The sequence below is a fragment of the Sorghum bicolor genome, chromosome 9, assembly GCF_000003195.3.
Source record: "Sorghum bicolor cultivar BTx623 chromosome 9, Sorghum_bicolor_NCBIv3, whole genome shotgun sequence".
NCBI classification, from domain to species: Eukaryota; Viridiplantae; Streptophyta; class Magnoliopsida; order Poales; family Poaceae; genus Sorghum; species Sorghum bicolor.
In genome coordinates, this window is record NC_012878.2 from 1,573,528 (window position 1) to 1,712,956 (window position 139,429).

At 42.7% G+C, this 139,429-nt stretch overlaps 16 protein-coding genes and 4 long non-coding RNA genes across 36 annotated transcripts in view; 7 read left to right on the forward strand and 13 right to left on the reverse strand.

Annotated features, from left to right (window-relative positions):
* LOC8068694 lies at positions 19,180-21,743 on the forward strand. The gene is made up of 2 exons (XM_002439119.2): positions 19,180-19,497; positions 20,517-21,743. The coding sequence occupies exons 1-2, from the start codon at positions 19,249-19,251 to the stop codon at positions 21,282-21,284; spliced, it is 1,017 nt and encodes a 338-aa protein (XP_002439164.1). The 5' UTR covers positions 19,180-19,248; the 3' UTR covers positions 21,285-21,743.
* On the reverse strand, positions 22,584-24,395 carry LOC110430612. Of its 3 annotated transcripts, none has more exons than XR_002447991.1 (3): positions 24,206-24,395; positions 22,882-22,978; positions 22,584-22,757 (listed from the first exon to the last, which is right to left on the reverse strand). It is a non-coding gene; the product is annotated as an uncharacterized LOC110430612 (long non-coding RNA). The 3 variants fall into 3 exon arrangements; XR_002447992.1 differs by having other exon boundaries at positions 22,882-22,969; positions 24,206-24,394; XR_002447990.1 differs by lacking the exon at positions 24,206-24,395 and having other exon boundaries at positions 22,882-23,329.
* Positions 24,572-26,694, forward strand: LOC8068695. The gene is made up of 3 exons (XM_021448409.1): positions 24,572-25,317; positions 25,388-25,688; positions 25,984-26,694. Exons 1-3 carry the CDS (start codon positions 24,820-24,822, stop codon positions 26,055-26,057), a joined length of 873 nt encoding a protein of 290 aa, XP_021304084.1. The 5' UTR covers positions 24,572-24,819; the 3' UTR covers positions 26,058-26,694.
* LOC8068696 lies at positions 26,866-28,045 on the reverse strand. Its single transcript, XM_002440432.2, has 2 exons — positions 27,320-28,045; positions 26,866-27,229 (listed from the first exon to the last, which is right to left on the reverse strand). The coding sequence occupies exons 1-2, from the start codon at positions 27,977-27,979 to the stop codon at positions 27,155-27,157; spliced, it is 735 nt and encodes a 244-aa protein (XP_002440477.2). The 5' UTR covers positions 27,980-28,045; the 3' UTR covers positions 26,866-27,154.
* On the forward strand, positions 30,569-32,230 carry LOC8067345. Its single transcript, XM_021447128.1, has 4 exons — positions 30,569-30,582; positions 31,073-31,379; positions 31,443-31,814; positions 31,947-32,230. The coding sequence occupies exons 1-4, from the start codon at positions 30,569-30,571 to the stop codon at positions 32,019-32,021; spliced, it is 768 nt and encodes a 255-aa protein (XP_021302803.1). The 3' UTR covers positions 32,022-32,230.
* LOC8068697 (UDP-galactose/UDP-glucose transporter 5) lies at positions 36,038-41,474 on the forward strand. The gene is made up of 11 exons (XM_002439122.2): positions 36,038-36,427; positions 37,018-37,131; positions 37,220-37,312; positions 37,406-37,471; positions 37,996-38,094; positions 39,318-39,397; positions 39,867-39,979; positions 40,164-40,252; positions 40,569-40,655; positions 40,753-40,821; positions 40,917-41,474. The coding sequence occupies exons 1-11, from the start codon at positions 36,272-36,274 to the stop codon at positions 41,028-41,030; spliced, it is 1,080 nt and encodes a 359-aa protein (XP_002439167.1). The 5' UTR covers positions 36,038-36,271; the 3' UTR covers positions 41,031-41,474.
* LOC8068698 (protein-tyrosine-phosphatase MKP1) lies at positions 43,437-48,160 on the reverse strand. Of its 3 annotated transcripts, none has more exons than XR_002447326.1 (4): positions 47,990-48,159; positions 45,620-47,899; positions 43,852-44,018; positions 43,437-43,737 (listed from the first exon to the last, which is right to left on the reverse strand). XR_002447326.1 is itself a non-coding variant. In XM_021447099.1 (4 exons), the coding sequence occupies exons 2-4, from the start codon at positions 47,855-47,857 to the stop codon at positions 43,965-43,967; spliced, it is 2,184 nt and encodes a 727-aa protein (XP_021302774.1). In that variant the 5' UTR covers positions 47,858-47,899; positions 47,990-48,160; the 3' UTR covers positions 43,491-43,964. The 3 variants fall into 3 exon arrangements, 2 of the variants coding, with proteins under 2 accessions (XP_021302773.1, XP_021302774.1); XM_021447099.1 differs by having other exon boundaries at positions 43,491-44,018; positions 45,620-46,205; positions 46,314-47,899; positions 47,990-48,160; XM_021447098.1 differs by having other exon boundaries at positions 43,437-44,018.
* On the reverse strand, positions 50,621-57,218 carry LOC8067346 (beta-hexosaminidase 1). The gene is made up of 15 exons (XM_002440434.2): positions 56,803-57,218; positions 56,612-56,698; positions 56,002-56,037; positions 55,516-55,627; positions 55,339-55,409; positions 55,122-55,252; positions 54,988-55,004; positions 54,588-54,636; positions 53,161-53,261; positions 52,429-52,488; positions 51,987-52,020; positions 51,789-51,887; positions 51,652-51,711; positions 51,289-51,539; positions 50,621-51,188 (listed from the first exon to the last, which is right to left on the reverse strand). The coding sequence occupies exons 1-15, from the start codon at positions 57,157-57,159 to the stop codon at positions 51,013-51,015; spliced, it is 1,641 nt and encodes a 546-aa protein (XP_002440479.1). The 5' UTR covers positions 57,160-57,218; the 3' UTR covers positions 50,621-51,012.
* Positions 60,183-62,886, reverse strand: LOC8067347 (legumin B). Its single transcript, XM_002440435.2, has 3 exons — positions 62,409-62,886; positions 60,815-61,538; positions 60,183-60,680 (listed from the first exon to the last, which is right to left on the reverse strand). The coding sequence occupies exons 1-3, from the start codon at positions 62,605-62,607 to the stop codon at positions 60,521-60,523; spliced, it is 1,083 nt and encodes a 360-aa protein (XP_002440480.1). The 5' UTR covers positions 62,608-62,886; the 3' UTR covers positions 60,183-60,520.
* Positions 63,956-70,853, reverse strand: LOC110430117. Of its 8 annotated transcripts, none has more exons than XR_002447353.1 (4): positions 68,486-70,853; positions 67,509-67,579; positions 66,866-66,957; positions 63,959-66,412 (listed from the first exon to the last, which is right to left on the reverse strand). It is a non-coding gene; the product is annotated as an uncharacterized LOC110430117 (long non-coding RNA). The 8 variants fall into 8 exon arrangements; XR_002447351.1 differs by having other exon boundaries at positions 63,959-66,957; positions 68,486-68,597; positions 69,333-70,850; XR_002447354.1 differs by lacking the exon at positions 67,509-67,579 and having other exon boundaries at positions 63,956-64,211; positions 68,486-70,848.
* On the reverse strand, positions 73,944-78,207 carry LOC8067348 (glutathione S-transferase DHAR2). Its single transcript, XM_002440436.2, has 7 exons — positions 77,999-78,207; positions 76,547-76,765; positions 76,326-76,416; positions 75,340-75,486; positions 74,850-74,967; positions 74,414-74,557; positions 73,944-74,330 (listed from the first exon to the last, which is right to left on the reverse strand). Exons 1-7 carry the CDS (start codon positions 78,171-78,173, stop codon positions 74,187-74,189), a joined length of 1,038 nt encoding a protein of 345 aa, XP_002440481.2. The 5' UTR covers positions 78,174-78,207; the 3' UTR covers positions 73,944-74,186.
* Positions 78,347-81,558, reverse strand: LOC8067349 (glutathione S-transferase DHAR2). Its single transcript, XM_002440437.2, has 6 exons — positions 81,168-81,558; positions 80,970-81,060; positions 79,994-80,140; positions 79,196-79,313; positions 78,816-78,956; positions 78,347-78,722 (listed from the first exon to the last, which is right to left on the reverse strand). Exons 1-6 carry the CDS (start codon positions 81,226-81,228, stop codon positions 78,636-78,638), a joined length of 645 nt encoding a protein of 214 aa, XP_002440482.1. The 5' UTR covers positions 81,229-81,558; the 3' UTR covers positions 78,347-78,635.
* LOC8067350 lies at positions 84,273-88,932 on the forward strand. Its single transcript, XM_002439123.2, has 6 exons — positions 84,273-84,823; positions 84,937-85,028; positions 85,351-85,443; positions 85,558-87,441; positions 87,787-87,967; positions 88,060-88,932. The coding sequence occupies exons 1-6, from the start codon at positions 84,469-84,471 to the stop codon at positions 88,680-88,682; spliced, it is 3,228 nt and encodes a 1,075-aa protein (XP_002439168.1). The 5' UTR covers positions 84,273-84,468; the 3' UTR covers positions 88,683-88,932.
* Positions 96,584-99,263, reverse strand: LOC8068699 (G-type lectin S-receptor-like serine/threonine-protein kinase At2g19130). Its single transcript, XM_021447652.1, has one exon. The coding sequence runs from the start codon at positions 99,206-99,208 to the stop codon at positions 96,647-96,649; it is 2,562 nt and encodes an 853-aa protein (XP_021303327.1). The 5' UTR covers positions 99,209-99,263; the 3' UTR covers positions 96,584-96,646.
* On the reverse strand, positions 101,471-110,350 carry LOC8067351 (putative disease resistance RPP13-like protein 1). Of its 2 annotated transcripts, none has more exons than XM_002440439.2 (3): positions 110,134-110,350; positions 105,928-107,128; positions 101,471-103,647 (listed from the first exon to the last, which is right to left on the reverse strand). In XM_002440439.2, the coding sequence occupies exons 2-3, from the start codon at positions 107,099-107,101 to the stop codon at positions 101,696-101,698; spliced, it is 3,126 nt and encodes a 1,041-aa protein (XP_002440484.1). In that variant the 5' UTR covers positions 107,102-107,128; positions 110,134-110,350; the 3' UTR covers positions 101,471-101,695. The 2 variants fall into 2 exon arrangements, with proteins under 2 accessions (XP_002440484.1, XP_021303326.1); XM_021447651.1 differs by having other exon boundaries at positions 101,471-103,650.
* Positions 116,484-122,867, reverse strand: LOC110430275. 3 transcript variants are annotated; one of them, XR_002447586.1, is made up of 7 exons: positions 122,444-122,840; positions 122,101-122,228; positions 121,694-121,879; positions 121,329-121,596; positions 120,969-121,189; positions 120,270-120,348; positions 116,484-116,564 (listed from the first exon to the last, which is right to left on the reverse strand). It is a non-coding gene; the product is annotated as an uncharacterized LOC110430275 (long non-coding RNA). The 3 variants fall into 3 exon arrangements; XR_002447584.1 differs by having other exon boundaries at positions 121,694-122,228; positions 122,392-122,867; XR_002447585.1 differs by having other exon boundaries at positions 121,694-122,228; positions 122,444-122,866.
* Positions 124,093-129,071, reverse strand: LOC8067352 (receptor-like protein kinase FERONIA). Its single transcript, XM_002440440.2, has 2 exons — positions 128,946-129,071; positions 124,093-126,944 (listed from the first exon to the last, which is right to left on the reverse strand). Exon 2 carries the CDS (start codon positions 126,717-126,719, stop codon positions 124,203-124,205), a length of 2,517 nt encoding a protein of 838 aa, XP_002440485.2. The 5' UTR covers positions 126,720-126,944; positions 128,946-129,071; the 3' UTR covers positions 124,093-124,202.
* On the reverse strand, positions 130,848-132,219 carry LOC110430276. Its single transcript, XR_002447587.1, has 2 exons — positions 131,648-132,219; positions 130,848-131,244 (listed from the first exon to the last, which is right to left on the reverse strand). It is a non-coding gene; the product is annotated as an uncharacterized LOC110430276 (long non-coding RNA).
* LOC110430274 overlaps positions 133,800-139,429 on the forward strand; it is a 7,309-nt gene continuing 1,679 nt past the window's right edge. For 2 of the 3 annotated variants that reach the window (XM_021447656.1, XM_021447655.1), the window contains exon 1: positions 133,800-134,093. In XM_021447656.1, the coding sequence (XP_021303331.1) occupies positions 133,802-134,093 (292 nt within the window). In that variant the 5' untranslated portion in view covers positions 133,800-133,801. Of the gene's footprint in view, positions 134,098-139,429 lie in introns of all 3 variants that reach the window. The other variant, XM_021447654.1, reaches the window with a different exon arrangement.
* Positions 134,108-137,521, forward strand: LOC110430273 (G-type lectin S-receptor-like serine/threonine-protein kinase At2g19130). Its single transcript, XM_021447653.1, has one exon. It carries the CDS (start codon positions 134,838-134,840, stop codon positions 137,337-137,339), a length of 2,502 nt encoding a protein of 833 aa, XP_021303328.1. The 5' UTR covers positions 134,108-134,837; the 3' UTR covers positions 137,340-137,521.

The window sequence follows — 139,429 nt, forward strand, 5'->3', positions numbered from 1 at the left end:
GGCCGCAGGTCCATGCATCCACGAATCATGGATGAACCGTTCGGGGGGCCATGTATATATGGCATCCCCTGCCAATTTGCACACACCAACGGATTTCTGAGATGCAGAATCTCTCATAAAAAAAACCATCAGAGTCCTATTTTAAATCATCCTCTCCTGCCACTTTGCACACACCAATGCAAAACTCTGATTTCTGAGATGTATAATTCAGCAAACTAACTAAGCTTTAGGCCTAACAATAATAATAGCATATTGCTTGTGATGGCATAGTTGATAGTTACACTATTCTTGTTATGCAACCCATCCTGAATAATGAGGCCTAGAAGTCATCAGAGTCCTATTTCAAATCAGAAGTTTTCACTGGCTGGAAGATGGTTGGAAGTCATCAGAGTCCAACTTGGCTCTATACAAATGCCCTTAGCTAGCTTCTGGAGACTTGAGGAAGTCATGAGTGAGTCAGCAGTATACCCAATAACCCAACCTCTGATTGTGCAGCATGCAGCTAAGTCCTCCTGCTGCCTAAAAAACAGCACACACAAGAAAACAAAGATCGACAAGAAGAAATAAGATCCTCTGTCTCACTGATGATCTTTCCACGTCTACCTGCCGCAGGTTGGTCGATCTGGACTGGACATCATCAGCTGCATGCTTTGAAACAGTCTCGCTAGCTGTTTAATTAGCAACGCGTAGTAATCAGCTTTGACAGGAAATTAAAGGAGGCCTGCTGCCTGCCGGCTGCCGCATGCATGCTGCTGAAAGCGAGATCACCTATCATTATTCCATGATCGACTGAGATTAGAAAGGTGCATGCATGAGCGGTTAAAACAGACAGCTCTACTATTTTGACTTGCCATTTTTTATCACTCGGTAGACAGTGACTTTTTACTGATGTGGACCGTCGTCAGTAGACTATTGCTGGACTTAAACAAGATATCCAAGTTACTGATGTGGACCGTCGTCACTCTATAGTTCATCACTGCTCTCTCCGTCCTCAAATACAGCCCCTCACTAGTTAGTTCAGTTGTTAACTTGTTTAATTTGCTAGTAAGGCATAGTTTCCTGGGGATTTTGTGTGTGTGTGCGCGCGCGCGCGCAACCATGACATTAAGAGAGACCCAAATTCTAGGACAATAATTAGAAATAGAACTTTTAGTTTTTTGTGGAAGGGAAATAGTATAGTACCTGAGATGTGACTTGCTTGAGCACTGTGGGGCACGCGACAAAATGAGTGGCAACAAGACCAAGTGATGGAAGAGATGTGTATGGTGCATGTGTACAATTTCGAATAAATGTATATGGAATTGAATAATATAATGTGTGTATATACATACATGCAGCTGAGGTCGTATGATGTACGTATGTTGGTTAAACATACGCCACAAATCTTGTGGATGGATGTACATGTCGACAGACGATGATAGATGCACGCATCCGTGCATTTGCAGTCCACACCATTTCCATCTTTCTCAAATCCCCCAGGGTACGGTGTGCATGCAGTGGTCCTCTCTCTGCTCGCCGGCCGGCCGGATTCATACCTGCGTGCATGCATTCTGAGGCTAATATAACCTACCTAAACTGCTGGAAGCATGTTTTGTCATTATATTACTATTAATTAAGGGTCTCTTTGGCAAAGGGTTTGCTGCACTAAGAGTTCTTATCCTTTTTTTTGGTAAAATAAGAAAAAATTATTTCCATTAAGTTGACATCTTTCCTCCTCATTTTTTCCAACCTCGTAAAAATTTATCGCGAGCGCGCGGCCTAAGAGCGCGCATCCGGAGTTTCCCGGGCCATCTATTAAGCGGGAAGAAGGACAGGGTTCCAGGTTGTAGGAAAAAGTGTCTGAGTAAAAAACTTTTAGAAAAAATATAAAAAACTTTTGAAGATGACTTCTTTTTTTTCTCATACTAATTTAAGAGTTGACAGACATCATATTTTAGAGAACAAAATATGAAGATTTCTTAGAGATGCTCTAACACACATAGTGGTGCTACAATCCGCTGGTCCCAAGGAGCCATCGCCGAAGAGAGCCTAATCGATTGGGCTCCTAAGCTAGCTTTTGGCTTGGTTGGGCTAGCTTTGTGCAGTTTGGTTCCCAGGCCATCCCCGGAGCCAGGCTCCAACTGGTCATCCGTACGTCCGGAGCCTGGTCATCCGTACGCTCGGAGCCAAACCTAGAAAGAAACACGGGGTTGGTGTTTGTTTTGGAGCCAGGCTAAATCCAGCCTCGATGCTCCCTTCTCGTCACCACCCGCTTTTACTCTGTCCTTCTCTGTCGGTGGTTGGCTTCCCACTGGTGCTCCTCCTCCCCCCCCCCCCCGGTTGCTCCTCCGCGCTGATCATCCCTCACTAGACCTCCTCCCTACCAATACTCCTTCACGCCGGCGCGAGGAAGCGGCAGAGACGGCAACACACCTCGTGCTGCCAGCAGACATTCAAGACGACGCTAGCGCAGCTGATGCGGGTGGACGACGGTTGGAGCCCGAGAGTGGCTCAACGTGAAAGGAATCGACCTGCAGTGGCAGCTCGTCGGAGATCGACCAGGCACACCCTTCGGTGCTCAAGAACATAGGAGAGGGGTCCGCAGATGCGTGTGCGCTGGAAGTTCTGTGGCACCACATCTCGCCACCCAACGCCCCTGCCGTCGTGGCCCACGCCGTGGCTACTACGGCTCCGCCCACGCACATCATCTTCGTCTTCCGCTTCGAGCTCGCAGATTGGCGCGAGAGCAGCAAGTTCATGCTCATGGTAGCGCTGCTGTTACTGCTGCCATCGTGGAGATGGAGCAGTCCGTGTGCTCCCCCTTAGAACTGGAGGCGCGATTCAACCCAGCCTCTCTCTATGCTACTGCTGTGTGCTCCGACGGAGGATGCCCTGTTGCTGCCATGGAAGAGAACCGAGCAGGAGGAGGTGCTTGTCGTGCTCACCTAGGTGCCCACCTAGGTGCCGGTTGTATTAATTGTCCCCTTTCCATTATTTTTTGGCAGTAGATATATACACTTTAATTAACTTACTCCGCTTTATATATAAAAACGTAGATATTGCCCCTTTCCTCAACGATCATATATACTATATGTGCTAGAGCTGATTGTAAAGAATCCAACGACTTGCGACTATAGATATAGTTTGTTATTTTGTTTTGTCGAAAGTACATATATATACTATATACATACCGTCCAAACTTTGGTGTTTGGAGTATGTACTACTGTTAGTATTACTGTATAAAACAAAAATCTCTTGAGCAAGACACACTTCAATGATTAGCAGCTGGACAATCATCATGCATCTGTGCTTATAATTAACCGAATTAATTAATCAATGACAAGTAGAGTACTATACTACATGCTGCTGCTACGGCTATATATGGTTTAATTATATATGCATGTCTATACGTGAAGAAGTACGACGTGCGTGGCAGAAGGGCATCGCTCTCATGTGAAACGGGTCGCCGGCAGTGGTTGCTGGTTCTTCGCATGTAGCCCGGCCCTCCCTTGTCGTTCATCGTACGTACTCTCCATATCGTCGCATTATTAAATTATTAAAATAGATTTATGTTATTATAATTCAAAAGCATTTGTTAACAAGAGACGAAAAGATTATATATATATATGTTAAGTAGTATCGTGGCGACCCGGCCGGTGTTTTTCCAACGGCGGCGACCGCGACACGCGGCCGCTCGGGGCTGTCGCGTTGCGCGCCGCACGTGTACGACGCGTGGACCAATGGGACGCCGGGGAGAGGGCGCCACACATATGGAGGCCATGTGCTGCAGGGGAAGCGCCGCAGCGAATACGACAACTCCGTCGGGCGCCGCGAGGAGAGCCGGGCCCACCGACAATTCCTCTTTTTCCTTTTTTTCTTTTCTTTTTTCTTTTCTTTTACCACTAGTCAACATGCACGTACGATATGAACGTGTCTATTTTTAAAATATATTAATTACAACTATTATTATCTTAATTGGCATAAGAGAAGGGGTAGTGCTAGCTAGTGGATGTGGTAGTAATCGTTGTTGTCATTATTATATTGTAGTGCTAGTGTAACTAATAGGCATTAGCACTAGTCATCATCATGGTCACCAAGAATGTGATACTTTTTAGTAGTATTATGAGTAATGTGGATAGAGTGGTTTCAAAAACATTGGTGATTTGTTGATTGCTAGGAAAAGCTCAAGAAAGGGTGGTAATACAGAGTATTGTTCGAAATAAATAAAAGATGGTTATTAACATCATGCAAATAATTAGTTCAAGGTTGAACTTACATTGGCTAGTAACAAGGTGAAGTGGGAAAGACATGTTAATACTGAAAAGGAACTTATTGTTTGTATTAAAAAGGATGACCACATGATTAGTGGGAGTGTTGGTCGAACTAATCACCGTGGCTCATAATCACCACGATCAATAGCAAAATCACCATCGCCAAAACAATTATCATGATAACCATCACCGTCAAGAGTATGGGCCTATGCATGATGCAGGTCTAGTTCGAACTATCAATGTTGCATCGACTAATAGGCATTAGTGGTAGTCAATGTTACCGGTAGTCATCATCGTTGTCGTCGTCATACTGTAGTTAACCATGAACTAAATGATATATGTTGCTCCTCAAGATGCAACTAGGGACGCAGAATCTATGTATGTCTAGAGATGGCAATGGGTATGTACCCAACGGGTAGTGGCCACCCGTACCCGCACCCGTGAAGTCTAAATTTTACCCGTCGGGTTACCCGTACCCGCACACGGGTAGGAAAATAATTCCATACACCCGCGAGTAATTTCTACCCGACGGGTAACCCGCACCTGCTAGTATACCCGAGAACTACATATAAATATCATATATTTACACAAATAAAATCATACTAAGCCTCCAACAAGTTACAAACTAATATTCATACGACAACATCAAATTCATATACATATATATTAGGAGAGTTTAGTTGGATTTAGACCAAATTCATGTGCTATATAGGCTAAAATGACAAGGGTGACTAGTTATTTTGACGAGTGTTTTTTACCCGCGGGTAGGCGGGTATGGTTAGTACCCACACCCGTACCCGCCATACCCGATGGGTATAGAATTTTGCCCAATAACATACCCACGGGTAGAAAATTCATTCATACCCGCCTCTTTATCGGGTAAAACCCGTTGGGTACTCGGGTTTCGGGTACCCGTTGCCATCTTGATGTATGTCATCGAGGAAGAAGTCGGTGGCTCACTTGACGGTGATCTTGGTGACTAGCTTCGCTTGATCCACTTCATGAATTTTTCAAAGGAGATGAAAAGGCACAACCATCTTGAGGCCCCAGATGGCGAAGGGCAAAGTGATGGGAATCGTTGTGAGCTCCTGAGCAGGCACATGTGTTTGCTTAGTGTAGAACTTTGCATATGCGCACGATCTGATCCATGTCTAGGACTGTAGTCGACCAATAGAAAGCTTGTCAGAAGACTTTCTAGAGCAGCAAATTTGGTGTTGCGTGATGACAACGAACACTTGAGTCAATGTCATACAACATCTGCTTCCCTAATCTTATGAAATGCACCATTAGAAGATGCTAGAGATTCTCTTCTTATACAACTCTTCTCTGATCATGACATAAGACTTAGCTCGCTTTGCGAGGCATTTGGCCTAAATTTCATCTTGTGGTAGGGTGTCTCAAATGATGTAGTTGAGGTTGGGATGGGTACCTAGGTCCAACTGGGGTTGATAACCATGACAACTTCTTCCTTATGTTTCGTGTCACTACTTTTTCTTGCTTCTCCTTGTTCTCCTCCTTTTAGGATAGGCTTGTGGCTAGATGTAGGGTTTGTAGAGTTCATCAAGAAAACACCATTCTGGATGGGAACCTGATCAGATCTAATTTCTGCAAGTATGTCCGGTGCAAAGATATCGCATTGAATAATGTGATGGATTTCAGATCATCAAACTTGTCTTCAAGCTTATAGATTTCTTGACGGTATGTTTCCATCTTTGAGTCTTGACATGATCACTCCTTCATGACTTGGTTGATCACCAACTCAGAGTCCCCACAAACTAGGAGTTGATGCACACGAGCGGAACGACTATGTGAAGTCATAGAGGAGAGCCTCGTACTCGGCGACATTATTAGTTACCTTGAAGTGTATTTTTACCACATACTTGAAGCTTTCCCCCTTTAGGAAGAAGAGAATGATTCCAAAGAAAGCATCCACCATCTCAACATCAAAGTCAAGTGTTGGCGTGTTGCGGACAACGTTTGGGTTTAGCTAGAATGTGTGACTTAAGATGGTCATGTGGAATGTAGGGAATATTGTAGGCCATGAGCTCGAATACCCATTTGGCGATCCTCCTATTGATGTCCTTGTTTTTGATGACCTCTCCTAGTGGAAAAGATGTCACTAACAAGATCGAGTGCCCCTCAAAATAATCTGTTAACTTCCTCTTGGTGATAAATAAAACATATGAGCCCCATGGTAGTTGCTATTTTGTTGAGAAGAGGAAGAGGCATGACTGGTAGATCAAAAGTTAGGTTGTTCTATATGTCCTTGCAAAGGAAACTTTTTTGTATATAAAAAACTTTGCTCTATCTCTGTGTGTTTAAATTAAACTGGACAAAAAATGGCAATATCTTTAGTTTGAGTTGTTGAGCCTTTCAAGTTGTGACGAGAGGTAGTTATGAAAAAAAAAGTTGTCACGAGAATGTTGTATTTTGTTGTAAATGTTGGCTAAGCACATGTGTATATATAGCATATTTTTCCTAGCTGGGCAAAGTGTTCTATGATATACCAGCTTAAGGTGTCTATTCTTTCCGTTTCAAACTATAAGTAGTTCTGTCTTTTTTAATACATAATTCCTATTATACATTCAGACATAGTGTATATGTACTTGTGTAGCAAAATCTATGTATCTAGAAAAACTAAAATAATTTGTAATTTACACGGAGGGGTAGTACTATACTTCTACCTAGGTACTATATATCTCTATCCTCAAGAGAATGTAATTTTAGTGCATTCTAAGTTAATCTCTTTAAAGTTTAATCAAATATATAGTAAAAATATTAATAATGACGTTTATTTGATATGATAAATATTAACATTTTTATTTATATTTAGTTAAACTCATGATACTTTAGTTCCGTATTGTAGGCCTTGTTTAATTCGTAAAATTTTTGGGTTTGGCTACTGTAGCACTTTCGTTTGTATTTAATAATTATTATCCAACTATAGACTAACTAGACTCAAAAGATTCGTCTCGCAAATTACAGACGAACTTTGCAATTAGTTATTTTTTATCTATATTTAATGCTTTATGCATGTGTTCAAAGATTCGATATGACGGGGAATCTTAAAAAATTTTTATCTAAATCCTTGTTTAGATGACTTCAACATTCCAAAAGTTTACAAGATTCTCCATCACATACGTATGCTTGAAGCATTAAATATAAATAAAAAATAACTAATTGTATAGTTTATCTATAATTTGCAAGATAATTTTTTTAAGTTTAGTTAGTCTATAATTAGACAATAATTATCAAATACAAATAAAAAGTACTACAGTATTAAATCTAAAAAGTTTTTAGTCTAAACAAATTATTGGAGGGAGTACTAGTGTGAAAACACTGTAATTGTATAGTAGGCAGGCAGCAGGTAGCTGAAACTGAAACTTTGGAGGTGAGTGAAGGGGTATTAATGGGTGTGGGGTTTTGCGTCGATCGGCCGGCCACTATGCATTCGTCGTTTTGACGGGTAAAGCCGTTGGGAGGTCGCCGGCCGAGAGCCGCAGGCAGCGTCGTCGTCGTCTCCACGTCTCGTCGTCGTTGGCGTAAATAAAACCTAAAGCCAGCAGGTCCACACCCCCTGGTCGCCTTGTTTCCCGACGAACTCCGGTTTTCCTTCCATTATCGCTCTTGTGCCATGCTTTCTCAATTAGTATATGTTTGCTTTAGGGACTTGCATAGTTTATCCTTTTCTTTTTGTTAGAAGGGTTGGAATAAGTGGAATTGACTCCGTTTTCCCTACCTCACTAGACCCCACTTGTCATCGTCTCCTGTCCGCTTTGCACCCCTTTGCGCCGTCCACCCTAACCATCATGCTCTTGTGGACTCGCACGGGGAGGAGCTAGCCGTTGGCATTGCCACGAGCCCGCGTTGTTGGCACCTTGCTTGTCTCCCTTGTCTATGAGTGCAGATGAGCAAGGTGCCATCCGCATGAGAAGCCGAAGATATAGAGGTTGTTTATTTCCACCCGAGCCCATCACGTGCCCGGTGATAAGTGAACTTGGCTCGGATGTTGCATTTTCGATTTTCCATTATGCAGTTCATTTTCCACGTATCTTGTTGTGGGTTATCGGCGGAAGCGGGTTCGACACAAGGCGTTCGGTGAGCTTTTCTCATGATTTCAGCTAAAACACGACGTGGCCGCACAAAAACAAATAGGCCTATAGCCTCCCATTCAGTGGCAAAGACAGGGGGCTAGAGGGGCCAGCCCCAGCCCTAATAGTGATACATCTTAACTTTGACAGTAGCCAACATATGATGTACTCACATATAGCACAAGCCTAGATGTACGTGTGATCGTTAGCTTGTCTACATATGTACACACATATTTATCTTTTTTTCCTGTTAGATAGAAGCATTGAAATTAGTGAAATGGATCTTGTTTTTTATACCTCAGAATACCCCACTTGTCATCATCCCACGCCCGCTCCACACCCTCTCGTGCCACTTTCTCCAACCATCGTGTCTGGCACCATCGCGCTCTAGCGAATGGGTCGTTGGCATCGCCACAAACCCACATTGTTGGCATCTTGCCTGACTCCCCTATCCGTGCGTGGAGATAGAGGAACCGTCCGTGTGGAAAACCGAAGATATAGCCTAACGACAACACTTATAGAGGACAATCTCGCCCAGTGGCAAAGACAGGGGGCTAGAGCCCCCCCCCCCCCCTCCCCCTAACTTTGCTATTTTTCTATTATAATTTGATGATCTAGCTAATCTACTGTATATATGTAATTAACCCTCCTATTGATATTTACCCCTATTTTCTTAAATCTAATTTCTGGCTTCGCCATTGATCCTTCTTATTTAATTTTATTTTAGGGAAAATATAAATTTCCATTACGTACTCAGATAAAGCTGAATAGTCAATAATTACATACTAGGAACGGGGACAACATATATTCCGTTAGTCTTTTGGAAATATAAGGATGGCATGGCATGTTCCGCTGGGTGAGTGATGCATCTTCGTCGCCCTGCATCCAAACATTGATAGCAGCCTACATACGACGTACTCATCATGTCGTCCTATACACATAGCACGAGCCTAGCTGTACGTGTGATCGTTATCTTGTCTGCAAACGTACACACACATGTGAGTATGTGACATGTGCTGATGTGCACATATATGGCAACATAATACGTCCGTGTAGAATAGATCATCAGCCACGTCGCCACCAATTTAATGAAGCTACAACGAGCTAGCCGATCGAGGACCCCTGGTTTTGCAATGAAAATAATGGATCTAATTAAGCTACCACACATGATCCATATAGTACATTACACGAAGATGAACAATTCAACATTGCATAAGGCTGAGCGGCATCTCCATATATGCATTCGTGTGTTTGGTTGCTTATTAGCCTGCCGACTGCAGAGAGAATCAGCTTGTTTGGATGACTACATCTCTAGCTCAGCCTGTCACGGATGATGCAAAAACTTATATTAGCCGATCAACCCATACTCAAGCATGGACTCACAAATATATAGCATGGTTGTGAAATTATTTTTCTGCAGTAGCTTAATTATGTTGGTTTTTTATGTAGGTTTGAGGGATATTTCAGTTTATTTTTATTATGACAGATATGGATAATTTAGATACAATTCAATGGGGTTTATAGTCATCTTTCACAATGGCAGATGTGGCTAATTGAAAATCAACTTTAGGGATATTTAAAATTATCTTTTATAGTAGCATAACATCATAATTTTGATGAGAGTTATTTTAAATTATATATTTATATATATATATGATAACTTTACAGGATTATTCTAATTCATGTTTTATAATGGTAGTAGTGTGGTTAATTTAGAGGTTGATTTATGTATTTTTCATAATGGTAGAGTTGGTTTTTTTAGAAATTTAAATAGATACAATGGTTATTATTGGTGATGGTGATTAGAGTCTACCAAAAAAGTAAGATTTTAACATTTTTTGTGAGAATTTTTTAGCGCATTTCATAAGAATTAATGCGTGGAGACTTCATTCGATCAAGATCTCTAATTAATAATACAAAGATAGACGGTGACACATGCGGTACCCACTATCACTGCACCACACCCTTTTTGGTCCTGCGTTTGACTTGCTTGAGCATGAAAATAATTATGCACATACTATAGTGTTACACATCTACTCTCAACATATAGGTTTAGCTTTTGCACTGCTGTGTGGTTGAACCTCGAGATCACACAAGAAACGAAAAAAATAAATAAAGAATTGGAAGATAACATGGGACAAGAGCAAGATGGGAACTAGCAAAGATCCCATAAGTAAACATATACTATTAAGGGGGTCACACACTCACACTGCCTTTTTCTCCCCTGATGCACACTCACACAGTGCCCTAATGCAAAAGGGCAAAACAAGTAGGAGCTGCTGAGGGCCCAAGAGGCCACTACCTGCTGGCCATGCTCCCATAATTGCATTATTTTGCCATGGGGGTTATTGGGACCCAGAGCTAGCAAACAAGTCCCAATGTATGCAAGAACCCTAGCTAGCTAGCTTATGTTGCACTCATGGAGTGAGAGAGAGAGGACAGAAGATGCAAGAAAAAGAAAAAGAGCGAATGCAGCATATGCATGCTTGCAAGGTTGAAACTTGAAAAAAAAAAAAGGCACTCGTCGCTTTACCACCGTGCTGCATTGCTGAAAGCCTAAAAAACCCCCAAAGAAAGCGACGGCGATGGATGGATGGATGGATGGATGGATGGATGGATGGATGGATGGGGTGGGGAGATCCAAGGTACATGACCCCTCCAGATTTGTGTCCCCCACGGCCATTGTCGTCTTCTCCCTCTAGCTAGCTCTAGCCACACCCTCCTCACTCACACAGTCTCACTACTGGTGCTCTTTTCTCATGCAGATGCAGTCACAGCACAGGGAAATTGAATATACTAGCTAGCTAGCCACGGACATGCATGCATATGTGCATATGGCTCTCCACTTCCCCTACCAACTATATTACCTGCTGTTTGCTTTTGTTATTCTTGTGCATTAACTTGCTACCGGACGATTTATATAGCATCACGTTATATATAAGCTAGAATATATAGCTACTCAGCCGTCCTATGTGCGTTACTGCTAAGTGTACTCCCTGATCTATTTTCTTTGAATATATATCCAGCTGTTTCAATATTCATACCACGATCAATAGTTAATCAACAATCAAGCTTTCTTTTCAAATCACAGTATAGACGTAGACGTCCAGAACCAAATGCACACCATAACCCCAATTAAACTCCTATAGTGTATTTTTTTGTCGTATAAATAAAGATAATAATAATACTCCGCATCGTCCCCCCAGGAAAAATCAACTTCAGGAGTTGTACTAAGTCAGAATTTTTTATATTTGATCACATTTATAGATTAAGATAAGATGAGTATTTATCACATAAAATTAGTATAGACTTAGATAGAAGATGAAATTTGTTTCATACCATACTTTTTTGGTGTCATGGATTTTAGTACTCTCTATTGTATAAAATCGATCAAACTTAAGAAAGTTTGACTTATGATAAATCTAAAATTTAATTATTTAAGGATGGAGGAAGTATCATAAAATTTGCATTTGTAAGTATATTACCATGGTTATTTCCTATTGTTATGATTTTGTTGATCTAAATCACTCAGTATAAGAGAAACTAAGGCCCAAATTTTCTTTTGAAGACCTAACCGAGTGAGACCGTGCCTTATAATTTGAAACGGACGAAATTAATGGTGCTTCTTTGCCATTTCACTCACTCATCAATAGATAAAGGTTGTATGGATTGAGAGTATGTGGTTGATATACTCCCTTTGTATAGGATTTAGAAGTTGTTTTGGACAAGATTTGAGTCAAACATCGGAAATATAAATCATCAATAACTTTTAAATTGTTGAGTTTGCAAATGTGAAAATTATATGAATAGATTTGTCTTGAAAAATACTTTCATAAAAGTATACATATATCATTTTGTCCTTAATATTTTTATAAAAATAAAAGGTCAAAGTTGTGTTTTGAAGACCGTGTCACTGTCCTAAACAACTTCTAAATCCTATACGGAAAGAGTATGTGTATTCAAAATGCAAACAGGAGCGAATCTAGCATCGGGGTAGGGATGAGGTGGGCTTGAGCCCCTGCTATCGCTACTCGAAGCATGGAACTCTTCCTAAGCTGCCCCTACAAATTACTCCCTCCATTCCAAATTATAAGTCATTCCAAAAATCCTGGAGAGTCAAATTATCTTAAGTTTGACCAAATTTATACGATAAAATAATAATTATTATTATTATGCCAACTAAATATTATTAAACTCTTTCTTAATTATATTTTTATTAGTATACTCACTTTATGTTACAAATCTTAGTATTTCTCTCCATATTTTTGTCAAACTTGAAAATTTTGACTCTCCAAAATTCTTAGAATGACTTATAATTTAAAATGGAGGGAATAGTATTCAGGGATGGAAGCTAAAAAAGGAGGGGCTAGAGAAGAAAGATGATGAAAAAAGAAGCCCCTCCTAACTTATTTTCCTTGACCCACCACGGAGTGCAAAGGTCCATGGCATTTGAAAAGGGAGGTTTTTGAGTCTATGCTTTCATGCATGGTGTTTGTAAGAACTACGTAGGGCTTGTTTGCTAGAACTATTCGCTCCCCTGAGTCTTAATTAGCTCTTTTAATTCTCTGTTGGAGTGATTCTAATTAACTAATTGATTCTAGTCGTAGGATGGGGTGGAAAACAGATGAGAATTTGAGTACGGATCGAGTGATTTTGGTAGAGTTTGAAGATGGAGCAGTACGATATGAACGTGTAATGGAGAAGTAAGGCCCTGTTTAGTTCCCATCTAAAATTTTTTCGTCCATCCCATCGAATCTTTGGACACATACATGGAACATTAAATGTACATAAAAAAAAATAAACTAATTACACAGTTTGATTGAAAAACGTGAAACGAATCTTTTAAGCCTAGTTACTCCATGATTAGCCTTAAGTGCTACAGTAACTCACATGTGCTAATGATAGATTAGTTATGCTTAATAGATTTGTCTTGTAGTTTCCTGATGAGCTATGTAATTTGTTTTTTTATTAGTTTCTAATAACCCCTCCCGACATCTTTCCGACACATCCGATATGACACCCCAAAAATTTTTATCTTCGATCTAAACAGGGCTTAAATCTTGTATTGTCAACTTATTAGAGGTTGAAAAATGTACTAGTAGTGCTTTCTAGTATAAAACTAGCTACAGAACATTTGAGATGGAAGGAGAAACAGTAGATTGCAGGCAGAAGTTTCCAAATAAAACCAAGAGAAAGCTAAGCTAGCTAGCATTGCAAAGGTCGTCGGCGTCGGCGTAGCTAGCTAGACGCGCGCCGGCCGGAAGCGGAGAGCGGACCGGAGCATTGCGCGTGGCTCCGCCGCGCTGGTGGCCGAGCTAGAAACAAAGGTTGTAGGTAGTCGTGCATTATATATATTGTATTGTAGACGACGGCCGGAGAGAGGTGGTTATTGCATACTCTAGTCTACTCCTAACTGCTGCTGAAGTGCACTGCATGCATGCATGCGTTGGTGCTAGTTGCTGCATGCCGGCCGGCGCGCAGCGCCAGCAAACAACAACAAGGCGATCGAGAAGGTAGGGAAGAAATGGTCGTTCTAGCTTGGAGGCGCGGCCGCGGCGGCGCATAGAATAGCATAGGCCTTTGTTTGGTTTGTTTTTTTTTTTTACAAAATAAACATCGTAACACTTTCATTTGTATTTAATAAATATTATCTAATTATAAATTAATTAGGTTCAAAAGTTCTGTCTCGTAAATTATAGGTGGACTGTATAATTAATTTTTATTTTTTTTATATTTAATGCTCTATGTATGTGTCTAAAGATTTGATGTGACGGAAAATCTGAAATTTAATTTTTTGCAAAGTTTTTTGGAAACTAAACAAGGTCATAGCACATTTCTTTGGCCTTGTTTAGTTCACCCAAAAATTAAAAAAAATTCAAGATTCCACGTCACATCGAATATTGTGGCAAATACATAGAGCATTAAACATAGATGAAAATAAAAACTAATTATACAGTTTGTCTGTAAATTGCGAGACGAATCTTTTAAATTTAATTACTCTATAATTAAATAATATTTATTAAATAAAAACAAAGAGGTACAGTATCAAAATCTAAAAAAAATTTAAATTTAAACAAGACCTTTATTGCTAGGAGCTAGCTAGCACCCTTGGTTTCCAACTGCCAGCTTCTTCATCCCTCCGGCTCCCGACCGCGTGCAAGTGCTGCAATAGCCGGTAAACAAAAAAAAAAAAAGCAAGGTCCTGCTGCTGGCCCACCACATGGCGCTCTTTCCCATGCAAACTTTTGTCGCCTCCCCCTCCCCTCGACACTTTTTCTTTTCTTTCCGCACATACGGAGTACTCCGTCTACCTACGTGGTTATTTCCTATTCTTTTTGTTATATTAAGGTCTTGTTTAGTTTCTAAAGAATTTTAAATTATTTTCTCACCTTCAATCTTTTGACATATATATATAATATTATATATAAATAAAACATAAAACTAATTGTATAGTTTATTTGTAAATTTATAAGACGGATTTGTTAGTATATAGTTAAATAATAATTATTAAATACAAATAAAAATATTACCGTAGCCAAATTTAAAAATCACCTAAACAAGGCCCCGAATTTGACGATCCATTTCTCGCTTCTGCCATCTTGGCTTTGGGCAAACGCAGCGTAGTAGCACACGTGTCCATGCACCCACCAGACGGAAGCATGCACACCGGCAACCAACCAGCGAATATTGGTTGGTCCAAGGTCAACTCCATCGATCTGCTTCACTTCACGCACGCTTTCATTCATCCGTCCGTGAACTCCTCTCTCTCTCTCTCTCTCTCTCTCCCTTTCTAGAAACACATTGTTTTCCTCTTGTCTCTTGTCCTATACTAGTACTAATTGGTTTTTTTCCTTTATTATTTTTAAAATTTCTGTACCTCATGTTGTGCACCGATTGGCTGGCTAATTATGCTCTTTCTTTCTTTTTCCTCTTCAATGTCGACAAACAGTAACATTGGATCACATCATCGGATCGGCTTATTCAGTTCACTGGGCCTTGTTTAGTTCCTTCCAAAACTAAATTTTTTTCAAGATTATTTGTCACGTCGAATCGTTAAATATATGCATTAAGCATTAAATATAGCAAAAATAAAAACTAATTACACAGTTTGCCTGTAATTTGTAAGACGAATCTTTTAAACCTAGTTAGTCTATAATTGGATAATATTTATCACATACAAACAAAAGTACTACAATACTTATTTTTCAAAAAAAATTTAGAACTAAACAAGGCCAGGTCGATCGGCTACAATAGGCGATGTCAAATCGGCCATATTCGTCTTTTTTCTTTTTTTCTCATTTCAACAAAAAAACATACTTCATCCGTTCCAAAATTAGTCTACTTCTAGAATTTTTTTAAGAAGGTTAATGCTACTTGAAACTTACCTATTTACCCTATCAAAAACTATTTTAGCATGTAATAATTGTATTTTGGAAGTAGAGAATAATGTAAAAAAAAAGGGAGGCGTACTAAGACTAAATGGACCGTACACCCTAAAAAAGGGAGGCCTACTAAGACTAAATGGATCTCCAAGGGTTTTGCATTTGAAGTTTGCATTTGAGGTTTGCATTTGAGTAATTTGCCAAAAAGCTCCAAAAGGGATATCCAACGGTTTTGCATTTGGAGTTTGTAATTTGGGCAACTTGGCAAATGAGGGAGCAAACTTGACAAAAATACCAAGTTGTAGACGGCTTTGCAAACCTGATCGCGCGAGCAAAGTCATGCGCAAGGAAAGCGCGCGCCTGGAGACCTCCTATTTTTATCCTTTGCCAAGTCCAAATGTCGATTCCCTTGGAGATGACCTATTTTTATTCTTTGCATTTTGTTATAGGAGTTTGCAAACAACAACAAATGCCAAATTAATTTGCCAAAGTCTTTGGAGATGCTCTTTTAGGATAAATTTTGAATTCTAAAAATATGTTTAAATTAGGATGGCGGTAGTACACACATGGATGCATGTCCAGCCAATGGCGATGGTGAGTGTGATGAGGACACGAGGCAACCCAAACCCCATGATTGTCCTCACCCTCCGTCTCCAGCTTTATCATTATACTATACAGCTACTACAGTGTTCTACTACCCTTATATATATTTTTTTTTAAAGAGTGTTTGGTTGAAAGTGTTAAAGTTTAATAGATATTGTAACATTTTTATTTTATTTAGTAATTAGTATTTAGTCATGAACTAATTATGCTATAAAGATTCGTCTCGTAAATTATTTTCTGACAATATTTTTAGTTTTATAAATAATCTATATTTAGTACTCTATGTAGGTGTCCAAATATTTGATTTGATATATAGGTGTTAAATAAACAGGAGCAACAGCGGATTCTTCTGTCCTATTTTTAAATAAATATAATATATTCGTGCATGGACGACGTTAAGCGTACCTGGACATGGACACAAACAAAATATATAGTACCACGTACTACTTTGGCACCACTACTTTACCTTAAGATACTATATAATATATATTCCATGTTTAATTAGTTTGGGTCTATTATTAAATATTTATCGCTGGTTTCTTCTATAGTTTTATGTAACCGGCCGGGAATGCACAGCGATGTCCATTGTCCTTTATGCATCTGTACAGCCAATAGTTACCTTCAGATATGCCAACTGCTAACACATAGTTATATTATTATATATAGTACAAACATATATATAAATACAAATAGATAAAAATCATGTCGACACCGATAGATTTACTCTTCTACTTCCTTGACAGATAATTAAACCTCCAATAAGATATTAAAAAAGTACAGGTACATATAAAGACTGATATACTGTAATTTGCAAACTATATACTTTAACATTTTATTTTTCTCTAGATTTTTAGTATCAAGGAATAATTTATATGTAAGTCTACGCACTAGAAAAGGTAAAATGTCTTATTTATTTATGTATTTATACTAGCTTGAGAGATTTTTGTGTATAAACACAACATGCCACTAGACGTACGAAAACAGAGATTTTTCAAATTCTCCATCGCATCGAATCTTTAGACGTATGCATGGAGTATTAAATATAGATGAAAATAAAAACTAATTGTACAGTTTGGTCGGAATTGACGAGACGAATCTTTTGAGCCTAGTTAGTCCATAATTAGATAATATTTGTCAAATACAAACGAAAGTGCTATTATTCGTATTTTGTAAAAATTTTTGGAAGTAAAAGGCCAAACCGTGTGCTACTGTGCTCAACAACCGAGTCATTTTTTTCTCCTGCCAGTACACATGGCAGTCAATGTTCACACCACTTTCCATCGAAGGATTTGCTGGGAGACAGCTGTAAATTAATAAGGACAAGTTCCATTTCCTTTGCCTCCAGAAACAAGGAAAGAAAACAGGGCACATATGGAGTCAACCAGCGCGCGCTAAGCTAACCCAATTAGCATTTCAAATACTAAAAATTCAATTCTCAGGAAGCCAACAGCTCAAGGCCACCAGAGAATTACACCTGCCAACCACAGCCAGGCATTTAAATGGGAAGGAGCATTGGATGAGGATGCATGCATGATTTCATTCCAGCAGGGAAACCCAAGTCATTGCCTAATGATGATGGGCGTGTAGTAATTAACCCGGTCAAATTAACATTTGAATCTACTGCTAGATCATTTTCAAATTGTAAACTTTGGAGGTAAGAATAAGATGGCTGGCTGGCTGATTGATGAGTTCATTAGCGGAGGGAATAATAATTAATTATATCGCTTGAACTTATCAACTAGAGTTAACCGTATTTTCCAGCCATAAAACAATGTTTTTTTCTTATAACAAATTAGTATTAGCATTAGCTCTTATGATTTTTCAGCTTGTGGCGTGTTGTTTAGAGAAGCAAAGTTTCTAATGTCTATGAATTTTATTCGAGCTGATGTTGTTCATGTGCCACGCTCTAGCAATAGGTGTGCACATGAGCTTACTCGAATTGGGTTGAATTGGGACCCGGATCGGTCGCATCCCAGAGTTTGTACAAGAACTAGTGTCTCATGATGTAAATGATTCTCTCCTGATATAATAAAGTATAAACTTTCAAAAAAAAGCATTAGCAGCAACATACGTCGTTTATGTTTCTTGAGAAACAACTTTGACTAAATATATATTAAAAAAATATTGTGTTTATGGTACATAATTGGTATTATTTGAAAGATTTTTTAATCTATTTTTTATTAAATTTATTTAAAGAAATAAATATTATATATATTTTTTATAAATCAAGTTAAATTTATGGTATGTACATCAACGGCGATAGTTATTTAAGGATAGAGAGATTAGTTCTAAGTGTATGGTCGAAGTTAGATCATGCAGCGTTTCAGGTGACTTTGCACTCCTGCCAAAAACTCTTCCTTTCGAGATAAGAGTATTCTAAAAGAAATGGGACCCTGTGTATTGGTTTGGCCTTGTTTAGTTGGCAAAATTTATAAACATTGTCCAATCACGGAGTAACTAGGCTCAAAAGATTCATCTCACAAATTACAGGTAAACTGTGCAGTTAATTTTTATTTTCGTCTATATTTAATGCTCCATGCATACGACCAAAGATTCGATAAGACAGAGAATCTTGAAAATTTTTGCGAACTAAACAAGCCTTACAGTAGGAAAATTATACCCCACCTGAGTACCTGACCATATTAATGCAGAAAAGAAGAAAACAAGAAAACTTTGTCCAAGGTTAGGAGTAGTACTACGACACAAGAGACACAGAAGTGGTTGGCCCCACTCCACCTCCAGAGAGAAGAAGGCAAAGGAAAACTAAATAAATAAATAAATAAATAAAAATTAAAAAAAGGTTGAGCATATACTAGCTAGCAGATGGCAAGAGATGATAGGTCGGCGGACATCCCATATAATTAACCCCTAATTTCCTCCCCCTTCCAAATTTACTTATCAACCTCCCTTTTCAAACAATACATGTATATATATATATATCTCCCTCTCGCTCTCGACTCTGCTTCCCCCCTCCCCCTCCTCCACCCGCACAGCCTGCATACGGACGCCGCCAGCAGCAGCAGCAGCAGCAGCAGCAGCAGCAGCGATCAAGCGTGCGCGCGCACGATGGCCATGGAACTTCCTCTCTTCCTCGGCGACGGCCCCGACGGCGCCCTCTTCTCCTCCCTCTGGTCCTCCTTCCCCGACGATCTGCAGCAGCCCCCGCAAGAGGTACTCTTTCTTTCTTTTTTCACTTTCTTTTCCTGCCGCCGCCGCCGCCGCCGCATTTCCCTGTTCTTCTTCATGGCCGGTGGCCGGCGGCCGCCACGGGATGGGTCGACGTCGGTGCGGCCATGCCGCCGCAGGGGATCTCACCTCCTTGCACTTGCACCGCCCCCGCATCACATTTACTAGTAGATGGTACCGTGGTCAAGGGGGTTAGGCAGGCAGGCGGCGAATTAGGAGGGCAGAGTGCTCCGGCTCCATCCACGCACACACCTTGACGCTTGTTTACCGTGGTGGAATTCTTCTCCTCTCCCTCCCTAATCTCTCTCTCTCTGTCATGGTCCAGCATGTTCGGCTCGCCTCGTGGAAAAAAAATCACACTTTGTTCGCAGACTTCTCTTCCCGTCTGCTTCGGGTTGGTTGGTTTGGTTCACACTTGTTTTTTCCTCTCTTTTTTCCCCATCAACTGAAAGAAAAAAAAAAAGCGAAAGAAAAGGCTGGGCACTGTGGAGAGATGCTGTTCAATGATGGTGTTGTTCTGCCTTGGGTCCCCTGCGTGTGACTCTGATTTCAGACGCTTTTCTTTTTCTTTTTCCTCCTCCTTTTCGATTCAAGCATGCCTATCTAGTATGCCTATTTGTTTTTTTTATCCAAGAAAAAAGTTTTGTGTTTTTGATTTCGGGGAAGAAGAGGTGAGTATGGGGGTGGATTTGTGCTCCCAAGTCTCCAACGGACTTGAGTAGTGTGGTGGTTGTATGGTGCAATCATTTGCAGGAATCCAAATCATTCGCTCTCCTAGATCGTGCTGCCATGTCTCTGTCCACCCATCACCTTGTGTTCCGCGACGTCTCCTCCCTCCCTCTATCATGCAATCTCCAAGCCATGGAGAAGATGGATTTCATACTTTCATTTCACAACTAAATTTGTTCCAATTTCGATTTTTCTATGCTGCAAATGCAAAGTGCTTGTGCAAGAACAAAAAAAAAACGAGAAAGAACTGACCTTGTTGAATGGTGGTGGAGCAGAGCGTGGCGGAGCTGAAGCAGACGCTGCTGGCGACGACGCTGGAGCTTGAGGCGGCGAGGGAGGAGCTGAAGCGCAAGGAGCAGAGCATCGCCAAGCTGGCCGACCTGGTCCGCGAGGTGGCCAAGGAGCGTGACGACGCGCGGGACCAGCTGCAGAGCCTCCGCCTTCTGGCCGCCCAGGCGGCGGCAGCGGCGGCGGCCGCGGCGCCGGCACCCGCGCCGCCGCTCGTCACGTCCAGCGTCACTGACTCCGACTGCAGCCTCGTCTCGTCCCCCGTCGACCCCTTCTTTGATCCCGTCACCTCCGCCGACAGGCGCTGCAAGCTCAGCCCCGCCACGCCTCCCGCGCCGGCGACGGCGGCGGCGGCGGCCGCATCCAAGCAGCAGTGCCAGCCTGGGGGTGGAGTCGGGTCGGCGGCCGATGCCGTGCTCGACATGCTCGCCAGCAAGAGGCCCCTGCCACACAAGGGACGCCTTCTGGCCGCCGTCATGGAGGCGGGTCCCCTGCTGCAGAACCTGCTCGTCGCCGGGCAGCTCCCGCGGTGGCGCAACCCGCCCACAGTGCGCGCCCCGGACACACTCCCTCTCGGCGCCGCCCGCGCCGGGTACGTCGCGGCGCCCGTGGCCGCCGCCGGCGCTGACGCCGTCACGCTGGCCTCCAGCGCCTGCATGAAGCGGCCGATGTCCATGCTCCCGCTGACGCCCATGCTGCCCGCCGCTAGCTGCTCGCCGGGGTTCATCGCCAAGCGACAGAGGCTGCAGCACTGACAGCAGCATCTGGTCGACGGCCGACGGGTGGGTCCACACGCCAGTGACGGCGGGATCCACCGTCTTCTATTGATGATGATGAGTGAAAATGTTTCCACAAAGCCATGGTGGTTCAGTTGCTAACTGCATAGTAGTGTTATTGAGTCATAGAAGTAACTAAGTATAGTCAGATGCTGAATTATGATAATGTGATCCATGTGAATAGCAGGGTTTTATCACACTTGCTCGGTTTTTGTTTTTTCCTGTTCTTTTCCATTTTTCATTTTTGGGCATGTCAGTGTCGTCTTAAGGCTGTTCATAGCTTGACATGGGAGCATGATTAGAGCCAACATTTCTTGCTTTGAGGTGAGGGTATTGGTTCAACTTGTTTCATGCCCATAGCCGATGGCTTGGCTTGGAGTCAGCAAATTTATCTATCATATATCTATATATCCTTCAGTGGAGAGCTTGTTCTTGAAATGTCCTTGCAAAGCAGTATATGCTATTACATTGCCTCTTGGTGTCAAATAAAGATGGGGACGATGCTCCAAATGGATACCCACGGTTCTTCTCTAGTGTAACTAAATGAACTAAGACTAAGTTACACTAGAGAAGAACTGCAAGTATCTATTTGGAGGGTCATCCCTTTATTGTCAAAGTTTCGAGATTTATATATGAAATACACTTGTCCAATGTTTCAAACCAATGGAACTGCACAAGACAGTGGATAGATAAAGCATATAATCTAGATGAAAACCCGACAGTAGCAGAGCTCTCTAACAGCAAAGTGTAGGTGTCAACCTTTGCCTTGTTCATCAGCATTTGTTTAGCAAATACTCCAGTATGTATACATATACACTAGAGAAATGCCATGGCAGGCAGGTGCCAAAGTTTGGTTGAAGTGTTCCATTGACAAAGAAAGAATATTCTAGTAAGCAGAAGAGACAAGTGTTTATCCTTTGCTAAAGCTTGTCCTCGAGACACGAAGCTTGTTCTCGCCTCTTTAAATTATCTATGTATAAATTGGGCAGAACATGGGTGACGAACCGCGGCGCCGGATTTAGGACGCGTTGAGCGGCTAAATGCATTGCATATCCCAACACACCTTTTCAACACCAAGAACTCCCTCCAAGGAACCCACAATCCTTGACCATTTCAATTCTTTTTTAGAGAGCCTCCCCCTAACTGCTGTCTTATATTACTTAATTAATCTCGGTAGATTAGCCTGCTAAAGCTAGGTCTCACATGAGCAGATGGAAGAAACGGTTCTTGTTTCCTACTCATCATATGCAAACAAATCCAAATGCTAGTAAACAAAACTTCAGCAAGTACGTTTTGAGATTTCCAAGCCAAAACTGACAGCATGTTGTGGAACAGAATACTGATACCCTCAGACAGAGCACGTACAACTATACAAATACTACGAGGAAGGAATGGAGATACGGTAGCTCAATTCACAAGGTACCTGGAGTTGCACAGCAATTTTCGTCTTCCCTGAAACAAATAAGCACCTTCCATTTCATTACAGAGGCAAACTTAACTCTTTGTTTGAGCACATAGATCATGAGCTTTTTATCATAAAAAAAAAGCTGTATGAACATAAAGGGAATCTACTTACAAGTTATCATGTCGCCACTAAAACTAAATGATGCTTTCTGCATTAACCTTTTACGGAGTCTCCAAAGTAATGATCTGCATGCCTGCACCTGCAGCAACTGAAGAACAATCATGCCAAGCCAACATCAGGAAGAGCATGCTGCTCCTGCTAGTACGGGCTGATGAGTGGGAGTGCAAATAAGCCTTTCTTGCAGTGATTACATGGTTTTCATCATCTCCAGCGCCATTTGCATGAGTGATGCAAACAATATAGCATTAGCATGCTTGTTGGTAGTGCTTGAGGAGGCCAAGTAGGCTATAAGCAAATACTAGTATACAGCTAGATTAGTGAAGCTGAAGCACTCCCTGGATATGAGTAATCCTATCTGTTCCGTGGAGTTGGCAAACGGCTAACCAGCCAAGCTTTGGGAGTTTTGAGATAATTTGCCACCAAACAAGAGAGCTTTGATCAAAATCAGCTCAGAATAGGCTGGTTTTCAGCTTTTCAGGCCAACGGCCACTTGATTCTTTGTCTGAATAAACACGGTGATATTTGTCAAAAGAATAAGAGGAATGATCAACAAGTGCAAGTGTATATTTACACCAACGTAAGTATATAAAACACTCGAGAAACCACTGGTAACTGATTTCACAGGATAAATAGTGCATCCTAAGTACAAATGCTGGCTGCATTCCATAGAAGATGCTCTAACTGGCTGCATCCTAAAAGTCTGAATATGATTTTTTTCTTTTTTTTTTGAAATCTATGATGATTATTTTTGGAGAAGGAATATTCTTTGTAAGCAGAGGGCTTGCTGCCTCCTTTGTGGTAAAGTAAAGGATGCAGCGGTACAAGCCTAACAGATCCTGTTTCAACTGTGGTCAGATATGATGATACTAATGAAATTGTGTTTGTATATATACAGCGTCGACGCCCAGACAGTGTACCCACTGATGCAGAATGAGGGAATACTGCTGATCTGTTCGAGTCAGCAGTCCAGTATGCACACATGCTGCTTCGACAAGGCACAGAACACTAGCTCATCTGCATATGGAATGCCTCAGTGTAGTATTTTGTTTTTATCAATCATCATGTGTGGTGAATGTGAATAAAAAGGATTCAAAAGTACTGAAGAAATCAGGAACTACAGGTACAGGACTGTTGATGCATAGCTGAAGAATTTCAGGTTTGCAGTCTTCAGCAGGTTGCATATTATAGTACCAATTACCAACATGTTACGGGCACTTACAATCTCACAATGCGAGGCACAAGGAGAAATTCAGTTCAACAGCACAGCACAGCACAGCAAATACACGCAAGCAAGAATGGATTCGCATAACCTCACCTCACCGCGCCGGCGGCCGGATCCGCTATCTCCTCTGCTCTGCTCCGGTCCACAGCCTCCCGCGTTCGCGGGGCGCGGGCCTCGTCCTCGTCCTCGCCGTCGTCGGGTCGCGCGTCCAGCCCCGCCCGCTCGGTGAGTTCGCCGCCCCGCCGCCTTAGTGTTCGTCGGGAGGAAACCGCCGCTGTCAGGACGGGGCGCGGGCCCTACCTGTCAGCGAGGCGGGGAGCCCCCGACCTCTCGCTCGGCTCGGCCTTCAAATACTCGCGCCTTCCCGGTGCGGACCAACTGCCAGAGGATCGATCCCTGTCTCTGACGTGGCGTCACGGTGACTTACTGACTGACATGTGGGCCCCCAGGAGACGGGCCGGTGGGCCCTAACGAACTCGCTCCCTCCCCTGCTCCGCGCAGCGAGGAACAGGAGGAACCCACGACACGAGCCCGACGACTTCGCGCCACCCCCAGCTCCGGCTCCGTGTCGATCGCCGCTCGCCACCGCCGGGAGGAAGAAGGAAGAAAGGGAAGAAAAAGGAGTCGGCCGGCCGGCCGGTCGGTCGCCCTCCCGCGATCGGTGCGGGCGCTCGACGCGACGCGACGCGACACGATCGATCTCCGCCATGGACGTGTTCAACGGGGTGCGGTTCGTGCGGCTGCGGTGCTGCGCGCGGCGGGGCAAGTACCTGGCGGCGGACGCCGACGGGTCGAGCGTGTGCCTGACGGGGCAGCGCGGCGTGCACAACGCGGTGTGGGCGGTGCACCACGCGGCGGGGCCCGACGGCGGGCCATGCGTGCTCCTCCGCGGCGCCTACGGCCGGTACCTGCTGGCCACCAGCGTGCAGGCCGGCACGGGTCCTTCCAACGGCGTGGTCACCGCGCAGGACGGGCTCGGCGGCGCGCCTCCGCCGCCGGGAATGCTGTGGCAGGCCATCCCGCGACGGACCACCTTCGTCATCCGTAGCGGCACGGGACGGTACCTCCGCGCCAATGGCCGGTACCTCCGGTGGCGTAGGGCCGTCACCTCCGCCGGCGATAATGGCAGCACCATGATGCAGTGGGACATCGAGAACGTGCCTATCAGGATGACTCGCCCCTGCATTCTTGATCCCACCTACCAGGTACGTATCAATGGCTTCCTGTCCTTGTCGAACGGAGGATGATGGTCGTCGTCGTGTCTGCGATGAGCAGCTGACGCATGCGCGGCGGCGGCCGCTGACGGAGAGCGAGGTGGCGCGGCAGATCCGGTACGTGCGCGGCGAGACGGACGGGAGCGTGAACGAGGGGGCGTGGAGGACGATGCAGCTCAACACGCACAACCTGATGCAGCTGCGCCTCACGCTGGCGTGCCGCCTCGGCGCAAGCAGGGACGTCACCCGCACCACCCTCTGCGTCCGCGCCGGCCGCCACGCACACCTCAGCCCACTGCTCGTCGACCTGCCCATCGGCAACGACCGCATCGACATTGTCATCATCAACCACGGCACACCAGGTGGGTGAGGTTCAGTTTCAGCTCACGATTCTCGGATCACATCAGGCAATTACATGGCAAAAGATTGTGATAAGTTGTAGTCCTGCATTTTTGTGCAAATAGAGTTTCATAAGCTGCAAATGTCATTAAGAAATGCTTTCAGCTCTCTGTTAAGTTGGTGTTGTTGACAGAGGTAGTGCAAATGATTCATAATCTGCATCTGTCGTTGTCCTTGATAGAGATTGTGCAAATGTTTTCAGTCTTTCAGAAGCTGCACCAAATGCTGATGTTCTCCACTGTTTCTCAATGGTTTCAGCGGACAACGATTTGCGGTACCCAGATTTGCATGCTCCAAGAATTTTAGATAACTGCAAGGTCTCTGACAAATGAACAGCGGACAACGATCTGAACACATCTTTTGAAATACAGAGGTGACATCCTGGGGACTCTTTTTTCAGTTCTCTTGGAGCGCTTGAATAAGACCAGAAGAGTAGCTCAGTTCTCTTACGTAACTTTCAATAGATGTTCTGACATCAGCTCTACTCATGGGAGGCCAATTTGTTTGAAAACCAGGATGGTAATAGTTTTGCTATGGTTTTGACAACGATCTGGACATCTTACAGAAACTAGTTACTGAACATATTCATAGAACAGGCAGTGCATGGCTTTGACAGAGAATGTTGGCTGGAAATCTTACTCACAATGTGATTCTTCTGCTGATGATATGTTAGCCCATATCAACTAGTGATGTGTAAAAGGTACAATTCTACAGAGGTATGACAGATAACCTTGGTGAAAATAGTGGAACAGCAACTGCCAACTGAAGGTTTTCAGTACTTTCGATAAACAGCTTTATTCTAGTGTTTTCAGTAAACTCAGTGCTTTTTTTTTTCCTATGTATAGTTGTATACCCTACTGGTACAAATTAACATGATTCTTTTAGGTAAGATCTGCACTGGCTTCTATGAGATCCTGTATATTTATTACTATGATTCTGGATATGATCTGTTATTTGCATTGCATTGGAAAGTATTCTTTTGAAAGAGAAGTTTGGGAGTCTTTTCTTGTAGGCAATTTGATTTTTATTTTGATTTAGCAGAAAAATAAACATAGGATTGCATTCAACAAAAAGGGTTACTGAATTTTCTTTTCCTTTGAAGGAAAGCATATAATGCATGCTGATTCTTTTTTGCGGGTAAATACCATGACTAAGTAAAGATCATAGCTTCTAAGATGCTCACAATAACAGATCAAACTGGAAGGCGGTAGTACTGAATCGAAACAAGCTTACATGCATACGAGCATGATCATGACCAATCTGAAACTGACAGACGCAGCTCGGACTGAAAGTCTTCAAACATGATACATCGATAAAACGATAACAAGCAGACATGGCAGTTTAGGACTTAAACAGCAGCAGCACCAAACAAGCTTCGACAAGGGTTCCTCTCCCAGCAAAACGACAAGCATCAGCAGCTGAGTTTCGATCACTTCTTCCTAGCCAGGAAGACATCCGAGAGCACGGTGTCCGAACGCAGCACGGCCTTGAGAAGAGCCAGCCCCTGACGGCCAATTCCAAAGAAACAAACGTGAGAGTTAATTGACAGACACACTGACACAGACGCCAATCCAATCCAATTCCAAGAACGAACCTCGTCGGTGCCGACGGTGACGAACTTCTCGGCGAGCTCGACGTCCTTGCCGGCGGTGAACTTGTTGATGAGGGTGATGCTGGAGATGGCCGACATGGGGGTGACCTCGAGCCCGTCGGTTACCATATAGGTGACAACCCCCTTGACGTACCCTCCTGCGCCCTCGTCGCCACCCGGCGCCGAGGAAGAAGAAGCCGCCGCCGCCGCCGCAGCGGCGGCGTACGGCAGGACGAAGGAAACCTCGGTGGCCATGAGCAGCTTGCACTGCGGGCACGTAACGTTGGCCTCGGCGGCGGCGGTGGCGCAGTAGCCCGCGCAGGTGTAGAGGCGGAACCTCCCGATCGGGGACTCGTCGTCGCCGCCGCGGCCGCGGAGGAGGAGGAGCTCGCGGGCGTCCGGGTGCAGCACCTTGGGCTGCAGCAGGTCGGAGCGGTCCGTGCCCGGCTGCAGGTAGGAGGAGCCCATGCGGTCGACGCTCTCGTACAGCCGGCCCACGCTGCCGTCCATGGTGCCCGCGGAGACGAGCTTCGCCACGGCGCCGATGGGGAGGGTGAGGAGGCTGAAGACGAAGTCCACGAACTCCTTGCCTGCCTCCGCGAACAGCACCTTCTTCGCCTTGTTGTCGATCAGGAGCTTCAGGGAGATCTTGGAGGACGCCATGGATGGATGGGTCGATCGATCGGGGTGTTGGTGTTGATGGTGGCGTGGGGCGAGGACGAGATGGTGGTGGCGTACGTCGAGTGCGTGCGTTTGCGCCTTTATAGCCGCGGAAACTGATGAAGATGATGAATCGTTTGAGCTGGTGGGATCGAGATCGAATTTGCAGGAGTACGTCTCCCTGGCTTCTGATGGTGGAGAAATCAAGACGCCGTGACAGTAATTAAGGTGAACTTTCCATCTTCTCAACACTGCTGAAAGTTCGAATTGAAGGAAGAGTTACCGCCACCATCTTCAACACGTTCAAAAGGAGCAGGGGTATTGTGCTGAGCATGACGGAGGGGGGAAAAAAAGACGTAACGCTGGCACAACGCATGGTAGAATAACTATTTTTTTGATGAAAATAAACGCTAAGTGCACTCACAATGCAACACTCTATCACAGAGTCCAAGACAATTAATTACATATTATTTATAGCATTTTGCTGATGTGGCAGCATATTTATTGAAGAAAGAGGTAGAAAAAATAAGACTCCAAGTCTTATTTAGACTCTAAGTCCACATTGTTCGAGGTAATAAATAACTTTAGACTCTACGATAGAATCTGCATTGTGAGTGCCCTAATGAAGCCATTGAGGCATGGTCACAAAAGAGAGAAGCTAAGTTAAAATAGAAAGATAGGCCCGCTCTAAACTTGGGAGGTAACTTGGTCCTAAGGACAACCTCAGTGACAAGTTCAAAATATGACACTAGCTAGGAATGAAACAGAGACTCTTAGTGCACAGTTTCATCTCACGGATTTATAGAGTAGCTTTAGCATTTAATTCGTAAAACTATTCTATGATCAAATGTGGTAAGCAAAATATATGACCGTTTTCTCACTTTATGTTGATGCATAAAGGTTTTGAATGGCGGGTTGCTCCATTTTCTCTATATATTTTTATAATTTCGTTTAATTTTAAAAAGGAAAAAAGTGGTGGAAGGTGAGGATACACAGGCAACTAGGTTCGAGTGACTAAAACGATAACCGTTCTCCGACACCCGTGACAAAAATGTTTGTTGGCACTTTTTAGTGTCGCTACTCCATACTAGGAATAGAGTTTTAGTTCTACCCCCGACAATAGCGCCAGAAATGCTGGTTGGTGCTTTTTAGCGAAAGCAGATAAATTCGCAAGTGCACAGAAATACTGTTGTAGCACTTCACCCAAAATATTCACGGTATCATTCTTCCCAAAGGAAGTTTTGTAAGTAGCCACTTTCACTAGTTTACCCAGAGATTTGGTTGGAGGATAACTTGGGTAGTGAGGTTCTTCTATGGGTAGAAACCTTAAGCTAAGACAACCATGCTACTACCGACTTACTTTGGGCACCGGAGTACTCCTACATCCACAGGTGATACCGCCGATTAGCTCTACGTCGTACCCAAACATGGGGGATTGCAAAGGATGGATAGAGTTGTCACCACCTGTCGCCTACCCCTCAACCATGGAGTATGAGGCAAACGAAGGTAAACCTCTAGCTTAGACAGCATGTCTACGCTATTGATTATGGTTCTTGCGTTGACCAGGAGATTCTATCTTTATGAGGAGTCCTCTACTAGAACCTCCGCCATGAGGACGAATGACAAACCCACAAGCAAGTAGCAACAAGAACAACTCAACTTAATGAATCACACCAAAGAAGAGCATGAACTTCTTACCCCAAATGATAAGATGATCGTAGAGATACAAGTTGGAGGTAGCCGACAGGTTTGGCACTCCGTTCACCTGATGGACTTGGCACGCTGGCTACTCGACACCAGGCACTCGACTCGCTAGGTACAAGAGGTATAGGGACCGAACTCCCCTCTTCTCCTCCCCTACTCTTCCCTCTCTCACTCCCTACTTCTACTTTACCCTAGGGATAGTGGAGTGGTTCCTCTCTTCTCTTATATTGTGGAATGGAATGTGGTTTGTGTGTCCTTAAGGAGGGGGTGAGGCCCTCTACATATAAGTGCGAAGAAGGAGGTTTTTGATAGGGAAAGAGAGAAGGCGAGAGAGGAGAGGTACGCAGCTTCAATTGAGGTAGAGAAGGCTTCGCTTGAGCTTGAGAAGAAGATCCCTAGTCATTCTGAATCTAAAGAAAAGAAACAAAAGTTCAACAACTCGTATAAAAATTAAACAAATACTATGAACCTATCTGAAGTGAAAGAACAACAACCTCTAACGGAATAAATCTGGACCATAAGTCGGATTATCCGCCAAATAATATTGAAACATCATCTGGTGGCCACCTTCTCTATCACGATAAATAAATACATGGCCACACACCGAACCACTAGGTCGTCGTTTTTTATTCGAAAATGTGTGCACTATTCGAGCAGCTGTGAAGATGAAGTAATCATCGTTGTCCAAAAAAGCGTCATCCAATTATCTTCGGACACGTGATCTGAATGCCCTTATCTGCTGCAAACATCCAACAAAATAAACAGGATTTGGCGCAAGCTATTCATCTACGAATCACAAACCTTGGAGATCTGCAGTGCATGTCGGGTTGATGGAGTCTTCGGTGCCTGGAATCCATCTCGGCCGCTTCCTGGGCAGCAGGGTCCGGGATGGGGAGCACGAAGTCGGCGTGCGAAGAAAGGCGAGCGAGAGAAGGCAGTGCGTGACGGGTCGATAAATTTTTATTTTTGCCAAGTCAATTTTGCGGGTCGATAAATTTTTATTTTTGCCAAGTCAACTTTGCCAAACACTAGAGATGATTTTTTTTCTCTTTTTTATTTTAGGAGTTGGCAAACAACAATATTTGGTAAAGAAAATTTGTAAAACCGCTGGAGTTACTTGCACCACGCACGAAGAGGGCAAAGGGGCTGTTCTTCTGCATGTAAAGACTTTGTTGCATCGCATCCAGTATGCAAAGAGACGACTGCAGTCTTAACAACAATGCAAACGATTCAGTTTTGCGAAACTGAAGCAAATTAAGCTGGAAACCTCTCCATCTCCCTGACCATGTTCGTCCATATTCTCCTATATAAACAACACCAGCATCGTCCTCCGACGGGCGACAGCCGATCCATCCATCCATCCATACATCACCAATTCACCATGGCTCCCAGCAAGATCTCGCTAAAGCTGCTGGTTGAGACCAAATCGAAGCGTGTCCTGTTCGCCGAGGCCGGCAACGACTTCGTGGACTTCGTCTTCAGCCTCCTCACCCTCCCCATCGGCGCGGTGGCGAAGCTCGTCAGCGCCGGCACCATGCACGGCAGCGTGGGCCGGCTGTACAAGAGCGTGGACCACATGGGCTCCTCGTACCTACTCCCGGGCGCCGACAAGGCGGAGCTGCTCCAGCCCGGGGTGCTGCACCCGGACGCGCGCCACCAGCTGCTGCTCCTGCCATCGCCTCCTCGCGCAAACGCCGCCGCCGCCGCCGCCGCCAACGGCGACGGCGACGGCGGCGCCGAGGCAGAGGAGGAGGAACGGCAGCCACGGCTGCCCAAGTTCAAGCTGTACGCGTGCGCCGGTGCTGGCAAGTGCGTGACGGTCACCATGGAGCGCGACGCCGCGTGCCCCAAGTGCAAGCTGCCGATGGCCACGGAGATGACGTTCGTGATGCCGTCCGCCGCGCCGAGGGCGGCCGCCGGTGGTGGTAAGGGAGGCGGCGGGAAAGGCGTGGATGACGAGGAGGAGCGCGGTGGCGGCGGCGGGTATGTGAAGGGGCTGGTGACGTACATGGTCACCGACGGGCTGGAGGTGACGCCCATGTCGGCGATCTCGAGTATTACGCTGATCAACAAGTTCAGCTCCGGCAAGGACGTCGAGCTCGCCGAGAAGTACGTCAGCGTCGGCATGGACGAGGTTCGTGCTCGTGGATTATATATTGCGTCCACCTGCCTCCATTACTACCAGTTTTCGATCATGCATATATATGATCCCGAACTTCTTCTGATTTCTGATCATCTTCGTGTCCGGCGGCGGCGGCGGCGGCAGGGGCTGGGCCTGCTGCGGGCGGCGCTGAGCTCCGACACGGTGCTCTCCGACGTGTTCCTGGCGAGGAAGAAGTGAAGGCGCTGATCCATGCAATGCAATGCAAGCTCCGACGACGACGACGATCCTTGGATTTGCGCCGTTGCATGGTGGTGTCTTTGTGTTCGTCTTCATCAGTGTTTTTGCTGTCTCGTCGTCTGTCTTCCACGCTGAACGAACACGATGTGTGCCTGTGTGTGTTCAGTTCAGTGACACTAGTATTCGTGCTGCAGACCCTTTTGTGCAGCTACATGCCACTCTTGTTTTTCTTTTTTTCTATTTCGACGACCGTTCAGCGTGACAAATAAATGGAAATTTCAGCAGCAAATTCAGCCGAGTTTTTTTTTTGTGTCAGTATAAATAGCTTCTGCGTGTACACGTGCGTGGCTAGGTTCGCTTCAATCTGCAGTTCTACAAGCTGTATCTGCACTCAAAACTTGTTTCTACTTGTTGGACTCCATCGGTTTGCAATGCTCTGTGCATAAGCCATAAGTAGTAGTCAGGATAGTGTTCTTCTTGTAACGAAATAAGTTTGCATGGTGAAGACAATGAACGAGCAAGGCACTGTAGCTACTCTTTGCTGCGGAGTACTGTACATGGCTTTGATTGATAGCTAGAGCAGTGATTCTCTTTGCTGCTGATATGGAGATTTGCTGTGTTTTAGGTGTCTGAATTCTAGTTAGGCAACAATCGATTCTTAGACAAAAAACAGTCAAGCTCGTTGGAGAAAATTTACTATTGGCACTGCTGTGCTTAGGCCTTGTTTAGTTTCCAAAAACTATCAAAATTTTTTCAAGATTTCCTGTGACATCGAAACTTAAGACACACGCATGAAATATTAAATATAGATGAAAACAAAAACTAATTGCATAGTTTGACTGTAAATCGCGAGATAAATCTTTTGAGCTTAGTCAGTCCACGATTGGACAAAATTTTGGGAACTGAACGAGGCCTTAATTATTCCCAATGCAAGCGTTGAGCTGCTTCACTGCATGTCATATTTGCCAACAAACAACGCATTCGTCGGCCGCCTGTACCAGAGCGTGGACCGCGTGGACAAGTTGGACCTTCTGCAGCCCAAGGTGCCGCCGCCGGACGGCGATCGCGACCAGCTGCAGCAGCCGCTAATGAGGTTTCCGCGCGCGTCGCTGCATGATGGTGACCACATTGCGCGTTCACGGTCACCAGTTGCCTGGGCGGAGGACTGCCCCGGGTCCAGGCACCAGTGTGCAAGCACGTAACGGCCGCCTGTACAAAGCTAGCTAGGCTGCCAAGGACGAACTGCTCTACCCCGATCGATCATCTGCCGGTGGTGCCGCTCTTCCTTCCTGGCCAGGAACCAAGTGATAGCTAGCGATGCTGATGCTGATGCTGATGCTGATGCACTGCCGCTCGCCCGTACGTCAGAGGACGTTTCACAACTTTTTACCCCACCCTACGTTCGTTCTCCTACTGTGCAGAAGAAGATCCACACGGTCAACAGGTGAACGTACGGTTGCCCACAAAATTGTGTCTCCATCCCGTCCAATCGCTCCAGTCTTCTCCGTCTATACATATGTGATCAGTATTGATGCCGGCAGGAGCACTCTATCTCTATGTGCAGTATAAATATGCCATCTTAAGAAAAACGATGCAATTAACTTGTCGATGGCTGCAGTCCAAGAAATTCTTAAGGTGGATATTGCTAAAGCCTTCGACTCTGTCGCTTGGCCCTTTCTCTTAGAAGTGCTGCAACATATTGGTTTCCACGAAGATGGACCAACTAGATCTCTATCCTGCTATCCACTACAAGCGCTAGAGTTATCGTCGGTGGCAGACCGGGTCGGCGCATCGCGCATGCGCGTGGTCTCCGCCAAGGCGATCCCATCTTGCCAATGCGTTTTGTGATCGTTATGGAAGTGCTCAATTCTCTGAATAGAGAAGCCGATCGTCGCTCAGTCTTGTCGCCTTTGCCGGGTAACGTCATTCAGCATCGTGCCTCGCTGTATGCTGATGACCTCATCGTGTTCACTGCACCCAAGACTGAAGACATCCAATGTCTACTACAGATCTCACAGCTATTTGCCGGAGCATCGCCTACTGTTTGTCGCAGTGGGCAATTAGACAGATAGACAAGAGGCGAAAAGCTTTTCTCTGGACAGGTACCGAGTCATGCTCCGACAGAAAATGTAAGGTCGCTTAGCCGGTGGTCTGCAGGTCCCTGGAACTAGGAGGCCTGGGAGTTATTGATTTGCGTCTTTTCGGCTATGCACTAAGGACGAGATGGAATTGGCTCGCAAGAACACAAACTAACAGCTGCTAGGCAAGACTACCAGCACCCAAGGAGGCAATTGTCGAGGCTATGTGTAATGCAAGTCTATCAGTCATCGTCAGCAATGGTGGCAACACTGTTTTTTGGACAGATAACTGGGCTCCAGTCGGTCCGCTTCATCTCTTTGCCCCGGCACTTTATAAGGCAACGTCTAGGATGGGTCGTAAGCGCTTCTGAAAGGTCCAAATGGCTAGAGAGGGGTGAATAGCCTATTTAAAATTTCTACAAACTTTACTAAGCAAGTGAGTTAGTAAAACAAATGGCGAAGCAATTCTAGCACTAGCTCAACTAAGCTATGCAAGCCACCTATACAAACTAGTACAAGGCTAAACACTAAAACACAACAACTAGGGAAAGCTAGCTACACTCCTAAACTAGAAGACTAAACTAAACGACAAGCAAGGTATACAAGTGAGTAAAGGAGTGGAGAGTGATGGTTATACCAACGTTGTAGAGTAGAGATATATCCAACCAATCACTCACAATCACAATCACAATAGATAATCCTTGGCAAGAGATGACACAAGATTTTTTACCGAGGTTCACTTGCTTCCCGGCAAGCTACTCCTCGTTGTGGCGATACACCCACTTGATGGATCGCGAGCTAATTGATAATCCAAAGCTAAACCCTCAGCGGGTGCCGCACATCCACTCACAAGATGAGGATCCTCCAAGCCACGAGCAATCCACTAGAGTAGCCAATTACGATCTCCCGCGGGGAAGGCTCAAGAACACTTCACAAATCACTTGGTGAGGCTCGAAACAATCTCCAATCACGAGCTCAACACCACCGCTGCTCCAAGCCGTCTAGGGCGTCGGGAAATACCCAAGAGTAACAAGAAATCCGCAGCAAACTCAAGAATCAAGTGCCACTAAATGCAACTCTCAAAGCAATGCACTTGAATCTCACTCAATCTCACTAGGATTAGCAAACAAGCAAGGAGATGAGTGGAGGGAGTGTTCTCTAGGTCAAAGTATGTCTCAAGTAATCAAAAGTGCAAGAGAGAACCCCCTAAAGCCGGCCACCTCCTATTTATAAGCCCCCTCAACAAAAAGAGTCGTTGGCTCTTTTCACTGGGCTGAAAATGGGGGCACCGGATGCCTGCGTCCGGTGCACTGGGGTTAGTCACGTGTCCTTCTCGAATCTCGCGTGTCAGTCTCTAACAGCTACCTGCAAAACACAGGACGCTCTGCAGATCCACACCGGACTAAAACTCAGGGAGGTATGCAAATACTCGGGGTCACCGGACGCTGAGCACCGGACCGTCCGGTGCTCACTAGACTCATACCCAGAGAGGTTCGCAAAACCGCGCGGACACCTAAGTCAGAACACCGGACGCTCCAACCTGCGTCCGGTGCCTGGCGTCCAGTGCTCAACCCTAGCTGAGCCAGGTAGCCTGTACACCGGACGCACAGGCACAACGTCCGGTGCTTTTGGGCCAGCGTCCGGTGAGTGTTTCTTAGCGAGAAATATTCCCGCGACTTCTCCAAATTTTTTCCATCGGCGCAAGAGAAAATATACACTTAATTTTCTCAAAAAATTTTAACCTTAGTTAGTGTATAATTGGACAATAATTGTCAACTACAAACAAAAGTGCTACGTTATCAAAATTATATCTAATATAATCTCACGCGTGCAGCCTGCTGTCGTGCACGGCGATCCACCTGGAGCATCGCATGCTACTGCCAGGCCAGGGCAGGCCGTACCGACTCCGCAACCGCAAAGTGACGAGACCGGCCGTACTGCCTTTTTCCAACGCCGGAACCCGAAAGCGGAGGCGAGCCAGCCAGCCGCCCGCCCGCCCGGTCGCGCCCCACTCTTTCTCTCGCTGCCACGCGGGGCCCAGCCGCCGCGCGTGCGCCCCATCCACCACCGACCCGGCGCCGTCGCCGCCATCGAGGCGCTTCGTTTCGTTGGGTTTGGTTTCGTTTCCTTTCGTTAGGGCGGCGGCGGCGGGGACGGGGAGGGGAGGGGGCCATGGCGGACGCGGCGGCGCCGGGGCTGCTGCCGGTGGCGGCGGACAGGGACAGGGAGAGGGACAAGGACAAGGACGACCGCCGCCGCTGGGCAGCCCGCTGCGGCTTCGCCGTCCTGGGCATCATGAGCACCCTCCTCGTCTACGGCGTCCTCCAGGTGAGTTGGGTTCGGTTGCTGCTAGTGCTTCTTCTTTCCCCCCTTGCCACCATTTCTTCTTCACTCCCGCTCGCTGTCATGTAAACGATTCCAGCGGCCCGAACCCCCCGCCGAGACCATTTCTTATTCGAGGGTCGCTGGGTGTTGATCTGTTCTGGTGATCAGCTTCCTCGCGAATTTGGCCACCGTGTAGCACAGTATGAATTCTTCAGCTGCGATTCGTCTAGCCAACAGAGGGTTTCATAGGGGGCCCTTATCCCCTTCCTCCTCTAATAATTCAACAAATGGATGTTCCCCAAACACCGATTCATTCCAGTCCAGAACCAGTGACAAGCACGCCTACAACCTCTTACTCGCTCCGCCCTTCAGCTCAATTACCACTAGTTAGTAGTTATTACACTAACGATTGGTGTATTCACAAATAATATGGTGACAGGGTACAGCCGTATACATGTATTACTCATCTTTATTTATCTCCTATAATTGGACCAATATATTGCTCTTTAGTATCAATCGACTTGAGACGTTCTGTTTCCTTTTATGCACCGCGTGCGCCTTACTAGATGTGTTTTCGTGCTGATGCCGTGCAGGAGAAGATCATGAGGGTTCCGTATGGAGTGGAGAAGGAGTTCTTCAGATACTCGCTTTTCCTTGTCTTCTGTAACCGCATCACCACATCCATGGTGTCTGCGATGGTGTTACTTGTATGATGGACCCCCTCTCGCAGGTTATAACTCTCCAACTCGTCTGGATCTGCTGGCCTGCTAATTCTGTGTTTTTAATCCTGTGCAGGCAAGTAAGAAATCCTTGGACCCTGTGGCTCCGCTACACAAATATGGTATTGTCTCCATATCAAATATACTGACCACAACCTGCCAGTATGAGGTTGGACTAGTTTCTGTCCTTCATTTCTTTTGCCATATACATGTGTTGTTTCTTGTTACTTCTTTACTGATTATGTGAAGTAACTTCTTTCAGGCCCTCAAGTATGTCAGCTTCCCTGTCCAAACGCTTGCTAAATGTGCCAAGATGATACCTGTCATGGTAATCTCTGCTACTATACAGTACCAGTGATCAAACCGTCTTTTCCATACATTTCCACTATTTTGTAGCCTGCTAGGGAAGCATCAGTGCCTTTCATGTTCTAATGCTTCTGTGTTGAGTATTGATGGTTGATTGAAGCAATTACACTGTCTGTCTGCACACAGTCTAGTTTGGTGCCAGTAGTCATTGGAACTGATAACCATGTATCAGATGTTAAATATATGAAGTAATATTTAATATTATTGTGCCCGATTTAATGGCTCTCAGTTAAGTAATGTTGATTGATTGAAGCAATTACACTCTGTCTGTGCATAGTCTAGTTTTGTGCCGATAGTCACTGGAACTTATATCTTTGGATCAGATGCTAAATACATAACGAGAATGTTCAATAAGATGCATGTGAGAATTATTGAAAGCAAGATGAATCTGGTGGTCTCAGTAATGTCGATGTTACATTTTTACATATATTTCCTTGATAATCAAGATTAGTGCCATCTTATAGCTTTTCTTTTATTGATTGGTAGATCTGGGGCACAATAATAATGAGAAAGAAATATGGCGGAAAAGATTACTTCTTTGCTGTCATCGTGACTCTGGGTTGCGCATTGTTCATTCTGTATCCGGTAATTTTAAATGTCCAACTCTCTCCTCTTCATTACTCAGCATCATGTTCTTGTATTCTGGTATGAATTGTCTACTACTATAGAAAAAGGATAGGAGAGCATTCAACAGCTGTTTCAATTACTATTGATCTTGCATTGCATTTCAAGTAGAAACAGGTGTAGCACTAATGCTAGGGCTGAACTAGTTGCAGGATGGAGATGGGGTTTTATCTTCCAAAAGTATATTAGTTGGTTAGCATATTTCCGTATGAGCCTATGGGAACTGCTGGTAACCAACAAATACTTCAGGGCTATTAACCAATGCATCCATGGCCAGTACCCCTATATATTCATTAAGATTCTTGCACATTATCCAGAGCGCTGGGCAGTGGCAGAACCAGTACTTTTGAGTTGGTTACTCCCCACTTCCAAAGAAAGAAAAATCCAATCAGGCTACTTTCAAGCAAACTGATCTGATAAGAAATTTGGACTGCCTAGGCCATCATTGTTAGTCTAGCATATGACCACGACAGGTTTCTAAGATCCAAAGAAACACACTTCTTTGACTGTAGGTTCCTCAGCCACTCCTTGACAGCAAGGAATGTACCTCGTTCCCTGCGCTTAAAGTTGCAGCCAACAACAAGATACTAATCAGCAAGATTTTTCTCCACTTAATTAGCATAGCAAATCGAGAAGGATTGAAGGAATCCCAGATGCTCACCCGATGTCCCAGTTATCCGATGAGATAATGAGTCATAGTGCGACCAGCAAGTCGCGCAGGCTACAATCTCACAAAGGCACAGGGGTACCTGTGCCTTTTCCTTGCCATGCCACGGCGCTGCATGCTCTGCTGCCACCAGAGGCTGGGCCTATGGCTTTGCCGAATCGCTGCTTGTAGCTTCATACACCTGTGCTGTGGCTGGACCTAGTGTTTCGCTGAAATGAATATTGGGAGATGGTGAAGCGGGGCAGAACTGCTGCTGTTGCTTATTGCGAGAGACACGAGAGAGGCACGCTGCATGCTGGTGGGGCGGCCTGTGGGCTGCTAAATCAAGTGGGCTGTGGGGTGGGTATTGGGGCAATGGGTTTAGGGTTGCATTAGGCTGAATTCTAACTCAGAAGAACAAGATTTGTCTCAAGATATAATATACATCTATATACTTGATAATGCACTAGTACTTTTGCCAAAATAGTTGGATATTTTCTGAAGTTATTCCTTTTCCTTTTGTCCTTCATTGATGCAGGCGTCGATGGATGTGAATCCATTTAATAAAGGCAGAGAAAGCACTATTTGGGGTGTTTCACTCATGCTCGGTTATCTTGGGTACGACTTATCTCTTCTACTTCTTTCCATGGTAAAGAAAACAGCAAATAACATTTAAAGTCATGATGCAGTTCATGAAATCCTATAATAACTGATCTTTCATCATCTTCACAATTTCTCAGATTCATTCAATATGGAAACCTGTTTTTCTTTTCTGTTATAATTACTCTGTATCTTAGACAATAATACATGTGTAGGTGTGATTGTATGAAGCATAAGAAAAATGGCTACAAAGAAAAGATAGAGATACCTGACTTAATAATTTCAAAAGTTTCTACCATATGATTTGCTGTATCTAGTCAAATACTTGAAAAATTCCAAATAAGGGCTTGTACTACTATTGGTATTGGTATAGATCATACAGAGAACTAGAGGCTGATAAACTTACTCTTTTGTTACTTTCCTTCAGTCATGTTTGATACTACAGCTCCAACCTTATCTGACCCAATGTTGTGTTCTGGATGTCCAGTTTCGATGGGTTCACAAGCACGTTCCAAGATAAACTCTTCAAAGGGTATGACATGGAAATACACAACCAAATATTCTACACGACAGTGTGCTCTTGTCTTCTTAGTTTAAGCGGTATGATCATGTGCTGCAACCTAAGTTCAACTTAATTTTCTACTGGGACAAGTATGCTGAAATTTGATTAGTAGCTCTGGACTTCCACTAATTCTACCTTTTTTTTGGTACTGTATAAACATTTTATTAACAGTTGTAATGATTGTGCTTGTACATCTCTGGGTTTTTTCCCCCCTTTTTACAGGGCTGATTCTCCAGAACCATATGATTCCAGCTGTGGATTTTATGTTTCGCCACCCAGATTGCTTCTCTGATGTTGTAATCCTGTCCAGTGTAAGACTTACCTCCCCATCTTTTAATATGTGCTGTTGCTTGCTCTTTGTTTTAAGTCTGCCAGTTCAGAATGTAAAGCAAATCCACTTGAGCATAGATGTAAATGTTGGATACAGAGTTAGCATGACAAACAGAAACGAAATAAATGTGTAGATAGATAAACATTGTGAATTTTTTCAGCGCAGTGGAAAAGATATCTATATGAAATATGGGTGATTTCAAATGTTTTGGTTTTCCTCTCCTGTGCCCACGAAGCTAAGCTACTATTTTCTTTTTGTTTGAATACCTAAGGCAGCTTATCCTTTTGGTGTTCCAGGTTGCAACAGCTAGTCAGTTCTTCATATCCTACACCATTCGAACATTTGGGGCTCTCACATTTGCTACCATAATGACAACTAGACAGGTGGATATTGACATGCTCAGTGTGATAATTCTCGCATACATAACATTCAATCTCTTTTTTTCTTACGATTGTTGTCCTTGTCCATACGTTATTGTAGCTGGTGAGTATATTGCTTTCCTGCATCTGGTTTGTACATCCTCTGAGCTGGATGCAGTGGGTTGGCGCAGTAAGTCATCATCTACCTCCGTCTCAGCAGTCACCTCACAGTATCACCTGCTTCTGTTTCACCCATGAGTAACAACAAACGTTTCTTGTTACCAGGCTATTGTATTCGGAGCCCTATACACAAAGAGCTTCTTGAGGAGTAAACCACAGAAGCCAGCGGTGGCAAGCCCGCCACGTGGCTCTAGCCCGAATCCTGTTAACAATAGTTAACAATTGATGACATAATAGCATAGGAAACAATGGATCTGTTGCGGTACCGGGACGAAGTCTCTGTGTGTGAGATCAATTGCACCATGGCGCATGGCGAGGTAACTGGACAGATATGTAGCTGTGTAACTGTGTTACTGCTCCTGACCTGGAGGTGATGAAGGTGGTCTTTCTTTTTTCGTTTGGAAGAAGCAAGGTGGTCCTAGTGTTAGTTCAGTATCTAGAGACCAAATGTTCAGGCAGCCCAGACTTTATCAATTTTGTAGCTCAGGTCGTTGTCCGTTAACCTGTATCACAACAGTTCCACCATAGAACAAAGTATTTTTAGTCCGTAGAAAGATTTTATACCATCAACATAAGCATCGTGTAATTTGTCTGTTTTCATTTTTATTATTTTATATATTATAATATACAATTTTGTCAAGGAGTCCTACTCCATTCATTACCTGTAACTGATTTTAATTAAAATACTCGTATATAGGGCCCGAATTTCTGAACACGACCGACTCTACGTGGCTGCCGTTTGGATCTACTAAAATAAATCAGTTTTGATTGAGGCATTTTGATACTTGTCAGGAAAATGCGTTTTAGGTTGTCGGTTTTGTTAGATCAGATCGGATATTCTGGGTTGCACAATTTGGATTTTTTTTTTAAAAAAAATTAAACATATTTTTTTTTAGGATTTTGCTACAATTTCGGACGTGGTGATTTCTAAACTGGAAGTTGCCTACTTATACGGAAACCTCTCACGCGTGGATAGAGCCATTCTCCCCTACATCTAGTAGGTCTTCCAAGCAACAAAAAAAAAAAAGCCGATCCGGTGCCGCCGGCCGGAGCACACGGCGGCGGTGGGATGGCAGCGTACGAGGAGGAGGACGACGACGGCTACGTCGTCATCGCTGCGGCGTACGAGGAGGATGACGACGACGGCTTCGCCATTGCTGCGTGGTCCGAGGAAGAAGAAGACGACGACTACATCAAGGTGATCACCACGTTCGTGCCGCCGCCGTTGCCGTTGCCGTTGCCGTCATCATCATCACCAGCGCACGTCTGCGCCGCAGCGATCGTTTCGTCGTCGCCGGCACCGTACGACGACGTTCACGCGGAGGATGAGATGAGTCCATCTTCGCCGCCGCCGGCAACTCACTGCGTCGACGTCGTTCACGATGCCGCCGCTCTGTGGAAGAAGCAGGATGGCGTGCCCGTCGACGCGGCGCCGTCGGCGCAGCAGGATCCTACTCCCATCTTCTTTCTTTATCGTCAGCAAAAGATCGACGACTACGAGATCGCCGACGATGTGGAAGAAGAGGAAGAGGACGAGGACGACTACATGTACCAAGGGTACTACGACCTCGCCGACCGTGGGAGGGCGCGCCACGTGAAGCGCAGCAGCGGCAGGAGGGGCCGGACCAAGAAGGCGTCCACCATGGGCCGGCCGCGCGGCGACGTCCGCATCGCACACCGCTCCGTCAATCTTCGCATGTAGTACTTGGGGCATAAGCCTAGCTAGTCCATTGCTCTGCGAAGTGCAGTGGTAAATATTCGAATTATATATTTATATATATGGTCAAAGTTTAATGTACTATTATTAGGTCAGAACGTCTTTATTTGGTCTGCTATATAAAATGTTTTTACTTTCAAGTTAGAATTGTACATGATTCCTAAGACAAAAGCACGAGTTATGTGTGTTTTGGTTATTTTTACTTACAAGTATGCCAAGTTAACCAAACTCGTTTTTTTGTCTACTACAAAGATTCTTCTTTGGCCATTTTAGTTCATTTTGTTGGCCACGCTAAAATTTTGGATTGGCTAAAAGGCAGCACATATTTTGTAGCAAACCAAACATAATGAATCAATCATTTAGAATTACATTACGTAACTAGTAATTACATAGCGGTTGGTTATATCTGATCTAGTAAAGGTTAATTATGCATTCTACCGGTTGGTTATATCTGATCTAGCAAAGCCCGGAATTACATTGCAATGCGCAAGAAACAGGTTATTACCTGCTTTACAAATTGCAGCAACACAGCTCTGACTTGTCCTACTGTCGCAAACAAGAACATCAACAATGAAATAAATACGAGTGCAAGCTCTGGCATGCGTCTAGTGATCCGGCTTCTACTCACAAGAACATTACAATGAAATAAAATATGAGTGCAAGGATAACCTACGAAGACATAAGGCATATCAATCACAGTAATCGGTATGATGACATCAATGCATATCACAGTAATTGGTATGAAGACATCAATGCATATCACAGTAATTGGTATGAAGACATCAATGCATATCACAGCCCTTTAAAAAAATGCAATTCACAGTACTCCGGTATGAGTTTTCACTGACAGCAGAACAGCACGCTAAACTCATCAGGTAACCAGAATTACGATGTGATAAAAAAAAAACAAGATGAACTGACTTCTGATGTTATAAACTGCAGAAAAACAGAAGATTGGCAGCTAACAACTGAGTTCTATATAGTTTAAAAGTTATATGACCAATGGAGCCATTTATAAGCCAAGAGGATTACAAATCTGTTCCTTTCAAAGATGTACAAGAATGTTTAGGCTAAAAGTAACTGTTGACACACCATCTCCCAGTATCTGAGCTTACATTACAGGGGAGCGGATAATATACACCCAATTGGCCGATTGCGCCTACACCATGGGTGTTAATTCACAACGGATACAACGCCCATGGCAGCCTCCTGCCATTTGGACAAAAGATAGATCATGAGGCGCAGTTGCCGATCCATCGCTTCTACTAAAATGGAATCTGTTTGTAGCCTATTATGTTCAAGGGAATGGTAGTGGCTTTATACCTCGCTGACAATCATCGGTACCGACTGATGCTGGAGGGCATGCCTTCGTTGAATGATAATTTGTGGCTGAGTTTGTTAAGCAACTACAATATCCTGATACCTACTGCCTAATGTTAACTAACATTCAGTAGTTCCAAAAGATTCTCAGTTTCATGCTCCTTGAAAACCTGTATTGTTAAAACCCAACAACTGTTAGTAATAAAATTCATAAATTGTCAAGCAGAATAAAGGTGAAATGGCAACAAGTAATATTGTATGGCACATGGTAATGTTCAAACACATCACACACGTGCTCAAGAAAAAAAAAAAGAGATTACACAGGTCAGCATCGGCGTAAAAATCATCAGAATTTTAGCAAAACATCTTCAAACAAGTCAATAACAAGTGGTACCAAGCAAGGATTGCAGGGTTCTATGAATTCAATCGCTGCCATGGGTACCTGGAGCATGCTTTCTGTTGTGAGCAAGGGATCCCACGAGAAACGCCAACCAAATCACTATTACTATCAGTATGTTTAGTTGGAGCTTGGAGTGACATATGGCGAAAACAAATCTATGATGAGTTGAAGTTCTGCTGATGTGCGCAAACAGACAAACAGCAACAACCTCCTAACATTTCAGTCTACACTACAAACAGGACGGACATGACAAAAACTAATAGCTAGAATGGGTCAAGGAGTGGTCTCTAGGAACTAATAATCATGCTCAACTTGAACCGAGTCAACCTGACACTAAATAATTCCTGTTTACTAGTCAACCAAACATCATCAGATACCATGGGTCCTTGACTATATAGGCATGCCAGATTACTAAAAATAAGAATAAGTGATATAAGATAACAATATACTCAACAAGATATCATTTCCAGTCAACTTGTCTGTGCTGTAAATTATACATATCAGGTACAGAAGCCAAGCTCACAGGGCCTTTTCCTGCCTAAGGCAGACTAATATTCTATCCAATCTTGTCACTGATACATGAAAATAACCAAAGTTGTTCTCTGATAATTGATTTCGACCTTTCTATCAGCCACTAATTGAACCAAACAATTCTACACTCTTCAAACAGTAAGAAATACTGGCACTTTGGCAAATGTTTTAGTATAAAATGATATCTATACAGAGAAACAATTACCATTGTGCAAAAGTAAACAAACAATAAAATACAGATAGAGCATTGGTAAATTTCCAGATGCTAATAGACCATTATCCTTCGGTCACAGAAATTCAGGCAAGTATCAACTTTCATAAGTTTAGGATAACTGAAGCAATCCTAGAAACATATATCTGTAATGCGACATGAACTAATTGGCCTTATGTATCGTCTTTTGACATGTCACTAGCAGAATATATATAATCCAATCTTTCTTGATGACCAAACATCGATGTTACAAACTAACAATCTATGTTCCCTAATATCAATAATCGAAAAGGGTGGGAAAATCTAAGGTAGGTAGGTGAAGCATGAGCCTCGTATAACACTGGAGTTCAATGGAGTTTGTTGTGAGAGAAAAACTGTTGAAAAACACTGCTGAATGGCTGGCAGATTCGGCTGAGAAGCTCAAGCGAACAGGCTTTGCTCATTCAGTTTCAGTTGCAATGTTTATACTAATTAAGTGCTGTTACCACTAAAAGAGTCATCATCCAAAGCAAGAAATCAGCAAACTCCTAAATTTAAGTTCCAAGCTGTTTATACAGTTCAAATGGTAGCTAACAGCTCAGAAGCAGAACAAAGTGCAGAAAAGTAGGTGTTGCACAGTATGCACATACCTTGACAGGAAGAGCATCACTGAGGCCTTTTCGATGAAGAAAATCACCAGTGACCTGTTGCCAATCAACAGCCTCAACACTCTTGCTGCTTTCATTTTCGCCTCCTACCCATACATACACCATTTTAACTGCTTCTCTTCTGATGGTATTCGATGTAACAAAAATCAAAACCGACTTTGGGTCAAGATCCTTGCGTGCAAATGCAGTTAGCTTTTCCATGCTGGGCCACTGGTAGACTAACAGTTGTGCATTACTGCAAGCTTCTGAGTTACTGTCAGTACGCTCAGTTAATCTAGTTTCAGAATGCGAGCTTGAACTATTACCGGTGCATTTTTCTGAGCAAAAATCGCCAGTCAGCTGTTTAACACCATTTGTACTACTCTTATTTGAGGCCTCCTCAGTCCTGCGAATACTAGACGGTACCCTTGGCGGCAATACAAGATCCTTTTGGAGAGATGGTAGCTTTAGAAGTGTGAAGCCTCCTCTTCTTTCTGCTATAGAAGAGGTCTTGGAAGGAGATCGTATTGATTCCATGCCAGAAGGCTTTGAAGGTCCCTCATTAGATGATTGATGAGAAAGGGGAGACCTGGACGATGGCACCAAAGCATGAGGCGGATTAGATGAAGCAGGCGAGGGACCTAATGATGGTGGGGAGCTAGTTGTAGGTGATAAGGAGGGTGAGTCTGAACTATACTTCGAGCTGACGCTTGAATCCGATGACAAGGAGCTTGGAGAAAGGAAAGGAGGTGAGGTTGATGCTTCAGCAGCCAGGTGCTGTACACGGTCTACCCGCAGATCAAAATCCCTGATTAGAGCAGAATCTGAATAAACACGGGCTAGCGACCTGGAGATAAACTTGTGCCTCAGTAAACTCCAGCTGCTTTCTCTAGCTGGAAGATGGGTCTCGTCGCCAGCTCCAGAAGTTGAGAACGCTGGAACCACTCCCCCAGTGATTGCTTTGTAGACGAGCTCGAAATCAGCATCATAAGATTCAATTCTCCGGCTTCCTGGGTTACTCTTGGATGCTGAATCGATCTGGTCCTTGCTAATCTTTGTATTACTATCCGAATTAGGCGGCGTACTTGAAAATGCATCCCAAAACTCTTGTGGCTCCAAACCTTCCCTCACAACCTTGATGTGCCCCTGCACCTTCTCATACCTCACCACCTGAAACGCAGCAGCCTTTGCATCCTTTTCCATTACCGGATCACACTTCATTCCAGCCCAGACATATATGGACGACAGAACATGTACAATAAACGCTCCTCTAGAGTCGAGGGCAGCAGGGGAAGGGTCATTGAGCATTTTGGGCACTAAATGCAGAGGAGCATACTGGGAGTGAGGCGCCATGCGGTACATCCTGAGCACTGAATTTGGGGACAACGGAATAGCATGCACCCGCTTCTGGCACTGGAGAAGCTGGCAGGCAAAGCCCATGTTTGGATTCGCAATCCCCCGGGCAGCCTTGACGAACTGGAAGGCATCATCGAAGCTCTGGCCTTCCCTCCACATCAAGTAGGCGATGACCAGCGACGTGGAGCGCGACACCCCCTGGCAGCAATGCACGAAGACGCGGCCGCCCTGCTCCCTGACATCCTCAAAGTAATCAAACACGTCGTAGAGGATGCTGGTGATGTCCTCGGTGGGGCTGTCCTGCAGCCAGAGCGTGCGGTAGACGAGGTCGGACTTGAAGTACTCCGGGCAGACGAAGCCGACACAGTTAAGGACGTGGGTGATGCCGTTCTTCCTCAGGATGTCTCGGTTCTTAGCGACGGCGTCGCCACCGAGGTAGACATGCTCGGCGACCTTGGAGCACTCCTTGTCGAAGAAGGCGATTTGGTCCTTGCGTCCCTGGGAACGGAGCGAGGAGAGGTCGAGGCGGAGCCCCTCCCCAGGCTTGGCGGAGGAAGGCCTGGAGGCGCCGGGCGTGGTGGGGTTGGGCCACTCGCCGACGTCGTCGGAGCCAGCCTTAGGCCACTCGTCCAGGGTGCGGCGCGCGATGGCGAGCGGCTGCAGAGGCGGGAGGCAGGACCGGGCCTTGGAGCTCATCGACCGCGGGGTGAGCGGCGGCGGCGGCGGGACGCGGCGGGACTGCCCGCCCCCGCCACCTGCCGCCCCAGCCCCGCCCGCGGCGTCCGGCGGCGGCGCCGGCTCCCTCGGCTCGGACCACGACACGGAGCGCCAGAACTTGCGGCCCCCGGCCCCGGCCGGCGCCGGGCCGTCGTCGGGGGTCGCCATGGGCCGGCCACGAATCGGAGCCTCCCCAGACGGCGACGGACGCTGCGACGGAGACGGCAGCACGGGCTCAGGCCATTTCCGTGCCACGGGACCCAAAAAAAAATCCTCAAAAAAAATGGGGGGAATCCGCACCTGATCCGCCCGCGGCGGCAAATCCAGCCCGGGCGCGGCGGTCCGCGGCGGATCGGGGCGGGCGCGGGCCACCAGATCGGGAGATCGGCTCGCCACCAGTTGGTCGCCCTCCTCTCGAACGACGGGGAGGGGAGTCTGGGAAGGGGAAGGAGAAGGAGAAGGAGAGGAAGGGGAAGCAGTGGCCCTAGTGGGTGAGGGTTTTCAGGAGGCGCCGGGGCGATCAGGGCCGTCGGATGCGCGTCGGGATCCGTGCGGACCGGATCGGACGGGTGGCTGCGCGGTGGGCCCCGGGTTTGACGGGGAGTGGTGTTGACTGGTCTCGCTCTCGCAGCGGCTGGTCGAGGAAGGCAGGAGGAAAGAAGACTGCGTGTCATGTCCCCCCCAAAAATGTTAGGTGCACCTGCTCTTTGGACACTTTGCAAAACAAAATCGCGGACGGTATTTGTGCCGGGGGATGGGGACGGTTTTTGATAGATTAAGATATCTCGTGTCTCGGATTTGGGTGTTTTGTGACGATTTGGATGGTTTGGGTTATTGATTGCGGTGTCGATATCTGGGTGACGAAGTTAAGGGAATGTTTTTTTTTTTTGTGTGAGTTTTGCATGTCATAAAGGTTTGGTTGTAGCGAGCAAGAATCAACAAGAAATTTATTGTGTTTCGAAGGTGCATAGAGAGGCAGCCCAAGCTTGTTGTGTATAGAGAGTCAGTTTTTCTGGTGTGTTGTGACGCTAGCTTTGTTGGTGGAGCAAGGACACGATTGGTCGATCGGTTGGTTGGTTTTCAATAGATTAATGTTATAGCTATTTTCTATGATTTGAATGCTCTAGGTTGAAAAAGTTAGCTTTGGTGAGAATCAACAAAAACTCTTGCGCGCCAATGGTTGCATCAAAAGGGAATGAAACTTTCTACATATCGAGAACGGATTGGTGCTTCCTGATGTCATCTTATATTGATAGAGCAAGGATATAATTGGTTGGTTGGTTTTCGAGCACCGGTAAAACGATAGAATTGTACGTAAAGTTAAGAGTTAAGACAAACTTTGACCCTAAAGGAAAAGAGTGATGGCACATGATGTGAGCTCCTACTACAAAAAGGGGATTCCATTTGCTAAAAAATGACATGGGAATATTAGGTGCGAGACAATTTTGTTTGCTCCTGTGGTCATGCTGTTGGGTACTCCTTGCCTAATCTTTTGTATAGTGAATGGCCATCAAGGTGTAGACTTAGGCTGTTGCCCTTGTCGCCTTGTGTAATAATAAAAGGGGTATTAAGAATCCGGTCTACTGCTACTCTCGCCGCAGTTTCAGGAAATTCATAGACGGTCCAACTCAAAATAACCACTCTTATCTAAACGAATTGTAATATTAACCAGAGTCTCACGCATATGAGAATAAACCTAAGAAGCTACTCTCAGGTTTGTTTTCGAATACTATTTGACGTTTCGAACAGCTTTTAGTTCATAGAATACCCGATTCTTTCAAAAAAAAAAAGATTTGAGCCAAGTCAAATTTACTCAAATTTAACTAAGATGATATAACGTAAATAGGTTTACTATCAAAATATATATCATAATCAATCAAACTGTACTTATCTTGTATAGTACTTCCTCTTTTCTAAATTATAAATAACTTTGATCTTTTTAGTATATCAAAATAACTAAAAAAATACCTGACTACTCGATCTTGAAAATTGAGAGTAGCATATTTTCTTTTCTAGAATGGAGTATGTAAGTTTGAAAAAAACGGATTATGATAACTTCGTCAGAGTCTCCCGTTCAAATCTTGCAATTTCAGTAACAGATCAAACCAGATACTTGTCGACATGTACACTCGGCTCATCACATCGTAGCGGATCGCAGGTACGCGTCAGCGTCACAACAGTGGCATCAGGTCCAAGAAACCGATGGCTTCGCTGACCGGGAAGTTACCAGTCCAACAAGTAGTAAAAACTGTCTGCAGCGGCACGTCGGCACGTACAACCACCAGAGTAGCAACATCACACTCACATACATACAGAGGCAAAAGTGAAAAACATGTAGGTATTTATATACGTATCCTCAACCTCAAGTATACCTCGCTGACACGTCACCTCACATTCCCAATCTCACAGGTAGGAAACGAACATGGAATGGAATAGATTCAGCATATAGCCACTCTCCAGCCAGTCCGCCTCAGTGTCACTGTCCACTCACCACCTATAAGTCTTTGGTTCCAATACAAAGTTTCACACATCTTTTCAGTGAAATTCAGCAGAATTCAGGGTCAGTTAAATTCAGCAGAATTCAGGGCAGGGCATAGGATGGGGGTATAGTATTCCATGCTTCACCTGCACAGCACTGCTCACCGGTCACCACAGGTTCAGAAACAGCCAAACAGGGCAGTTGATATAGAGCAGAAGGCCACAGAGATGTATAAATGGCCAATGAGGGTGACATGGTAAGGACAGTGACCTCCAAACAAAGGGGCCAAACCCATTCCCATCACTCTAGATCACCCAAGCACAACAGGTGGTCGCAAATTACACAAGCCATTAATGCACAGCTTGGACCAGCAGGTTTCAGGTCAAGACCAAACTCAGGAAAGGATGGCGTCCGACAGCGACGGCTTCCCCCAAAAATCCAAATGCAGTCGAGCAAGCAAGGCACAAAGCATCAATTGAAATATCCACGCTGAGATCACTGCTCTCTTACCAGTTCAAAGGAGCTTTGCCCAATTGTCCAGTTGCTGAACCTGGTTCAGATACACGTGGGAGGAATTCAATGACAAGGCTGTTAAAAAGGTGCCTGGGTTTTACTGTTATACTATACCGATGGCTGGCTTTCTCCCAGGTCAGATTTGAATGATGCGATTTTATTTGAATTTGGGAATCAAACACAGAGACGAATTGTATAGATCCTTTTTGTGTATGACAAACAGATATGGTACAGTGCAAGGGGACAACATCAGGTTCTCTGTTCAAAGTATGGCAGGTGTATAGATGAAGGCAGAGCACCTCGTGGATACCTTCGCTCTGAAAGTCCGGCTTTACTGAACAAAGCATGAACCTGGGCCGATTGGGGGCCTCCTAGCATAGTAGTTTGTGACTGGAGCCGCAGCAATCCCACGGTGATTCAGCAGGCATCTGAAATAGTGTAGCCGTGACAGGACGGTTGTTTCCACGTCTTGGGCGGTTATGGCCTCCAATTGACTCCACAGACGCTCTACAGTAATTTCAATGGCGATAAGTGAGTCCTTATGGAAAGAATGGGTATGGAAAAATGGTTGTGGTTCACACTTCCATGATGTGTCTCTCTCTCTTACCTGCTGCTGCAGCTGCTCGGGGCCATATTGTTTGTAGAACGTCGGATGTGTCTGCTGTCTCACCCCACATGCAAACTTCCCCACCAAGTACTAGCTTTTGCTGGTCTTTGTCACTGATGCCATCTAGTGGCTCGCCACTGTAGACATCTTCCCAGGGAACATCAAGATGATCAAGGTACCAGACACCTTGATTGCTCATTATACATTTGAAACCCTTTGCCACAACCTTAGGGCAGACTCCAGGCCCCAGCCTGAGGTGTTTCATAAGTTAAACTTATTTAGCACTATGCATCAGGCACTAGATATGATTGTCAAGAAATGAAAGAAACAGGTTGTGTAGCATAAAATAGATTTATGATTTACCAATTGTGCACCACTGTAAGAGGATTGAGATTTTCTGCGAATGAATTGAAGGTTTCTTCCCTGCAGGCACAAGTAAAAAATTAAAGCTCATCCTCTTCCCTTCAAACTCCAAAGTTCAAAGTATGTAAGGAACAGACCAATTCACAGGAATCCAGTTTAGCTTAATTGCCAACTGTTGGGCCTTCAGAACAAAGTATTTATAAGCCTCCTTTGTGGTCATGTTGTGCTCATTAAGCCTGAGATTGAGGATGTTAAACAATTAAATAAAAGGAATATCTAGGAACAGATAACAATAAATCATGGATTAAACCTAGTTGTTGGATAAGATTCCATACCACTGCCTCACATGAGGTGTTGTGTTCCAGCACCCTGTCATGGATATTAGAATTAGTCAGGTAAAAACTTCAGAAGAAAAAAAAAGGTACTTCTAACACTAAAATGTTTATTATCGCCATCTATTTAGGCACAATAGAGTTACTGTATCAGTGACCATTATGCTCAACAGACAACACATGGAGAAAAATTACACAAGATCCATTTGAGCATCAGAAGTAATATGGCGCTTACTACATTTTGCCTATCAATAGAAAAAAGATATCTATAAAGGTGGTATGAATCACTCAGTTCAGAGTGTTTCTGAAAAATAGAAGGGAAGTTGTAGTTGAAATTGATACAACAGAGCAAACAGAAATGATTGTATGTCATGGCACCCAAAAAGAAAAAAACAGAGTCTTAAACTCTTATTTAGAAGTTAATTTGCAACAGAAATCAGCTAACCTGTATATACTTCATCGCCACCCAAGTGAAACAGCCCGAATGGAAAGATTTTCCTCATATCTGAGAAGATAAAAAAGGTCCAGAATGATGAAACATTTTGTTACGATACAACAATGCACAAATTGATACATACAAAAGTCAGCAGAGAATTATTATGGATCATAATCAAAATTTTGTGCACAAATTCTGTACAGGAGGATGACACAACTGTCACTGGATGACATTTTGTGCACATTTATGATGGCTTGCACAAGCTTCTAAAGCATTCCAAGAGTTCAGTCCAATCAAGAAATAAGAATTTATAGTTTCCCACTAGATTCTACAGAAGGCAGGTCATGAATTTCTGAAATAATAGTTTTTTTATGTAACAATTGGCTAATTATTAAGTTCATTTCATTAGTTGTGGAGGTGCATATTTCAGCAAAACACAACCCAATACTGAGTTGGTCAGTCCATATTCGTAATGATTTGGGAACACCATTTCTAGATAAAAGTACCAAGTACAGTTTGGAAAGAAATTTGTATGCCGGATGAATGAACCTGTATAGGGGCTCACACATTCCACATTGCATAATTTCAATTTCAGTGTATTCATTTTCACTTTCTTCAAAAAAATAACATATGATGTGAAAACAATATGAAGTGGATGAGTGTTTTTTCCGATTAGTATTCAAGTCCTCATATGAGTATATGACTTAACGAGATTGAGAAAGAAGTGTGAAAGGAACTGACCAGACAAAATTCCAGAAATTACTTCAAATGTGAAATTGCTAGAGACATCTAATGGCTCTGTACAATTGGGAGAAGGCCAGAGCTTTGGGTAGCCATTTCCCCTGCAAAAAAGTATATATTTTCACACAAATTTTGAAGAACAGATAATGGAGAAAAGTCGCATAACCATGTTTATATGCCTAATCAAATAGCCTAGTTAGAATATGTGGACAACTATGCATTATTTCAGTTGAAATGTAAATCAACAGATGAAAATCAAATAAGGGGAATTATCATGATTTCTTGATGTGGGTACCATAGGACAAATGCACCCAGGAGCAACAAACTGCTTGATCAATCAAGTTTTCCAGTCAATCCTAGTCGCCAGGGGACCAACCAGGTGACTAGTAGCGATTAGTCATCGACCCTGGTCGGTCCTAGCAGTCCCCTATATATCAGATTAATATACCACATATATATAAACAAGTGCAGAACCAAATCTGCACAACGGAAGCAGCTAAGCACAAGCCAGCACCCACCCGCAGCAGTACACATACACAACAGTAAATAGCAGACAGGCAGCGCAGAGAGGATTGCTATACTGCTACTGCAGCAGTCAAGATTCATGAACAAGATCTCGAGAAAATGGAGGAATGGAAAAAGTACCATCTGAGGAGAAGCTCATCTTCACAGACAAGGCGGCAGCAGCTAGGATGAGAAGGGAGGAGGCAGTTGGCGCCCTACAGTGACAACTTCCATGACTTTCCTCCACGAGCTCTCCCTGCAGCCTGCTCCAGTTGTCCTGGCCCCAAAAACTAGGATGGGGAGGAGGCAACAGCAGGAAGGGAAGGAAGGTACGGATTTGGCCAGTGGAGCTGCTTCTCCTGCCCAAACGCTGGGATCCCGCCCCTGCCTGTGCCGGAGCGGCTGGCTACTAGATGTGGCTGAGAGAGTGGTTGAAGAGAGTGAGAGTGATACCGAGGTGAGGGTTCACGCAGGTGGTGATTGCATTCTAGGGTTGCAAATTGGACCCAAAAACTTAAGGCCAAGTAGCCCTAGCCATCCTAGATAGAGTCCATGTCTCAGCTGCCCAGCAATTGCATTATATCTCTGGTTGCCCACCCCCTAGTCGTCCAAGTAATCGCGATTAGTCTACGACTAATCGGACAACCAGAAAACTAATCAGGTCGTAGCTCCTAGTGAAGTCCAGAGTAGCAATCAGAACGACTAATTGTGATTAATCATACGACTTAATAAAATTGATGAATCAATACTTGTAAGTTGTAACACTAAGTGACGCCATGGAATAACAACATTAATTTCTTCAATTGTGCAGGAGATAACTAAGTCACACTTAACAAAGTAACTGGCAAAAATCTACAATGGAACAGAGGGAGAAGTCACTCTGTCTTGCTGAACATAACAAGAAAAGCTACAGGCAAACTCACCATGATTCTGCATGACCAGGCACGTCAATTTCTGCCATGACATTGATACCTGTAAAAAGTAAAGAATAGTACTATTAAGCATAATATTAGAGAATGTAATGATATATGTAAACATCCTATGGTAATTTATCCTCCCTCCTTTTTTCTCTCTCTCTCTCTCTCTTTCTTCTCCTTGTACAGTTTGTTTGTCCTTTTTTTTGCCTTCAGCACTTTTTTCCTACTTATATAAATATATTTTACCACAATGGGTTTCCCCTGTTGTTTTCGCTCAGGACAGGAAAAAAACTATGACTTGTAATTTCTGAGTGAAATAGTTATACAATATAGTCAAATAGATGAAAGATATATGTGCACGGATTTTCTATGACTGCAATCTGAAGTAGCAAGTGACTGAAAGTACCTCTTTTCTTAGCGTAGCTTTATGTGGCGAAGTATGAGACAAGATATGGAAGCAATTAAGGAACATCAGTCAGCAAAAGCACTAGACGAGAAAATCAAAAGGTAATGCTGAAGTCGAATGATATAATGACATACTTCACAATATCACGTGCATCTTCCACGGTGTAGCGCTCCCATTTGGAGTACGAACCTTTCCAAAGGTTTGGATATGTTGGCACCTCCAATGGAAAGGATTCCTCATCGATGATATGCCAATGAAGAACATTCTACTGGACACAACCCCAGGTTTCAGTACATGAGAGTTCTGGTAGTGGTAGCATAACAAGCACGATCCAGAAGACGGTAGTATTACCAGCTTAGCAAATGACATAGAGTCGATCACTTGCTTAATAACATCAACCGGAAGATAATGCCGTGAGGTGTCTGCAATACATGCGACAGAAGCAAAATTAATCATTGCACACTATACGTTTTGTTTCTTATGGATAACTAATAGTGATTTAGTACAAGCATTAAGTCATATTTTTACCTAGGAGCAGCCCACGAAAAGCAAAGCGGGGCTCATCTTGAATATGCCATGGGGCATTGCGCACTTCAATATTTTTGGTGTCATAGTTGAAAACACAAAGTTGACTGAATGTCTGCCAAACAATTAAACAAGTAATGTTTATGTGCATGCTCCAAAATCTTAAAACATCATAATTTAAATGTTAACTAGCTCTTCCGAGATCATGCAAAACATGTCCACAATCAGCAGACTTAGGTCCTGTTTGGATCCAAGGAGATAATAGTTAGCTGCTAATAGTTATCTCCTTGGATCCAAACAGGTCTAGCTAATTGTTAGCTGAGTACACAACTAGCAACTATTTCACTGGTTGGACCACTAACTAATAGCAGCTAATATTAGTTGTGACCTATAACTATTAGCAGCTAATGGATCCAAATAGGCCCTTAAAAGTAAAAGCCAGTTAAATTTTGAAAACGAAAAGGTGTCATTTGCACACTCAGTTCATACCTCCAGCCCTCGAATAGCTCCATATATTGTGTTTGCCTACAAGTACAGATAAATATGGCTTCAGTTGCAATATCGAAGCACATAAAAGTGACAGCCAGATAACTTTACAAACCAATCATATGCTTGGTAAAAGAAAAAACATCAATACAAATGAAAGTATACCAACATGCATGCACTCAATCATAGGCCTAGTGCATATGGATAAGAAAGACAATTTCGATTAAAATCATGCCCTCAAGACTACTTGCACAAGATATTGGCAACGTATCATATGCAACCCACCTTCGTGTGCAATCTATGCAACCACCAATTAAGGCCATAGGATCTAGATCCAACGTCCAAGATATTAAGTGGTTGATATGTCAGTGGTGCTTAATAGTTTATCTCAACTGCCTTATAAGCTTCAATCACTAACCATTATGTAGTTCATTCTGATTATAAAAAAAAACTCAACAACTAGAACAATTCCAGATTTCCCGTGAAAAGCACCAACAATGCAAAGGAGTAACACCCGAAAAAGAATTGAGAAGCAGTAACTGTACAGTCAACTCTAAAAGCCGCACAATTCGCAGGCGACCGAGGATGCAGAAAGCGTAGCTAGCTAACAGACCTCAATGATTGCTCCTCCGACGATGGAATTGACGCCGCCGGCCGCCCCGACGTAGATGGCGTAGCTCTCGTCCACGCCCAGCGCCAACTACGTACACGGAACCCAAAAAACGTCAGAGCCGCCGGTGCACTGACTGACTGATTCAGACGAAAGCAGCCAGCACAGCAAGCAAGCGAAGCTACACTACGCACCGTGTCGTTGGCGGAGTTGACGACGACGGTGAGCCTTGTGACGTCGTACCGCGCCCCGCGCGGGCGCGCGGCGTGCGCCCACGGCGTGAACACGTGGCCCCGGTACCGCTGGAACGCCTCGGCCACGGCCGGGGAGCGGCCGCCGGGGCCCTGCGGGTCGAGCGCGAGGTCCGGGTCCACCGTCAGGGTCCTGGACCCCGACGAGACGCTCTTGGGCAGGGGCCAGAGGTAGACGGGCTCGCTGGAGGAGGTCGCGTTCGCGGCCGGCGACGCGTGGTGCCGCGCCGCGGCGGCGGCGGCGGCGCCGGCGAGGAGGAGGAGGGCGGAGAGGAGGTAAGCGTGGAGGTTGAGGGGCATTTTGGGAAGGTCGGGTACAATTTTAATGTGCTGACGGAGTGATTGTTTTCAGTGATTTGGATGACAGAGAGAGAATCGCGGGGATCAAATTTATATACTCCAGCGTTTTTCACAGAGGTCCTCCACATTTTCACATATATCGTCATCGTCATTAAAAAAATGTTTAGATTCCATTGGAGTGGACACTTTGGACTGAAGTGCTAAAGTCTGTCAAAACAAGGTTTACAAGAAGAGGAAAGAAATTAAGAGTAACACGTTCTAATAAGAGTAATAAATTAGAACCTCCTTACAATTTACACCAGTTGTTTGTTTGAGGATCCACAGCAAGCCAAAGACACCTTGCACTCTATAATTTAGAATATAGAGAGTACCTCCTAGAAGTTGCTAGTGAAAGTCGTCACCAGTACTTGGATCCGTCACAACGGCGAAATAGTCACAAGCATGAGAAGGGCGCTAATCCAACTTTCACACACTAAGGTAGGGGATATGGTACATAATGCTGTTATATTCTAAGCACAAAACAATTGATCACCCACTGGCGACATGATTAAACGGACCATATGATTCATCATTGTAAAGAGGCAAATGGTGTTTAGGCAGACGTTCGAAGGGGCACGGTTGGCCATCCTACAGCGTTTGCTGGAACAGCCATTTAGGCAAAAGGGAAAAAAAAGGAACAATTTAGTATGAAATACGAGCAGGGGCGGAGCTTCCCATATGGCAAGGTATGGCGCTGGCCATACCTCAATTTCCCAGCAACTTTACGTGCTAAATCACCCTCTACCATGAACTTTACCTGCTCAAAAAATTCATATCGTAAATTATAGGTAAAATATAGAATTAGTTTTTATTTTTATTAATATTTAATGCTCTATGTATATGTCTAAAGATTTGATGTGATGGGGAATGTGAAAAATTATGCAAGATTTTTTGGAAACTAAACAAGGCCATCCACCAAAGAATGCAATTCTCTTCAACCATTTGAATTTTGACTATATTTAAATTTTAAAAATACTAATACTCATGATATAAAATGAGTTAGATTAGTTATAGAATCTGCTTTCATAGTTAGTTTATTTGGAGACATAAATGCTATACTCTTTGCTAAACTTGTTTAAGTCTGAGGTATTATTTAGTTCACCTCAAAAACCAATTCAAGATTCTCCATCACATCGAATCTTGCGACTTATGCATGGAGTATTAAATATAGACAAAAACAAAAACTAATTGCACGGTTTGCCTCTAAAATCACGAGATGAATCTTTTAAGCCCGGTTGGTTCATGATTGACAATAATTGCCAAATAAAAACGAAAGGACTACAATACCCCGAAACCAAAAAATTGGAAACTAAACAAAGCCTGAGTTAATTTGATCAACACGGTTCACATGATTGCATTCTTTTTATGGGCAAAGAAGTATATTACAACTAATTTTAACTAATTTTTAGCTAGCCAACAATTGCCCTTGATCCAAACAGACGGGAAACTATATTTTTATTAAGTTCCGTCCGTGGAATGCAATTATTATATTTATTGAGGAAATTATTGTTATTATACGTACTATATATAAGGCCAATTGTTGTCGGCTTGCAGTTGCAGCCAGTCCGTCCCCGTTCCGTGACCTGTGACGGAGGCTGTGACCACCTGACCTGCCCCCTGTGCCTGCAAATTTGTTTCGCCGTCCAATGCACACGTAAATTTTGTTTGTCCTTGTCCCGGGGCGGGGCCGTGCAGTACAAACCAAGGTTTGTTAATTTGTGCATCCTTTGGAGTGAAGACCTTCTCTAGCTTTAGGTCTTGTTTAGTTCCGAAAAGATTTCGGATTTCGGTACTGTAGCACTTTCGTTTGTTTATGACAAATATTATTTAATTATGGACTAACTAGGATCAAAAGATTTGTACTAGGATCAAAAGATTTGTCTCGCGATTTCCAGCTAAACTGTGTAATTAGTTTTTGCTTTCGTGTATATTTAATGCTTCATGCATGTGCCGTAAGATTCGATATGACGGGGAATCTTGAAAACTTTTTGCTTTTTGGGTGAACTAAACAAGGCCTTAGCTAGACTGGACAGACCACGAGAGGTAGGTGGCCTGTAGCTGTCGAAATTATACTCTGATGAGTGTTGAGCTAGAACAAGACACTCTACTCTAATAATATACTCCTAGTTTTTTTTCTTATAAAAAAAATACTAGTGTGCGGAACATTTTCAATTTTTAAACCAAAAACCATGGAGGGAGATTGTTAGCTCATCCGGCCCCGTTGATTCAAGCAACTCGTTTTTTTGCCTTATTTTTTTTTAAAAAAAAAAACTCGTTCGTTTTTTGCTACCAGCCGCTGTCGGAAATCGCGTGCCATCAGTTGGGCCTCTAGCACCGAGAACCACAGCCTTAGATGCCCAATCAACCTTAAGCATTCGGCCCAAAGCTTAATGTCCCCACCCTATAATCTTGCAGCAGTAATACAATGATAACAAAAATAAATAAATAAATAAATAAATAAACATAAGACAAAACAGAGAGAGGCGATATTTATTTTTTTTTGATACACCCGCGTGCATGAGAAATCGTATTCATCTCCGAAGCAATTTGCAGTTCAATATAGGACTGACACATTTTTTTTTTTGGAACAAACAGGAGGGGGTTTGGCCTTTGGGGCCTCTACTGAAATTGATTAAGGGAGACTGACACAATACATGGAGTTTGGAGTTTGGTCACATTTGTATGAACACACTTGCTACTGCAGAATCAGTTCTAAGAAATTACCAGAGCTTAATGTCCCCTTGCACCACTAATAAGGTAAAGTTTTCTTTGCCCTTGAGGGCATGTGCCCTCACTCTCCTACCCATTGGATTCGCTTTGAAAAGTGTGCAAACACACATCTCAATGCGAATCTGCTTTGAGATGTGTGTTTGCACACTTCTCAATGCGAATCCAATGGGTGAGAGAGTGAGGGCATATGCCCTTAAAGGCAAAAAAAAACTGCGTTCCCAGTAATAATAATAGCAACAAATAAACAGAAGACAAAATAGAGAGAGCCGATAATTAACCGCCACAATGATAATAATTAATTAACAAAAGCGTGCATGAGAGATGGTATTCATCTCCGAAGCACATCTCAAATGTTCAATGACGGGACCTCTTCTTCTCTAATACCCTGACTGACTTGACGACGCTAAGACTACCGACCGACGCACTGAACGACGACTCAAGAAGCAAGCATGCAGGCAGCAAGCCGACGACGACCACCACCACTCTCTTTATTAAACCAAGCTAACCACGACCTGACGACGACGACGACACCGAGATTGACTCTCCTCCCCGTAGGGGAGTGGGCGTCCGGCTTCCGGCTGCTGTTTCTGCTTCAGTTGGAGCTGGGAGGCGCGAAGAAGATCTCCGAGTCGAGCCTCTTGGACCGGAACAGCTGCTCCATCTCCGGCGTGGTGTTGAACGACGCCTGCAGCACCTCCGCCGACACCGCCTTCCACACCGACGTCTTCCCCGCCAGGTGGCTGAAGATCGGGCTGCAATGTCGGTCACAGACAAAACATTCAGTTCCAGTCCAGTCCAAATTTCTCAGACAAGCAGCAGCAACAGCAACAGCTCAATGATCCAAAGACGCGACGCAATGCAATGCAATGCAATGCACAGCACTTACTTGGGGGTGGTGATGATGGAGAACCACTCCATGCCAGACGCATCAGCAATCTTGGACACGACATGGAACCTCGGCACGATGAAGAGCACCCCACCTTCAGCGCGGGTCTCCAGGACGCGCTTGCCGTCGGGCCCGACCACCTGGACCCTCCCGCTGCCGCGGACGATGTACGTCACCTGGTACGCCGAGTCGCACGAGAACCCCGGCGAGCACATGGAGTGCGCGTCGATGCGGACGAGGTCGGCGCCGAGCCCGACGTCCTTGACAAGGGGCAGGTTCACGGTGTTGAGCACCACCACGCGGCCTCCGCCGGGGATGTCCACGTCCAGCGGCGCCTCAAGGCAGTTGAGCGCCATGCCCTCGCGGTCCTTGGGCGAGCCCGTCGGCAGCGCGATGGAGGTCTTGACGATGCCAGAGGCGGGCTGGCTTGACACCAGCTTCGCGGCGTCGGCTTCGGGAAGGTCCCACGCGCGGGAGACGAACTCGGTGGTCAGGCCAGTGAAGATGCCGGTGGAGCCCGTGAGCTGGAAGTTGGTGAACTGGCCTGGCTTGTGGCCCTTGGAGGTGTCGCCGAGGAAGAGGACCGTCAGGTCGGTCGACGCGGTGGGGGCGTTGTGCCACCATGTCAGGACGCCGAAGGGGAGAGCCAGCGCGTCGCCTTCCTTCACGGCCACCACCTTCTCCTTGGTCGCCTCCGGCAAGACGATCCCGCAGGTGCCAGTGCCTGTAGTTCGTTCGTTCACGCATCAGATCAGATTATCAGAAAAAGGGAGACAAAAAGAAAGCATCAGGAAGGAATTCATTCACTGCAACGGAGGAGGTTTTGAAAACAGAGAACAGCCAAGTGAGATGCCATTGGAGAAATCAAATTCAACTAGAGCACTTCACGATCACGACCCCTAATTAAACAAAGACTTCACAATCAATCAAACTAGTAACGACTTGCCACAACAGTAGGCCATGGAATTCGAAATTTTCTAAACAAATTTACTCACAACAGTAGACCATGCAATTCGAATGTTTCTGAACAGATTGACTCGAGATGTGATGCGAGAATATAATCCGTTAGATTAGATTACAAAGCAGCAACAAACTGATGCCATGACATTCGCATGGTGATAAAACTGTGAACAAGAATGGCGGACTTAATTCTCTTTTCCATATACCATAGGACGTTACCAATCTGAAACCCACAACCATGCAAACCAAATTGGAACATCCTAACCTCGTCTCGTCGACAATCACAGTTTAGATCCCAAACTAGATGATGTCCACCCCCCCACCTCGAAGCCCACCCCTCCACGATTCCAAACTAAAACAAGAGGAATCCGATGCACGGATGTAATGTCAAAATTACGAGAAGACATGATTGCCAAATTACCAACGAGTAATGCTGTAACAAATTACTTCTTCTCAACTATTAACACATCCCACCAGGCTACCACAACCTCCCAATCTAATCCCAAACAGATTAAAAATCCAATCGTAACACGAGGCACACGTCAGCGTCAGCAACATACAGAACCTGCCCTGCTGTAAGACTAGACTGCTAAGTAAGAGCAGAGAAGGCGAGGCGATCGATCCTACTCAGTACCTTGGAGGACGTAGGCGACCTTGGCGGAGTCGGAGTAGCTGGGGAGCGCGAGGCCACCGGCGGCGAGCGAGAGCTTAGCGGCGCCGATGGAGGCGACGCCGAGCATGGGCAGGTCGGCGGGGCTCCACTCGTAGTAGGAACCGCCCTCTCCGCCGTACGCCTTCCTGGGCTGCTTCGGGGTCAGATCCACCGCCGCCATCGCTGCAAGTGGGTTCGAGGATCGGAATTCGGAAGTGGTGGTGGTGATCGGGGATCGGAGTCGGAGGCTTTGGTGTTTGTGAGATGAGTAGGAGGGCGGCTATTTATAGTGGGAATCGGATCAGATGATGGCGAGTAACCGTGGGTAATCCGAGATTAACGGGCAGGGATTAGCACGCACGCGAGTTTATCCATCCTCTCCCTCTCATCTCGTCCTGTCAAAACGGAACGGAACGGAACGGGTGCTTATCCACCACGCACGGCACGGGGACGGGCTGCTTCACAACAGCTTTCCCCGTCCCCTACGGCGCCGGAGCTGGCGGCGAGCTGGCTCAGCTCGCTGACTCGCGGGGCCCGCGGAGGCGGCGGCGCGCGTGGGGTTGTTGTTGGGGTTGGGACGGGCTCAAGCTCTCCTCGCGGTGGAGTTGGCGCGGGCCCACATGTCATCGACTGTATTTTGTACCGGTCGGATTGATTAGGCCTCGGTTTCGGTTTCGCGGGATTTTGTAGGAGTTGGTTAGAGCATCTTCAAAGCCTTTGGCAAATTAATTTAACATTTGTTGTTGTTTGCAAACTTCCGTAACAAAATACAAAGGATAAAAATAGGCCATCTCCAAGGGAATTGGCATTTAGACTTGACAAATGATAAAAATAGGAGATCTTTAGGCGCGTGCGCTTTCCTTGCGTGTGACTTTGCACGCGCGATCAGGTTTGCAAAGCTGTCTACAACTTGGCATTTTTGCCAAGTTTGCTCCCTCATTTGTCAAGTTGCCCAAATTGCAAACTCCAAATACAAAACCGTTGGATACCTCTTTTGGAGCTTTTTGGCAAATTACTCAAATGCAAAACCCTTAGAGATGCTCTTATAGTAACTTGGCATTTTTGCCAAGTTTGCTCCCTCATTTGTCAAGTTGCCCAAATTGCAAACTCCAAATACAAAACCGTTGGATACCTCTTTTGAAGCTTTTTGGCAAATTACTCAAATGCAAAACCCTTGGAGATACTCTTATAGTAAAGATAAGTTTGGATCGGATGGTTTCTGAAATAATTTTGGATTTGGATGCGCAGTGGCACGTATCTGGATCAGGCGTTTTGTGCGTGCGAGTCCAGAGCTGAGAGGGGAGAAGCCTTTTTTTTTTTCCAACGGGTGGGTGCACAGCACAACAGAACGGCACGGGTTCGTTGCGTGGAGGAGACGACACGACCCGTGGGCAGGTCGGCCGTGGTGGCGCTGCCATATCATACTAGTACGTTGCGCGCGCCTTTGCGCGCGTCGTCCTAATTTGACCTAAAATGCTGGGTGATAATGATAGATAGTATGATACAATTGGTAATACAAATTTGGGATGAAAGAGTGGAATTCGAGTTCGATTAGCGACGCACACATTTATTACACGATGATAAATAACATTGGTATAATGTTTAACAACTAATGAGTGGTACCTACTATAGCTAGACAAGGTATCATCTGTACAATGGAGGTTTTACACCATGAAAATCTTATCTGTGTTAAAAATCTTTTAACATCTGTATAAAAATGTAAAAGTACATAGTCAAACATATGATGCTAGCAGAGCCTTCCTTTTTTGGTGTCTGACCTGTAACCTGTAAGTACTTCCATGAGGTTATTGTGGTCAGGAAGTAATACTTATCATAAGGACCCACCTAGGGTAGCATGGAAATGTTTTCAGCACATAGATGAACAAAAAAAGAATGCTTGTCAGAACTTGAAAGAAACTGTGGTGATTTGGGAACTGAACTGTAGACAATTAAATGATTTTTCATTCAGTTTACAGATCAGTTGGAAGCTGTACAGTGAGTTAAGTTGTTTATAGATCAGCGAAGAACATTATAGAAGTTGTCTTCACCAGCTGGCATGGTTTTGAAAAAAAATGATTAACAGACAAAAAGAACAACAGTTAGCTAGAGAACTCATGTTATAATTATAAGCCGAGAATTTGACATGCTTGCACCTGTACAATACAATGGGTTGGTCAGGTATGATTCTTGACTAGGAAAAAAAAGATATCTTGCATACTGTGTTATTTTTAGTTGATGCACAGAGTTCTCTGTTGCCTACATGACCATGTGATGTCTACGATTTTTTAAAAAAAAATCCAGAAAATTTTCTCTCCTGAGCCATAAATAGTTTCTTTTATTCAGATGGTTGGAGTTGTCATATTCAAATATGAAAACAGTAAGCAGTCAGATATACTATATATTGGGATTTCCTGCTGACTAGCAAAATAGAAGCACTTTAGCTGATCTGACATCATGGGTCAGGTATTTTGGGATGTAGCTAAACTTGCAATAGCATTAGCAAAATGAAAACCTTAGCATGTTGAATGATAGCAGATAAGAAACTTGTATTTCTTGTAATTGGCTCTAGATGTTGATAAGAAATGCCCATGTGCAATATGTTGAAAGCTTGGATTTGAATCCAGAAAGCTTAGGTTGGTCTTATGTTCTTGCCCCTGTTTTTTTCCTAATTAGCATGTTTATTACCTTAGTACCCTAGCCACTGCCAAAAGTTTTTACCTTGATCAACCATGGGCAGTTACCATTGAAATTTCTAAAACCTATACACATATTTGTTTTTTAAGAAATCTTTTGGTTGGATTGGACTCATGTTTTACTATTTTCATGTGGATATAATTTAAGCTTGTGCAAGAGTATGTGTTTATGTCACTGAAGTATGAACTATTGCAATAATTATTTCTTCATATGACATAGTAAGGCTAAAGATGAAAAGAATCAATTACTAGGACAATGGGAAAATGTGAACTCATGCGAGCTTTGCAAAGTAGAAAAGCTCTTTTTTGAGCCTCCACCTACTTTGAGCCAACAACAGACACTGTGCTATGAAACATATTGGCCTAAATAATCTGTAAATCGGAATTTGAACATGGGACCACCGTGGACCTAGGCATACATTCTCTAATTCATAAGTGGTCGATTATACAATAGTAGAAAAAAAATACAAACACATGTCTGTTTAGAGAGGCTGGCCTTTTTTCACTCAGTACAGATGGTTACGGTGACTATGCAAAGCACGCTTGGATTGGTGGCAACAAATTAAATTCTCAAAGACAAAAGTAATCGGTGGATTAGATAAGCATTAGTTGACATTTATGTGGTCTTGAGCAGCACTTACATTTAGTAATTCACAAAATTTTACTGACCATAGGCTCAAGATATAACCAGAAAGTGCCAACACTAAATCATGTTTTGTTGTTGAGCATAGCTTGCATAGAGTAAGTACTTGGAATGAAAGGTAGGATGAAGCGAAGTAAGGGGAAAAAGGGCATGCACAGGATGATAAAACTGACTGAAAGTAAATTCACTTGTGAAGAAGAGGTCTGCCAATTAACCATGTATCCAAAATTATTCCATTAGGAAATAAATTAGAGGCACAAAGCATGCAGTTCACACCAAGTGTGGAAACATCTTTCACACCCTTCACGATGCTCAAGATGACATGTTAATAATTAGAAGCGCCTTAGAGCTTCTATTTAAAAGGAGCTAGGTTTAGTAAATCGCATTAGTCATTAACCCTTAGAGGTTTAAAATATAACTCTACTTCAAAATAGAGGTCCAAAAAAACAGGGAATTGTAATCCCAAACCTTCTCTATACACCCCTCCATGTAGGCTGACATTGTCACAAAACTATTTGTTGTAGCAATTTGCCACGAACAAGATGATGGCCACACCTCTGGTATAAAGCCCTCAAAGTGGTCCTTTCTCGCTCTTTCTATTGCACATCTTTAGTACCATAAGGAAATAATAAGGTTTGTACTTCGGCTTCCTAATTTTCACATCAAAGAATTCACAAACAAAATCGTGTATTAAGTAATCTACTGAGTAAGCACAATGCAATGATGTGACTATAGCTTGAGAGCACAAAGATTGATGCTAGAACTCTAGCTGCTAGTAGTTTGAAGTCATAAGGCTTATATAAATAATAAGTGTGTCACATACAAACAGATGGAAAGCTAGTTTTCAGCAGGCAGCAGTAACTATGATGGGTTTTAAAAATAAATGAAGTGAAGAACGTGAAAACAAATATGGTCAAAAAAAGCCTAAGATGATAGTTAAAATCAGTCTCTGGATAGAGAGGCTTTTTTTCATTCACTTTAGATGATTACAATAGGTATGCAAAACACAGTTCGATTGATACCAAGAAGATTTTAAAGACGCAAGCAATCAATGGATTAGACAACTATTAGTTGACATTTAGCTAGTCTTGAGGACCACTTACATTCAGTAATTTGCAAAATTTCCAATGCCCATATCCTCAATAGATAGCTAGGAATTGTCATCACTGAATCATATTTAACTGTTCAGCATAACCTGCAAAGAGGAAACCACAGGCAATGAAATTAACTGCTTGGGTACAGTAAAGGAAAATTGACTGTAATGAAAGTAAAAGTATGCAGATGATATGACATTGGCTAAAAGTAAACTATATAGTACATAAAGTAATGCAAATCAAACAAGGACGTACAGGCGGACTTGTTGGGTTCAAGGCAATAACACAACTACTTGGCAATACATGGTACCAAAATGAGCTGATGGAACCATTATGTCAGGTAAAAAAGAAACAATATAGGCTGGAGATAGTTTACAGAGCAACTATATTTGTGAGAGAACTTACAAATTTCTTGACAATGTTCAAATCCTTACCTTGTGCACCCTATAAGGTTACTTTTGAGCTGTGTCTTTGCACAATATGGGAATAGCATTTTCCCCCCATATGTCGATTTTTTTAATATATATATATATATATATATATATATATATATATATATATATATATATATATATATATATATATATATATATTATGGAGATGCAAGGTGGTGACCAAGTACTGAGAGCTCTTTGTAGATAAAAACACTTACTACAGATACTTTATGGAGCACCTCTCTAAGGGGATTGTCTTTGCCTCTAGAAATTATATAGGAACTGGTGGCTGAATATTAATGATGAAACAAATGACATCTGTAAGTATCTATGTTAAATAAAGAGTCAACAATGTGCATGTATAACGATAAATAAAAATAGGATGACAAATGGCATCACAGGATCGGCATACTTATCACAAGGGAGGATTGTGCATGCTGTATGTGAGTGCGCTGAAATTGGCATGCATGTGGACTGTGTGTTCTATGGACTTTTAGTGCAGCCTAGTGTATACTCCATGGAATGAGTCTGAGACTAAAAATCGGTATCATTCGTGTTCTTAAAGGAGGACTATTTGGTCCTGTGAAAAGGATGGATTCAGTTTTGTTAATAAACATATAGGAATGTTGAAATATAATGCATCAGCCATATATTCACATTCTAATAAGGTATTTAGGTATTGCATGTATCAGTAAAAATACAACTTGGCTATCAGGTGCCTGTAATTAGAATACCCATGTTTTGATTAGGAAGGAGATGACAAGAGGAAGTAGGCATAACCAGGTGCAGCTAATGTGAAGATATTTTTGAATTGGTAGCAGAGGCTTTATAAAATTTGTAGATCATATTTGTGCTGTGATATAATAATTCAGGGCATAATTTTCAGAGGCTATATTTACAAAATTTATATTATAGCAGAGGCATAATTTTCAAAACCTCTATGCTACCCCAAAGCATACATGAAAATTTCCCATCAAAACCTCTATGGTAACCCAACCATTCTTCTTGCAACAGGGGCACCTATTATGATATATCAAATTTGCAAAACCATGAGCCGTATATATTATGCAGTGACCACAATTAATACTCAATTGAAGATGCTACAAAAAGGAAAGTAAAAACACACATAAAATTTTCCCATGACTTAAATGGTCCCATACTTTTTTATCCATCAAAAAAATGCCAAATATCTTACTTTTGCGGATGACAACTGCAGCTTCTCGTTAGGATAGTAGTTGCTTTGAATTTTTTTTCTTAAATTAGCATGATGTCTCCCTCAATGCAGAGAATTAAGACTCGACCATGACCTGCAACAAAGAAACTATAACAAAGACACAAGGTGTGGTAGAACAAAAGACAAATACGATATAAAAATAGATCATGTTAAACAGATATGAGTATTCCTTGTAAGCCCAAAACACAAATCGAAGGTCAAAGGAGAGAAACGAAGAAGAGGGAGTAAAGGAAGAACAGGAACAAAAACAATTTGATATAGGTAAAGGCGCTCAAGAAACCAGAGCACCAAAGCATTGGGAATGAAATCCTAACGCATAAAAAAATGGGCAAGCCTCGTGACCTTTTTTTCACACAAACACAGAGGAGCCTTCCTAAAAAGTTTATTAATATTTTTGTCCTTGGAGCAGAGAACACAATTTAGCAAAGGCTTTATAAAATTTCTAGATCATATTAGTGCTGTGATATAATAATTCAGGGCATAATTTTCAGAGGCTATATTTACAGAATTCATATTATAGCAGAGGCATAATTTTCAAAACCTATATGCTACCCCAAAGTATGCATGAAAATTTCCCATCAAAACCTCTATGGTAACCCAACCATTCTTCTTTGAACAGGGCACATATTATGATATATCAAATTTGCAAAACTATGAGCCATATTTATATATTAAATAAATGCGGTGACACCAATTAATACTCAATTGAAGATGGTACAAAAAGGAAAGTAAAAACACATATAGAGTTTTCCCATGACTTAAATGGTCCCATACTTTTTTATCCATCAAAAAATGGCAAACATCTTACTTTTCAGGATGACAGCTGCAGCTTCACTCGTTAGGATAGTAGTTGCTTTGAAATTTTTCCTTTAATTAGCATGATCTCTCCCTCAATGCAGAGGACTAACACTCGACCATGACCTGATAAAAGCGTAGAGCACAAAAAAGCACGATAACTCAAAGAAACATGAGACAAAAGTGACTGCAGACAACCAAAGTGTTTGGCAATGTAATCATTGGGAATAGGGCATCTGCTCAGGAATGACAGTATATAATTTGGCATCACAGGCAATGTTCACAGATAATGAATAGGCAAAGGAAGAAATCATCACAGGCAATGGCATGACAATCTCAGATCTCATAAAGTACAAATAAATTCCAGCCGCATAGTAATAAACTAAACACGCAATCAACAGTAGCTCTCACCGGTGCGTTGAAAGTACACAAAATAGAACATGCATGAAAGAATAGAAGAAAACAGAAGCAACCAAATTGACCATTGCCTCAGGTATCATGGGACAAGCAGAAAGACATGCAGGTGAGAGAGGTATTCCCCCAACAATCAATCGGCCGAAGACACTCAGTTGCCACAGTAAAGGGACGATGGGGTAAAGCTGGACCGCATGTCACGAAATGGATAGTGGAAATTAATTCTGCCACCGTGAATATGGCCAGCATCAGCGAGACCAAGATGGTTTGCCCAAGTTGTCAACAACTCAACATAGTAAGAAAATGTAAGAGGAAGAATCTGCAAAATCATGAACATTGCCTCAACCATCTAAAAAAAGAAAGAAACACAATATGTGGAAAGGCAGACCATGATCATTATATGGAACACAGTATAATTTATGGTGCAATCATCATAGCAATAGCCCATTCCCTCAATTTTAAACGTAACAACAATAGAAAATCGTACTCATCACTGCACATGATTGAAATGCAAATAATAAACCTAAAAATGTTAGCACTGCAGGACACATGGTGTCAAACAAATATCACTCCCATGCTCATGTGCTCAGATCTCTGACATAATAGTTGCCCGCTGTCAGGTCCATTGAAATGGAGCAGACCAAGACCTAAAGAACAACAATATTCGCAATAACTATGCAGATGGATAGAAAAAAGGAGGAGAATACCATATTTAGGGCAAAATCAAGCATGCATCCATGCATATGCCACATCAGGAGAGAGGGAGAGGGGAGAGCGCAGCGCATATGCCACATCAGGAGAGAGGGAGAGGGAGAGAGAGGAGTAAACCAGCAAGTGGACGGATCGAGGAAGAGCAGAGCCACGCCATCTGGCTGCAGGAACTCGCGCGCTGAAGGGGCGGTCACGGTCGCCGACGGTGGCCAGGCCGAGTGCGCCGGCCACGCCACGCCGTGCCGCAGGGGCCGCCCGTGCGAGAGGTGGGGGAAGGGAGGGGGCCGGCCACCGGGCTCGCCCGCGCTGTTGCTGCCTGCGGAGGGAACGAGGGAGAGGAAGGGGAGAGAGCCAGAGAGGAACGGATGGGAGGCAGGCGAGAGAGATATTTTCCCCAGAACCAATCAGGGCAACGACAGCTGCTATCCAACAGTAAAACAACGGTGGAGGTAAACGTGAAACATAGATCATAAAATGGACGGTGAAAATTAATTTTGCTACCGTGGCCACTCTGAAGATCGGCCGAGCTCAGCAGGCTTAATAAGAGTAAATAAATAAATAAACAAGCTCTGGCAGCCTTGCGTCACACGACGGCGGGCGTTCGTAACCAACAAAATCTTTTTTTGGTCGAATTCGAATTTATGAGCACACTGGTAATAAAGGCTTTGTTTAGTTTCCAAAAAGTACTCAAACATCATTTTTAAGATTTCTCGTCACATCGAATCTTACAGCACGTGCATGAGCATTAAATATAGATGAAAACAAAAACTAATGACACAGTTTGTCTGTAATTTGCGAGACGGATATTTTAAGCCTAATTAGTTTATGATTGGATAATATTTATTAAATACAAACGAAAATGTTACAGTGTCAAAAAAATCTGCCATCTGAACAAGGCCTAACAAAAGAAATACTAATATCCATTCACAAAAGAAATACTAATATCCATTCATTATCTGTCATATACAGTATATAAGAACGATTAACTTTGTTGTTCTGATGACGAATTATGATTAGCACCAAGAGATGAACGAACCCATCCGATTTGACTAGTTTGGAATATGTTCTCAAGCTCCACGATTAACTCGCTTTTATTTGTTTTTTTGTCCACGATAATTAGTTAATAATTATATAAAGGAGGGGCAGAATATCTACAAATGTCGCCGTCGCAGTACCACGACACAGACAGCACGAGGGAACACATCGTGCGCATATATAATAATAATAACCAACATATAATGCGCTCTTTACTTTGCACCAAACATTTTCATTAACACGCACTTCAAAAAAAAAAGGATTTTCCACGTCAGAAATATGCCGCTTCCACCAGACGATCACGAATCCAAAGTAACCATGAATGCAAAGGGACAGCAGAATACACACCACAAACACCGTCATTGGGTACAGGTTACAATTACAGTATATGCACGCTCGCAGTGCATGTTTCGTGTTTGTTTGGATAGAGCCATAGAGGCTTCCTAGACATTCCCTGTCAGTCAAATCCATCATGGTATCACCTCACGTGTTCAAAATTTTGGATGCCTGAGGGGGGCTGAGGCTTTGTTCAGTTTTCAAAAAAATTTCAAAAATTTTCAAGATTCCTCGTCACATCAAATCTTACGGCAACTGCATGAAACATTAAATATAAACAAAAATAAAAACTAATTACAATGTTTGTATGTAAGTTGCGAAACGAATCTTTTAAGCCTAGTTAGTTTATAATTAAATAATTTTTATCAAAAACAAATAAAAATGCTACGGTACATGGAAGCAAGGCTGCGATGGATGCCTAACCCCAGACGCATAGGAGACACGCAGATAATTGAAGGCTCCATCGAAACAGCCCCACATATGATAGCATAAAAAACCAAGAGATGCCTATGGTCTCGAACGAACCAAACCGGCAACAAACGTTAGGTACATGTAAAAGATACACACTTGCAATATCCAGAAATTGGACAGTACTGGGAGCATGGGCGATGCATTATTCCAATCCAATCATGCGTCCAAGCTAACATACGAGACACCTTACCCACACCACTGACAACGACTGATCAGATGATCCGGTTGTACCAACAAGGCACGAGGGGGACAGGGGCTTACACGCCCACCTTGGCGTCCCATCTCCTGCAATCAGGTGCTCTTGGTTGGCTTAGTCTTAATGAAGGAGGATTCGCGGCTGAACAGAGCCTGCAGCTCATACAGAAGTGCCTTTTTTCTGAACCATCACTAGCAAGCATCCTTTCCTTGCTCATCAGGAACTTGACAAAGGATGGGAAAAATCTTTGATCCCCTGTCATCATCATCATCATAACAGTATCGAATAATCAGACCTAAGCAATAAGACAGTCACTGAAGCTCAAAACTGAAAATATACAGCAACACAAGAACCCAGAGTAACGCTGCAGAAGAAACCTCACAAAAAAAAAAAGATTGCGACATTGCAATTTACAAGTATTTTGTTTTTGCATGCTAAAAATGTACAACATGCCTATTAGTAGCTCTAGAATTCCGTAGAGCCACTAATACTTGACAATCCGTTTCAACAATCACCTTTGTTAATCCAAGATTCTTTATTAGTAGCGCCGCATCACGAGAAGCAAAACTTCAGCAGTTGTATTGACTCATGTTGTTTACATTTGGCTGCTACAAATTGACTTTGTTCATTACGTAAAACCGCTCCCAAGGCACCTTGTTAAATTCCAGTTTTAAGAGCTGCATCAAAATTCACCTTAATTACGCCTTCAGGAGGAGGGCACCATCGAACTTTTTTTCATTTGCATCTTCAAAGTGTATGCTGATGGAAAGCTAGAATATATAAGATCAGTTGCTATTTTCCATGCCCACCTACAAGCTTGATACATAAAAATTGATGTTTCTCCATGCCTTCTTCTGTTTCTTGTTGTCCATAGTGTCCACATGACACCTACAATAGAGCCACCTTTCCCCTACAAACAGAATGCAGAATCAAGATCTTGACTCCAAGTAGTAGTTGGGCGCAGCAGTGGTAGCTCGAAACAAAGTGCATTGAGTTAAAGCATGATAAGTTATATCCTCGTAGCTGCACGTTATTTTAGTAGAACGAACCATGTTTTTCTCTCACAACGATCAAGCATACTAGCCAAATTTCAGCAATATGAACAGCTCTAGCTCTTGGCCAGGTATAGGCAGTTTGGAATATGTTCTCAAGCTCCACGATTAACTCTCTTTTATTTGTTTTTTTAACGATGATGATAATTATAAAAAGGAAGGCAGAATATCTGCAAACATCGCTATCGCAGTACCACGAGACAGCACTTGGGATTCATCGCGCGCGCAACCAACTTCAGAAATAATGTGCACTTACTTTGCACCAAACCATTCTCAATAATAATATGCCCAGATAAATAACCTGCTGCTCCCAGGCTATCACAATCCACCATATACAGGAGAACAAGTAACCAAGAATGGAAAGGCGCAGCAGAGTACACACACAAACATTGGACGCATGAGGCTGTGATTGATGACGCATGACCCCGGGGACGCATAGGAGTGCCCAGGTAGACAATTGAAGGCTCCATAATAAGAAACAAAGAGATGCCCGGCAACGATATTAGGTCCATAAAAAAGGCGCACACTTGCAACAGCCACAACTGTGGTGTAATCGGAACATGGCACTCTCCATTATTGTTACAATTTACAACGCAATCATGCGTCCAAGCTACACACGAGACGCCTTATCCACACAACTGACAACGACTAATCAGATCAACCGGGGATGTCCACCAGGTACCAACAAGGCACCATGGGCACGGGGGCTTACACGGGCACCATGGGCCACCCATCCCGCAATCAGGTGCTCCTTGGTTGGCTTAGTCTTGATGAAAGATTCGCGGCTGAACAGAGCCTGCGGCAAAGACAAATGCAATCTCAATTATTCGATTCTGGGCAGGTTATGGAGCTGACAGCGAGATGGGGTCACTTGTGTACCTTGGTGTAGGCGTGTACGTTGGACAGGCTTTCTGGGACCTTCCAGTGCTTGAAATGCTCCAGCGCCACCACGAGGTGGAACAGCTTCGGCGCCAGGCTAAGATCAACAGCTGATACATTCTTCGCACTGATATAGGGGCGGCCCTGCAAACATCGCAACATTTGGTAGTGACGTCACTACGTCAGGTAGGGCCTGGTCCAGTCAGTCAGATGAGATCGCAAGACTAAGCAGGGCTAGCGTGACAAGGCACCTTGTCCAACCGAAACTACTGCAATGTGTCATATCCAACAAACAGTAATATCCAAACAGGCTAAGTGCACAGAGAGTGAGACGTGGGTGCCATGAAAACGACTCGGGAAACATGTGTCATGTCTATTCCCTTGCTAAAAGCAGTAGCCATATCAAACATAAAGGGGTCAAGCATTTATAACTTACGTGAGCTTTGAGATGCAACTCCAGCGCCTGCAGCTCATGGAGAAGTGCCTTCTCTGAACCATCTTTAGCATTCTTGCTCATCAAGAACTTAACGAAGGATGGGAAAATCTTTGATCCCCTGTCATCACAACCGTATCGAGTCATCAGGCCAAAGCAGTAAGGCAGTTAATGAAGTTCAAGACAGAAAATGAGAGTAACGCTTCAGAAGAAACCTAACAAAGAAGATGACAATCTTGCAATTTACAAGTATTTCACATGCTACAAATCAATTGAGTGACAGATTGTCTGAATATATAGCACTTAGGACTTTCATATAGCAAGGAACTTCACAGGTCTAAATATATAGCAAGGATTTTCTGAAGCAAACAACAGTTGCACTTAGGACCCGTTTGGAACATGGAGATTTCACATTAAAATATTTTAAGTTCCCTAGGAATTCATACATGGCCTAGCTCCTTCCCTAGTAAGATGGATATGCGAGACATCTTACACTGATGCATATTCTGGAGGGGTGATCAGGGATGGAGTTGGGTACTTCTTCTCAATGACTTGGGTGATCACATCAGAATCAGGAATCCATTTGCCATCACCACCGTTATACACAGGCACCTTACCCTCTGGGCTGATCTTCAGAAACCTGAAAAAGTCTTTACAGTAGGTTAAATGTGAAGATCACAAACAGACAAAACCCTAGTAGAGTCCAAATGGGGCTAAATTACACCCTTGGCTCACTGAAATTTTCAAAGCTGCAAAATCTTCTTCCATCTTCAAATTTAGAAAAGTCATCATAAATTCAGATGGGAGGGTGCATAATTCCGAAAGTGCCAGCACAAATTGAGAAGGTTGTTTTGGTAATTTCAATATTTCATAATCAATGGCTTTTACAGAGAAAACATCATGCCTTCTCCAATGCCCCTAAACTGGCTGTGATCCAATACATCAGAACTCAATCCATTCAAGAAGACATACAACTCTACCAGACAAGATACTGAATGTTCACTGTTGAACAACAGTATGGGGTTTATGTTCTTTGACAGCCTTTTAAGTCCCAAAAGAAATACGCACAAGTATTCCAACATAAGTCTAGTAGGCTACAGAGCTTGTTCCTGAAAACTAGAGAAAAATTCAATGATGAGACAATGAGATCAATTCAGTACAAAGAGTTGATTAGTATAGAATCCAAGATTAAGCAGTGTTTCCAATGCCAATTCCAGGATACAATTCAGTTAAACCAATGAAATCTACCACATCCAACGAATCCAGTAAATATAATATAAAATCTCCAAAGCAAAACAAGCAGAAAGCACAAAGATTCTATCTTCTAATGTTCCCGCCTTCCTGGTCCACTACTGGTCTATCAATGAAACTACGAAAACTACAGCAGAGAAATCTCTGCCCCAGAACAACTTGAGTGTAGAAAATAAGAGACAACCAGTGTGCTCTGGAAAATAAACAGGAAAGGTAAACAAGACAGACCATCCAGGCTTGTTGCTGAGGTCAATGAGCTTCAACTGGTAAGGTACTTTCTTCTCCTCCAGAGTGAGCAGAACCCTCTGCGAGAAGGGACCTGGCAGTTCCATTGAACCGTCCAAACTAAACCAAGATCAGCGAAACAGCTAGGGTTTTAATTTGGGCTCGAAATGAGAGTGAGATGTGGTTCTAAAAGATGAGAGGAAGCAAGGGACGGGAGCACTCACAGTCGCCAAGCTTGTCAGGAGCCCCGACAGCAGCCTTCACACACACCTCCACAGCCGTAGCAATGGACAGTCGCGCCACTGACACTGTCAAAGAGAGCATCAATGACAGCAGCAGAACTAGGAGCGTCGCTGTGGTGGTGTTCTTGTGCCCTGCAGCCATTGGTGTATCGCCCAAGCTTCTCCCGTCAGTGCTTCTTGGATAATGTGTTGCGGCGCAAGCTGCATGCATGGGCCCAGCTTTATATACAAAGTGAACCTGGTAGGCTGCTGATCGGTCACTATCTTTTCTATATCTATATTTGTATCTATATCTATTCTTCTTATCTCTGTCTGTTCTTCTGTATATATGTATCCATATCTATATCCTATATATCTCTATATCTACTATCTACTATTTAATAATATATAACTATCTTTTCTATATCTATATTTGTATCTATATCTATTCTTCTTATCTCTGTCTGTTCTTCTGTATATATGTATCCATATCTATATCCTATATATCTCTATATCTACTATCTACTATTTAATAATATATAATATAATAATATATTCTTCTATATCTATATATATTCTATCTACTACTTAATATGTATCTATATATCTCTATATCTACTATCTACTATTTAATAATATATGATATAATAATATATTCTTCTATATCTCAATATATTCTATCTACTACTTAATATGTATCTATATATCTCTATATCTACTATCTACTATTTAATAATATATGATATAATAATATATTCTTCTATATCTCTATATATTCTATCTACTACTTAATATGTATCTATATATCTCTATATCTACTATCTACTATTTAATAATATATGATATAATAATATATTCTTCTATATCTCTATATATTCTATCTACTACTTAATATGTATCTATATCTACATTATTTTGTTCATATTCTTTGACGGCCACAAGTCCCAAAAGAAAAAAAATGCACAAAAGTAATGCAAGAGTGCTCTAGTAGGCTACAGCTTGTCCCTGAAAACTAGAGAAGAACACCGATGGCCCGATGAGACGATGATGAATTCAGTAGGATACATGGGTCTGAATGTATGTAATGCAAGACTAAGCAGTGTGGATTTCAATGCCAGTCCCAGGCTACAAGTCGATCAGATCAAGGAAATCTACCACATCCAACAAATCCACTAAAATACTAAATATCATCTATAATTCTATATCTCCAAATCAAACAAGCAGACAGCAGAAAGGTTCTCTATCTCATACGCTGTTGCCACTCCAATACCAGTCTACTACACTGAACCTCTGAAAAAATGAAGTCATGACAGCAGAGAAATATCTGCCCCAAAACAAATGGAGCAAAAAGAAAATAAGACAAGATCTGAGCAGCATTTTGCCAATTAGTCAGACACTGCAGAATGCTGTTCTGGAAACTAATAAACGAAAGAGTGAAGAGAGACAGAGACAGACCATTCAGGCTTGTTGCTGAGGTAATGAGCTCCATCTGGTAGGGAACCCCCTCCTTTCTCTCCAGCATAAAGCACCCTCTCGAGAAGAGGTCTACCATACAAACCTCTGAAAACGAAGTCAAGACAGCAGAAAAATTTCTGCCCCAAAACAGTTGGATTGTAGAAAAGAAGGACATGAACAGAGTGGACTTTGACAATCACTCGTCAGATATTGTTGAATACTGCACCAAACATTTTCATTACCATGTGCTTGAAAAAATATCCAGGCCAGAAATATGCCCATATATAGAAGATAACCTGATGCTCAGGCTATCACCAATTCACCACAGGAGAACAGAAAATCAAGAAAGCAAGGCACAACATAATGCACACCACAAGCACAAAAGCAGCTCCATTATTTGGTACCCACATTACAGTAGCATAGGATCAAGAGATGCCATGGTCTCTGAACAAAACCGGCAACAGAAGGTAAGATGCACAATGGCAACAGCCAGAACTGAGTACTCAAGACACGGCACTGCATTATTCCAACTCAATCATGCATCCAGGCTACAGACGCGACACCTATCCACACCACTGACAACGACTGATCAGATAAATGGATGGAGTCCACCAGGTAGCACCAAAGCAGAAGGCACTTATGCGTTCACCTTGGGCGCCCATCCCGCAATCACGTGCTCCTCGGATGGCTTAGTCTTGACAAAAGATTCACGGCTGAAAAGAGCCTGCACAAAGACAAAAGTGAGCTCGGTTATTTGATTCTGTAGTACAGGTTATGGAGCTGATAGTGAAATGCAATCACTTGAGCACTTGTGTACCTTGGTGTAGGCGTGGACGTTGGTTAGGTTTTCTGGGATCTTCCAGCCTTTGAAATGCTCTAGTGCGACCTGGAGGTGGAAGAGCTTTGGCGCAAGGCTTAGATCAGCCGCTGACACATTGTCCCCATTGATGTAAGGGCCCTGCAAACACCAGAGTATTGATAATGACATTAGGAAAGACATGGTTCAATCAGATATGATGGTGAGACTAAGCAATGCCAGAGCAAAAAGTCATCAAATCAAACCAAAAATGATTTGTGTCCTATCCAAACAGGTAAAGTGCACAGAAGAATGTGTTGTGTCTATTTCCCTGCTGAAAGCAGCAGCCATACCAAAACAGCAGCCATATCAAAAAGTAAGAGGTCAAGCATTTAACTTACATGAGCTTTGAGATGCTCATCCAGTGCCTGCAGCTCATCCAGAAGCGCCTTCTCTGAACCATCACTAGCATCCTTGCTCTTCAAGAACTTGACAAAGGCTGGGAAAATCTTTGATCCCCTGTCATTACAACCATATCAGATTATGTGGCATAAGCACTAAGACAATTGCTGAAGCTCAAAATTGAAATGCACAGCAACACAATAATGGAGATAGGAATCTTGCAAGTTAAAGTATTTCACAAGCAAATCAGACGCTTGACAGATCCTATTGCTGCTTCTCATACTGAAACTCATGACCAGTATGCCTGAGAAATATATTACTTCCTTTTTCTTTAGTAGCCTGCATAGTTTTAAATCTCCCGCTATTGCTGCCGCTATAGCCCGCTATAGCCTTTTAAGGCAGGGTACCGCTCTTTGTGTTCATGTACAATTTAGCCGCTATATCCCGCTATAGCCCGATTTAGCTCCGCTATTAGCTGTTTCAGACATAAACCGCTAAACACCTTAGCCCGCTATTTAAAACCTTAGCCTGTGAAAATTACAAGTAAAACCCTACTAGATTGTGATTCTTCAGGTGTATGAATTATGAACTGCCAGCTATTTGAACATAATACACCTCTGAAATAAATGCAGAGATACAACTAAGATCTCACCCTTTTAAATAATAACTGCAGAACATAGGCTCCATTCAGAACATGGGGCTTTCAAGTCAAACTGTTTAACGCCATAGGAATTAACAGAAATAGAGAATCACCCATGTTCAAACATAACAAGATGGATGTGAGCAACACATCTTACACTGATGCATATTCTGGAGGGGTGACCAGAGATGGAGTTGGGAACTTCTCCTCGATGACTTGGGTGATTACATCAGAATCAGCAATGCATTTACCATCATCACCTTTGAGCACAGGCACCTTACCCTCTGGGTTAATCTCCAGAAACCTGAAAGAGCCATTACAGTAGGTTGGATGTAAAGATTACAAATAGATTACACCCTTGGCTCACTGAAAAAAAAAATAGCAGCTGCAAAATCCTCTTCAATCTTCAAATTACACTGCAAAAAACCTCAAGCCTTCTCTAGTGCGCATAAACTGGCTGTAATCCAAGTACACTATAGAACTCTAATTCATCAGGAAGACATATGCAGATGGACCAGACAGCTTTAAGTTTTCAGAAATAGAGGAGGAGGAGGGGGGTGAATGGGATGTATAAGAATTCCCAGGTAAGCTACTAACCAGCATCACATATGAAAAATAGGAGGCAGCATTAAGCTACAGCTCGTTCCTTGAAACTAGAAAGAAGAAGAAAAAAACAATCACCGGAGAGATCAGTTCAGCAGGACACATGGGGGGCCGTATATTACAGAATTCATGACTAAGCTGTGTGGATTTTTCCAGTGCCAGTTACTACCACATCCAGCGAATGCACTAAATTATGTTCTAGAGTTCTAGACTCTCCGAAGCAAACAAGGAGACAGCCCTATTTGGCTAATGGTTTTTGCGGCTGATGCTGTTTCGTTATCATATCGAATACTGTTCTTAGTCTACCCCAGTGAGGTGACCAAACCTCTGGAAATGAAGTCAAAGCATCAGAGAAGATTGCTATTTTTTTTTAAAAAAAAAAAAGACACGGCCTGAGCGGCACAGCAACTTTGCCAATGTGTCGGGAGACACCACGAGAAGAATGGTCATGTGCAAAATATACTAATAAACAACAAGCGGGGGGAAAAGGGAAGAGAGGGAGAGAGAGAGAGAGAGAGAGACGGACGGACCATTCGGGCTTGTTGCCGAGGTCGACGAGCTTGACCTCGTAGGGGACTTTCTTCTCCTCCAGCGTGAGCAGCACCCTCTGCGAGAACGGGCCTGGCAGCAGCAGGTTCCAGTTCCATCAGCGAGGGCAGTTAGGGTTCCGAGCGGAATCGAACGCGGGGGGGATAGGGGGAGGGGGCAGGGGCGTGGTGAGCACTCACAGTCGCCGAGCGTGTCGGGCTTCCCGGCGGCTGCCTTCACGCACACCTCCACGGCGGCCATGGCGACGGGCTGACGAGCCGATTCGCTTCCTCACGGTCGGTCGATCTGACGAGGCGAGGTGGTCTGCTTTTGCGCCGGTGAGGAGACCACCGATCGGCAGTTATAGCAGGGAGCCTCTCGCGCCGGACAGGGACGGGACGGGACGGACGCGTCGCGGGTCGCTGACGTGTGGGGCCAGTGGGACAGTCCTTTCCGTGGGGCCCGGTTCTGGAGCCTTCGGGAATCCGGACGTGTTTGTGGCCTTGTGGATGGCCAGATGATCTTCTTTTTTTCTTGTCGCTCTCGCTCCCTCCCTCTCGTGCGCTTTTGAGAAAGGGGTGAACGTCTGAACGAGACGAGACAAAAGATTCCTCTCCTCCTTTTTTGTTTTGCCAACGACGTGGCGGCCTTCTCTCTTCTTGTGACATGAAAGGGAGACGGTGAGTGGCATACTTCCTCCATTGCTGTATTTAATAGCACCTCCAAGAGGCTAAATTTAATAGTTAAATTCTATAGTTTTATCATTTTGTAAAAATAGAAAGCTGTTTAAAAAAGAAAAAGTTCACAACAGTTTTGTTATTTTACAAAATCAGATAGCCAATGTCAGTGGTTGGCTATATATAGCCACCGAAAATCAAGGGATAGCCAACTTTCTATTTTACAAAACGTGGAGTCTACTTTTTACTTTGCAAATTCTAAAATAACCTTTATAATAAGAATAGCTAAGCTGTTGGAGTTGCTCTTAAAGAATGTCATTTTCGCTTGCCCAATAATATAAAGCGGTAATTAATAATGTTTTTTTATAAATCTAGTTAAATTTATAAAAGTTTAGTGCGTGTGAGTTATGCAGTGACACTTTTTTCCCCAGCTTGTCACCACCAAAGATTGTTGCCGAGACTGTGTTTTGCAAGCTACTCCCTTCGTCCCTGAAAGAATCAATTCCTAGGATCCGTGCCAGTCAAACTTTTTAAAGTTTGACTAACTTTATAGAAAAGAGTAACAACATCTATAATATAAAATACACATTATATGTAAATATATTCTATGATGAATCTAATAATACTAATTTGATACTATAAATCATAGCATTTTTTTCTAGAAATTTGGTCAAAGTTTAAAAAGTTTGACTTAGGACAACTCTAGAAATTGACTCTTTCGTGGACGGAGGTAGTAATACATTAATCCCTTCTCTCGAGAAAAAACAAGGTTAACATGTGGATGCCTAATTCCTCTTTTTTATTCTTTGTTGAAATCATGATTTTTGGAGAGAGAGAGAGTGGATTAGTGTATTAGCTTGCCTCAACTTCTTATTATGGAGGGAGTATCCACATTTGGTATGCATCCGAATGTTATGGAGTATCCACATTTGTTATGCCTCAACTCCTAATTATGGATACTACCTCTCTCCAAAAGTGCCTTCATAATGTGGATGCATACTCCCTCCATCCTAAAATTCATTGAAATTTGGCTTATGCTACCGTTCCCTGATTTGTTATGAGAGAAAAATATTGTACAATAGCTGATAAACATAAGTTCAAGCGAACATTTCTTCGAATATGTGTATTGAGAAATATATGATATGATTAATCTAATAATACTTACATGATATCATAAATACTAATACGGTTGAAATATATTTCATCAAAATTTTGATTGTTTGACTCCTCAACTGTGAGATGGAAACTTATTTTGAGACAAAGATAGTAGTTGATATCCTACTTGAAAGTTCTTTAGATTCATAATCTAAAGTTAATTTTTGGTGATCAACCTTAGATATAAGGACAAGGGCTTGAAATTAAGGTGAAGGATTTTGTCCTGGTTCATGTGTTTTTATATTCATAAACCAAATTCATATGATTCAAGTTCAAAGTTTTTATTCAAATTTAAAGACCTAAAATTCTGACTCAATAAAAGTATTGAGCTTGATATTTAAAAAAAATCTAAAGATTGGGGTTTTAAGTTTAAACTCTCTTAATCCAAAAGTGGATTCAATATGTTGATTTAGAGTTTAAACTTGCCTTTCGTACTTTTATTGATGACAAGATGAGTTAAGAATGTGTTGTCCATTTGAAACATTTGAAATTGGGACATGTGAGTTCAATACCTTTGTTACTTTGTAACTATTCTATATTATTTTGTTTTATGAAAGTACCGTGCCATATTATTTCTATTAATTAATATCTATATCTATATATATCTCTTTGAATTCATAATACCTATAGTTAGGTGTCTATCTCTTTCACTTAATAATGATGATGCTTATACCCACCTCTTATCTCTCTATCAATTTATATATTGATACCTATATATATCATCATTTGAATTGAAAATGATATCTATATCTAGCTCTGTATCTATTTCAATTAGTTATATCTAAAACAATATATTTATCTAACTCTTTCTATCTTTTTAACTAATAATATTTCAATCAATAATACCAAAATTTGTTTGTTGGGAGTTGGGACTAGAGTCGTTGACTTCTATTTGAACCTTTGTCATTCTTAATGTTATTTAAAATTTCAATCCCTAGTCCAAGTGATCGCGATGTGTATACAGAGGTTATTAATGGTAGGAGATAGAAAGATTGGTTTTCAAGAAGAAAAATGTCGTGTAAGGTTATTGCAAGAGATATATTTTTTTTTCTAATAAAGATAAAGAAAAAGGAAAAGAAAATGCCATAAGCTAAGATATCTGCGTAACATCACTCTATCATCAATGACAGCCGATAGTAGGAGATTTCCCTACCACGAGCACACCTCCAAGGCCTTGTTTAGTTTAAAAAAAAAATTCGCGACACTGTAGCATTTCGTTTGTTTGTGACAACCGTGGACTATCTAGGCTCAAAAGATTCATCTCATAAATTTTGATCAATCTGTACAATTAATTTTTATTTATATTTATATTTAATATTCTATGCATGTATCTAAAAATTTTAAATTTTAGAGTGAAAGTAAACGAGGCCCAATTCGCCTATAAATACACGGCACCCTCCAGTCCACGCTCCACCAACAGCGCCGCAGAAGATCCATGGCCGCACCACTGTGGCAGTGAGCGGTCTTCTCCCTCATCGGATGCTCTCGCCTCGTCACCAACTCGCCGTCAGGGAGAAGGGAGTCTCTGAGCACCGGGTCCCATCTCCGCGCCCTGAGCTTTCGCGCCTCGTGCTCCACCCGAACCTTTTTCGAACTCGCTCGCTCACCCACGCGCCCGTGCCTCGCACGCGCTCTCCGCCGCGGCAGCACTCTCACTCTCACTGACACCATGCCCCGCCTCGCCCTGTGGCCCAGGTGCAGGGAGGTGGACGTGGCGATGGCCCTCGCGGGGCCCGCGCATCCCGCGGCGCCCACCGCACTTTCACGTGGGCCCCTACCGCCCCGGTGCTGCCCCACAGTTCAAAATCTGAATTCGTCAGGGGAGACGACGAAGAAGGTCGGTCTCCAGCAGCAGAGCCTGGAGGAGGAGGAGGAGGAGGAGGAGAGAGGAGAAGAAGCGGAGGCGGAGGCGGAAGCGATGCTGCGCGGCGGCGGATCGCGAGCCCCGGCGAAGCCACGGCGCCCCCACTCCCACTCCCACTCCCGCCACCGGGCGCCGTCCCCGCCCACCCCGTCGCGCCGAGGTGAGCGAGCACGGGCAGAGCTTGCCTCTCCGTTTCCGTTTCCGCATTTATTTCAGAGTATCTAACCAGAGAGGCTCTTTTGGTTTGGTTTTCTTCATGCCGTGATTGCGCAGCGAGCGGGGCTGTTGCTTCGGCTTCCCCCGCGGAGTCGAAGGAACCGGCGGCGTTGGAGGCTCCGGTGGTGTCTTCCGTCGAAGAGACATCGGTGAGTAGACCACCACCACCAGTCCCCCATCTCTTGCTGTTACTTTTCGGTTTCCACCAAGGTTTCAGATTATTACAGCAGCTGCTCCTATTGTACCACTGCATGTTTAAATCGCCGCTTGCAAGTTCCAAGTTAGAAACGTATGCACCTGTTAATTTAATAAATTATTTATACTTGGACTAGAGTTTTTTTTAATGAAAACCTTCTTTCATTTTTTTTAACCCCCGAGATTCACTTCTCTTGTTAGTCATTGTTTTGGCACGATTATCTACCTCGATATATATACCTAGTAATTACAACTGTTATTTGGTTATTACACCAGTTCACATTTGAGTTCAAGCGGGGGTTCAAAAGGGCAAAGAAAGCAATGCCGCTGCCGGTGGATGCGCCGAGAGGTGAAGACAATTCAAGAGAGGTACATGACGCAGCACACTGCTGTCCACAAATGCATTCGGACGCTGTTAAATACGGCTGATTAGTGAACTGCCTGCTGAAAGCCTTGTCCGTGCTCTCTTTCTCTGTTTTGCAGGGCCTCTCCAGCAAGTCAAACGCTGTCCCTGTGAAGAAAGACGCGCCGAAGCAGGTGGAGTTCACCCATTGCTCGCCTGGTATTGTTGCCAGGCTGATGGGCCTCGACACCGTGCCTCGTCCCAAGAAGCCTCTTGACCGGTGCCAGAGTGACACCCGGGCTAACCTGCAGCGACACTTGTCTGGAGTTGTTCGAGATGTGGACAGCGCTTCGTCTGGGGATCAGACATGTAACCTGAGTTCTGATGAGCTGCCAGCACTGAAGGATGTTTTTGAGGTAACAGAGATGGAGAACATGGCGATGCATGAGCAGCTGCAGCCTGGAAATCAGGAGCCGTATCTGACAAACATTGAGGCTGATCTGGAATTTGTCAGGCAAAAGTTCTTAGATGCCAAGCGCCTTGCCACCGGTGAAGGGAATATGAATTCTAAGGAGTTCAGTGAAGCACTTGAGGTACTCCACTCCAAAAGGGATGTTTTCCTTGAAATCCTTCAGGAGAACAGGACTGCAGTGTCAGGATTCTCAGGACAAATCCTTAGCCACAGTGGGTTGCAGTGCTCCTCTCATACAAGCAATGCTGCTGCTGCACAATCATTTGAGGAAGAAATCCCTTGTGGCATGGAAGGTGTGTGTGACGGGATGCATGACATACCAAAGGAGTTTGAGAAACCCATTCCTAGCGTTCCGCTCAGAGAAACTTCAGTTGCACCAGTGGCCCCGTTGGCACCAAATGAGGGCAAGAGTAAAGGTTCTTGCCATCGCTCTCAAATTGTTGTTCTGAAGCCAAACCTTCAAAGGAAAAGTTTCACACCTGTTCTGTCAAGCCAAGAAGCACCACAATATAAACAGAGGAGTGGGACACAACATTCGAAGCCTCCACACCACAGTAAACAATTTTCTCTGCCACGAAACAATGAAGTTCTTGAAGGAGAAAGGGGTTCTGCACTACAGAAGGTTAGAAAACAAACACCTAAAAGCAGTAGCAGGAGGAGACTATCCCAGGAGGAATATAACCTTGAAGTGGATACTGAGAAGGCAAAAGTTAGTTCTAACTCTCATGATGACACCATGCCCTTTTATTCAAGCATTCATTCTGCTGGACCATCAGTAAGTAGAAAGGCCAGAAAGCACCTCTCAGAACGATGGCAAATGGCCTGTCAATCTGGTTCAGAAAATTCAATTCCTAAAGGCATAAAAACACTAGGTGAAATGCTCGGGCTGTCTGATAGAGATGCACCAAGAGAAACCTCCCACAGAGGAGGATCAGATCCAAACTTCAATCCCTATAATGTTAGGGAGGTGCCAGGCAGCCCTCTTGGCATTAGCAGTAAAGATGGGTGGAAGACAGGGATTTACTGTGAAGATGATTCAAGAGCTGGTACATCAAGGAATTTTCCCAGGTCCAAATCTCTTCCATCCTCATCTACCACTTCTGCAAAATTGTCAGGCAGGAGGCAGTCTGCACCAACCCGTAGGTTGCCCATTCTGAAAGATATATTGAATTCACCCACTGATGAATCTGAAAATGCACATATCAGGAAGAGATCACCAATCAGAAATGCAAAACAGAAAAATGGAAAATCAACTGTCTATCTAGGAAAGGAAAATATGCTACCTGAAAAAGAGATTCATGTAACTTCGGAAAAAGCTAGACACAGCATCTGCATTTCTGATCTTTCTCGGGCAAGCAATATACATACTGAAAAGTGTCCTGATGATGCTATCAGAACTGAGGATCAGGAAGAATCTGATTCTGCTCTTCAACACGATTACAAGGAAAAAACACAAGGTTTTATGGGATGCACATACCAGACACTAGCAACATCATCTCCAGAGACAAAAGAAGTTCTATCAATTCAGAATCAGGATAACATAGAATTGAAGGTACGTTCCAACAGTGTCATTTTAAAGCAGTTTTACATTTACCTTGTCAATGTTAGTTGGTCAACATGCACAAACAATCCCTATGATTTCAAAGAACTAGAGTTAGCTTATATGATGTTGGCTTTAAGAGTCATTGCCTCATTTCTATGCGCAAGACTTGAGTCGGGTGGGTTAGGGGGGACCAGTCAACTTATTTTGCTGTGCTCAATAAAAATGTACTGTCTGTACAATTTCTGAATCTGCAAATCACACCATCTCAAGTTATTTTAGTTCTGTTATGGAAATTTAGCTCCAATGGAATAATTTCATTCTGATTATTAAGATTTAACATACATATGGTTCTAGGAGGAAAGGGAACCATCAGTGGAGATTGAAGTTGATCAAGTTGACACTCGAGCAACAGAATCAGCAAGTATTGCAAGTGCTGAAAGTTGTGACTGCTCAAGTCCAACTGCTTTATCGCAACACAGTTCTGGTGAAGAGACTTATTGTGGAATCTTTAAAAGCATCAATGTTGGTATTCAAGGTTAGTATATCAAAGGAAATCAATTTTCCTTGACTTAATATGGTTAATATTACTGAATGCTATTCCTGTCTCTTCTAAAAAAAAAAATGCAGAACTCAGAGAGCAACTGAAGATGCTGAAGATGGAAGACCAAGATGATATTTGTGAAGACTATTCTGGTACATTGTCAAGCGATGAGTTTGACAATGTGAACATCTCAATATACCGATCCATGGAAGAGCAGTTATCTATGTTTAAGGATGAGGAGGACAGGGATTTCTCTTATGTACAGGACATGCTTGCTAGTGTGTGTGACTTACCAGATCACCCAGAAGATTGGCAAGTGAGCTCAGATGTGTTCCTGTGTCTTGAAAACAAGTATAGCAAGCTAGTTTTGTGGTTGAAATCAGACAGGAAACTTCTGTTTGATTTTGTGAACTCTATCTTGGCTGACATGATCATTCCAGACAACGCCTTGCATTCAAAGATCATGATGAAGTGCTTGCCTGAAATAGATCGCGGACAGTTAGCTGAAAACGTCTGGCAAATGGTGCAGAAGCGAAGTAACAATGGACACTTCTTTTTAGAGGATGTTCAGCCTTTGCCATTGGACTATCGTTCTGAGGTAGAACTGGTTGGAATGAATATTGCGAGGATTATTCATGATGACATCATAAGAGATTGTATCGTCGAGTTCATGTCACAGGAGAACTTCAACTACCTTGTTACCAACTAATGTTTAGGGCTGTAGTGGTTAAGCTAGATTGTTAAGCAGATGAGTCACATAACCTTCTGCAAACCACTGGTTTGCGAAATGGTTTCTACTATTTAAGGTGTGGTAGGCTGGTGGTACCATTTGATTGGCATGGATATGTAACCTTGTATAATGTATGGACCTATGGTTAAAATACATCTCGTCTTGTCGCAGTTCCTCCTATGCATGGATTGCATACTTTTGCTGCTTTGCAAATGGATCCATGGTGCAAGCAGTGTTGCGATTGCGATAGTGATAGCTTCAGCTTGTTGCATGGAAGGGATCTTGGATTGAGATCTGTATTCAGACTTTGACAAGGAATTGATCATGGGTATGAAACCAACATAGGGGTTTATTACTTGCTGAGGGTGGAAGAGGCAGCTGCTGAATACAACGGGCAGGACTGCGCTGGTCGCGGCGACCATGTCGGCCATTCCGATGCCGATCCACACTTCCATCGCCTTGTGTCGGTCACCATGGACAATCGAGGCTCTGTGTCGAGGCTTCATTTGGGCATGCAGGTTCAACAATGGTCTCTGGTGCAAAGTGTAAGGTTGCCTGGTTCACAGCTGGTCAGGCGCCCAGGACCAAGGAATTCCGTGCCGTTCTTGCAGGCCGCCACTGTTGTATTCTCCTTGGGGAACGGCCAATCAACCTTCTTCTGGACTAACCGGCTGGCTCAATGGAGCAAGCATTCAGAGCCGGGCACCTACAGTGTTCGCGGCAGTGAAGGTGAGAAAGAGAGAGGCCCTGGTCAACAATGCTTGGGTTAGACTGGGCCACTCACGATGCATGCAGCTGGTGCTCGAATTCGCCAGGATCTGTGACCTGATGTGCAGCTATTGCAGGAGCCGCGGACACCGCCACACCGGCCTTGTTTAGTTTCCAAAAATTTTGCACGTTCTTCATCATATCGAATCACATGCATGGAGCACTAAATATAGATAAAAAGAATAATTAATTGCATATTTTGTCTATAATTTGTGAGACAAATATTTTAAGTCTAGTTAGTCCATGTTGGAAAGTGTTATAGTCTCCGTTTGTCAAAAATTTTGGAAGTAAACAAGGCCACATTTGCTTGTCGGCTCATGGAAGATTTGAACTAGTTAGCTGCCTCTGCGTATGGCGCTATGTTTTTTTTTTGGATCATCAACACCGTTAGGGGCTAAGCAGATTTGGAAGACATCTACACCGCCGCGTGTTCATTTCTTCTTTTGGCTGCTTATACATGGTAGATGATGGACAGCGGAGAGGAGGTTTCGCCATGGCCTACAACCAACTAGCATCTATCACATTATGTGTGATTAGGGCGTCGAAACTATGGATCACATTTTGTTGGGCTGCTGTTTCAGCAGAGAGGTGTGGCACATCTGCCTCTCTAGGCTGCATCTCTTGGATACCATCGTGGTCGTGGAGAAGCTAGTGATGCAATGGTGCCTGCGTGTCAGGAAGCTGATCCCCCAGTTGGCGTAGAGGATTCAATTCCCTCTTCTTTCTCGTTGGCTAGATGTTGTGGAAAGGTGCTAGTGTAGCTGTTTCGGTTTATCTTGTAGTTGTTTGTGTAATTTTTTTTGGGTGGGCGTTTATTGTGTCCTTGAGTTTCGGTAACTTCGAGTTATTGCTACCGGGCATCACGTTTCACACTCTTTCTTGCTTCAATTGTTCCTTTAGTCCGTTCAAACTGCTAATTGTCATTAGGTCAGTCTCAACGCATAGTTTCATGACACAGTTACCAAGACTATAAACTAGGTAACCGAGCCACATGAGTTTCATGGGGATGAAACTCCTCTCTCATCTGATGAAACTCCTTCATTTAATGACCCTGCCAAGTTAGCAATTTTGCTTATATGGCACCCTATTTAATGTGCATGACACTCTTATGAAACATGTATTGAGACTGACCTTACGCACTATGCTAGATGACCATAACTGAATGAAAGGAGCACTTGTGTTGATTGCCTTGCCGGAGACTAGGAATATTCAGGAGTGATCTCAGCTTGCAGTCTCCAAGGTTTAGAAATCTTCAAGAACTTCTTCTGACAACTCATTTGGAGACCAAAGAAAAAAAAATACTTCTCATCAATAGAGTTATGGCTAGAGCAAATTGTATAATAGCTCTAATTTTCTTTATCTCTTTATTTGTTTCCTAAACTCCTCCCTCCCTCTCTCTTCCCTCTCCCCTTTGAGTTGTTGTTTTACTCCTGTTTGCAGCTTTTGTAAGGCCTTGTTTAGTTCCAAAAAAATTTTGCAATTTTTTTTCAGATTTTCCGTCACATCGAATTTTGTGACACATGTATGGAGCATTAAATATAGATAAAAAATAACTAATAACATAGTTTGCCTATAATTTGCGAGACGAATCTTTTAAGCCTAGTTAGTCCATAATTGAACAATATTTGTCAAATACAAACAAAAGTGCTACAGTCAGTGGCGGACCCAGAAATGGACCAAGAGGAGAGCTAAATAACATAGCTATTTTTTTTCTCGCTCAATCTAGTACACTAATATATATAGCTAAGATTGATAATCAATATTGATTCAAAGTGCTCAAAAGCAAAGATTCATAGAATAAGTATATAAAAATATCAAATACGTAGAGTCTTTTGCTAAAAAGAAAATCTGTTAAAAATAATTTGAGCCCAAGAGGACTGCAGCCACCCTAGCCCCCGTGTGTTCGCTAATGGCTACAGTGTACATTTTGCAAAAAAAATTTAGACCTAAACAAGACGTAGCTTTCTCGATTGTTTTATTTTTCAATAAATTTCAGTAGGCCTGTTCGTCCAAAAACATATCCATGAGTGAGGTGCGTAATCTCTGAGTTAAGGTCTTGTTTAGTACCCAAAAAGTAACTAAAAAATTTCAAAATTCTCCATCATATCAAATCTTATAGATATATATGGAGCATTGAATATAGACGAAAATAAAAACTAATTACACAGTTTGCCTGTAATTTGCGAGATGAATATTTTAAACCTAAATAGTTAATGATTGGAAAATATTTATCAAATACAAATGAAAACTGACACTTCGTCTTTCTTTCCAGCTACAACAACTAGAGCGGGAAAATCCTACCAGTTGGGAAGCTAGACATCAAGGTTGTGATCAAATTGTGTGTTCTTGGTTCGCTCGAGATATGCTATAGTATCCAAATAAAAAAAAATTTTGCCAAATTAATCAGGCTTAAAGTGAGTTCTGACACATAGGGACTTTGCACTGTTTGGAATGTTGGCCCCCCTCCTGTGTCGCCTTGCGGTTGACTTGACCATGACCAAGGTACGTATGGAGTAGACTGCATGCGTTGGAGACTTCACCGGTAGTCCTAGGCACTACTATACCAAGGCCATTAAATATAAAAAAATAAAAACTAATTACACAGTTTTAACTATAAATTACAAGATAAATATTTTAATTTTAATTACTCCATAATTAAATAATAATTGCACAGTTTATCCGGCATGGACCAGCTGGTGGTTGACTTGACTTGATGGAGACTAGCAGCCACTGTTTGAGCTTACCAGTCGAATCAACTAGCAGTGTTTTTCTCTCACAATAAATCAACTAAAGTCTTTTAGTTCAATCTAAAACTAATTTTTTTAAGATTCTCCGTCACATCAAATCTTGTGGCACATGCATAGAGCATTAAATATAGACAAAAATAACAACTAATTGCACAGTTTACCTGTAAATCGCGAGATGAATTTTTTGAGCCTAGTTAGTCTATAATTGAACAATAATTACCAAATAAAAACGATAGTACTACAGTACCCCAACCCAAATTTTTTTGGAACTAAAACAAGGCCCACTACTTTCTGTCATAACTTAAGTCTGGAAAAAAAACTCGAAGTTCGTTAGCTCGCTCGGCTCATAGCTGGTTCGGCTCGGCTCGGCTGCCGAGCCGGACCAAGATTTTAGCTCGTTAGCTATAACAAGCCAACTCAAGCTAGTTTGCAAGCCACTCGCGAATCAAACAAACTACAATTTTAGAGAAAAAATTACCATAATTTATATTAGTTTTTTATTACTTTATGTGTTACACTTATATGAATATTTGGTTCGACTTAAGACTATTAGATATATTGTTTTTGTATATTTGATATTTTTAAGCTTTAGATAAATACAAATATTATATTTTATGTACTTTTATATTTATCTCACGAGCTTAACGAACCAGCTCGAGCTCGTAACGAGTCGAGCCGAGCCCGTTTTCCAGCTTATTAAGATAATGAGCCGAGCTGAGCTTATCCTAACGAGCCATAACGAGCTAAGCCAAGCATATCGAGCCTTGCTTATCACTTATCAGCCAAACGAACAAGACAAAACTTATCAGTCGAATCTGTGAGCCATTCAGCAGTATCTTTCTCACAACAAATTAATGAATATTGCTTTCTGTCATGACTTATGAGCCAAACGAATAAAACCCAATTGGAGTTTACACCCTGGTGCATTGTGCAACCTTTTTCTGTTTCTAAGACCTTGTTTAGTTTCAATTGCAATATGTGTAACATTCCCTGATCTACTTTTGCAACATCCATATAATTCAATTGTAACATACCTCTAAAACATCTATAACAATTGAAACATACAATTGCAACACAGTGGGAGAAAGAGCCTGGCCCAGGGGCGTCATGGTCACCAGATCTGAGGGCGTTGGGACCTCCCTGTGGGGGAGAAAGCCGGTGTCAGGGAAAGGGCGCTGTAGGGGTGGGGGAGGAGGACGCCGGGGTGGGGGAAGGAGCCGCAAAGGTTGGGGGAGGAGGACGCCGGGGTGCGTGGAGTTGCTGCCGGTGTGGGAGAAGGTACCACCGAGGTGGGAAGGAGGATGCCGCGGTGGGGGAGGGCGCTGTGGCCAGCTAGGGAGGGAGCTGGCGGCGTATGCTGTGGAGAGAAGCAGACCGCTGCCGGGCATGGAAGGATCGAGCGACGGGATATAGAGAAGCAGGCACACACGATGGAGATGAGCAGAGTCGTCCAGAAGGAAAAAAAAAAAATACGGCACGTAATCGAGAAAAGCGGAGTAGGCTGAAAATAAAAAAAATATATCGTTCATTATTTCTGATGGGCCATGAGGGGAGCAGGCCGAGCAGCTCCATAGGCCCAGGAGGTGTGTCCGGACGGGGCGGTCGCCTGTATCCAATCATTACCGATAAAAAAATACGACTTATAAGACCAGTCTTAGTGGAGGTTTTACAGGGGTATCATGCACATTTAATAGGGCACACCTCAGTAAAAAGGGAATCTTTACATGAAATGGGCAGGAGAGAGAAAAAATTCGTTTCACCGCGGTGAAACGACTCCGCTTTGTTTCCTAGGCATCGGTAACTGGGTGAAACGGCCATTGAGGGGGATTCATCGTTTCATTGCCGATCCCGTGCGCAGATGACCCCAGACATCTATATATGTGTTCTGGTGATGTCAACTTGCTGTACCTGAATTCAATATGTACTGCAGTACTGTACTACTGTGTTAAGCTTTGCTGTCAATGGAGTTTTAGTAATTTAGAGTTGCTGCCGGCCTGAATGCTTTTTTGCTTTGTAACTGATGGTGCTTGTTGTTCAGATCATAGATATGGCCACAGGATTTTTGGTGCATATGATCCCAATCAACTACAACAATTAAATGCTTTTTGTCACCTTTTTTTTTTATAGAACGTGCCTAAGCACGCATTTCATTAAGGAGAATAGGAGTTTGTGAATCATACAATTAACCGATACGAAACGAAAAAACGTAAAACGAAAATGCAAACATACAAACAGCAAACCGAATGGGGTAACGACCGTTAGCCCCGACAAAGAAAGCAAAAGGAAGATCAGCCAACACGAGCAAGTAATCTCGACAGTTAGTGGAAGCCCGCCGAACACCACTGGGCAGCCTCATCCTTGATGGCCTGGAGAAGCTGCGCCGGAGAAGAAACTCGACGCTTGAAGGTTCTGGAGTTACGTTCTTTCCGAAGAAGCCATCCAACGAGGAAGAAAAGGGAGTCGAAACCTCTCCGAATATCCTTCGGAAGAAGCTTACGAACTCTAAGCCACCAGTCAAAAATCGGTTCCTCTTGCACCCTGATGATGGTCTCCAACCTGACAAACGAAAGCATATGGAACCAAATCTCCTTACTGTAAGAACAGCCTAGGATGATATGTTCGATACGCTCAATCCCTTGATCACAAAGAATGCAAACATCGTTATCCTGAAGGGAGTGACGGAAGCGGCGCTCCGCAGTCCAACAGCGCCGGTGAAGCACAAGCTAGAAGAAGAATCTGATCCTTGGTGGCGCTTGCGTTTTCCAGATCTGCCTCGCCCCGTGAAGCTGCACAGAACCGAAGAACAACGCTGCGTAGGCCGAGGAGGCCGAATAGCACTGGTCGGCGGAAAACCTCCAAGCAAATGAGTCCGGCTGAGAACTTAACTCGACCCGGTCAAGCATGTCGCACATGTTGGCAATCTCGACTGCCATTTGCATTGTAATCGCCCCCTGAAAATGAGTTAGCCAGCTGTTGCTGTTCATCGCGTCGGCTACACAAACTTTGAGCTTTGACCGCTTCACAGCTGTGAACACATTGGGTGATAGAAACTGAAAACTGGAGCCCTCCACCCATCGAAACGTCAGAATGAAACTATGTGTTGTTGGGGCTGTTTCATCAACCGTTTCATTTGACTCTTGATGACGTTTTGATTTTGAAAACTGTGTAATGACACCAACCATTAAGTTTGGCCTAAGACAAGGGAACAGCCTCTCATCTTCCCTCCAGCACGCTCCTTCGCATTTGCAGCACGCTCGTTCGCATTCCGTGGCCGCGGCGGCGAATGGCGACACTCTTGCGGCAGGCATCGGAAGTTTGCGCTTTCTTCCCCACGGTCTTTTCAGTAGAAAATGAAGGAAAGAAATAAAAAAATATTGCTTAACAACTCTAACAGGTATGCGTTGCGGTCAAAGCCGTACCCAGCTCAGTTAATTGTGCTATCTGAACACAACAGAACAGATCGAACACGCAGAATTGCATTGGACTGCAGGTTCATGCATGAATCATGGTTGTTTGGCCTTTTTTTAGTTCACCTCAAAATTCCTCGTCATATTAAATCTTACGACGTAATCATAGAACATTAAATATTAACGAAAACAAAAATTAATTACATAATTTGTCTATAATTTACGAGACAAATCTTTTAAACCTAGTTAGTCTATAGTTGTCAAATACAAATCAGACTCCAAAAACTTTTTAGATTTAAACAAACATGACTTACCTGCAGTCTTGTCCTAGACTACCTAAGTACTCCCTCCGGTCCTCTATATCTGGCATGGGCAGGCTAATTCCAGAGACCAAGAAGGGTATTAACTGCGAGTAACAGTGGCCTAGTCTTGAGAAGTCTATTGGTCAGGATGCAATCGAGCTAGAACAGATGCAACGTTTCCGTTGCCAAGCTGGGACGCACGCACAAGACTTCGTTGCCGAGAACGCTTCGTTTAACCTGCTCCGTAATTAATTCTCTCTCGGTATTCTAGTCCACCAGATATTATGGCCAAACCAAAAAACAGGTGGGCGCCAGATATAGAGGACCAGAGGGAGTACTAGTAGGCTAGTACTTGTGGGCAGGTCATTTAGAATCTGATATCTCTAGTTATGCACATTAGCCCTTTGTATCTTTGAAAGTATATTGCGAGTATAACACAAGTTTGCAACACATCAAGACTCAAGGTAATGATGATGAAGTATTGGGATATCAGATAATACAAAATTTACAAGTTCTTTTTTTCTTTTTTTTTTTATGATGAAAGGTGGCAAGAGTTTTTTTTTCCAAATTATATTAGAACAACAAAAACTAAAATAAAGACATACAAGTGCAACTCCATACTACTCACGCACCAAGTGCTACTCTAATATTTAACACACATGTTATACTTTCCAATTTTTTTTGAAACAAATACTAATATTAACTCGACAACAATGTGTTCAAGCTGCACGAGAAGGTTCAGTTATAGCTGCAAGTAGTCTCGGCACTGGGGGCATATCAAGCCCTTGGAGACCCTCAAGAGCCCGAACGATTTCACCCATCGTTGGCCGATCTAACTCATTATCTTGAATACACCAAAATGCAACTTTGAAAACCCTTTCAACCTCTTCCAAATCAAGGTCACCTTGCAATCGTGGATCCACCAAGCTTTGTATGTCTCCCGCGTGAAGCTTACTGATGGCTTGAACCGGGAAATATGCAACATGACAACTGTTGCTGCTATATACTTCTGGTGAATTCCTCCTTCCTGATATGATTTCAAGCAGTACCATACCGAAGCTGTAGATATCAACCTTTGGTGTAATAGCAACTCCACTAAGCCACTCTGGGGCAAGATACCCTGCGGTTCCTCTGAATGTGGTTAGAACTCTGCTAAAATCCCTTCCTACAATTGCTGCCATCCCAAAGTCTGCAATCTTAGGAACGAATGATGCGTCTAGAAGTATGTTTTCTGGCTTAATATCACAGTGTATGATGCATTCGCGGCAACTTTGATGCAAGTAGCACAATCCTCTAGCAACTCCTATGGCTATTTTATGCCTAGTGCTCCAATTTATGACGGAAGCATTGCTCTTAAATAGATGGGTATCGAGAGACCCTTTTGACATGTGTTCATAAACAAGTAGCCTCTTATCACCTTCACAGCAGAAACCAATCAGTTTAACTAGGTTGATGTGTTGGATCAATCCAATTGAGCTCACCTCGGCCCTAAACTGCTTCTCTCCCTGACGGGCACCATCAAGCTTTTTCACTGCTATCATAGTCTGGTCACCTAACAATCCCTTGAATACAGAACCAAAACCACCTCCTCCCAGTCTTTCTGAGAAATTTTTAGTAGCATGAACTAAACTACTGTATCTAAATGCTATAACTCCACCACCACTGCCTTGATTTCCATGTAATGGCAGCATACCACACCACTTGAATTTGTTACTCCAAATTACTAACAACGACAAAAACATCATGAAAACTATAAACCCACAACTAGCAATGCTTGCCACAGTAACAATGCTCGGTTTTCTTTTATTGTTTCTTGTCAAATCCTGCGAATCTCTAGCAGGAAGGCGAAGGTAAAGAACTTGATCAGAAAAATTATCGACGCCATCATTTTGATTTACACCAAGCAGTTCACCATACCAGACAGAGCATTTGTTATTGTTGTAGGAATAAGCGGTGCAGGAGCAGTTACCAAGACAAGCTTCTGCGCATTCTCTCTGGGTCATAGCATCTTGTATGCTCTGAGGGTAACGGGGATATGTAACTCGAGCTATGGTGTGAAACATGTCGTCTGATGAAGAACTTGACATGTTCTTGTTGTTACTGGCTGTGCATTCTAGGGGAATACTTCTGACGCAACCTCTAGTTGGATCGCCGGCTTCCCAATCATGAGGTGAATTGGGAGAGAAGCTCTCCATACAGCTACAAAATAATGGACTTGAGTTGCCGTCACAGACGGTGAAAGATCCACATACATCAGGCAGACTGCAGGGATCAGCAGGTTGGGCATATACGGTTTGCCAGGACTGTTTTCCCTGTGACCAAATATTCAGCTTAATCTGACCTGAGACATCTATTGAGACGAATGTGGAAGATGCCTCATCCAGTGATTCATACGTGAAGTACTCCTCCTCATGGTTGTTGACATATGAGGGTAGGAGCAAACCTTTGGTGCGTGCATCCGAGTCTAGCAGCCCAATGAGTGTTTTTACAAGTGTGTAGGCCAATTTTCCAGATGACCAAGACAGGTACACAACAAAAGGAGGCTTTCGGCGCCTATGAGACAGCACTCCATTGGTGTCTAGTTCAAGTATGTATGAGCCAAGGCCTGGATCAATGAGGTTCTTCTTTGAGATGAACCGGCGGTTCAGACCGGTGACCTTGTTCCGGCCTAACTTGGAGCCAGGAAGCCCAACATCTGTTGGGTAGTCAAAGCTCTGCCACAAGGATGTTCCATTAGGTGATGAGCATCCTGCCGCTATGAGGGCAAGGTTTCCATTGTCCATGAGAACAGCAGCGGTGGCATTAGGAGTAGTGTTTGTGCTGATTTCTGCTGTCGACCTATTGACAAAGTGAGAAGTGGACCAAATTATGGACTCGGCAGTGCTGGCATTATTGTTTAAGATGGTTATCATGAGATTGCCATCCCATGAAATTTTTAGCCGTGTCAGCCTTAGCTCAGGGTATGTGATGGGCTTGTCCCTATTAGCGATCCAGACAGGGGTAAACACTGGGATCTTGTTGAACCATATGCCAAGATACCAGCCAAGGGAGGACAAGGTGGACTTACTGACGATAGTCGTCGTCCCTGAAGCTGGCTGGAACTGGAAGAAGCCAAATGCAAACTTGCCATTTCTTGATATGAGTTTGTCACCAACGACAAGCGCCTGGCCTACCGAGAGAGTATCACCATTATTTGCCATTGCGGCAGGAAGGGTGTGCAGGGAAATGGAGAGAAGGAGCCCGCAGATTAGCATGTAGAGGGGAGCCATCAGATCAGCCATGGATCAGAGAAGCAGAAGAGAGAATGCCGGTCTCAAGTGTGCAGATGGGAGGGAGAGAGGAGTGTCAGTCTATGAGTAGCTGTTCATGGATAGGATGGCTCCGCAGGAGGAGTGAAGCGTAGTGTGCTGCTCTGCTGTTGAGAGAAGAAAGAAGAGAATTGCATATATATATAGAGAGAGAGAGAGATGTTGAGAGGAATTCACATGCATGAAATGAACACAAGAGGTAGATATGAACCCTTAGCGACGCTAAGAAAGAATGTATTCAGAGTTTCAGATTGTTGGTCACGAAAAATTATAGCAATTCAGACTGCTGATTAGGACAGTAGTACGTATACCTAGTACAATGTACACACTTGGTCTACGTACCCACATGTAGTAGGTAGTCCAGGTAAGCCACAGCCCACAGTCAGGCAAGGTAATCATGATTCATGCATCAAGCTGTCGTCCAATGCAATCCGCGTGTTCTGTTCTGTTTTGTGTTCAGACTTTCAGACAGCACAGCCACCATTAATTCATCAGTTATCAGGCCTCGTTTAGATGTGATTTTTTAAAAATTTTCGCTACTGTAACACTTTCCTTTATTTGTGGTAAATATTATCCAATCACAAACTAACTATAGTGTTAAAAGATTCGTCTCATAATTTACAAGCAAACTGCGTAATTAGTTTTTGTTTTCGTTTATATTTAATACTTCATGCATGTACACAAGATTCGATGTAACGGAGAATCTTGAAAACTTTTTGGTTTTTGGGTGAACTAAACAAAGCCCGGAGTTGTAATCGCCACCATACTAGTCCTAGAAATCGCCATACAGAAAAATGCTGATAGCCAAATATGAACTCCATGGACGAGAGTAAGCGACTAGGACTGCGCGCATGCATTCATGTCGAGCTGGTAGATGGACGGGGAAGGAAGACACGGCAACCAACCAACGCTACCTCCGAGTCCAGGACGAGGATGACATGGGTGGCCGGTAGATGATACTTCCTCCGTCCACGAAAGAATCAATTTCTAGGATCCGTGCCAGTCAAATTTTTTAAAGTTTGACTAACTTTATAGAAAAGAGTAACAACATCTATAATATAAAATGCACATTATATGAAAATATATTATATGATGAATCTAATAATACTAATTTGATACTCTAAATCTTAGCATTTTTTTCTAGAAATTTGGTCAAAGTTTAAAAAGTTTGACTTAGGACAACTCTAGAAATTGACTCTTTCGTGGACGGAGGCAGCAGCGCTGGCACCAGGACTGCCAATGAAGTTTTCCAAGATGATTCCGATGCAATTCATGCATCCACAGATCATGCACTGGTCTAGTCAACCGCGACACCTTCCAAACAGTGCGTCACTCAATGGGCATATCCTGTGCTTCCGCTCACCTGACCTTGTTTAGTTCCCAAAATTTTTTAAGATTTTCCGTTACATCAAATTTTGCAGCACATACATGAAGTATTAAATATAAATAAAAAATATAACTAACTGTACAGTTTATCTGTAATTTGCGAGACGAAACTTTTGAGCCTAGTTAGTCTATAATTAGATAATAATTGTTAAATAAAAACAAAAGTGCTACACTAGTGAAACCTACAATTTTTCGCGAACTAAACAATGCAAAGGGTACGGTGCAGAATATAGTTTCTGCCAGACTGATCTCAGTCCAGGGCTCTTAGGTGAGTCCGCTTTCCATGACGCTTTCATCGTCCAACCATTCAAAGATGGGGGAAAATATTACTTTTTTCCTTTAGAATTTAGAAAACCCTTTGGAAACTCGCAAATACATCTAAGCAAAAACGGATGGAGTATTACATGTCTGTGCTAAGTGAGTTCACATATGTGGGCACAAGGTGTGCCTGTGATGACACCAGTTCACAGACGCCGGTTAATTTATTATATAACTTGATCGCCTTTGATTAGGGATCAGAGACACAATACTATATGGAAAAAAAAAAATCTATGGCAACGGTCATCGGAGACGGGAAAACAAGTCTGTAATGACTGCCACCAGAGACGGGAAACCATGTCTGTGAGGAGGTCACGTTATAAATGCAGAAACTCTCAGACCCAGGATTATTCCCAGTTTATGACGAGGGTGAAGACTTTTATGGCTTGTTCGTTTGGCCTTTATTCCACCAGAAATCATTCCAGGTGATTAAAGATAGTTTAAATTAACACAACATTCGTAGTTGGAATGGTTCCAGGGAGACATGTTGGAGACAATCAATCCAAGAAAATTGAGGATATCATATGTCCATCACATCACAACAAACTTATTATTCCAACATCAATGCAAGTTATACAATACATATGTGTTCATGGAGCAGTGCCCATGAAGCCTGAAATCATATCCCAGACCCAGAGCTTGAAGACAAAAGGGAAAAAAAAAGAAAAAGAAAAAAAAATGTGTGGTGCGGTGGTCGAAGAAACTTAAGGTATATATCCACTCCATGGAATTAGAAAAGGCAAATGGCAAGCCACATCAGCGATTGGTACCATGCCATACAACAATGATAATTAGAAGAACCAAGAGATTGCTATAGTACCACATTATTAAAGCAATAATAATTAGAAGAACCCATGGAGGAGTGTCGACACCGTTCCTTTGACGACGGCTAGGGGAGGGAAGACCATCAGCTTGGCCTTGGCGGTCTCTCATCTGGCCACCTTCACGATGAGGTGGAGTCGGAGGCTGCAGTGGACGGTCTCTCATCTGGCCACCTGCAGTTAGCGGAGTCAGAGGCTGCCCTGCTAGACGGTCTCTCATCTGGCCACCTGCACGGGAAGGCGGCGGCTCTTCATCTTTGACGAAGCTCAGCTCATGAGGCCAATCAGGCGTGTTATCATTCAGTCGTAGGTCTGGACGAAACTTGCTTCTTCTAAATTCTCCTTTGACGACTGGACATCCCTCGACGTGCAGGTGGTTGAGCAAACGGCAGCATAGGAGGCCATCTAACGACCGTAAGTTGGGGCAGCGGACAATCTCCACCTTTCGGAGGTTAGGGAACAATACCATTGCACTGCCACTGCCATCGCCATCGCCGGTGACGCCCTCCCATGCGACAAGCTCGGCCATGTCGGTTAACACCATGGTCCTCAGCGATGGAAAAGCACCGAGAGACAGTCTGTCGAGCCGGCAGTTGATCAGTTGTAGGCACCTCAGCTTCTCCAGGCTGACCAACCAGGAAGGTGATTTGGTGCCAACGTAATTCTGTACCTTGAGATCCTCGAGGTTTGCATGAGGTCGGAGGCCTTCGAGGACTTCCAGATCGCTCTGCGCCGATCCTCTAGCTGCACCGTCACTCCGCCGCCCCCACTTGAGTTCTAGAGTCTTGAGATGTACCTTGGCCCTGAGGCCTGCACTCTCGGCCTCGTTCCTGCTTTCGACCTTGTCAAGGCACTTTATGGTGAGCTTCCGGCGGAGAGAATTGAGCCCCTCCAGCTCCCTCATGTCGTGCCCTTGTTCCATCCTGCGCGCGTGGAACTCAACTGAGTCCTGCAGCATTTTGATGCTCCCGATGCCAGCTATCTGTGCGATGTACTTCTCCTTGCCCATATCAAGGTGCCGCAGGTTGATCAAGCGTCTCATATCTTCGGGAAGGCGGACGTCGTCACTGCTGAAGATGACACTCAGTGTCTGCAGGGGTAGTAGCTTGGTGACATCGTTACCGAGACATCCGATGGTGCTAGGAAGGCCCAAGTACCTCAGATGCTCGAGCTCACCGATGCCTGATGGTACCGCAGTGATGCGTGTCGTGTTAGATAAATCCAACACTCTCACACCCTTGAACTTGTTCTCCCGGTCTTTTTTCTCTTGAGGAATCAACTTGTTCAGAATTTCATCAGTTGATATGCTGCTGCTGCTGGCCGATGAACTAGTTGCAGCATCTGCACCGTCTTCGTCATCCTTGTCGAAGACTAGTAATGTCCGAAGCTTTCTCAAACCAACTGCTGCCTGGAGCTGGCCCAAACACTCCGTGGTCACAGATAGGTGGCCAACTGTTGCTGGGACAGTAGTGTCACTGCTTCTTCTATCGATCCTATGGTAATAGCTTGGACAGACCATCCGTATCATGGAGTGGATGTGCTCGTGCATCTCATAGTAGGACGTGCCTACTACTTGTTGGAACAAAGAGCGTTCCACCAGAGCATCAAAGTACTCCTTTGCTACGTGGTCCACGGTCCTCCCACCCTTTCTCGGCGGAGCCTCCACAAAACCGAGAGCTGTCCACATCCTCGTCAGCTTTTCCACTTCAAATCTCCATCCCTTTGGGAATATGCTGCAGAATGCGAAGCAACGCTGCAGGTGCGAGGGTAGCACCTCAAAGCTTGAGAGATGATCTTTAACAAGAACTTCTTCAATGCGACGTTCGATTGTGATATTCTTCAAAAGACTTCTCTCCTTTTTAGAAGTGCTTTTCACCGGGTTTTTTCCTGCTGAAGGAAACATGAATATTTAATATTAAGGTTCAGTTTTCAAAAGTATATGGGAAACAATGACTAGTAGGGAGCTGAGAGTGCATCTAGGATCTAAGTGGTTTTGGTAAATTAAATGACAACACGTGTTGATTAACTAATGTATTTCATGAGAACTGTAGGTGTTTGGTCCTAGAGGAATAAATTTGTTTTGATTGGGCTCAACTGGATAGCAAATGAGAAATGATTCCATGGTTAATTGATGAAATGCATAAATAAATGACAACCATGCGATAAAAATAGCAGAAGTGATTGACATGGTTTGATAGAAATCAATTGGTCTCTCCGATGAAGCTTGTTCATGTTGTGCAATGTTCAAATTGGGTTTCGAAATTGATGAATTGGCAAGTTCATCATTTCGGTGTAGTGTTGCATAGGCTGTTGTAGTGTTGCATTCGGTATCAGGGGTAAAAGATTCATTTCGTGTTTCTTTTAACACTGTTACCTTGTCAAACTAATGGAAGGGCAAGAACCAAAACAAAATTCGTTTTAGGGCCAAATAAGCAAGTTAAATCGAAAAGGAAGCATAACTATCTTTAGGGCCAAGGAACTAATTTTCTCATCAATATACCAACTTTTGCTTTTTTTTTTCCTGCCTACGGTTGTTTTAGGGATGGGGACTGGCCTCTGGCCGGCTAGCGGGCTGCGGGGGTGATGAGAACAATCACTGATGACTAGCTAGCGGGCTGCGGGGAGATGAGAACGATTTGAGCTGCAGATGGATAAGGTGGATCAAATGATGGGCCCGACCAAACAAAAAATAAGACATAAATTTTCTCTCTTTATTATTAGGTATAGAATTGATAAGATTCACCTAAATGATGTTTAAATGTGTCTGTCTAAATAAGCATCTAAACAAAGTTTAAACGATAAACTTAGGTTGTCTATGTTGTTTAGGCCCTAAATGGTTAGACTATTTAAACCAAAAAAACTTCTAAATGGTCTAAATAGAATCGAGTTAAACGTTATTAAATCGACTAAATAGTCATTAAATTCATAGTTTATAGTCAATAGGACTACAACTACCGTATCGATACCCAACTAATTAACATCATACATTAATGAGATGTGGAGTAAGATTTAGTTTATTTCCTTCTTTGCTAGAAAACTTATTTCCTTGTGTTAATATGTATACTTTCTAGCATATTTTGACTTCTACACACATAAATATGCATAGTTTGGTGTCACTACATATAGAAGAAAACCGTATGGGTCGTTTAGCTCCATTTACATGTCATCTCAATGGCTTAAACGGTAAACAAAGGGTGGCCAACTTTTTACCTCTTAGTATTCTCTTAGGATGACTCTAGTAATTGATAAGTTTGTGTTAGATGAACAAAGAGAAAAAAATTGTGCAATTTTATATAAGTACAAGTAATTTCTATTAGCGAGTAAGATTTACTAAGTAGTAACTAATGCTTACCATTATATCTTATAAGATTAAAAAAGGTCTATATAACCCCCTCAACTATATAGGGTGGACTACTTCACCCCATCTATAAAAACCAGATTTTCTACCCAGTGAGCTTTCCAAAACCGATCAAATAACCCCCTCAAGCAATTTTGGACGGTGGTTTTGCTATAGTGACATTGGTTTCATCTTTTTTATTTATTTCTGCTAAATCTTTGAAAAATCATAATAAATCACAGAAAAATCATAAAATTAAAAAAAATTAGTTTTGCTGGACTCTACATGAGTAGATCTACATAGAGAACACACAATATGGTACGCTTTAGTACAAAGTTTTTGTTGTAGCATAGATCTATTTTTTTATAATTAATTGGAATAATTCATATATCTAAAGCTACAACAAAAAATTTATACTAAAGCATACCATATTATATATTCATTGTGTAGATCTACTCACGTGGAGTCCAACAAAATTAGATTTTTTATTTTTTATTTTTTTTGTGATTTACTATGTTTTTTTAAAGATGCAGCGAAAATAAATAAAAAGAAAAACACAAAACCAAAACCACCGTCTAAAACCAACTGAGGGGGTTATTTGACCGATTTTAGAATGTTCAAAAGGTAGAAAATCCAGTTTTATAGTTTGGAGGTAAAATAATCTACCATGTATAGTTGAGGGGATTATGTAGACTTTTTCCTTATAAGATTATATATCCCTTGCAAGAGCATGGGTTGATAGCAGCAGTGGACATGACTCGGGCGTTGTATCCTTTTTATGGACGAACATATATATTGGCTCAACTGTATTGATTTTAAATAGCACTTACCAGGAGCAGAGAGGCTGACAAATTTGCGAGCTGCCAACGGGGAGCCATGTAACTTGCCAACATCTTTCTCAAGGTGTTCCTCCAGTTCCTGGGACACGACCTCACTTTCAGTTTGTTTTCGTGCTTCCTCCATGAGCAAGAGCTTGAGTTGTGCAGTGTCGTTGATCCCATTGAGGGCGATTTTTATTCGTCGCTGTGACCTTGCATCCATACACCTACCTAGAGTATCCAAACAAATCTGAGCTCGAGATGTCAAAAGAATCCGGCTTCCATTATTGTTTGCACCCTCCTGCAGCTTGAACGGGGCCAGCACGCTCTCCCAGGTCGTCTTCCTTTGCAACTCATCGCTGGTTTCGTCGTTGCATACGTCGTCGAGCACAAGGAGGTACGGCCGCCGGGCGTCTTCAATCTTCTTTGCAATCATTTCCTCAAGACTGGCTGAAGGAGGAGGAGGATCCCCTCGACATGTGGACTTGAAGATCTGATTTAACAGATCATCTTGTTTGACCATGCCGGAGACGCACACCCATATGCGGAGCTCGCCGAACTTTGTCCTAGTGTCAGGATGGTGGAATGCCCACCGAGCAAGCTCCGTCTTCCCAATCCCACCATGGCCGATGATGCCCACAACTCTAGTTCCTCCTTCACTGGGTGTGGTGAGTTTTGATACCAAATTGTCAAGCTCCTGCCTGTACCCAAATAACTCCTTAGTTGTTTTTGCCGAAGTCGTAGGGACGATGCCGGGCCTTGGGTTGTGTTGTTGTTTTCCCCGTAAACTCTTGAGGAGGCCTTCTGAGTTCTTCTTGGCGTCCTCTGCACTACCGAGCAGCTGCTTCAGCTTTTTTGCAGATCCTTCAAATCTATTTTTCCTTCCCTTGAACTCAACAAGCTCGTACTGGAACTTGTCCATGAACTCCTCCGCCGCATCTTGAATTGCATCCAGTAATTCCCACAGGCTGAACCAAACATGTGGGTCCGTGATGGAGTACTTCTTCATGTCATCAACGTTGCTTCGCATTGCCTGTAGAGCTCTAAACACTTTCTCTCGGTTGTCCTCGAAGTCCTTGCGGAATCGGTACCTTTCGCCTAGTTCGGAGCGTGCCCAGTCCATGAGCTCCTTGATGGTGGGCGCCAAGAACCACCCAGCCACTGCAAGAATAGCTACTTCCGCCATGGCGCGCCGCGACACCAAATAACTCACCTGCCAATTCATCTTTCATTAATAAATTTACTGTATTCCCATAAATATATCATTAGATTCAGATTCATAAGAGCATCTTCAGCGGTAATACAAAAATTAGACTACCTAAATGTCTATTTAGGTAGCCACCTATTCTTCAACTACTCAAATTTTTACTTCCGACTCCAGCAGTACTACCTAAAATAGGCTACCCAAACTCATCTTAGTCGAGAATGACAGATGGATCCCACATGTCATTCTCTCTTCTGTCTTCTTCTCCACAGATGAAGTCATCACTGGAGGAGGGGAGCAGGGGCGAGGCCAATGGAGGTCGGTGGAGCTGTAGTCGCAGTTGTGGAGGCTGGTTCTGCCCAAACATCATCGGAGGGAGCAAGGGCAAGCGACATCAGGCACAGAAGGGGCTACGGCTATTGTCGGAGGGAGCAGAGGAGGGGTTGCAGCCATCGTCGAAGGGAGAAGGGGCAAGCAGCACTGGGCAAGGTAGCGGAGGGGATGCGGCTGCTGTCGTGGAGTAGTGCCACCGGCGAGGGCCGCTCGCCTCCCGTGGGGAGGAGCGCTGCTAGCGCGGATTGGGGAGGGAGTATCGGCGGCCGAGATGGACGAGCGCCGCGTGCGAGCGTGGAGAGAGAGAAAGAGGCACGTGGGGTGGGAGAAATAGGTAGCCATATTTGTTAGGTAGTGGGAAAAAAATTGTTGGGCCAACAAAAACAAGTATAGGTAGTCTCCCAGAGACTTTTTTTGATCTCCACTACCTAGATAAAGGATAAGTAGTTGGTTTAGGTAGCCTGCTGGAGATGTTCTAAGGGCAGTTCCAATGCTAGAAACTATATATAGTTTCTACTCCCTTTGTCCATGAAAGCTTCAACTCCTAGAATCCGTGTCAGTCAAACTTTTTTAAGTTTGACCAACTTTATAGAAAAGAACATCAATATCTATGACATAAAATGAGTATCTTACAAAAATATATTCTATGATAAATATAAGACAACGGATCTAGTGCAAACTCATCTCCCGTGCAAACTGTGCAAACTCTAATCTTGACTGCAGGATGTTGATCCAAGGGGGCGCATAAGAGAGGTGGAAGGAGGGATTTGTAAAAGTGTGATTAAGAGTGGGCGGTTAAGTGCAAAATTACCCAATCTCTCCGCACCCCTTGGATCAACATCCAGTGGTCCAGATTAGAATTTGCACAGTTTTCACGGGAGATGAATTTGCACTAGATCCGTTGCCTAAATATAATGGTATTAGTTTAGTACTATAAATCTAAGCACTTTTTTAGAAATTCGATCAAAGTTTTAAAATTTTGACTTAGAACAAATCTAAAAGTTAAAGCTTTAATGGATAGAGGGAGTATACCTATTAATTTGAATAAAGTCCATCACCGGTCCCTAAACTTGTTTGGGTGTGTCATCCCGGTCCCTAAACTTGCAAAACAATCGTTTAGGTACCTAAACTTGTTCGGTTGTGTCAACCTAGTCCCTAAACTTAGAAATCTCCCATATAGGTCCTCAAACTTGTTCATTCTATCATTACGGTCCCTAAACTTGTTTTTAAGTCTCATCTGGATCAAAGCAGGGCAAATCTAAAAACTCTATATAGGAAAATAATTCATAATTTTTTCATATAAATTCAAATGAAGATAAACTTTATATCAAATTTGTAGTAAGCAATGCGATCTACAACTTTGTAGTTGAAAAGTTTTTAAATTAAAATCTTTTGTGGTCCTAAAATATTTTTTGAAAGTTTTTAGATCTAGAAATTTAAAATATAAAATTAAAATTTGTGATATTAAACGACTTTAAATAAAAACATTTCAACTACAAAGTTGTAGAACGCATTAAGGGCTACAACTTTGATATAAAGTTTGTCTTCATTCGAGTACATATGAAAAAGGTATGAATTATTTTTGATATAGAGTTTTTAGATCGCTTTGTTTTGACCCAGATGAGACTCAAAATCAAGTTTAGGGACCAGTATGACACAACTAAACAAATTTGAGGACTTAAATAGGTGATTTCAAAGTTTAGGGACCGGAATGACACAACTTAACAAGTTTAGGGACTGAGATGATACAGACGAACAAGTTCGAGAACCTAAACAGTCGATTTGCAAGTTTAGGGACCGGGATGACACGCTAATACAAGTTTAGGGACCGGTGGTGGACTTTACTCTATTAATTTCTATAGACACTATATATAGAAACTATGGTGCCAATGGATAGTTTCTACAGAATAATTTTTTTATCCAATCACATTCATTCTCTCTCCATTCTTAACCAATCATATCACTTCAAGTTTTGGATTTTGTGTAGACATAATTTCTAACTTAGATACAGTTTCTATAATTTTTGCTCTCTCTTTTCAATAACTACCCTGCCATATCAGCAATGTCATTCTCTTTTCAATAACTACCCTGCCATATCAGCAATGTTTAGATGACACTATAATTAATGTCTGTAGAAATTATGATGATTTTTATATTGGAAGTGCTCTAGTAACTTGAGCATGGGAGGATGCATGCATGCATATACAGATACACGCTGTCGATCGACCAACAGGAGGCACGCACACGCACAAGCTTTAAATTGACACACAAAGGGCCTGTTTGGTACAGCTCACAACAGCTTCATGAGCTGTTGTGAGCTGTTTTTTTTGCCAAACACTTATTTCCAAAACAGCTTCATGGGTAAAGCTGTTTTTTCCTTCCTCTCACAAAGATATAAGTTGGATGAAGCTGGAAAAAAGTAGCTTATTGCAGCTTCTCCCTCATTTCTCTCTCTCAACTATGCATGAAGTAGTTGGTGAAGCTATTTTGCCAAACACTTTCTCCAAAACAGCTCAGCTTCATCTAGAAAGTCACTCATAAAGCTATTTTCTAAAAAAAACAGCTTTACTAGTGAAGTTGAGCTGTGCCAAACAAGCCCAAAGACAGCCACCTCAAAGCTAAACAGATTGCGTATCGCTTTAAATTAAATTAAATAAATTTAGAGCTACATATGTACTCACCCGCCCCTGGGCCTGCGATTCTGGAGAACCAGCGAACTGCACCGCCACCGCAGTTTGACGACGATGTTGAGATGATAGCTATCCGGCATCCATGGCCGCCGGATGCATCTGTCGCCACTACGCTATAGCTCGATCGATAGGATCAACGCTAGCTAGCTGTTCTGTTCTGAATCTAGCTAGCTAGCTTGCCAGAGGGGCGGGCGTACGTACTAGTATCAATTCGAGATTCAGATCGAGAGTCTATATATACTACTGCAACTCGAAAGTCAAAACTTTGGGTTCCTTGATTCTCTAATTATTTGTATTAAATATAGAGGTCTCTTAACTAACTACTGTTGTGAACGGCTACTTCTTTATTGGTTCAACCACCGCCAAACATTGAGCCTAGAGCCTTGATTTGGTCCATCGTCTGGTCTCTTTTATATAGAGAGAGGATAAAACAAGATGCATGTGCTCTCAGTATGTCTCTAATGGTTTCTAAATAGCTTAATCTAGAAAAAAGTTTATTATCTATTAATAACAATTTGCAATAGTTAACAAGATGAGGCATATAAATAAGAAAAAATAAACACTATAATGGAAAGTTATATGAGATATTTCTAGAAAATTACGTTAGATTAGCTATTTGAGAGTCGCTAGCTATTTGATCTCTTTTATTATTTCTATAGAAGTGTTACTTTTTTATTATTTCTATAGCTTATCTAGGTAACTATTTACAAATTACCATTAAAAATATCATTATAGTCAATAAAATTTCTTCTCAACTAGTTATTTCCATGGGAACGCCCTTGAGATGTCCGCAGCGGTGTCCTCAAATCGCTAGCTGAGGTGGCACTCAAATAAAATAAACAAAGCAACGGGAAATGTGTGAGGCCTTGTTTAGCTGGGAAGAAGAAAAACTTTTAGGTATATTTTCGTTTTTTATTTAGTAATTATTATCCAATTCCAATCATAGATTAAATAGACTCAAAATATTTGTCTCGCAAATTATAGACAAACTGTATAATTAATTATTATTTTTATTTATATTTTATATTCCATGTATGTACCATAAGATTCGATGTGACGATGAATCTTGAAAACTTTTTAGGTTTTGGGTGAACTAAACGAGGCCTGGGGAGCAAGGACACATCGTTCATCAATAGAGTGCGTGATTAGTGTTTGATTCGTCGCTACTCGCTAGCTAGTCACTTTTTTACACTCTCTCCGCTCAGATGGATTTACACCCTGTTTGATTCTTTAGTTCTTGGAATAAAGTTTAGACTATGGACTAAAGGTGCTAAAGTTTAGGATTTATTTAGTTCCAAAACTTTTTGAGCCAAAAGTAAAATATTTTACTTTTTTCGCGTTTTGGAAGTAAACGGGCCGAAATTTTTCAGTCCCAAACCGAGGCTAAATAGAGGTTGTGTTGTGTCTCTGTTTTGCAACTAAATACCAAAACCAAAAAAATTTAGTATCAGGTTTTTAGTGGGTTATTCAGGGTTTTGGGGTTTTTGCAGAAATTTTTAGGAACTAAACAACCCCTTAGTTTAAGATGGTTGTTTGTATTCAGGTGCTAAAAGTTGACAAAATAAAAAGAGGAGGAAAAAGAAAAAGAGTAAAGTCGAGTCTATTTGGTGTCACCTTGCTAAATTTTAGTAGCTAAACCATAAACTAAACTTTAGTTATTGGGTATTTGGTTTGGGTGACAAAAAGAGGCCTTTTAGTCAGGTTTTTGGATAAATAGGACTAAAAGGTGAGGTTTAGCTCCCTTTAGTCAAGTTTAGCTCCCACTTCGTAATGAAACTTCAATTTCCCTTTTAGTCTCATTTAGTCTATGTGTTTGATAAAAAAGTGACTAAATGGACTAAAGTTTAGCTGCTCAAACCAAACAAGCCCTTAGTAGTACTTTTAGCCCACCTTGAGAGGCTAATGGACTAATTGGGGCTAAAAGTTAGTCATCACCCTTTAATCCACTTGTTTGGTTCCCCAAAGGCTAAAAGTGCTACTAAAACTAATTAATGACTAAACTTTAGTCATCCCTGTTTGGCTCTAGTGACTAAAAAGGACTAAAGACATTAAGGCAATTCAATAAAGACCAAACTATGTCTAATGAATGCGGATCAGGATAGGAGACCGGCAATAATGAGGGGCAGCCCTATCACCTGGGCACTTTAACCCACTTTAGGCCTTGTTTAGTTTCTAAAAATTTTCAAAATTTCTCATCGCATCGAATATTTGTACGCATGCATGAATCATTAAATGTAGACAAAAACAAAAATTAATTAAACAGTTTATCTGTAATTCGCGAGATGAATCTTTTGAGCCTAGTTACTTCGTAATTGGACAATAATTGTCACATACAAACGAAAGTGCTACAGTTGACAAAGCCAATAATTTTCACGAACTGAACAAGTACCTCTTTGGGTACTAACGTGATTAAACTACTTTAGCCCTTTTTAGTCAATTTGTTTCGCACTTTAGTAGCCCTAAAAGTGAAGGGTTAATTTTTAGCCTAATGAAATAAACTTGCCTTAACCTTGTTTAGTTCCAAAATGTAAAGTTTTGGAATGTCACATCAAATATCATATAGGAGTGTACCGAGGCCTTGTTTAGTTCCAAAATTTTTTGGAAAAACGACACTGTAGCACTTTCGTTTTTATTTGACAACATTGTTCAATCATAGAGTAACTAGGCTTAAAAGATTCATCTCACGATTTACAGGCAAACTGTGTAATGAGTTTTTATTTTTATCTATATTTAATGCTCCATGCATGTGCCGCAAGATTCGATGTGACAGAAAAACCGCAATATTTGTATTTGCAAATAAATATATTATAAAAATATATATTATGCTCAATCTAATGATATATACTATATATGATAAATATTAGTATATTTTTATATATGTTTGGTTAAACTCAAAAAAATTTGACTTCTCGAAAAACTGAGATGTGAGGGAGTACGTGCTATACTATAGGAGGGAGCCAGTTCATTGAGAGGGACCGACACCCACAGTTGGAGTTGGTGGTGTGCTGCTGCTGCTGTTCACCGAGGGTCAGCGGCACATGATATTGTTTTAACACTTCTTTATATATCTCCAGAGGCCTTATTTTTTGTTGTTATTCAGAAACTATGTAATTTTATCATTGTTTAATTATTCATATATAGAAAAATGAATTATCGTTTAAGAGTTGTTATCTCAATTATACTACTTCCTGCAGCATAAAATATAAGGGATTTAAAATTCAAAATTTGTATCAAAATATAAGATATATTCAGTGTCCTCAACTCCCTCTCCTCTATCTTTTTGGTAGAAAAATACTAAGATTCCTTTTGTACTTAATGTAATCTAAAAGGACAGCCGGTAACTAAGCAAGAAAGCAACAACTTAACTACTATCTCCATCCTAATTAGTGAGGGCAAGATGATCTTTTGCTAAACTTCTTATTTTGTTTAAAAATCACTTGAATTTTTTATACTTCAGGACGGAGGAAGTATCAGAAAGTTAAGTTCCTCTTCTGTTTCCTCACAAGAAGACAAAACTTTGGTCAACTTCTGCATTAACTTCACTTTGATTTTCAATTCTTTAGCTGAAAGCACTCCAGCTATATGACAGGCAACTGCCACTAGACTAAAGATCCTTATTTCGTGGAAAAAATCACTTTGGGCCTTGTTTAGTTTACCTGAAAACCAAAAAGTTTTCAAGATTCTCCGTCACATCGAATCTTATAGTACATGCATGAAACATTAAATAAAAACGAAAACAAAAACTTATTACACAGTTTAGTTGGAAATCACGAGACGAATCTTTTGATCCTAGTTAGTCCATAATTAGATAATATTTGTCACAAACAAACGAAATTGCTACAGTACCGAAAACTTTTCACTTTTCGGAACTAAACAAGGCCTTGGATCTCTTATATTTTAGAACAAAGGGACTAGGGAGCAGTTGGTTATCTAAGATTGTTTTGTCTCTTTAAATATAACAATTCTCTTATTTTAAATTAGGATTAGGATGTATAATGTCAGACGGCTGGCTGCAATGAAATAATATAAGGCAACTAGTACTCGTCATCGTCTCTAAAATAAATAAGCGATGTTGGTTGTCTTATACATAATAATATTATACTCTCTTTGTGCTAGTCAAACTTTTTTAAGTTTAATTAGCTTTATACAGAGCAACAATATAAAATGCGTATATTATGGAAATATATTCTATGATAAATCTAATTATACTAATTTGATACTAATCTTAGTATTTTTTCTAGAAATTTGGTCAAAGTTTAAAAAAAATTAACTTAAAACAACTCTAGAAATTGATTCGATAGATGGAGTACTTTGATTACAACAACCCGTACATATTATTTAATTCTTATTGAATACCTCGTTATCTGTTTTTACTCCTATATCCTGCTCTCAAATCAATGAACTTAGTAGTTCCGTCTTCTCATGAGCAGGCAAAACTTGGGTCAACTTCTCATAAACTCCTGGTTTTGAAAATCGTCGATTACATCTCGCCTAGTCGCGACTAGTCGCTAGGCTAAGGCCTGGCGCCTCGACTAGGGGGGTAATTGGCCCCCTAGGCGGGTGGAGCGCCTAGGCGGAGCCAGACGTCGACTCCACGCGATTCAGCGGCGACCAGGAGCCCGAGGCGGCGAGGAATCGAGCGATTCGGGCATGGCCGTGTGAAATCAGAAGAAGTTTCAGGTGAGCGCATGCGCGGGAAAGAAGCCGGCGCGGGAAAGAATGCGCGCGCGGGAGGAGGATAAGGCCGGGAAGGGGGAAACTCAGCAGTGCGCCCGCTCGTGCTCGCCTTGACCTCCGCCTCCCTGTGACGACGCCCGCAGGGAAGCAGCTTCCGCCGGCGACGCTCGTCTCTACCTGCAGTGCGCCTCTGAGCTCGTCCTCCTCCCCACCTCGACCTCCACCTCCCTGCTCCGCCGCCCGCAGGGAAGCACCTCCGGCCGGCAAAGCTCGTCCGCGCCTCGACCTCCGCCTCCCTGTAACACCGCCCATAGGGAAGGAGTTCCCACCGGCGACTGTCCTCGCCTGTAGTGCCTCGCCGAGCGCATCCTTGTCACACCCAAATTTAAGGATAAATTTGAGTACAATAAACCTCATGTGCGCCCCAGGAATAGTCGCGCACACAAGTCGACAAATTACAAATGTATCATCACAAGTGTCTTACATAACGTTATTACAACACAAATATCAAAGTCTGCAACGAGCGGAATAAAACACATATCTAGCTAAGCTTGGCAGCTCCAATCACAGGGACGACCGACTGGTGGATCGCCAACCTAGAAGTCCTCAGGGAATTCTTCATAGTAACTTTCATCTGTTACCCATCCGGGATTTTTGTCCAAAAAGAAATAAAGAGACAAGCGTGAGTACGTCTCGTCTCCGCAAGCATAACATAGGATTTTATGCGGCTCAAAAAGGTCAGACACTGGCTACTGCAGTTAGCATTTTAATTGGTCAATGTTTTAATCCTATTTAATCATAAATTATGCTTAAGCTCCCAATTAGCCCAAATAAGTACATGATAATAACACCGTTAACCTTCACGGCTAACACCATCACCATCACGGTTAAACCACATTAATCATCACGATCAATGCGTCATATTTCCATAAGTCATTCCCCCATAACCATCCACACCCAACTATTCCGTAAGGGTTCAAGGCTGCTCATGTCCGAGAGCACGGCTAGTATACCAGTTTGATCAAACTCTGCGCAGAGGTGTGCACTTTTCCCGTAAGTCGTGTTACCCATATGCCCGGGGTTTGCAAGACCCACTAACACTGCCAAGGTGAGCGGGCAGGGAACACTATGAAGCCTTCCATAGGCCTCGTCTAACCAGTTAGGGCCGGCAGGCAGATATAGAGGACCCCCTTTCCTATGGCACATTTCCATCACGGCTATACACATAGGAACAGAAGCAGTTCTATACCCAAAGTGGCAAGCCCCTCTTGCACCCTTTCGGGTAACCTCTAACCAGCTAGATGAGATCCTACTACTGAGCTAAAGTTAGAGCCATATAACCATCACGGTTGCACTACGGTTGCACTGTATGTCCCGGATAGTCGTTTACAAAGAAGTCCTTACGGAGGGTCTAGGTCAACCTGACCGAAGTCAATTGCACCATAGCCCTTTTCCCAACATTTGTCATCATATTCATTAAAGTCAGAGTGATAGTAAAGTCTCAATTAATTAAAGCACTAGCAAAGCTACCCACATGCATTCTACCCATAGGTGTCATAAATATATAGTCAAGTAGCTAGGATGTCCCTAGGGTTATCAAAATTAGACACATGCAGATGCGTAATTGATTAAGTGAATAGGTGTACAAGGGAAACCCATGTTATACTTGCCTTCGGTGAAGGGGAATTGCTGCTGGTCCTGCTGCTCCTCGGAGTAAAACGGATCACCCGCGGACACGTCACCGTCTGCGCTCGATCGGTACCACACAACAACACGCATCCAGGTTCAATCATACAAGCAAACAATCCTTTAATTAGAACAGTACACCAACAGATCAAAAATGAAATAAAATATTTAAAAACAAAACCTACGTTTCGCTACGAGCACATAGATACGAAAATCACGAAAATCGGAGCTAAAACGACCAAGTTACGAATTTACGGCGATTTCCTATAGGCATTTAATTAATTAAACCTAACCCTGAAAATACAAAGTTGCAAACTGCAGTAACAGTAGTACTAACATGTAGAGAATTTAATTATGAATCTAACGCAATTTGAACGGGTCAAATCGGAGCTAAAACAAATATTTTATGGCCTAAACAAACTCAGTGGCAATTCTGTAATTTCCTGAAAGCGTAATTTGACCTAACCGACGAGAAATACGCTTTCTAAACGGCAAAGCGTAATTTATGAAATGCGCTAAGGACTGCGGGCGTGATTAGCAAAAGGTTGGGGGTTTCTTTAACAAAACTACCCCCGAAAGGGTACGGGCTCTTCTCGACCGTCCGATTGGAAATGGACGCGCGAGATTAAAAGAAAGAAACAGAGGGAGAGAGGAGATGGCGCGTCGGCCGGAGGGGAGGGAGGGCGCGGCGGCGCCGCCATGGCCGCGGCGAGCAAGCTCGCCGGAGAAGCTCGCGCAGGCGCTTCGGAGCTCGGTTTCGCGAATCGAAAACTCCCAGAGAGAGAGGAGGACGAGGGGAATGCGTCCCCGGCCTCGGAATGCCCCGAAAGCTCCCACGCAAGGCGACCGACGGAGCCGCCATTGACGACCCCTTCGGAGCTCGTGGGGACGACCCTAGAAAATACCACAATGCTCGGGTGAAAGCCGAAGAGGGAGAGGAGGACGAGGCGCGCTCACCGACGCGAAGAAGGAGGACGAAGACGACTCGGAACGGCGGGCTTCGCGCGGAGGTCGCGGCGTCCCGGCGGCGGTTCTCTGTGCGCGCTCATGGATGGGAGCAGAAGCGAGGAGAGGGGAACTGGGGAGGAGAAGGAGGCGCGCGGCTCTCTACCCACTTCTTATCCGAGCGCGGAGTAGAGGAGAGGATCGTGGGGGAGCGGGGCGCGGCTTGGCGGTTCGAGCCGAGAGAGAAAGGGGGGAAGCAGGCGGCGGCAGTTGGAGAAGGAGATGCTGACAGGCAGACCCGGCCTGTCAGCGGGGGAGAGAGAGAGAGAGAGAGAGAGAGAAGGGAGGGGGCCGGCTGGCTGGCTGGGCCGCGGCCCAGAAAGAGGGGAGGCGTGCGGGGGTTTTGGGCCAAAATGGCCGAAAAGAAGGAAAAGAGGGAAAATTCCATTTCCTTTTATATTTTTTTATACCAAATTTCCAATTGAATTTTTGAGCAGGAAAAAGAAAATAAATAAAATATTTTGTTTTCCAACCAATCATCACAAAAGAAATGCTCCAGCATGTATGCAACAAAAATATTATTTTAAACTTATATTTAATTTTATTTTCCCAAAATTTATTATTTTCCTATATTGAAATGCTCACAAAATAATTCATTAAATTCAATTCATCTATTTTAAATAAATAAAATTTTTGGGTGTTACAATCCTCCTCCCCACCTCGACCTCCACCTCCCTGCGACGCCACCCCGCCTGCAGTGCCCTGCCAAGTGTGTCCTCCTCCCCGCTCTGACCTCCACCTCTCTGCTTCTCTCGTGCTCCTCTGCTCCAAGGGCCAAGGATGAGGGTATGTATGTTCTCCCCTGCTCCTCTCCTCCTTTTCCTTTCCCTGCTTCTATCCTCTGTCCCCTTTTCTCCTGAATTTGAGATTGCTCTGAAATCTGAAGCTTTGCTCCACTTTTATTTGTCTGACAGTGAAATTGTTGACTGCATGTATATGTTTGTAATGTGTATGTTTGTAATGTGTAGATTGATTGCTTGAAGCGATGGATCAATAGCTTTGCTCCACTTGTAATGTATTGACTGATTGGCTGATTGCTTTGATTGCATGTGTATGTTTGTAATTTGTTGACCTCCACCTCCCTTTCCTGTTTTTTATCTAAATTATTCATGATTTGTGCTATAAATGTATATATTATATATTTATATATAAATTGTCAAAACGTCTAGAAAAACGCCTAGCGTCGCCTAGGCTCGACTAGTCCCTAGACTAGGGGTCATCGCCTAGATTCCGCCTAGCGCCTAGCAAAACTATGCATAAACTTCACTTTGCTTTTCAATTCTCTTGCTGGAAGGACTCCAACTATATGACAGACAACTTTTAAGGTACAATGTAGGGAACAAGTGCGTTTTTCAAAGGATGTGTGGTTAGATAAGGTTTATCCTACCCTATTTCGTATTGCGAAGCGTCTTCGCAAACATGATACAGTGGGAATGTCCTTGGTTCTGTACCACTAAATGTGTCCTTTAGATCATGGTCTAGTTAATACGAACCAAATGGCTTGGTTTGACTTAGTGTCAGAGGTAATACAAGTCCACCTCACAAATGAGAAGGATGTTTTCTGATGAAACCTTACTAAGAATGGCTTGTTCACAATCTGATCCCTCAACTTTCATATGAGAAGGTGTTCTTCCTGATAAAGGCCCTCTTTAGAAATTAAAAATACCACTTAGAATTAAGATTTTTTACGCGGTATTGAAAAAGGAGTACCCTCACAAAAGATAAATAAGCGAAGAGGAATTGACAGAAAAGTGTTAAATGTTGCCTTTGTAGTTGGTTGAAACCATTCAACTTTTATTCTTTGACTGCCACTTTGCACGCTTTATTTGGAATATTGTGCATATCACCTTTGGAACGCATTGTGATGTACTCCCTCCAGGTTGGTAAATGAAGTCGTTTTGGATAATAACACAGTCTCCAAAGCATATATTTGATTTCTTATTTCTATAAAAATATTTATTAAAAAGTGATATATGTATATTTTTATAAAAATATTTTTTAAAACTTAACATCTTAAAGTTATTCATGATTTATATTTTTAATGTTTATCTCAAACTATGTCTAAAATAACTTTCTTTACTAACGTGGAGGGAGTAGATAACTTCGTAGATGTACCATGCTATAGCATTTTAAATTTATTACAGTGACGTTACACAAAAAGACAAGTATATAGAGAAGGCTTTATTATCTCATACTGATATTATTTTCTATAAAATTAGTCAAACTTAAAAAAGTTTGACTAACACAGATTATAGAAATTGAAGTTTTCAAAGACAGAGAGAGTACTACTAGTACTAGCAGAAAACAAGACTATTGTTTTCAACAGACCCCAGGTCCTAGCTGCCAACAAGTCTATGAATTCATAATTGTTCTCTTTAATTTGTTGTCGCTTATGGTACTTCCTCCGTCCATAAAAGAATGCAATTATGTGATTGTGTCGGTTAAACAAGCTCAAGTTTGACCAAGTTTAGAACAAATAGTATTAATAATATTTATGTCTCTAAATAAATTTATTATGAAAATATATTTTATAATCAATCTAATGATTCTGTATCATTAATGTTTATACTTTTTTATATAAATTTAGTCAAAATTCAAACTCTTTGACTCCTAAAAAACAAGAATTATATATTTTTTTTTGTAAAGGGAGCTAGTACATTATATATTTGTGGACATTTATGGAAGGAACTGCAAGACATACAAAACAATCAAACACTACCGACCACACTAATGAGAAAGATATAGTAATAATAATATACCAGTAGGAAGTAGCAGTGACGTGCGGTCGTCAAACCTTTCTTTTTGCCGGCCACGCTGTCATCGCCTCATCGTCACACGCTAATCAAGGATATGAAAATTATTTTAGTTGTTTCAGGACAAAACAATCTTAGATAACCTACTAATAATAATGACAACTCACATAATTTTTTTTATGTAGTCAAACAATGGCAAAATTATATGTTGCATGCATTCAATTCTACTCAGTGTCTAATCAAGTGACCGTGTTCACTGAGGTCTTCAGCTTGTGCACCGCCTCTGATGTGCACGGTGTTCTGCTGCTCCTTCTTCACTTCAGCGTATGATCCGATGGCACTGTGGACTTGACTTCTTTTGTTTTTTTAAAGGATGCTAAAAGCTTTCCCGGTAGTTTTATTAGATGGAAAAAAGGTCATTGTCCAGCTTTTAACAAAAAAAAAGGGCCAAAAACCTTACAACTAGAGGTATAGCATCCACCATTAACTACCACAACTAGCTCAAGAAAAGAAAAGCAACCACTCAAAGCATGCCTAGCTCACCTCCAACTAGCTAAACTCAACTTGCTAAGGATGTACACACTAAACAAGGCTAGAAAAGGTCCATCTAGAGAAGAACCACAACAAAAACTTGCGAAGCTTAAAACAATCCATGTATAGTCAAATGAATAGAGAGGAACTTCATTGAAGGCCAAGCTAGCTTACATGGATCCAACTAGTGTTGACGTCACAGTTCCACCTTGTATTTCTTTGAACCACCTTGAGAGACCAAAATCATAAATTTTTGGGACCATGTTATCGTTCAGCAGTATATTGGGAAGGTTGAGATCTAAGTGAACAATATTATTCTCGTGAAGATATTGTAGGCCCTCACAAATTCCTTTGATAATTTTATAGCTTATTCCACTCCAGTCCACCAGACGCATCTATAAAAGCAGCAAATTAATCACTTGATGATACTACTGTTTATAGTAATGCTATTATACATCCGGGACACATGGACAAGACTATCAACAACAAAGGAAATAGAGATGGAAAGAAACATAACACACCACACTATCATACCATTGATATACTTCTCAAGACTCCCATTAGGGAGGTATTCAAAGCAGAGCAACATCCCTTACATCTGCCAGGATAAACTTTCCCTTGCAGTCTTCCATTTTCCCTTGTGTATCCACACAGTATCCCAGAAACCGTACTATATTTTGGTGTCGCACCTTCATCAGACAGATAACCTCTCTTTGGAGTTGATTAACATCCACACAAATTGTGTTCAGTACATAGCTTTTTCACAGCTACGGACTACGGTTCCACCACTTTTAAGCAGCCCCTGCAGTCAAAGGTAACGGCATTTTCCTTATCAGCATGAACAAGAGTTTTTACACAAACAATGATTAATTGAGTGGACAGATAAGAGTTTAGTATACCTTGTAAACCACCATGAACCCGCCACTGCCAATTTGTAGACCATCAGAGAAGTTTTTTGTGATCGCGTTTAGAAGTGACATTGGCAGGTCTATCGGCTTGATTTGTTCTTCATTTTTAAGAAGCACGTCATGGTCTCATTTAGACGTGATCTCCATGTGATCGTGTATATTATCTTCAGAATCCATCTATAGCCGAATGGCTCAGTGAATATGCATGTAATCAGTGAAGAGAAACTTATAACTTAAAACAACAAACAAAGAAGGAAATTATTAGCAGAAATGGATTAATGAGAGTGGAATAGATTCTTTCTCAAGGCGTATTGAGCAGACACTAATCCTCTAAGCTCTAACAGATTATTTCTGATTGGACTACATATGATGGATGGTCTGCTACTCTGCTCACTTACTCAGCAGCCAGTACTGAGCTGCGGAGGCACGAATGGCCACGCTTCGACCAAATGCCTGCCTGGGGACTGGGGAGGAGCAGCAGATCTGGTGCCCCCTCCCAATATCTAGTTGTTCTGCCTGCGTTGACCTGCATTTAACAATTGATTGAAGGAGTAAATTTTTTCCCTCAAAAACACAAAAAACATCTGAATATTATATATTCCATGGTGTGTACAAGTACAAAACACAAAAACAGAACACAGCTGCAGGCATTATTAGGTGCTGCAATTGTGATTGCCGCGCTGGTTTACCATCAGGGGGGCTTGGAGTTCTTGCCGTTTTCCGTGGAAGCGAAGCACTGACCTGGATTAGCACTAAACTGGACAGAATCGAAGCAGCTCAAGCCCAGGGGCCAGGGTGTGGCCATCCGCAATCAGCGCGCCGGCCTCACGCGACCGCGCCGAACTCCCTCCTCCATCACTCGCTAGTAACCCTCGCCCTCGCTCCTCCATGTCGTGCCGACCTCCTTGCGCGTCCGTCGCCTGCCGCAGTCGCCCACAGCGCGGCGACATCCGGAGGTGGACTGACCTATAGGGCGAGGTCGGGCGGCCGCTCTACCTCCCCTCCGGCCGGAACTCCCCGGCCGCGCTGGCCGTTCCCCTCTTCGTGCGCGTGCTGTCCCGTGCCTGTTTGTGAACGAGACGAAGAGGAGCTCCTGGGAAGAATAGGCAAGAAGAGAGGGTTCCAATTGACAAAGTGCTACAGAGAAAGAAAAGTAGAGAAGGGTTGGATTGATTTAGAAACAGTTCGGGGTTCTCAATGCAAAGTGCCTATTAGCTTCTTTTTTTAGGTGAAAAAAAAATGATCAAAACGGCTGATACTTCAAAATTGCGTAATAAATCTTTGGGAAATCCAAAAATGGTGCAATAGATTGTGTTCAAATTGAATTAACTAGAGCTACAATATATAGAGGTGGCAAATCACATGTTTTGCATTTTATTATGTTTCCTGGGTAAACGCATTTAGCAAAACTATAGTTTGTTTTTTTAGGGAGGTCCCTGTTCGCAATGAATTTTCAAAGGTGGTTCTTAGAGTACATAGGCCTCGTTTATTTCCGCTTATAATCTGATTTTCGATAAAAAATAGCAAAATCACACCAAACTCTTCGATTGAACTTTGAAGCACAATCGAAATCGAAAAAATATATTACTATAGTTAAGGATGAAAATGGCCGAAAACATAATTACAATATAAAAAACGAACGCGGTTATTTTCTTAGCCAAATACAATGATAGCATTCCTTTGAGTGTTGCATGCAAGTGTAGTCATACTAAAGGCAAATTCATCTAGGATCATATAGTATTAAGTATACACACACAAGTTAAAGATTAAGTAGCAAATCATCATTACATCATGAGTCCGAGATTTCTTAAAAAAAATATGGACCATAGATTATGATACCTCCGTTCCATCCATATAACTTATATGACATAGAGAGTTCAATATATGTGACATCTACTGCAGATTATGATTACATAGATGAAGAGGCAGTGGCATCATAAGAGCAGGTACAATAATGAGCTTATAGCCAAGCTAATGCTGATGTGGAGGAGAGGAGAGAGGTGATAGCTTGGCTCTTAGAGCAAGGTCAATAATAGAGCCAAATACTTGGCTATAAGCCAAGTGATTAGAGCCAAGTTATACAATAAGTTGTCTCATACTTGTCTCTAAAACACCTTCTCTTTCCTATTTCTTCTCACAACACTTGCTATTTGGGCCCACCACTACCTATGCATCCGTGCCCAGCTTGGTGCTTACATAAGAATCAAGCTATCATCTCTCTCCTCTCTTCTCTCCTCCACATCAGCATGAGCTTGGCTATAAGCCTATTATTGTACCTGCTCTTATGCAAGCATCAAGCTGGGCACGGATGCATATGTAGTAGTGGGTCCAAATAGCAAGTGTTGTGAGAAGGAAGAGGAAAGAGAATGTGTTTTAGAGACAAGTATGAGACAACTTATTGTATAACTTGGCTCTAATCACTTGGCTTATAGCTAAGCACTTGGCTCTATTATTGAGCTTGCTCTAAATATTCAATACAAAATGACCTGAACTTTTGCCGTCATCGTCCTTCAGTATGTATGATATTTGAGAAAACGATCCCTTGTCCTGTAATGCTCATTGTTGAATTTGTTAATGGACCTGCTGCAAGGGACAATGGAGCCTCACCATTGCTGCTATTTACACCTGTCCTCTCCTGCAGCTGGAGAGCGACCTGGAGGTTCGAAAGTACATCGCCCATGGATGGCCGATCAATGCTACGATGAGCAACACATTGCTCAGCAGTCTCTGTGAATTTCCTGAAGCACTCGGGTGTTATTTTCCCCTGGAGATGAGGGTCAATGATCTCGCTGAGCATGCCATTCTTCTGGCAAGACAGCGCCCAGTCATGCAGGCTCACTTGCTCCTCAGGAAGCTGAATGTTAATCACAGGGCGCGCGCACAGAACCTCAAACAGCACGACCCCAAACGCGTACACATCAGATTTCCTGGTGAGTCGCTTGCTCCGGAAATACTCAGGATCGAGATACCCAAAGGTGCCCTTCACCGCAGTGCTTACATGGGTATCATCGACGTCTAGACTGCCCTTCGATAGCCCGAAGTCTGCGACCTTTGCCACGAACTTGTCATCCAAGAGAATGTTGGCAGTCTTAACATCACGATGGATGATTGCTTGGTTGGCACCAGTGTGCAGATAGTGGAGCCCTCGAGCTGCACCGATGCAGATCTCAAGGCGTTGCTTCCAGGGCAGAGGTGACCTGTTGGTGCTGTAGAGTTGCTCCTGAAGGGTACCATGAGCCATGTAATCATAAACTAGGATCATCTCATTGTTCTGTTCACAGTATCCAATAAGAGATACAAGGTGGCGGTGACGAAGCATGGACAGTATTCCAATCTCATTCCGGAACTCACGTAGGCCCTGCTGGGACAGTGGATTGCCACGCTTGATCGCCACCTGAACACCACAATCTATCTTTCCACGATACACATTCCCAAAACCACCCTTGCCAAGGAGAAAAGTTTCATCGAAGTTATTAGTGGCTGCCTGGATTTGCTTGAAGGTGAAGTGGTGGCACATAACTGATGGTAGATTGTAGCCCTCAACTTGAGGAGTCAAGCCGGTCCTTATTCTATAATTCCTTGCTCTCTCTTTCCATCTGCCAATGATGTACTTGCCAAAACAGGTCAACAACAGAAGAGCAAAAACACCAACAGTTCCAGCTATGGCTGCTGGGACAGCACCCTTCGAGTTCCTTTTTCTTGCACCTGCAGGCTTGTCATTATTAGGTTCCACTTGATCAGGTGGTGATGGTGGTGGTGGAAGGGGTGACTGGAGTGCAGCAAGGCTGTTATCTCGATAATTATGTAGCTTAAAGACCTCAAGACCATTCAGTATTGCATCAAAATACTCTGGCCTCGTCGAAAGATCAGGGTGAAGGGCAACCCACAGGTCCTTCTGACCAGTACTAGTAGTGATGATAGCATAGTCTGTGTACGCTGTTCTGCCGATTCCTCCACTCCATGCAATGACATCCATTTCCTCCTGTGCTGTCTGGTTATTGATGTAGATAAAGAATGACCTCTGGTTAACCTTAGTTATCGGGTACTGGTTCTCACAGAAATGGAGCCTTAGGAGGTAATAGAACCCAGCATCAATTGGTAAAATCCATGTAAGATTATACTTCAGGTTGACTTGTGGATCTTGTCCCATTGACCGAGCAGTTAAATAGACATCAACTGGTGCAGTGTAGTTTGGTACACTGGGCATATAGGTGACAGTAATATTGTGGTCCATCACAGGGCAAACTGAAGGAGCATCATTATATAAGTAAGGATCGTCCTCGTACCATGTACGGTAAAAGTCAATATCATCATGTGGAGAGATGTCTGGCCCCCCTACATTAAGCCGGTACATTGTTTGGAACCCTGTTGCAGGATCAATAGGGAATAGATCAGGGTTTCCACCATTGGCTAGTGTTGGTATTGTTGTTGTGAAAAGGTCAGGTGTGGGCACGATTTCAATCCCATTCACAAATGCATAAGATCCATTATGGTGGGTAGATGGGCTGAAGGAGAGTAGTAGTTTACGTGAAGTAACATTTAAGGAGTATTCACGAAAGAAGCTGTCTTTAGCTGTCAAAGAAGTTTGGGTAGCATAGAAGTTGTCTAAAATGACCAAATTGCTCGCTGTGACACCAAAGTAGGCATTTGAAGGAGCATAGATGCCATGAGTGGTAGGATAGTGGAAGTAGAGGCGCACAAACATGCGTCCTGGACTAACAGGGAATGAATAAGTGTAATTTGAAGTGAAGATCCGAGCAGTCATATAAGGAACAACAGTGGTGGTAAAAGGGTCTAAAGCAATTGAAGAGCCTTCCAGTGATGGTGCAAACTCGGAATCTATGTCACTATGCCATATTCGACCATCAGGACCAACATCTGTTGGTTTGGAGGCTCCACAAGCTAGTCGGATTTGGCCAGAGCCGATGGAGCTGTTATCAGCCTCTATGGTGATCGACAAGATGCATAACAGTGCGAGGCATATGAGGGTAACTAGTAGCAAGATACGGCACACCATTGCAGTGGTCGTCGGTGTCTTAAGAATAAAGTTTGTCTGAGGACCTCTTTATATCAGTTTTGCTGTAAGATAGCTCTAGGAAGAACTGCATCACACCACAGAATTAGAGCTTTCCATCTGGTGTTGTAGGCAAGAAAGAATCAGAGAAAGTGAATGGCGGCTGGGATAGTAGTTTTCTAGCCTTTGTTCCGTCACCAAGGTGGATTCAGATTTTTCAAGTTATACCTGCAATAAGATAAGAACAATATGAAGAAAGTATATTGATTTTTTTGGCAAGAACAATTAAAAGACGATGAAAAGTAATACTTTGGTCTAAAATATACAAATGGCACAAAAGTTAGCTGGGGAACAAAACTACTTTTTATATTCTGGAAAAGAGATGGGATCCTTCCAAATTTTTAAGTTTCAGGCCACATATAGATTAGAAGAACTGTTATAAAATATATTTGGTAATAAATCTAATAACATTTATTTTGCTATCCTAAATATTTAGCATTTTAAATTTGGGATAGTTTAACTTAGGATAATTTGTTAAGACCTCTCGAGATTTTTTACGTGAATCATGCATGAATTAGTTCATTTATAGGAGAAGAAAAGTATGAATTTTATAGGGATCATGAAAGAATTTTACATGAATCAGTTCAATTCTATTGGAAAAATATATGAACGTGAAACTGTTCTCGCGTTCCAAACATACATCCCCGTGTTTCTAAGGGCAACCACAGCACAGGCTAACAGTGATGTTAGCTTCATAACAAGGTGAGAAGCCACATAGATATATGAGTATTGGAACCACCTATCTCAATCGCATGCTATTCATAGTCATGTTAGGCCTTTTTCCAATGTTGCTTTTTTTCCTAGTTGCTCTAAGTGCCATGTAGGATCAGATAAAAAATATAGATGCGCTACACTTGTTATAGTGATTTGCAAAAGCTACATATGTTTAGGGAGAGAGAAAGTGGTCCATGGTAAAAAAAAGAGGAAAAGAAAATTTGTATTGTGTGAGTAGTATTCTTAACATTTCTGTGCAAATCACAAGTAGTGATAATTTGTATTGTGTGAGTAGTATTCTTAACATTTCCTAATCTATGTGAATCATTTTATTTTACTAAAACCATTTAGGGGGTGTTTGGTTTGCCCTGTTAAACTTTACCGCCCGTCATGGAATGTTTGGACACATGCATGGAGTACTAAATATAGACTATTTACGAAACTAAAAACACAGCTTAGAGTAATTTGAGAGACGAATCTTTTAAGTCTAATTAGTCCATGATTGGATAATAATTGTCAAATAAGACGAAACTGCTACATTAACTGTTAAACTTTACTACCTAAACCAAACACCCCCTTAGAGTGTTAGCCTCCATTGATGGTGCCCTTATCAGTTTGCAGATTTTGGTGTAGCCTTTGCCATGCACTCGCACTGGCTTAAACTTTGGTCAAAGCAATCATCTATTACCTCAAGCTACTATGACACCTTGCAAAGCCTCTACCGAGCTGATGTGAACGTTCGTTGTAAACCTAAAGGTTAAGACTACTAGCCAACCTCAAGCATTCGGGAAATCCTAAGGTTTCTTAGTTATTATGGGATGAAAAGACTATGGTCTTAAAAAAGTATGGCATATACTTGTAATAACAATCAATCTTTATAGAGTCTGAATTACGTAAGGAAATAGAAACGTTCTAATTTCACTACTTAAATAATATTGACGAGATAGAAAGCAATAGAGGAAAGAATACGATTTGATGAGGAAACAAGGAGTTTCTGTGAATCGCACTGCCCAAATAATAGAACATTAACAAAAAAATAGTAGCAGGATTTGCATAGAAACAAAAATATTATTGGGATTGACAGCACACGAGGCAGAATAAAGATATATACCAATCAAAATAGATGCAAGTATATATATATATACATATATATATATATATACATATATATATATATATATACATACATATATATATATATATATATATATATATATATATATATATATATATATATATATATATATATATATATATATATATATATATATATATATATATATATATAAATCGTCAAATCATATCCATAAGAATGCGAGAGTTTCCTCAAAAAATAAGAATGCGAGAGTTTCCTCAAAAAATAAGAATGCGAGAGAGAAAACGATTACAGAACACCATGAAATAAAAAAACATTACAGAAAACGATGCAATAACAGGCTAAAGATTAAAAGTTACGTCATAAGAACGTACTCATAGAGTAGCTAGCGTGCAGGTGAGAGCAACTCTTGTCAAAATCAAAATAGGTAGAGCAATGAACAGGGGAGGCTCTGCGGAAGATATTGGATGTTGAATTTTATGGAAAAGTCCCTTTTGTATTATTATATTTTCATACTTTCGTGCCGGCTTTAGACATATAAGTCCTGTTTGTATCGGCTTTTATCCTGCTTCTACCAGCGAAAAGTCAACCTAGCTGTTGAGCTAGCGTTTGAAAAGCTACAAAACTAGCTTTTGAGGAAATAAAGCAAAAGCCGGAAAAACATATTCGGACTCCTTAGAAGTTTTTCTAGCTTTTAATGTACTATAAGAAACTTAATTTATTATGAAAATAGAAAAAAAACAACAACCATAAGTCAAAAGCAAAAAAAAGCCAGCTTAACCAAAAGCCCAAAATTTAGGGGGTGCTTGGAACTACTTAGTGCCACGTTTATCAGTTCCGCTCCATATTCTTTAGCCAAATAATTTTAGCTCCATGCACTCTATTCGAGAAAAAAAGTATGAGAGCATCTAAGAAGTGCTCTACAAACTCTAGTTTTTTGTGAAACAACTCCATGGTGAAGTTTGTGGAATATAGTTTATGAAAGCAGTCCTAAACACCCTCTTACATCTCAAACAAATAGGTGAGATGATGAGTGTGAAGACTGACAGTCACGAACTAATCCTATTTTGAAATATTTGTTATAACAAGGTTCACCTAGACTATTTCCGGTATACTAGTGATTGTTGAGTCAACAAATGAGAGCTACTCCTTCTATCATGTAATATAATATATTTTAGCATTCAAAATTTATTCTCAAATATAATGCATTCTAAGTATAAAAACCAGTTTTGTTAATATTTTTTATTTATCAACTAATTACCATTAATCATATTGATGATAGGGACTAATTAAAAAATAAAATGAGGGTACATACGTTTTTTATAATCTCTTAAAATTTCTAAATGCACTATATTATAGGACAAAGAGTATATAGATCAGGGGCGGATCTACAGTAGTAGCATGGGGGTACAGCTGTCTTCCCAAAATTTTTTGAAAAACATCTAGTATATATACCCTTTGATAACATATACATATATAATATATTGTTATATATAATTGCTAGTCTGCTCAGCCTATACAACAGCCTCAACACTCTACATTCATAACTATTTTATCATCGTTTAGTAATCTAATTATGTTATGTCCATGTTGATAAACTATATTATTTGTATCCGTACCTCTATAATTAAAATCCTAAATCCGCCACTGATATAGATGCATCTCCTTATTAATGAAAGACCCTGAAACTGTGAAACATATGGCAACTCCCAGTCATCTATAGTATTTTCAGTACAGTAAATTAGGATTTGATGCTTTTTTGTTCATAATATAGCTGTTATGTGTGGACTATTGGCTGTCTGAAGTCGCAGTCTAACCAGTGTGCACGATGATGAATTGATGATGCCTTGCCCGCGAGGAAACGGACATGTTCCTGGCCATCATGCAAGCGTTCCGTTCATCCACGATCCGCTGGCCGCTGCACCAAACCCACGGGCGTTTTGAATGGTTGTGGATCAACACCTGCTAGGTCCGTTCTTTTCTACTGATGCTATACAAAAGATATATATTTTTTTTTAAAAAAAAAGACTCCCTAATTAACATGAATGGATATTTTTGAATGTCACCTCTATAAAAAACAAGAGTAGCAAAATAGTAATTGACTGCCATCAAAACGTCTACCAGTTTTAATTCTATTGTGCCTCTGGAGTCAGAAACAATCAACAAAGCTATCTGCAGTAAAAACTGGGACATAACAAAAAGGTAAACAATATCGTAATTTTATGAGATTTAAATTATCCTTCTAGAGAAACACAACAGTATTGATTTCATCATTAGTATTATAGGAACATACAAAGTTGATCCAATACAATATGAGATGGCATATAGTGAAAGTGACGACTTAGCAAAGCTTTCGTATTTTGCAAATAAAAATTAACATGAGTATACAAAGTACCAATGTAATACAAAAAATCATCTTCCATCTCATACATATGTTCTCTGACCACTCCATGTCCCATGGCTGGGTTACCACACCCATTAGTGAAGTACTGATAGAACAAATGGAGTACTATACAAGCGTATGGTGCATTTTTTAATCTAGTTCTAACCTTCGATGGCTATGGAGTTTCCAACGCAAACCGATTTGTCCAACTTATTATTTTTTGTTCACTTCTCTTGAAATTCTCTGATTCAGGAATGATATAAAGGTTGATGTACCTGCAACAATCCTGTACCACTTAGAAACTGATACTGGGATATATAGTTTGTTTGAGCAATCTCAAATAACAATTCTCCATCAAATTCCGAGCTCTTGAACCCCATAATAATTATTCAAGTATTAAATAGTGCCTCTTCTATATGAAATGGGCATAAATATTCAAATATTAATGAAACAATTAAGTTCTATCAGTAAAGTGTCAAAGAAATTTTCATTAATATATATGGCTATGAGATGGGCAGATGGCATAATAGAACTTAATGTACCTATGAAGCTGAAATGCAACATATTAGCAACAAGACATGATTCACTTATGAAAACAAGTACTTAGGTATATCAAGCCATTAACTTCTTTGTGAAGAATTTGGAAACATATAAGGACGCAAACCTTTGGGTGCTTACGGTCATAATGAATCCAAGGAGAGAACGGCAGTAGATTAATGCTCAAGACATGGAGTTTTGTTGCAATTTAGTCTTCTTTCTCGTAGCAGCAACCTTGAGGCTGCCCTTAGTCTAGCAGTCAGTTGCTTGCAACCTGCAGTGACATTTTGTCATGCACCTTGCCTGCATGCCCTCCTCTCTGCTATGATAGTTGACATCAGAGAGCTTCCGGGTCTCCTGCTATTCCCATCGGGCCTTTGATGCATCTCATATTCAGTCTCGAGCCGATGCAAGTGGCACACAGAAACGAAACGAGGAGATGCCGAGAGAGGAAGGTGGGTAGCTGCCATGCACGCAGATGCGCCAGCGACTTGGAGGCAGCCAAGGCCACGACCATATCAGTATGGTTGCCTTTGGCAATGTGCTATGCTCTGGCCTTGGACACCGCCGGGGACGGCCAGGTCGATCGAGCGCGGTTGCGCCGCGCGCCTGCGAGCCGCGAGTGACGCGGCAGGCGAACAGTGGAGACCGGCATCTTCGCGAGGCTCCGGGGAGACATCCGTGTCATGGGGTGCTCTGCTCGCCGCGACGCCTCGTCGGTGGGTGGCGTCCGAGCTTGTGGGGCGGCGGTCCGGTGTGGTCATCGCTTACGGCCCTGCCAGCCGCTCGCTCGACCGGGACGAGCCCGAGAAGGTTCTCGAGGTCTCGGGTCGACTGAGAAGCGGGCAAAGATCCGAACCCGATCCAAATCTGATGGTTGATGTTGCGTGCTGGCTGGATCCTACGGTTATCGGTTTAACGGGCGACGCGGCCCGATCCGTTAGCCTGCTTTTGGTGCAGGATTCGTTTATAGAGAAGATTTGTTTTTTTATTTTAAATTAGACTAGCAAAGATGCCGGTGCATTGCAATAATACGTAAAACTTGTTATGCGGCTATCTAAACCTTCCCATGTAGTGATTATAATAGAGCTAGCTAGCTATATCTTTGTTGGATTTAATTAGATTTTGTCTATCTTTATAGTATCAATTAATTTAAAATAAAATAAATTTCAAGGCCCATAATAAGATGTGATATAGGTGCAACAAAGGATTAGTTCACTATAAAAAAAATTCTTTGGAGATTAACAACTCACTTAGGTTGTTATTGTTGACATCTACTGTGAGATTAATACTGGTGGAATGCAAGTCACATGCCTGAGCGTGCACTGTCGTAATGTCCAACTCTAAATTATAACCGACATAATACTCGCTGAGGATACACACTATGGAGACTGACGGACCAAGAGAAGCACTCTCTCTTTGTATATGATTTAGAAGTCATTTAGGACAACGACACGGTCTCAAAAATACAACTTTAATCTCTTATTTTTATAAAAATATTTAGAAAAAAATAGTATATGTATATTTTTTATGAAAATATTTTGAAGACAAATCTATTTATATAATTTTCACACTTGCAAACTGAACAATTTGAAAGTTAATGATGATTTATATTTTCAATATTTTACCTAAACTTTGTCCAAAACAATTTCTAAATCCTATACAGAGAGAGTACAAGTGAGGGACAAACGGAAGAACGAGAATGACGAGCATTTTTTTTATAAGTATTTAAATCAGATTTCAATTTGATATGTTACATTAGTTGTTTTTTATTCAGAAAACTTTCTATTTGCATTTACTTTTCTTTTTCCCTTTTTAATTCACGATATATGTCTTTTTTTATTGGTTCAAAATGCGAACGAGAACTGATGCTAGCTGCGAGAGGGAAAATTTCTTAGGGATAAAGGTGTTAAAAATTTAACAGGTACTATGACTCTTTTATTTTATTTAGCAATTAGTGTCCATTTATGGACTAGTTATGCTCAAAAGATTTGTCTCGCAAATTACTCTCTAGCTATGTTTTTAGTTTCGTAAGTAGCCTATTTAATACTTCATATATGTATCCAAATATTCAATGGGATGAGAGTTAAAGTTTAATGATGCAAACTAAACACAGGCTTAAAGCAGTAAGGCGAGAGGGATATCTTTTGCAAAAAAAAAGGTAAAATAAAAATAAAAATAATTAAAATGAAGATGGCAGAGTTGGGCGCAGGGAGAATGGGCCATGGCCCTAGTGCCAGCGTTGAAACACACAGAAACGCAAATGCAGCCCAAGCCCATAAGAAGGCCACGGCCATGGGGCCCACGGCACCACAGCGAACCCCTTCCACGGGCACGGCGGCGGGCGCCGCGCCGGCTCTGCCCCGTCCCGCGTCCTCCTCTCGACCGTCCCTGCTAGCCGCCGACGTTCTGCGTCACCGCTCTGGCCTCCACCACGCGATGCCAAGCCCGTCTTCCGCCCCGCGGCCGTCCGCCGAGCACGCCGCGCTGCATTGGCCGCGGCCCGGCCGGCGTGCACTGGCAAGGCAGAAGCGCCGCCACCTCGACAGGCGCGCGGCGACTAAGTGGATTCGAGACTCAACTTCAAGTAAGTAAGTGGATCCCAACACGAAATCACCAAGAATTAGCGGGTCTGGACTCTGGATAGTAATCACTCGCAGACTCAGAGTCTGAAATCATTTTGAGCCGTGTGTGCGGCATCTTCTTGTAGAGCTAGCTAACTACTTTGATGAACCGTGTGTCTGTAGTCCACGTCGTTTTGGTCAAAATTGGCAGCAGCCATTACCCCGGTGGAAGCCTCGAGATTGACATCATGGCATGAGCGGGGGCCGCCGTTGGAATTGGAACGGAAGGGAAGCCTACCTCACCATCGCTGAAATGCATGGCAAGTGGCCGGGACCGGGAGATGCTTTGGATTAGCTTGGCTGCATCATGTATAGAGTCGCTGTCTCCGACCAAAGTTGACTTGAGGCCCGCCACCGGCAGACTAGCCCGAGGTTTCTCCGGTGATACCACCATTGTTGAGCCTAGAGTCTAGAAAGGGAGCTCGTGGTTGCACACTTGCACTGCCACTAGCAAGTTAAATATAGTTAAAAGTTATAGCACACATGGTTTTCGGTAGTGCTGTCCTAATCAGCAATCTCAGTTTTAACAACATGTCCCGCCGTGTGTCGAGCTCAAACTATCTCCCATCTTTATATATATAGTAACATCGGAGCAGAACATCACCCCCCACACTTACTTGCTATTTCTTCATCCATCCATAAAAACATATTCAGTCAGTCAGGCTTGCTCTCTGTTCTTCAGTTCAGGCATCCTCTTCACCATCCATATGCCTACCCTCAGCGCATTACTCTTTTGGCTTCTCCTAACGTTCTCCTCCCTGCACGCTCCCGTTTCATGTTCCACTGCAACTCCAAATGATGATACTCTCGCGGTAGGCGAATCGCTTGCCGTTGGCGATAAGCTCATCTCCAGAAACGGCAAGTTCGCGCTCGGGTTCTTCCAGCCAGGCTCAGCCATCATCAGTAAGTACAGAACCACCACCTCCACTGGCTGGTACCTTGGCATATGGTACAATATGATCCCAGTCTTTACCACCGTATGGGTCGCTAACCGGGACACGCCAATCAGCGATCCTGTGGTCAACCTAACAGTGCTGAAAATCTCAGCAGATGGTAATCTTGTCATCTCAACCCAAAATGCCACTGAACCCATAATTTGGGCCACTCACGTTGTCAATAGGACACAAACAAGTATAGCAAACACTACCGCTGTTCTCTTGAACAGCGGGAACTTTGCCCTCATGGAAACCTCATCTAATGCAGTTCCGTTGTGGCAGAGCTTTGACTACCCAACAGATGTTTTTCTTCCTGGTGCCAAGTTTGGCCGGAATAAGGTCACTGGTCTGAATCGTCAGTTCACCTCAAACAGGAGCCTGATTGATCCGGGTCTTGGCTCATATAACATTGAACTTGACACCAATGGGGGAATGCTTCTAAGTAGCCGTAGCCCATACTTAGTGTATTGGTCTTGGTCAGGGAGTTCATCAGCCCCTAAACTTCTACCACTACTCATAACGATCTTGGACATGAATCCACTGACCAAAGGATTGATTAGCGCTGCATTTGTTGATAACAATGAAGAGGTATACTACACATACACGTTACTGAATGAATCATCTTTGGTATATGCGTTGCTAGACATCTCTGGTCAACTCAAGCTGATTGTTTGGTCGCAAGCCACACAATCTTGGCAAACACCATATGCCCAACCTGCTGTTCCCTGCACTGCTTATGCTACATGTGGACCTTTCACGGTCTGCAACAGCAAGGCGGACCCGTTCTGTAATTGTATGGATAACTTCTCTCAGAAATCACCTCATGATTGGGAACTTGATGACCGAACAGGTGGATGCACCAGAAATAACCCCTTAGTTTGTAATACGAAGGAAAACACAACAACTTCATCAGACATGTTCCAGCCCATAACCCGTGTTAAACTGCCCTATAACCCCCAGAGCATAGAAGATGCTACCACTGGGGCCAAATGCGCAGAGGCTTGTCTCAGTGACTGCTCCTGCACTGCTTATTCCTATAACAGTAGCAGATGCCTTATTTGGCATGGGGAATTGCTCAATGTAAATGAGAATGATGACATTGATAATTCCTCAGAAGATGTTCTTTACCTTCGCCTATCTGCACAAGATTTTCATGGCGTGAGAAAAAGCAAAAGAAAATCAATCATTGGAGCCGTTACTGCTGCAGTCGTTATTAGTTTTGGGTTGTTAATGCTCATGCTGCTGTCAGTGATTTTGAGGAACAAATTCAAGTGTTTTGGTGGACAGTTGTACAGCAGTCAAGATTGTGGTGGCGGAATTGTAGCCTTTAGATACACTGATTTAAGTCATGCTACTAAAAATTTCTCGGAAATGTTGGGAGGTGGTGGTTTTGGTTCTGTGTTCAAGGGGGTGTTAAGTGACTCGACTCCTATTGCAGTGAAAAGGCTTGATGGTGCTCGTCAGGGAGAGAAGCAATTCAGAGCTGAGGTGGGCTCGATTGGAAAGATCCAACATATTAACCTTGTCAAATTGATTGGTTTCTGCAGTGAAGGTGATAAGAGGCTACTTGTATATGAACACATGTCAAATGGGTCTCTTGATGCCCATCTATTTCAGAGCAATTCTACTGTCCTAAGTTGGAGCACTAGGCATCAAATAGCCATAGGAGTTGCAAGAGGATTGTCCTACTTGCATCAGAGTTGCTGTGAATGCATCATACACTGTGATGTTAAGCCAGAAAACATACTTCTGGATTCATCATATGTTCCTAAAATTGCAGACTTTGGGATGGCAGCAATTGTAGGAAGGGATTTTAGCCGAGTTCTGACCACATTTAGAGGAACCGCAGGGTATCTTGCCCCAGAGTGGCTTAGTGGTGTCGCTATTACACCAAAAGTTGATGTCTACAGCTTCGGTATGGTACTGCTGGAAATCATTTCAGGAAGGAGGAATTCACCTAATCAAGTATACACTAGCAACAGCAACCATGTTGATTTTTTCCCTGTACTAGCTGTCAGCAAGCTTCATGAGGGAGATGTGACCAGTTTGGTGGATCCACAATTAAATGGTGATTTTAATTTCGAAGACGCTAAAAGGCTTTGCAAAGTTGCATGTTGGTGCATCCAAGATGACGAGTGTGGTCGGCCAACAATGGGTGAAGTTGTCCAAGTTCTTGAGGGCTTACAAGAGCTTCTTGATATGCCTCCGATGCCAAGACTACTTGCAGCTCTAACTGAATGCTCTGATGCATTTTCAATGTATAGTAATTCATAAATGCATCATAGTCAGTGTTCCTTTTTTTTATAGCGGAAGTTAAGATTTGTAATATGGATTAGGAGGAATAAAGCAATGCAAGCTTGAAATTAAATATGGGAATATTTAAATGGCTAAATTTTGCGTATGATGCATGTGGGTTTCTCGCTTTCTTATTACTTCTTTTATAATGACCCCAATTATGGCAGGATAAAATAATGTGTTTATTTGTTTGTTTCATGGGCAGTTGACGCATATCGATCTTTAAATTTAAGGAAGAAGATATGCCACTTTTACATCCTGCTTTACAGAGATCTTACTTCTAGGTTGCTTATTGAAATTTGCCATAAGTTAATTAGATTGTCTGTTGTAACTTGTATGACATTTAGGAGCGCTACCGTCTATTTCTTCCTAATATGCTCTATTTCTTCCTAATATGTTCCCTTTATCTGGCATGTTCTTTAGATATGTCAGTGCTGCTACCAAATTAAGAAATTCTTGATTCCAATTGGTTTGACCGAGCAAAATTTGAAACATTACTTCATTCCATCCATTCTCCCAACCTGTTCACTGTTTACCTCTGAAGGAAAAGTTTTATGCCTATTCTTCTACCAAGCTAAGAAGCATCAAAATATGTTAAGAGGTGTGGTACACAATATTTGAAGTGCCCACATCATGGTAGTGTATAAATACAAGTTGTCATGCATACTGTGCCACCTCGTGATGAAGTTTATTCTGCTGACTCATCAGTGAGCAGAAAGGCCAGAGGACACAATATATGCCTGAAGCCCTGAATGAAGACAAGTTGCCTTTTTAAGCTTGTTTAGAAAATCCAATCCCTAAAGACACCTAAATATTAGGTGAAATGCTTGAATTGTCTGATAGAGATGCACCCAAAGTGACCATCACTCCTGGTACTAGCAGTAAAAAGATGGTTGGAAGACTTGGAGTTACTGTGAAGATTATTCAAGTCAAGTGGGTACAAACATTGGCTATGAGTTAGATTATATACTGTGATTTGTGAGCAAAAAGAAACTGGAGTTAATTACTGATGTTTACACTAAGAATAAAACTTGTATAAGAGTAATTTCTCTATTTCTGCAGATTGTAAGGAATGCACAAACAAGATACGAATTGTTTGGTTGGTGGGAGTTCCATCATACATTCAGGCTTAATTTATTATTTTAGATAAAATATATGCTATTCATTTATTTTGTTTGCACTATTTATGGATCTGCTGATGATTCACTGTCTCAAGAACTTGAGTTTTATAATGTATAAAAAAACTTTTCACTAGTAATACATCGACTTGATACAAAGCCTTGAAACAGAACCTCTGGCCTCTGCTCAGAGGTTACCTTTATTTTAATGGATCAGGAGCTTACATAGATTGGCAACTGAGCTCACATGTTTTCTGACGGCTTGGAATCAAGTGCATCAAAATCATACTGTACTGCTCTTAAAATGAATCATGGTTCAAGTCATCAGGTCAGGAGACCTTGTTAGTACCAAGTAGCAGTGAAATTTTTTGTTTTGGGGCAGCGAGAGAGATGGAATCTTATTATACTAGTCTCTTCGGCTGCAACATTGGTGGTTACCCCTTCCGATATCTAGGGATCCCAATGCACCATAGACAGCTCCTGAACTCTGAGTGGAGAAAAGTTGAAGATCGTTTTCAACAAAAATTATCTTGTTGGAAAGCGAAAAACCTGTCTTATGGGGGAAGACTAGTTCTGCTTAACTCCGTTTTAAGCAGTCTATCCATGTTTATGATGTCCTTCTTCGAGATTCCTAAAGGAGTTCTAAAGAATCTTGATCATTTTAGATCAAGATTCTTCTGGCAAGGCTCCTCAGATAAACAGAAATATAGACTTGCCAAATGGGACATCTTATGTCGTCCAAAGGACCAAGGGGGTTAGGTATCTTAGATTTACAACTACATAATAAATGCCTATTGGCAAAGTGGTTGGTAAATCTACTAAATTCTGAGGGCACCTGGCAGACCCTCTTAACAAATAAATACCTAAGTTCGAAAACCCTTACCCAAGTGACGGCCAAACCCAATGATTCTCATTTTTGGAGAGGGCTTATGCGAATAAAAGATGAGGTTC

Excerpts from the sequence above, each read along its gene's own strand:
- LOC8068694 (XM_002439119.2), top strand. The coding sequence starts at position 19,249 with ATGTATATATATATATATCTCCCTCTCGCTCTCGACTCTGCTTCCCCC. Across the intron at positions 19,498-20,516 it reads TGCAGCAGCCCCCGCAAGAG|AGCGTGGCGGAGCTGAAGCA; the intron begins GTACTCTTTCTT and ends GTGGTGGAGCAG.
- LOC8067349 (XM_002440437.2), bottom strand. The coding sequence starts at position 81,228 with ATGGCCGCCGTGGAGGTGTGCGTGAAGGCAGCCGCCGGGAAGCCCGAC. Across the intron at positions 81,061-81,167 it reads GCCCGACACGCTCGGCGACT|GCCCGTTCTCGCAGAGGGTG; the intron begins GTGAGTGCTCAC and ends TGCTGCTGCCAG. Across the intron at positions 78,723-78,815 it reads ACGTCCACGCCTACACCAAG|GCTCTTTTCAGCCGTGAATC; the intron begins GTACACAAGTGC and ends GTCTTTGTGCAG.
- LOC8068697 (XM_002439122.2), top strand. The coding sequence starts at position 36,272 with ATGGCGGACGCGGCGGCGCCGGGGCTGCTGCCGGTGGCGGCGGACAGG. Across the intron at positions 36,428-37,017 it reads TCGTCTACGGCGTCCTCCAG|GAGAAGATCATGAGGGTTCC; the intron begins GTGAGTTGGGTT and ends GATGCCGTGCAG. Across the intron at positions 38,095-39,317 it reads CATTGTTCATTCTGTATCCG|GCGTCGATGGATGTGAATCC; the intron begins GTAATTTTAAAT and ends TCATTGATGCAG.
- LOC8067352 (XM_002440440.2), bottom strand. The coding sequence starts at position 126,719 with ATGGTGTGCCGTATCTTGCTACTAGTTACCCTCATATGCCTCGCACTG.
- LOC8067351 (XM_021447651.1), bottom strand. The coding sequence starts at position 107,101 with ATGGCGGAAGTAGCTATTCTTGCAGTGGCTGGGTGGTTCTTGGCGCCC. Across the intron at positions 103,651-105,927 it reads TGTCAGCCTCTCTGCTCCTG|CAGGAAAAAACCCGGTGAAA; the intron begins GTAAGTGCTATT and ends TGTTTCCTTCAG.
- LOC8068695 (XM_021448409.1), top strand. The coding sequence starts at position 24,820 with ATGGACGTGTTCAACGGGGTGCGGTTCGTGCGGCTGCGGTGCTGCGCG. Across the intron at positions 25,318-25,387 it reads TTCTTGATCCCACCTACCAG|CTGACGCATGCGCGGCGGCG; the intron begins GTACGTATCAAT and ends TGCGATGAGCAG. Across the intron at positions 25,689-25,983 it reads CATCAACCACGGCACACCAG|CGGACAACGATTTGCGGTAC; the intron begins GTGGGTGAGGTT and ends CAATGGTTTCAG.
- LOC8067345 (XM_021447128.1), top strand. Across the intron at positions 31,380-31,442 it reads CTCCTCGCGCAAACGCCGCC|CCACGGCTGCCCAAGTTCAA; the intron begins GCCGCCGCCGCC and ends GAGGAACGGCAG. Across the intron at positions 31,815-31,946 it reads TCAGCGTCGGCATGGACGAG|GGGCTGGGCCTGCTGCGGGC; the intron begins GTTCGTGCTCGT and ends CGGCGGCGGCAG.
- LOC8068698 (XM_021447098.1), bottom strand. The coding sequence starts at position 47,857 with ATGGCGACCCCCGACGACGGCCCGGCGCCGGCCGGGGCCGGGGGCCGC. Across the intron at positions 44,019-45,619 it reads GTGATGCTCTTCCTGTCAAG|GTTTTCAAGGAGCATGAAAC; the intron begins GTATGTGCATAC and ends TTAACAATACAG.
- LOC8067347 (XM_002440435.2), bottom strand. The coding sequence starts at position 62,607 with ATGGCGGCGGTGGATCTGACCCCGAAGCAGCCCAGGAAGGCGTACGGC. Across the intron at positions 61,539-62,408 it reads GGTCGCCTACGTCCTCCAAG|GCACTGGCACCTGCGGGATC; the intron begins GTACTGAGTAGG and ends AACGAACTACAG. Across the intron at positions 60,681-60,814 it reads TCCATCATCACCACCCCCAA|CCCGATCTTCAGCCACCTGG; the intron begins GTAAGTGCTGTG and ends CCGACATTGCAG.
- LOC8067350 (XM_002439123.2), top strand. The coding sequence starts at position 84,469 with ATGCCCCGCCTCGCCCTGTGGCCCAGGTGCAGGGAGGTGGACGTGGCG. Across the intron at positions 84,824-84,936 it reads GCCCACCCCGTCGCGCCGAG|CGAGCGGGGCTGTTGCTTCG; the intron begins GTGAGCGAGCAC and ends GTGATTGCGCAG. Across the intron at positions 87,968-88,059 it reads CATCAATGTTGGTATTCAAG|AACTCAGAGAGCAACTGAAG; the intron begins GTTAGTATATCA and ends AAAAAAATGCAG.
- LOC8067346 (XM_002440434.2), bottom strand. The coding sequence starts at position 57,159 with ATGCCCCTCAACCTCCACGCTTACCTCCTCTCCGCCCTCCTCCTCCTC. Across the intron at positions 56,699-56,802 it reads TCAACTCCGCCAACGACACG|TTGGCGCTGGGCGTGGACGA; the intron begins GTGCGTAGTGTA and ends CCGTGTACGTAG. Across the intron at positions 51,888-51,986 it reads ACACCTCATGTGAGGCAGTG|GCTTAATGAGCACAACATGA; the intron begins GTATGGAATCTT and ends CCTCAATCTCAG.
- LOC110430273 (XM_021447653.1), top strand. The coding sequence starts at position 134,838 with ATGCCTACCCTCAGCGCATTACTCTTTTGGCTTCTCCTAACGTTCTCC.
- LOC8067348 (XM_002440436.2), bottom strand. The coding sequence starts at position 78,173 with ATGTCCTTCTTTTCTACAATCCAACTGTTTTGGGGCAGAAATTTTTCT. Across the intron at positions 76,417-76,546 it reads TCCTGACAAGCTTGGCGACT|GTCCCTTCTCGCAGAGGGTT; the intron begins GTGAGTGCTCCC and ends TGGAACTGCCAG. Across the intron at positions 74,331-74,413 it reads ACGTACACGCCTACACCAAG|GCTCTGTTCAGCCGCGAATC; the intron begins GTACACAAGTGA and ends TCTTTGCCGCAG.
- LOC8068696 (XM_002440432.2), bottom strand. The coding sequence starts at position 27,979 with ATGGCGTCCTCCAAGATCTCCCTGAAGCTCCTGATCGACAACAAGGCG. Across the intron at positions 27,230-27,319 it reads TCACCGTCGGCACCGACGAG|GGGCTGGCTCTTCTCAAGGC; the intron begins GTTCGTTCTTGG and ends ATTGGCCGTCAG.
- LOC8068699 (XM_021447652.1), bottom strand. The coding sequence starts at position 99,208 with ATGGCTGATCTGATGGCTCCCCTCTACATGCTAATCTGCGGGCTCCTT.